General features: G+C 46.6%; 12 pseudogenes; 3 read left to right on the top strand and 9 right to left on the bottom strand.

Moving 5' to 3' along the window:
* Window positions 1–55,904: 55,904 nt before the first annotated feature.
* Window positions 55,905–56,023, bottom strand: LOC143957068 (5S ribosomal RNA; annotated as a pseudogene).
* A 108-nt stretch (window positions 56,024–56,131) lies between these two features.
* LOC143955367 (5S ribosomal RNA) lies at window positions 56,132–56,248 on the bottom strand (annotated as a pseudogene).
* A 108-nt stretch (window positions 56,249–56,356) lies between these two features.
* LOC143954265 (5S ribosomal RNA) lies at window positions 56,357–56,475 on the bottom strand (annotated as a pseudogene).
* A 108-nt stretch (window positions 56,476–56,583) lies between these two features.
* Window positions 56,584–56,702, bottom strand: LOC143953053 (5S ribosomal RNA; annotated as a pseudogene).
* A 713-nt stretch (window positions 56,703–57,415) lies between these two features.
* On the top strand, window positions 57,416–57,534 carry LOC143951891 (5S ribosomal RNA; annotated as a pseudogene).
* A 245-nt stretch (window positions 57,535–57,779) lies between these two features.
* On the bottom strand, window positions 57,780–57,898 carry LOC143955821 (5S ribosomal RNA; annotated as a pseudogene).
* Window positions 57,899–58,008: 110 nt separating this feature from the next.
* LOC143955565 (5S ribosomal RNA) lies at window positions 58,009–58,127 on the bottom strand (annotated as a pseudogene).
* Window positions 58,128–58,234: 107 nt separating this feature from the next.
* LOC143951770 (5S ribosomal RNA) lies at window positions 58,235–58,353 on the bottom strand (annotated as a pseudogene).
* A 16,571-nt stretch (window positions 58,354–74,924) lies between these two features.
* Window positions 74,925–75,043, top strand: LOC143952422 (5S ribosomal RNA; annotated as a pseudogene).
* A 118-nt stretch (window positions 75,044–75,161) lies between these two features.
* Window positions 75,162–75,280, top strand: LOC143943828 (5S ribosomal RNA; annotated as a pseudogene).
* Window positions 75,281–86,737: 11,457 nt separating this feature from the next.
* On the bottom strand, window positions 86,738–86,856 carry LOC143943817 (5S ribosomal RNA; annotated as a pseudogene).
* Window positions 86,857–86,974: 118 nt separating this feature from the next.
* On the bottom strand, window positions 86,975–87,093 carry LOC143952411 (5S ribosomal RNA; annotated as a pseudogene).
* Between the last annotated feature and the right edge of the window lie 57,086 nt (window positions 87,094–144,179).

Here is a 144,179-nt window from a genome sequence, read left to right as displayed (position 1 = left end):
ATCAACTCAATCGACTGACACAGCTCCTCTCATTAGCCATTGGGACATCCCCAAACAGTGCCAAAATGACGAGGGGTGGGAAAACACCATAAAAACTTCATCCACCATGGCAAGTGGGAGCTAGTAGAAACTTCTCCCACAAAAAAAAAAAAACCTCCAAACCGCACCAGAACAGCGGTAACAAATGCAACAGTGTACTGCGTTTTTACCCCAAAACCAGGAAAAAAATAAAAATGTATGTGCAATTGCAACTATACACCTGCCTGCCAAACTTTGCAGCCAAAACAGGCATCAGCCGATGCACTGGCATTTACCTTGGAGAATTTTGTAAAAGTGTGAACAGGTGACCAAGTCGCCGCTCTACACACTTGAGCGACAGACTCTTTGTCGGAAAGGCCCAAGACATTCCAATTGCTCTTGTGGAGTGGGCCGTGATCGGAAAGGGGGGCACCTGCCTCTTCAAGGCGTAGGCCTGTACTACAGTCTGTCTGATCCACCTGGAAATGGTGGCCGACAAGACCGACATGCCTTTTTTCGGACCAGCCACCGAAACAAATAGGGAGGTCTGACTTCCGAAAAAGGAGATACACCCTCAGGGACCGAACCACGTCCAGGGAATGGAGGGCCACCTCCTTAGGATGTGTCGTCTTCGGACACAAAGATGGTAACACAATGTCTTTGATGTGAAATGCCAAAAGCACCTTTGGACACAACACCACCTTATCCCTGTGGATAACCAGATAGGGCGACTTGCAGGACAGGGCCGCCAGTTCCGAAACCCTCCTAGCCAAAGTAATGGCCACTAGAAAGATCACTTTCTGGGAAAGAGGCAACAGGGAAATCTCTCTGATATTCTCAAATGGCAGTTGTTGAAGCACCGATAACACCAGATTCCGATCCCACCCCTTGGACAAAAGTGCTCACTAGAGTGAGATGCCAGGGGGGTTGCTGAAAAAAAAAAAAAAAAAAAAGAGCCAAAGCTGAAATTTGTCCTTTAATGGTGCTCAAAGCCAATTTCTGGTCTACTCCTTGCTGAAGAAACAGCAGGACCCTGGATATAGAAAAGGAGCGCGGATGCCATCCTTTCGCCTCACACATGTTGATGTAGGCCTCCAGGTACGATTATATATCTTCCGGGAATAAGATTTCCGTGCTCTCAGCATATTTGTGATCAGAGTCTGAAAGACCCCGGTTCCTCAACACCTGGATCTCAATAGCCATGCCGTTAAAAATAAAAATTAAAAAAATTTGACTTTGAGACAGGTGGTCTTCTCGTAACAGCAGTCGCCAGGGGGCGTCTGCCACCAGGAGCACTAGGTCTGCGTACTAGGGAAGCTGGGGCCAATATTGGGCAATCAGTATTACTGGAAGCCCCTCGGCCTCCACTCTGCAGAGCAGATGTGGTAACAGCTTCAGTGGAGGAAAGGTATAGATCAGCTGGTACTGATCCCACGGTGCCACCAGTTTGTCCGACATGTCAGCCCACGGATCTCTTGTCCTAGACATGAATCTCAGCACCTTCCGGTTGAGACGGGAGGCCAGAAGATCCAGGTCTGGTGTGCACCACCGCAGGCACAGTAGCGTGAACACCTACGGATGCCACGCCCATTCTCCTGGGTCCAGCATCTGGCGACTTAGATAGTCCACCTGCCAGTTCCACTCCCGGGATGTAAATGGCCGATAAATGTCGCTCTGCCCACCGAAGTATGGGAGCGACCTTCCGTGCAGCGGCCGAGCTTCTTGTTCCTCCTGGGTGATTGACGTATGCCACAGCCGTGGTGTTGTCTAACTGGATCCTGATCAGATGCCCTTGCAGTCTTATCGACCATGTGGAGAGGCATAGCTTGATCGCTCTCAGTTTGAGCAGATTGCTCAGCAACTTGGATTCCTCCACCAACCAGAGACAATGGGTCAACTGAACTCCCATTACTCCACCCCAGCCTGATAGGCTGGTGTCCGTTGTGATCAGTGTCCATTTCAGAGGTAGGAGCAACTTCCTAGACGGAAGTGCCAGGGACCTCAGCCACCAGAGCAGGGAATCCCTGACTAATTGGCTCAACTGAATCTGCCGATCCAGGGACAACGGAAATTTGTCCCATTTTGACAAAATCTCCTTCTGCAGGACTCTGTTGTGAAACTGGGCATACGGTACTGCCTCAAAAAGGAGGCCACCATGAGCCCCAGGACTTGCATGCAGAAGCATAGCGACGACTACCTGCGGTTCATCAGCAGTTTTACTAACACGAGTCTGCAGCTTGTCTGAAGGGAGAAACTCACTTCCGTGGAGTCCAGCAGTAAACCTAGGTAATCCAAACGCTGAGTCGGTACAAGCACAGACTTTTTTTTTAGGTTCAACAGCCACTGAAATTCCTGCAGGGTCTGCATGGTGATCGCCACATCCTCCTAACTCTGAGGCGGAAGATGCTCTCAAGAGGAGAGCGTCTAGGTATCCCACGATCGCGATCCCACGGCAACACCAAAACAGGAGACAATTCCTTGGCAAAGACTCGGGGGCTGATGCCAAACCAAAGGGGAGCACCACAAACTGGTAGTGGGCTTCCTTGACTGCAAGTCGCAGAAACTTCTGATTCCGGAGGCATATGGGTATGTGCAGGTACTTCCTTCTTGGGGACTTCAAACAGGTTTGAGTAGAACCCCTGGAAACATTCCAATTACGGAACAGGTACTATCACCCCACGACTCAGCAGGTCCCTTGCGGCCAAGAGAGGAACTCTATCTTTTAGCAGGAGGAAATCAGATCGAAGACCCATTGGTCAGACAGCCAAGAGGTCCACCGGGCTGCAAACTCCCAAAGGCGAACCCCCACCGTGTCGCGGGTGGGGGCAAACCTTCATGCGGTAGCACTTTTGCTCACAGGCTTTCGGTTTCAGGGACTCTTTGGTCCTTCAGAAGTCGTCCTGTCGTGCTGGGGACACTTGGACGAAGCCCCAGGCAGGCGAAAAAGCAGTTTGTGAGCGGATAAAGAGGGCCCTTGTCTACAGCGTGGCTACTTAGCCTTCCTGGCCTGTGGGAGTAGACTACTCTTACCACCTGTGGTATTTTTAATAATTTCATCCAAAGAGGCTCCAAAGAGCTGATCGCCAAGGAAGGGAAGATCCGTCAGGGCTTTTTTGGATGCCTGGTCTGTAGACCAGCAGCTTAACCAAATCAGGCACCTCAGCACCACTGCTGACACTGAAGCCCTGGATAACAGAGGGAGGGTATCCAGGGCTGCGTCACAAACGTACTTAAGGCCTTGCACTAGTTGTCTTCTAGTTCCACGCAGACAGGAGAAGCCCATTCTCCCAATTCGCAGTGCAACAGTTTTGCCCAATCAGTTAGTGTCTGAGACAAGTGCAGATGGCAGTTCTGGTTGCATGGTTGACCCCACAACCGTAAAGAAACAAGCCATTGCCTCTGCCTTCCTGTCTGTGGGGTCCTTAAATGCAGGAGTCCCCTCTACCGGGATCGTGGTGACTTTGTTTAACCTGGATACTGGGGGGTCCACGACCGGAGGTAACGCACTGCATTGTATTTGGGGACCGAAAAGGTCTGTTGCGGTCGACCCCATTCCTTGTAAATGAACTTGTCAAAATAAGTCAGATACGTGAACACCTTTGGTTAACAGGCTGGCTTACGGGACCCAAAAGGGACCGCTACGTCAGCAGAGGGATCTGCTGGCTCCTGAATCTTCAGGGTATCACGCACAGCTATGATAAGTGCTTCAACAAGCTCTTTGTCGCGCATGGACCTGGACTCAGCGTCATCTGAAAACGACAGAACAGGGGTCACCAGCCTCAGCAGGGCCCGAGTCTTTGTCAGAGCTCTCCTGGAGGAGGGGTGGGGGGCAGGAAACCGACAAAGCATCCAGAGGCACTGCATAGTCTGCAGGCGAACCGGTTGCAATTGCCTGGATTTTGGGGGAAGAAACACCAGTTTCTGAAGCAATGCTGACCCTACCCTGTCTGCCACCCAATGGGGACTTAGGACAGTGATGGTCCCACCCTCCTAACTGCTGCTGGCTGAGAGGCTCTTTCCCGCAGGACTCACCACCCTGACTGGCTCTGCGCTGTCCAGCTAGTAGTGCCCGTGTCCCTTGTCAGCCCCCAGGTGCATAGGAGATCACACTGCGCTGTCTAGAGCTTCTGCCTATGGCACTGAACTGATCCACAACGTGTTCTGGCGCCAAGAAAAATGGCCACCGAGCATACAAAGTATAAAGCACACAAAACAGGGAAAATGGCCGCCAAGCTCCAGGAAAGCATGCTGCTCCTTGCCCTCACCTAAGATAGCCGAACACTGTATACAGTGGACAGTGGAAGAGAAATGGTGGCGAACAGCGCTGCAGCGATCGACAGGCACAGCCACCAGACACCCCCCAGGGAGAGAATCACATCAGGGCACAGCCAGCCAGCACAGACCCCCCCCAGAAAGCCTCTGCATCTGACACACCGCTCAGCAGACTCACGTAGCATCCCCCACGGGGGGGGGGGGGGGAGATTGGGACAGGGAGAGAAGAGGTGGGGAGGGACCCCCAAATAGACCTCCCAGGGAATGCCCAGCTGCTGAGCCCCACTGAGGCAGGGAGAGCTGTACTTACCAGTCCTGCAGAGCTGGGAGACATTCCATCACAAACCCACTCGCCGATCAGTACAGGGTGGCTGTTGGCCCGGCCCACTGACGCAGACATCAGTACCCCGGTTATGTGTGTGCTCCGGAGCATTAACCACCTGGAGCTGAGGTACGTCGTGGCTGGCCCAGTGCGTAGCTCTGGTCGGCACGCGCTTGCTGACCAGGCTGGGGAGACTACAAGGATAAGGGTATCCAGCCTGTCACCCAGCTGGCTGTTGATAGCAGATCCTGTGATCTGCTGTCTTGCGCAAAAAGCAAAGCTTCTGCAGAAAAAATAAATAAAAAATGGACCGATGGGCCTGCAGGGTTCTCATTACATGTTATGCCTAGTCCTCTCCTAAAGGTGGCGTAACAACCCAATGACTAAAGAGAGGAGCTGTGTCAGAAGGTGAATAATATTTAGTTGGCACACTCTTTGCAGTTATAACAGCTTCAACTATTCTGGGAAGGCTGTCTACAAGGTTTAGGAGTGTGTCTATAGGAATATTTGACCATTCTTCCAATAGTACATTTGTGAGGTCAGGCACTGATGTTGGACGAAAAAGGCCCATCTTGCAGCCTTCACTCTATTTCACCCCAAAGGTGTTCTATTGGGTTGAGGTCAGGACTCTGCATTCCAGTCATGTTCCTCCACCCCAAACACGCTCATCCATGTCTTTATGGATCTTGCTCTGTGCACTGGTCCAAATCACTTGGTGGAGGGGGGATTGTTTGGTGTGGTGTTGTTTTTCAGGGGTTGGGCTTGGCCCCTAAATTCCAGTGAAGGCAACACTTAAGGTGTCAGCATACCAAGAAATGTTGGACAATTTCATGCTCTCAACTTTGTGGGAAGTTTGAGGAAGGCCCCTTTCTGTTCCAACATGACTGTGCACCAGTGTACAAAGCTTAATCCATAAAAGACATGGATGAGCGAGTTTGGGGTGGAGGAGCTTTACTGGGCTGGACAGATTCTTGACCTCAACCCAATAGAACACCTTTGGGATGAATTAGAGCAGAGAATCCTGAGCCAAGCCTACTCGTCCACATCAGTGCCTGACTTCACAAATGCTCTTCCTGGAAGAATGGTCAAACATTCCCAAAGACACACACCTAAACCTTGTGGTCAGCCTGCCCAGAAGAATTGAAGCTGTTGTAGCTGCAAAAGGGTGGGCCAACTCAATAGTGAATCCTCATTGACCACCAAGGGGAGACGTGCTGCCCATCACTTATACACAAGATAAGCATGATTCATCTGCTTTAGTAGAGCCCTGTGTATAAAGTGCAGCCTGGTATATGATGTTGATTCGATAAGGGGTGTGGCTTGTGAGAAGTGGGAGGGGCCAAATCTGAGGGGCGTGGTCTTGCACCCCCATCCTAAAACTTCACCAGCCGCCGCTGCCAACATACCAACCTTCCCGTGCGTAAATTGCGATAAAGAGAGAAAACTGGAAAAGCGTTTGACATGAAATGGATAGAGCCGAACCACCTGTGATTCCGCAGGCAATTAAAAACGTACACTCAGGCCCCATGAACCTTAAAATGTGTCAGGTAGGATAATAAGAAAGGTGAAATGATACAGCATGAAATGGGGAAATGAATAAACGACTTGCCACTAAGCAATCCTGGACAACCTAGACCGACCTTCTCCCAACCTGTAAACATACAAATAAAATAAGTACCTCAGTGGTGAAGCCGTGTTGCGAAACCCAACTTGGTGACCTCCCACCTGGCCCTTACCATGAGGTAACAAACCCCTAAGTAACCCGAACCTACCTAAATAGCCGAGACTGCAAATCTAAAGAAGAAAACACCCCTGAGGTCCTGCAACCGTGCCGGCACTTGACAGTACGTAGAACTGACTAAGGACAAAAGAAATGAGACAAGCCAAATAACCATGCGACTCGCGGCTGACTCAACAGAAACCAAGACCTGACCAGAGTAACATACAACTGATCCCACCCGTGTAAAACGTACCGAGAAAATACCCCAAAGGAAATGAGAGAGGCCCTGATGATAAATGAGCTTACCATAACCGCCATGATCGCAGCAACATGAGAGGCTCCCTTTCCCCCCTCCCCCAAAACATCCCCTGACCATCTGGACCAAACGCACCCCCCCCCTCCCAGAAAAACCACCCTAAACCCTGCATGTGTGCCCTGCCTGGACCCCATACCGACCGAACTTTCCCAGCGACAATACCAACCCAGAACCGACCGCACAGGCACTTACTACGGGTTTGACAAAAGTATAACTTGTATTGGCCACTCACAACCATACACAGCTCCAAAGTAGTTCCTGAGGGAAAAGGAAAGGAAAACATAGCATAAAATGACATTGCAGTATAACTGAAAAGAGAAACCCCCAACATTCCACAGTGCCCTGCAGTGAGGAGCCAGAGCCTGGGAACATAAAATGAAACATGACAATGAAATGACAACCGGAAATAAATGACTGCAAAACACCCCAGCCGTTACCCGTGCATGACCATGACACCGCCCTACTTCTTACAATATCGCCAGCAAAAATGTCCTATCCCAGACAGTGATGCCCCTATGGAAACACCGCTGTTTGTGAATCAGTGACATACTCCCCCAGTGCACCAACCCCCCGAGCAAAACAGCAGGCAGCACCTTCTGTCAGACCACCCTCCCCCCCAACATGATCCCTGGGAAACTCCCACAACCTCCAGCAAGAACGTACCTATGTTGGCCAGTGATACCCCTATAGAATGCACCGCTATAATGACACCAGTGCCACCCCCCCTCCCCCCTGAAACGAAAAAATTAGGCAGCGACTTCTGCTGGCTGTGACCACCCCCCATCCCTACAAATGATTAAAATTAACCACACATTGTGACAATCCCCCCTCCCCCCATCAGAACGCAACCATACCTCTAACCTGAAATGACCCCCTCTGACAACCTGCGACTACCCCCCGCTCCCCCGGCGAGGCTCCTCCCACAAATGGAGGCGGGCCTACGTCCCGCCTCCCCACATGTTTTTGGCGTCGACGACCTGTTTTGTTTTTCTGCTTGTTTGCAGAGGTGACCATCATGGCGTTTGTCAAGAGGGTTGAGAGTGGCCAGCAAGATTGCCTACGGCCACATCACCCTGAATGCGCTTGATCTCAGATGCTAAGCAGGGTCGGGCCTGTTTTTTTTTTTTTAACATAAGATTTTATTAAATTTGTACAGTACATGTCAGAACAGTGGTACAATCTCAGCAGTGATTGTCATGACATTTTACAGCGGTAGACCAAGAAGAGTATATAGAGAGAAAAAAAAGACTAAGTTAGACTTACCGGTGACGGTATTTCTAAGAGCCTTTCAGGACAACCCCGGAGAGAGTGTAGCTCCACCTTGTCATTAGGAAACACATGCCCACTTTAAAAACACCTCCTCTTCCTCCATGGCTTCAGTTATTGTGGCCTTCCGACACTGGAAAACAAAGCACAGAAAGCACAACACCATGGTAGAACTTAATACATTTACTAAGCATAACCTAGGGAGGGAAGTAACGGTTGTCCTGAAAGGCTCTTAGAAATACCGTCACCGGTAAGTCTAACTTAGTCTTTCTCAAATCGCCTTTCAGGACAACCCCGGAGAGGATAACCGAGAAACTTACCCTAGGGCGGGACTACTGCCTGCAGTACCTTCCTGCCGAAGGCCTGATCTGCTGCAGACAGTAGATCTAACCGGTAGTGCCGGAGAAATGTCGAATAACTGGACCAAGTGGCAGCCTTGCAGATTTGTTCAGGCATTGCACCGGCCCTTTCAGCCCAGGAAACGGCCGTGGATCTAGTAGAGTGGGCAGCAATACCTGAGGGAGGTATTTCTCCTTTTGCTTTATAGGCTTCTGTTATAGCCAACTTAAGCCACCTACCCAGCGTACTTTTAGAAGCTTTCTCCCCCTTGCGTGATCCAGAAAATATCACAAAAAGAGCGTTTGATTTTCTAAAATCTTTAGTCATTTTCAGAAACTGTAATAGACACCTTCTCACATCCAATGTGTGAAAAAACTTCCTCTCCTGCATTCGCTGGGGTTGCAGAGAATGTAGGTAACACTATTTCCTGCGATCGATGGAAAGCTGAGGATACTTTCGGTAGGAATGCTGGATCCGTCCTCAGTACCACCCTGTCCTGATAAACTCTAAGGAAGGGTTCTGTAATAGCTAGAGCTTGGAGCTCGCTGACTCTCCTGGCCGAGGTGATGGCCACCAAAAAGATTGTTTTTAAAACCACCTTCTGTAAAGAAGCTTCTTGTAAGGGTTCAAACGGTGCTCCCGAGAGACCCTGTAAAACTGTAGACAAATCCCAACTGGGAAAGTCTTTAAGGGCTACTGGTCTACTTCGAGCAAGAGCCCTAAAAAATCTAGAAATTAAAGTTTCTTTAGATAAAGTCTTTTCAAAGAAAACTGATAAGGCAGCCACCTGAGTCTTCAGGGTACTGGCTGCGAGACCCTTCTCCATTCCCTCATGGAGAAACTCCAATACGGACACCGTGCTCTTGACCTTGAGTTCTCTAGAACTACACCAGGAGTTGAACTTTTTCCAGACTTTCATGTAAATTGCCTGTGTAACTGCCTTCCTGCTAGACAGCAGGGTCTTTACTACTTTATCTGAAAGACCTTTGGCTTTTAATAGGTCCTCCTCAGAAACCAGGCGGTTAGCTGTAGAAGTTCCACCTCTGGATGATTTACTGTCCCCTGGGATAACAAATCTTTTCTGAGTGGTAACCTCCATGGGGGCTTCGAGGCTAGGTTTCGAAGACCCGCGAACCAAGGCCTTTTTGGCCAAAAAGGAGTGACTAGTATTAAGTCTGTCCCTTCTTCCCTGAATTTCCTCAGTACTAGTGGAATTAGAGGAACGGGGGGAAAGGCGTAGCACAGCTGGTAATGCCAGGGGTGAGCAAATGCATCCAACCCTATTGCTGCATCTCCTCGGTGAAGAGAAAAGAATCTGTCCACCTTTGAGTTCTGCTGGCTGGCAAAAAGGTCTACCTGTGGAACCCCCCAGGCCTCGGAGATCATCAGGAACACTTCCTGATTCAGACTCCATTCTGCCTCTAGCAATTTGCGCCTGCTTAGGAGGTCCGCAAACAAATTCTGAGAGCCCTTCAGATGCACTGCCGATAGTGAGGCTGTGTTCTGCTCTGCCCAGGCTAACAACAGATTGGCCAGCTCCATCAAGCTCCTGCTTCTGGTTCCCCCTTGCTTCATAATGTAGGTAACCGCTGTTGTGTTGTCTGACAACACCTGGACATGGTGGCCTCTCAAACTCTGCTGAAAGGCCACTAATCCCAGAAAGATCGCCTTCAACTCCCTCCAGTTGGATGATCTTTGAGCTTCCTGTTTGGACCAGACCCCCTGAGATGTCTGACCATCCAGGTGGGCTCCCCAGCCCCAGGCACTTGCGTCTGTAGTAAGGCGCTTGTCCACAGGAAAGGTCCACACCAGGCCCCTTGAGAGGTTTGCCTGGTCTCTCCACCACCAAAGAGCCCTTTTCGTCCTTGATGCAATTTTTAGCTGTTTTTCCAAAGGATCCTGATAGGACCAGCTTGACAGAACCTCCCTCTGAAGGGGTCTGGAATGGAACCTGGCCCACTGAACAGCCGGGATTGCTGCCGTAAGCAGGCCCAGAACTGCCATAGCCGTCCTGACTGAGACTGTCTGGTTGCTCTGTATCCGCTGTACAGCTAGCTGCAACTTTTCCTGTTTTTCCAGCGGCAGGAAAACTTTCTGGAGAATCGAATTTAACGTATACCCCAGAAATTTCATTTCCTGTGAGGGGGTCAGGATTGACTTCTCTAGATTTAGAAGCCATCCCAGGCCCTCGAGGTGAGACTGGGCCCTCTGGAGATTGACTAGGACCTGCTCCCTGGAGTCTGCAAAAAACAAAAGGTCGTCCAGATAAGGGACGACTGGAATCCCCTTCAACTTCAGGGGCTCCAAAGCCTCTGCCATAATCTTCGTAAATACCCTGGGAGAGGACGAGAGTCCGAATGGCAGAGCCCTGAATTGGAGGTGCCATACCGAACTCCCCACCTTCAATGCCAGGCGCAGGAACTGCTGCGATGCCTGATGAATGGGTATATGAAGGTAGGCATCCCTTAGATCCAGGGATGCCATGAAGCATTCTGGGGTCAACAACTTTGTGATGGAGAAAATTGTATCCATCCTGAAATGTTTGTACCGAATGAACCTGTTCAGAACTTTCAGATTCAGGATTAAACGGTACTTCCCTGAGGGTTTTTTCACCAGAAAAATATGTGAGTAAAAACCCCTGCCCTGCTGGTTTACTGGGACTTGAATCAAAACCTCTTGCTGTATCAGCTCCTGTAACAAAAGCTTCATTGCAGAGGCCTTCTCCTGATCCCTTGGCAATGTTGTCACATAAAACCTGCTCGGGGGTGGTTCTGAAAATTCCAACCTGTACCCCTGATCGACAATATTCTTCACGAACAGATTTGGAGACAGCCTGTCCCATTGTTCGCGAAAAGCTGACAGTCTCCCCCCCACTGGGGAGATATTGTCACTTGCTCTTAGGGGACTGCTCTGGGGGAGATCTAAAGAGGACTCCACCCTTGCCTTTGCCCTTCTGTGAACCCCATCTGCTCTTGCGATCCTGGTCTTTTTTATGGGACTGCTGAAAAGCACGAAAATTCTTTTTGGCAACCTGCTTTTTCTTAGCTGGAAAAGCCTTCTTTTTATCGGCTGTCATATCCAGCACAGACTCTAAATCGGGTCCAAAGAGCAAGTCACCCGAGAAGGGTAGACCACACAGTTTGACCTTAGAAGCAGTGTCCCCAGACCATGTTTTCAGCCAAACTGCTCTCCTGGCTGAATTTACAAGAGCCGAAGACCTAGCGGCCAGTTTAACCGATTCTGCTGATGCATCCGCCATATATTTGACTGCATTCAGGATCAGTGGAAAGGACTCTAAGAGATCCTTGCGGGGTGTCCCCGCTTCAATATGGCTCTTCAGCTTCTCTACCCAACATTCCAGATTCCTGGCCACAACTGTAGCTGCCATAGCTGGTTTTAGACTGACTGACGCAGCATCCCAAGCCTTTTTAAGGATGGAGTCAGCTTTTTTGTCCATTGGGTCTTTAAGGATCCCCATATCCTCAAAGGCTAGATCCGTTCGTCTGGATACCTGCGAGAAAGCTGCATCGACTCTGGGTTTTTTGTTCCAAACCTCTGAGTCTTTATCTTCAAAGGGAAACCTTCTTTTGAGAGCTTTAGAGAAGAAAGGGGCTTTTTCTGGGTCCTTCCACTCTTTTCTCACCGAATCTGAGAGGACCCTGTGGACTGGAAAAACTCTCCGTTTTGTTTCGTCCAACCCCTGGTACATTTTGTCATGAATTGACAGCTGTAATTTTTCTTCTTGAATTTCTAGAGTAGTGTAGATTGCTTTAAGAATGTCATCTACTTCCTCTAGTGATAGCAGGGGCTCTAAATTCAAGCTATCTTCTTCCTCTTCCTCCTCCTCAGAATCCCTGAAGGAGATGAGAGTACTACCCCCTTCGTCTCCAGAATCCTCGGTATCCACCTGTCTGGACGACGACGCCCTGGGGCTGGGCGGTAAGTTCTGAGGCTCGATCTGTGCGGGAGGGTTTTGTATCAGGATGGACCTGACTGAACTCAAGGAGTTTGTCAGCTCTTTAACCGAAGAAAACAAATCCTTATATTGCTGGGATGTTTCCTCTTCCACCAATTCTCTGATACAATTTCTGCACATTGCCTTCTGCCATGAATCTCTGAGGGGGGTCTTGCAAGAAGGACATTTTCTCTGACCTGGTCTAGCTTTTCCTAGTGATTTTTCCTGAAACGACATGCAGGTTTAACTCACTAAAAGCTCACAACAACCAGTTGCTTAACACCAAGCCAGTGCAGAGACCCACCACCAAACAGACCACTAGTGAGACCCCAGAACCAGGCTGCAAAAGGTCCGAGCGAAGTCACCTCTGACCTGCAGCGACAGGCCCCCAAGAGGGGGGAACAGACAAAGACATAGCCCAACAGTGAAGCAGAGGGTGCCAGTGCACCTTACGTACCTGGGCTGGACCGGTGCTAGGGGCGCCTGTCTCCGCCATAGCTGGCTTACACTCCTCCATCGCTTGAGTAAGGCAGCTATCACAAACAGCTCCGTAATTTTTTTAAATTTTCCCGGCCGCCGCGTCATCAGGGCCGTCCGGAAGCGGAAGCACATGGTCACCTGACCCGCCCCATGATCCCTGCGTTCCAGGCGCTTGAACCACGGCGCCATGCCCCCTCAGAGCGCCTGCGCATCACCGTAAACGACGCTGTCGCCGCCCGGGACCCGACGCCGAAAACGGAGCCATGCCGCTGACCTGCAGCGACCTCCGCCAGCGACAGAGCCCTCCCTGTGCTAAATCAGCGGACACCGGGCACCCGACGCCGGCACTCCGAGGGTCCTTACTCCCGTGAGACGGCGGGACCAGGAGCTCCAGGAGTCCTCCCCCACTGGAGATGCTGCTGGGGGTCAAAAGAAGAAACAACCTGTAACGAAAGGTAAGCCTTACTCCCCTACAGAGAGTGTAGCTCTCCCCTGGTTCAGGCACATGCTTCCTCCAAGGAGGAAACACAATAACTGAAGCCATGGAGGAAGAGGAGGTGTTTTTAAAGTGGGCATGTGTTTCCTAATGACAAGGTGGAGCTACACTCTCTCCGGGGTTGTCCTGAAAGGCGATTTGAGAAAATCCAATCTGGGCTTAGCAGCATAGATAACATATCAGATTACAACATACAATCAGGTAGTATCCTTGTCAAGCCAGAATTGCATTCAGAAAGTAAGGTCAGTGTAGTACACATCATCACAGGGGGGGGTACCATCGTCTATACCAAACACAGGTCATCCCCAGCTAACTGAAAAAGGCAAACAGATTCCCCGGCCCTCCCTACCACCACCACCTTCCTACTTAGAGATTCTTATCCCGTCTTCAGCTTAGTGACTAAGGAAGTGGTCTCTCTTTGGTCCAGGGGCCCTATATCTTATCTAATTTTTTGGGACAGCTTCTTCCCAGGTACGTCAATTTATAGAGCGGCAAGGCCGCATCAATCAGGGCTCTCCATTGAGAAACCATTGAGGGACTAGGGTCCTGCCATTTAATTAGGATAGCTTTCCTAGCATAGAAGGCTGAGAAGAATACAAATTGTTTTTTAGCCTGCGATGCTGGGAGCGTATCTACAATTCCCAATAAAAGGGGTAGCAGATCACAGGGGACTTCAAACTGGCCTATAGAACCGATCTCCGATGCCACCCCCCTCCAGAAGGTCTGCAAGTACACACAGGACCATGTAATATGGAAGAAAGTACCAGATTGATGGTAGGTGGAAATGCTGGCTGGAAAAACTTCCATAGTAGTCGTGAGATTATACTGGTAAATACTGAAGTTTGCCCAAAAGGGTGAGTCCATTACTTTCAAGAGATAAGGCAGGAAGTTATTTATGCTGTACCATAGCGGATACATACCTATAGGTCCATACTGGAGGTCCAAATTGGTAATATAATACTCTTCAGATTATATTTTGTTAGAGGATTTGTTCCCAGACCACTTAAATCCTGGTCTTGGTTTTTCTCAGTTCTCTTTTTCTTTTTTTTTTCTATGGTCTTCTTTTTCTTTCACCTTTTCTATATATCTGCTTTCCTAACTTAGAGGCGTATATATCCTTTTACATGTAAAGGAAAGTCTGCAACTGTTAAGTACTACATTAATTATATATAGATTATATTTTGTTAGAGGATTTGTTCCCAGACCACTTAAATCCTGGTCTTGGTTTTTCTCAGTTCTCTTTTTCTTTTTTTTTTCTATGGTCTTCTTTTTCTTTCACCTTTTCTATATATCTGCTTTCCTAACTTAGAGGCGTATATATCCTTTTACATGTAAAGGAAAGTCTGCAACTGTTAAGTACTACATTAATCACCTGTAAAATTTTTGAATCAATGCTGTTGACTATTGATCCAAATGTTCCATGTGTGATATATGTATACTGTCTCAAGATTTACTGCCGATTGTGTATACTATCACGACATTCTGGAATTTTATACACCTATAACAACCTCTTGTAACAAATATGTATGGAAATGTATACTTCCGCAGGCAGTTGACTGTGACTCATGTACCCTTGGAGGGAGATTTTTTCTCCCCCTAACGGATATGTTAGGAATACATTTGTTGTACTATATCTTTATGATATATATTTGTCATATTTTATTTCTTAATTTTTTTTTATTTTTACCCTCTTTCCTCCCCTTCCTCTTACACTCCAGTGGCAAAAATTTCTTCTAATTTTCCTTATTCATACATTATCATATCTATATCTCCTCCAAAAATATGGCTCCACTGAACATACTTTCCCTGAATGTTCAGGGATTCAACATTTCGCAAAAACAAACTAAAGCCTTTCGTACCTTTATATCTAAAAAAGCACATATTGTATGTCTGCAAGAGACCCATTTTACTACACAATCCACCCTCAAATTCTTTAGTAAATCTTATCCACAAGTTTTTACAGCCTCCGCCTCCACAAAACAACATGGTGTGCTTATAGCATTCCATCGAAACACCCCGTTTTCACTATTGAAAGAAATCAAAGATCCTTAAAGGTCATTTACTGGATACCGCAATCACCATTGTATTATATTACGCCCCTAATAAACAGCCTAACGCCTTTTTCTCCCATCTATTACATATCATTGACTACCACAAAATAGGTACTGTAGTCCTATGTGGCGACTCCAACCAGACTATCTTTCCATTCCTAGATAAATCACCAATTCCACAGCTCCAAAGAAATGATAAACATTCTTTCTCAAAACTCATCACGAAATACAACCTGGTAGACTCCTGGCGTGAATTGAATCCTACCATGAGACAATTTACACATTACTCACACCCACATCGTTCACTCTCAAGAATCGACCATATATTTATATCCACAAGTATGGTGCCAGAAATCCTAACTTCAAAAATAATCCCCTTCCCTTGGTCGGATCACAGTGCAATATTCAATACTATGTCTTCGTTAGTTCCAAGAGCAAAAGATTCAACGTGGCTATTGAGAGATTTTTTAATCAAAAACCCAATATATAAAACCAATATTGGACTTGCACTTAAGGATTACCTATTAAATAATTCTACACCTGATGTTTCCCAGGCCACTATATGGGAAGCACACAAACCTGTCATTCGTGGCATATGTTTACAACAAGTCAATATATTCAATAGAGAACGAAAAACCCTTTGTCGCACCTTAGAAACAAATTTTAATTCATGCCATATGGCATTTCAGCGAAACCCCAATCCTTCTTCCAAAGCAGAATTAGATAAAGCCAAATTGGAATTTGATTTATTCCTTACTGAATGTGCAGACAAAACCATTAAAAGATCACAACATAACTTCTATATGAATGCAAACAAACCAAACACACTTTTAGCCAAGGTTCTAAAATCCTGCCATACCTCAACCAAACCTATTCGTCTTAAGACCTCCAGAGATGTATACACAAATAATCCACTGAAAATCTTAAATAAATTGAAATCACAATTAAAAGATTTGTACTCATCCGATAATGAGCTAGATCTATCCAAAGCAAATGATTTCTTCTCTCATATATCCCTCCCAACTTTATCTAAAACACAATTAGAAATGATGGAAGAATCTGTGTCTATTGAAGAGGTGCTTGAAGTTATTAAGAACCTGAAATTAAACAAAAGGCCTGGTCCTGATGGATTTTCTGCTCTCTACTACAAAACTTATGCAAATATTGTCGGGTACCCTGAGCAGATTAGAATTGGCCCTCCACACAAAATCTCCCAAATAAGCGTTCCCCTCCGCCACCGCGACTGACACTGGAGTGTGGTCAGACCATGAGATGTCGTGGATGGTGGAGGAGGACAGCTGTTGCAACAAAACTCTATTTATTTGTCGAGCTGACCATCTTGGCATTTGTCAAGAGGGTTGAGAGTGGCCAGCAAGATCGCCTACAGCCACGTCACCCTGAATGTGCCTGATATATGTTGTTGGCGTCAACGACCTGTTTTATTTTATTTGTTTTACCTGTTTTAGGCCATCTTGCTGGTCACTCTCAACCCTCTTGACAAAAACCAAGATGGTCACCTCGGCAAACAAGCAGAAAATTAAAACAGGTCGTTGACGCCAACAACATATAAAAAAAAAGCCTATGGCAGCTGGTATTCCCAGGTGGTCTCCCATCTATGTACTAACCATTTCAGACCCTGCTTAGCATCCAATATCAGACGAGATAGCTGTCTGCGGAAAGGGGCGTAGATTACGCCCCTTTCCGCAACTGCCCGCCCCTTTGCGCAAGTGCCCCGCTGCCTGCTGGGAAACACACAGTTCCCAGAGGCAGCGGGGACCGGCCGGATTGCGCCGCGCGGCTCGCGCATGCGCAGTAGGGAACCGGGAAATGAAGCCGAAAGGCTCCATTTCCTGATTCCCATACCCAAGATGGTGGCGGCAGGACCCGACAGACGACCTAGCGATCGGCTTCGGGTGCCGACATCGCGGGCGCGCGGGACAGGTAAGTGTCACTATTTTAAAAGTCAGCAGCTGCAGTATTTGTAGCTGCTGGCTTTTAAAAAAAAAAAAAAACGCGGAGTCCCGGTGGACTCCCGCTTTAAGATTCAATGTTGAAACCTGGATGCAGTCAGCTTTGTCCAAAATCATACATCCGCCCTTAAACACACTTCACCCCTTGGTGTGTGACTACATGAAAACATGATCAGTTGCTGTCGGCCTGACATGTTTGTATTGGCTGAGCGGCCATTACTCTTTGCATGCATTTCACTCCAGCCTCAATGTGCTCACTCTTGCTCCTGGAATCGCGTGTATGCTGCTGAAGAACTTGTGAAGAACAATGCCTTGTGAAGAACAAGCGAGTACTGTTGTGATACTGCCTTGTGAAGAACAAGCGAGTACTGTTGTGAAGCTTTCAGGCAGCCCAAGGAGTACTGCTTGGTTGATAATCCCCAAAAATTGGATGCAGTAATGCAGCTACAATTTTCTCATGGAGACTTATGGATTTTCACCCCTTTATAAAAAAGGGATTTTACACTCATTGTTGCGCCTCCAGAAGATTAAATGAAGTGAAATCTCCAACCAGGTAAGGAGTACCTTTTAACTCTTCTCTGAAAAAGTAATAACATGTGGTTGTTCTAGACCAGAGATCTCCAAAAGTTCCAGTGTACTGCCTGTGGCACAGGGGAGTAGAAAATGTCTCAGCATTGGGGGTAAGCAATAATTTAGGATTGGAGTGCAAGCCTGTGATCAGTAGGACAAAATATTGCCCCATCCTTGTTGGGGGTCAGTGTATTTATGACAGTTGGTTGTCGGTAGAAAGAATAGTGCCCCAAGAGCCACAGTTTGAAGACCCATGGTCAAGATCAATAAAAAAAGACATTGCGTCTCCAGGGATATCCACTGTAGAGCCACTCTGAAAGATACCCACACATACGTTTACAGAAGCACTGTGTCCATAAATGGATGTTGGAGTAATCCAACTTTATTGAAGAATCAAGCTAAAAATTGTGGTATTTTTCAGAAAGTATTGGATCTAACAGTCAGTCAATCGCAGACAGGTGACTGCTAGAGTAGGCCATAGGCTGCCGAAACCCACCACTCTAGAGCATCAAAGACAGTGCAATTAGAATCAGGACTATTTGGGAAACTGAGCCAATGCCAGCAATGTACAGAACAGGCAGCCGAGTAGGTAAAAAAAAATACTCGGTAGTGCTGGCTGCAGTGTCTGATGGAGCAATATCAACTATACTCTGCCCATTATTCCTGCAAGCAGAATAACCGACAGAAAAAGTAAATTTAAGATCCTGGGTAAAAAAAGAGAGTGAAAAGAAGCTAAACGATTTAAAAAATGAACTTTACTTATTAGAGCAAAAACATAAGGGTCAATTCGATAAAAACATACATAAAGAAATAATACATAAACGTATGCAACTAAACAATAGATTGGAGCAAGAAGCAAGAAAAACTTATAAACACGTAGCTAAAGAAAGATACATGTGGGGTAATAAACCGGGGAAACAATTGGCTAGAATAGTAAGGGACAAAAAAGCTATTAATCATATAGAAAAAATCAAAAACGCGAATGGTGAAATAAAATACAGAACATCAGAAATAGCAAACGCGTTCAAAACATATTATAGCGCCCTATACTCAATTAGGAACAACGAGACTGAAAATCAGAAGGAGATCAGGAAAATCAAAATACAAGAATACCTGAGGGAGGCAGACCTACCAAAGATAACCCCCGAAATGTCTAATAGCTTAGAGGCCCCAATTACTCCAGAGGAAATTGAGTATGCAATAAAGGATACGCCCAACGGGAAAAGCCCAGGACCAGATGGTTTTACCATCAGGTATTATAAAAAATTCAAACAGCTGTTGGTCCCACAGTTATGCAAACTCTGGAATAAACTGGCAGAGGAGGAGCTCCCGAGGAAAGAATCACTCCTAGCTAATATCATATTAATTCCAAAGCCGGGTAAAGATCCTTCGAGTTGCTCTAATTACCGTCCAATTGCACTTTTGAATACAGATGTTAAATTGTACGCAAAAGTGTTGGCAACAAGGATAAAAAATCTACTTCCAGAATTGATCAATGAAGATCAAGCAGGATTTGTACCAGGGAGGGAGGGCCGTGATAACAGTCTGCGAACGCTGTTATTAATGGGGAAGGATAAGGAAACCAACCCTCCAATGATTCTGGTCTCGATCGACGCAGAAAAAGCTTTTGACCGAGTCGATTGGAGTTTTATAATGGAAACATTACAGTCAATGGGACTTGGCCCCAAAATGCTAAAATGGGTAAACAATCTATATACATATCCATCAGCCAGGGTGGGGGTAAATGGGAGTATGTCGTCCGCGTTTGATATGCAGAATGGTACGAGACAGGGGTGTCCCCTCTCGCCATTGCTATACGTGTTAGCTCTGGAACCCTTATTAGCAAAAATTCGCAACAACCCAGTCATAGAAGGAATAAGACTGGGGGGGGAAGAGCATAAAGTGGCGGCATACGCGGACGACATACTCCTATATTTGATCAACCCCCAAACATCTCTATCAGGTATGATGAAGGAGATCAGAGACTACGGGGCCCTTTCTAATTTCAAAATAAACCCAATTAAAACAGTTATCCTGAATATAGGACTAGACCTGCATGAGGAGGAAAAAATACGGCATAAATTCCCTTTCACATGGGAAAAAAAAGAAATAACTTATCTAGGGATCAAATTGACAAAAACAATTCGGGGGTTATATCAAGCTAATTTTATCCCATTGATAAATGAAGTCAAAGCGGAATTAATGAAGATGAATAAAGGAACAATATCTTGGATGGGAAGAATTAATGTGCTGAAGATGGTGGTACTGCCAAAAATTATATACAAATTGCAAATGCTTCCGATAAAAATTCCAATATGTTTTTTTAATATAATAAGAACATTATTTTCCAAATTTATTTGGCAAAATAAAAAACCTAGGATAAAATTTAGTTTATTAACCAGGAAAAAAAATAGGGGAGGAATGGCACTACCGGATATTCACAGATATTATTTAGCAATTATTTTTACAAGATTGGTTGAATGGACAAATCAAAATACGAAAAAGAAGTGGGCAAAAATGGAGGAAATACTGACCGGGTCACAATTAAAAAAAAATATATGGATTCCACCAAAATTTAGAGCAATTAGTAGCAGGACACACGATATCACTTTAACGGCACTAAAAAAATGGGACACAATACAGCGCAAAAATAAATGGCAATATAATTCACCACTAATCCCTCTGGAGGGAACGAGTTTTTTTACACCAGGACACGACACATCACTAGGGAATCGAATGCGGGATTTACAATTAAAAGACATCTTAAGGGAGGGGAAGTTAATGTCAAAACAAGATTTAATGACGAAGCATAATTGGCAAATATTGAAGGATTGGGAATACCTCCAGATTCAGCACTTCGTTAATTCCATCCCAAAACCAATAAGAAATGAAAAAAGCTTAACAGCAATGGAAAAATTATGTATAAAGAAAATAGCAGTTAAACATTGTGTCTCGCAGCTATATGACTGCTTATCGGAAATAGAAGGCCAAGGACATATCCCATTTACAGCTAAATGGGAGAGGGACTTGGGCTACGAAGTTGACGAGACCCAAATGATTAACTCAGTATATCAGTCTGTATTTGACATAAGATCAATAGAAGTAAATTATAAATGCCTAATGAGATGGCACTTAACACCAGATAAATTGCATAGAATGGCACCATCCAACTCCAAGTTATGCTGGAGAGAATGTGGGTTACCGGGAACGACATTCCACTTTTGGTGGGAATGCCCAGTAATAAACCAATATTGGAGTAAAATAATAGAATATATAGAGAAAATAACAGGGCAAATAATACCTTTAACCCCAGGGGAATGTTTGTTTTTGGGGGTTGATGCAAAAACGAGTAAGTTTTACAAAAGAAGTATACAAAATTCATTAATACCCGTTTTACTCAACGCCGCAAAAGCTCTAATACCAAAAAATTGGTTACAGGTGAAGCAACCCTTGATTAGAGATTGGATCCAAAGAATAGAATATATCAACAATATGGAATACCTAAGAAAAATGGAGGAAAATAAAATGATAAAATACCGCAGAACGTGGGAAAAGTGGAGAATATTTAAAAGGACGAAGCATTATACTCAAGCATTAACGGAATAAAGAGTAGTGGGTATGGGGTATGTCAACAGATGGGAGAGAAGATGGAAGGGTGGGTGGGGGAAAATCTAACCAAATAATGGCGTCAAATAAATAGATAAGGTAGTAAGAATATGTTGGCAACGATAACCAAGTTGATATCAAGTTTATTGTGGGGTTTTTTTTTTTTTTCCTTTTCTCTAAATATGTATGTGTTTTCTCTTTTTAATGGAAAATATTAAATTGAATTAAGCTTATTATGGGAAAAAAAAAAAAAAAAAAGAGATTGGGAAAAGATAATGAAATTTTTGCCACAATGATGTTAAGAATACAGGATAAGACTCAGACAGCTAATCTGATTAGAATCCATAAATAACAAATCTTACTGAGTGGTGAAAAAAAAAAAAAAAAAAAAAAAAAAAAAGCTAAAAATTGTGGTATTTTTCAGAAAGTATTGGATCTAACAGTCAGTCAATCGCAGACAGGTGACTGCTAGAGTAGGCCATAGGCTGCCGAAACCCACCACTCTAGAGCATCAAAGACAGTGCAATTAGAATCAGGACTATTTGGGAAACTGAGCCAATGCCAGCAATGTACAGAACAGGCAGCCGAGTAGGTAAAAAAAAATACTCGGTAGTGCTGGCTGCAGTGTCTGACGGAGCAATATCAACTATACTCTGCCCATTATTCCTGCAAGCAGCATAACCGACAGAAAAAGTAAATTCAGGTCAGTGTCTTAAGCATATCACTGGGCATAATAAGCAGCTATACTTAGCAATGAACATAATAACACCTAGAAAACAAAAATGGAGCTAACAGCTATTATGCCACTTTCACACTGATGCCGTGCAGTTTACCAGCATTTTGTGGGGTGTTTTTGCTAAAAAAAAAAAAAAAAAACTTCAAATAACCCAAGCACATGTTTGAAAGGATCCTAAAAAAATTAATTCCAAGAAAATAATTTAAAATACAGAATTAGTGTCATCTTCCATACAGAGCCGCTGGCAGAGGTGTGCATCAGTGTCATGCTGGCTGGCCATAGAAGTGGGTACACAAGCACGGACACAAATGCATGTCATCTTGGACAGGCAAACTGGAGCAGGCACACACCTGACAGCATCTCTGGATGGTGGATTATCGCAATCTACCCTCTGTATGAGCCTTGATAGGGCTGGGAACAACTGGACTGGTACAAGATAACCTTTCTATGGTATAAAGGTTCACTGTAAGATAACATTTTAACCATGTTTTTAAACCTATGCATTTTTTTAATTGATAATTTAAGAAGAATTTTACTGTAAACCTGAAAGTGGGTCTAACTATTCTCTATTTTACTGGAAAAAAATAAATAAACCCCCCCACACAAACCACACCTGGACATCTCTCTACCCATTTTTTTTACATTTTCAGCCATTATTTGTTTTGTCAAAGAACTTCTTGTAATGGCTCTAACTACCTAGAACTCTACACATAGGGTTATTTGTGAAGTAAATGTAGCCCATTGTACATAAAACCTTAAGCATGCAAGTACTGCTTTTTTTGCCACAATTTGCATTTTTTCAATTTTTTTTTCACTGTATATAGTTGGTTGCTAAGCAACCACAGTGTAAAAAAAAATAAAATAAGCAAAATGCAGTAAAAACGTGTGTCCAAAAATGCGGCAAGCACTGCAAAAGGCACTGCTGAAACGCTCAAAAGCAACATGCATAGATGGGAACTCAGCCTTAGATGTTCCTGCCTCAAAAGAGTTTTAGGCTAAGTTCACACTGGTGCGATGTGGGAAACTCTGTGAATCCAGTGCACCTGAACTGCCGGCAGTTCACACTGCCCTCGGCGAACCACTACATGTGTCGATACAAAGTTGACTCCCGGATTGGATCACAGTGCAAACTGTGAATTCAGACAGGAATCAGATCGCATGGGCGTGAATACCCATGGGATCCATTTCTGGTTCAGATTAAAAAAAGAGTCTTGCATGAGTTTGCTCAGAATGCAATGCAAATTCAGCCATACCATTTGTAAAGCCGCGTACACACGGGTGGACTGTCTGGCCTACTTAGTCCGCCGAAACACATTTCAGCGGACAGTCCGCTCGTGTGTGGGCTTCAGCGGACTTTTTCAGCGTGCAGTCTGGTGGACTAAGTATTTCGGAATTTCCGCAATACTGTCCGTCGGACTCGCATTTCGGCGGACAATCCGCCCGTGTGTATGCCAGTCCGCCGTACTTTTGAAATGAGCGGACTTTTCCCGTCCGGAGAAAAGTCCGCTCATTTCGAGCGGGTATCCAGGTAGGCGGGGCCCGCGAAGGAGACGTCGCTGGCCCCGCCGCCTGGTATGGACTTAAAGGGGAACCCCAACGCCGAAAAAAATCGGTGTGGGGGTCCCCCCCAAGTCCACAACAGACCCTTGTCCGAGCACACTACCCGGCCGGCCAGGAAAGGGGGGCGAGCGAGCGCCCCCCCTCCTGAGCCGTACCAGGCCGCGTGCCCTCAACATGGGGGGGTGCCTTGTCCCCATGTTGATGAGGACAAGGGCCTCTTCCCGACAACCCTGGCCGTTGGTTGTCGGGGTCTGCGGGCGGGGGGCTTATCGGAATCCGGAAGCCCCCTTTAATAAGGGGGCCCCCGGATACCGGCCCCCCACCCTATGTGAATGAGTATGGGGTACAATGTACCCCTACCCATTCACCTGTAAAATAAAAGTACAAAAAAAAACACAACACACGAGATAAAATACTTTATTGCACAGCTCCGGGGGTCTTCCGTCTTCGGGGGTCTTCTTGCCGGACTCCTCCGCTATCTTCTTGTAGCTCTTTTGCTAGCGGAGGAGTCCGGCTTTCTTCCTCGCCGCCGGCCTCTTCTCCCGACTTCGGGGGTCTTGTCCCCCTCTTCGGTTCTTCACCGCGCGCGGCCCCCCTTCCCCAAGGCACCCCCCCATGTTGAGGGCACGCGGCCTGGTACGGCTCAGGAGGGGGGCGCTCGCTCGCCCCCCTTTCCTGGCCGGCCGGGTAGCGTGCTCGGACAAGGGTCTGTTGTGGACTTGGGGGGGGGACCCCACGCCGATTTTTTTCGGCGTTGGGGTTCCCCTTTAAGTCCATACCAGGCGGCGGGGCCAGCGACGTCTCCTTCGCGGGCCCCGCCTACCTGAAGACGCGCTTGAAATGAGCGGACTTTCCTCCGCGTGTGTGGGCGAGTCCGTTCATTTCAAAAGTAGGGCGGATAGTATGGCGGACTTAGTACGCCGTATTAGTCTGCTCAAAAAGTGGTGTGTGTGGTCAAGTCCGTTCATTCGAAAGTATGACGGACTGTCCATCGGATTGTCTGACGGACTAAGTTGGCCAGACAGTCCGCCCCGTGTGTACGCGGCTTAAGGCTATTCAGCCAAACAAACTGGTTGCATTTGCATCACATGTGATCTGCACAGCAATGTGGTGCAAATTGCGTGCAATATCTGGCATTGCACCCAATGTGAACCAAGCCTTGGCATTTTGAGCATCTAATTGGCTCCTGGATGCACACAATTCTATTTTCTCTCAAAACAACTGACTGCACCTAAAATGCATTCAAAACCAGTGTGCATACCCTTTCATACTAGGGCGGTGCGGGCGTCGGCGGTAAAGTGCTGCTATTTTTAGCGGGGCTTTACCGTTGTTTTAGCGACGGTATGCGGCCACTAGTGGGGCAGTTTTAACCCCAGCTAGCGGCCAAAACAGGGGTTAAAACCACCCACAAAGCGCTGCTGCAACGGCGCTTTGCCGGCAGTATAGCCGCACTGCCCCATTGATTTCAATGGGTAGGAGCGGTGAATAAACCGCTCCATAGATGCGGCTAGCAGGACTTTTTTCACTACCCTGCTAGCGCACCACTCCAGTGTGAAAGCCCTCCGGCTTTCACACTGGAGTGAAAGGGGCTGTTTTTTTCAGGCGCTACATAAGCGCTATTTTTAGCGCTGTAGCGCCTGAAAACCACCCCAGTGGGAAGGGGGCCTTAGGCTTGATTCACATCTATGCATGTTGCTTTTGAGCGTTTTTGCAGTGCTTGTTGCGTTTTTGGACATGCGTTTTTGCCGCGTTTTTCTTTTTTTTTTCTTCGCTGTGGTTGCTTGCCAACCAGTTATGTACAGTGAAAAAAACCCCAAAAAAAACAAAAAACTGCAAATCGCAGTAAAAATGCAGTGCTTGCGTTTTTTGATGCAGCTCCATTGACTTCTATTACATGAAAAAACACTGCATTTTTGCATGAAAAAAATGCCCCACCCTTTCCAAAAATGCAGAGGCACAAAAATGCATTGATGCGAACATGTTCCATAGGAACCCATGTTAAAAAAAAAATGTCCCTGCATTTCTGCAAAATGCATCAAAAAACGCGTTAGTGTGAATCCAGCCTTAAAATCCATTATATTTTATTTAGAAATTTCCTCTAATTGACTATAGATGCAGCCTTGACAGTGCCAGTGTAAATGAGGCCTAATAGTCAATAGTCTGGTGTAAAATGCATAAAAATGCACACCTATGCTTTTTTTTTTTTTTGTGCATTTTCAGTTTTGCATAAACACCATTTAAAGTGGTTGTATACTCTTTTTTGTAAATTTTACCTACAGGAAAGCCTATAATAAGGCTTACCTGTAGGTAAAAAAAATATCTCCTAAACCTGTACGGTTTAGGAGATATTCCCCTCGGTATGCGCCGCTGACTGCAGCAGCGCATGCGCACGAGGGGATTCTCGGCCTGAAAATCCGGCAGTGGCCGGCGGCCGGAAAGAAATCTCCCGCGCGCATGCGCGGGAGTGACGATATCGCGGCTCCGGCCACTCACAGCGCCGGAGCCGCGATACCCGGAAGAAACGAAACGGAAATGGATCGTGCCAGATGTCGGGGCCTCGTTCTAAGGTAAGTATTTCATAATGAGCTAGTATGCGGTGCATACTAGCTCATTATGCCTTTTGCTTTGCAGGTGTTAAAAAAAATAAAAAAATAGCGGGTTTACTACTGCTTTAACAGTCCATTTAACCATTTTACAGTCCATTTAACATGGTTTCCTATGGATGTAGTTCACATCTGTGCATTTTTTGGAAAGGGCCAGGGATTTTCGATTTTTGGTTACATTAGATGGTTTAAATGGTCTAAAGATGTGCATTGAAAAATGCTAAATACACCTGCAATATGCAAACTGCAACCTGCACAAGTGTGAATCAGACCTTGGACAGATTTAGAAGCTGCAGTGTGCATGGGCACTTAGGCTGGATTCACGCCTGTGCATTTTAGAGATTTGTACTACAGAACGTGTTCCATATGAAAACATGTTAAGTGGGCTGTAGTGAAAATCTGCAGAATGCAAAAAGCACAAAAAATGCATGGGTTTGAATCAAGCCTTATAGCTTATGAAGAAAAAACTATCCAACGAAAAACCCTTACCTTTTTTTATGTATAGGTTTTGCTTGCAAAAGCTTTCTTCTCCCAGGATGCCAGTTTTTCAGACAGGAGAATGACAGCATTTTTTTTAAATTAGGAGCACTGGCCTTTGCTTGTGACCAGACAGTGAACCCTAACTTGTTACAATGTTGTATCCTCCTATCAGGACAGGTTTTGGACTTTTAAACCCAGGTGACTCTGTGCTGTTTCTTACTTTCCATTTTGGATTTTATCTAGAGTGGATTGAATTTGGGCTTTCATTTAGTGAACACTGATCTCTGCTCCAATCACATGGAGCAGAGATCAGCGTCACTAGTTGCTAGGCAGAATGGAGAAATGCTGTTTACACTGCATTTCCTCCATTCAGCCGTCCCGTGAGACGATTGCGGGTACGCCCGCGGCGATCGAGTCCGTGGGTCCCGCGACCGGACTCACGGGGGTCCCGACCAGCGCGGGAGCGCACCGCCGGCGGCGCGCTCCCGATGGCAGGGCGGCATTGAAGATTGGACGTACATGTATGACAATATGCCTGCCCATGCCATTCTCGGTCGACGTACATCGTCGTGCGCTGGTCGGGAAGTGGTTAAAGATGCATTTAGCCTTTAACTCCAGGGCACGTTCATCCCATTGGTGGTCAATGGGCAGCATGTCTCCCCTTGGTGGTCAATGATGGGCAGCATGTCTCCCCTTGGTGGTCAATGATGGGCAGCATGTCTCCCTTTGGTGGTCAATGATGGGCAGCACGTCTCCCCTTGGTGGTCAATGATGGGCAGCACGTCTCCCCTTGGTGGTCAATGATGGGCAGCACGTCTCCCCTTGGTGCTCATTGATGGGCAGCACGTCTCCCCTTGTTGCTCAATGATGGGCAGCACGTCTCCCCTTGGTGCTCAGTGATGGGCAGCACATCTCCCCTTGGTGGTCAATGAGGATTCACTATTGAGTTGGCCCACCCTTTTGCAGCTACAACAGCTTCAATTCTTCTGGGCAGGCTGACCACAAGGTTTAGGTGTGTGTCTTTGGGAATGTTTGACCATTCTTCCAGGAAGAGCATTTGTGAAGTCAGGCACTGATGTGGACGAGTAGGCTTGGCTCAGGATTCTCTGCTCTAATTCATCCCAAAGGTGTTCTATTGGGTTGAGGTCAAGAATCTGTCCAGCCCAGTAAAGCTCCTCCACCCCAAACTCGCTCATCCATGTCTTTTATGGATTAAGCTTTGTACACTGGTGCACAGTCATGTTGGAACAGAAAGGGGCCTTCCTCAAACTTCTCACAAAGTTGAGAGCATGAAATTGTCCAACATTTCTTGGTATGCTGACACCTTAAGTGTTGCCTTCACTGGAATTTAGGGTCCAAGCCCAACCCCTGAAAAACAACACCACACCATAATCCCCCCTCCACCAAGTGATTTGGACCAGTGCACAGAGCAAGATCCATAAAGACATGGATGAGCGTGTTTGGGGTGGAGGAACATGACTGGAATGCAGAGTCCTGACCTCAACCCAATAGAACACCTTTGGGGTGAAATAGAGTGAAGGCTGCGAGATGGGCCTTTCTCGTCCAACATCAGTGCCTGACCTCACAAATGTACTATTGGAAGAATGGTCAAATATTCCCATAGACACACTCCTAAACCTTGTAGACAGCCTTCCCAGAATAGTTGAAGCTGTTATAACTGCAAAGAGTGTGCCAACTAAATATTGAACCCTATGGACGAGGACTGATATTCCATTAAAGTTTGTGTGTGTTCGTGTGTAAAGGCAGGTGTCCCAATACTTTTGACAATATAGTGTATGTGTAAGGGGAACTCTGCCACACTCTGATGCAAGGGGGCGATACTCTGCTATAAAGTGGGACTCTGATGTAAGGTGTTGTGGGTGATGCAATGGGCTTTGGGGAGATTCGATGTTCAACCCCCCCACAGTTAGTAACACACCCCTAGGAACACTTAACCCCTACACTGCCACCCACCGGTTAACCCTTTCACTGCCAGTGTCATTTACACAGGAATCACTGCATTTATATAGCAGTGATTACTGCGATTCGATGTGATGCGATGTGATGTGCTGGGGGCGATTCGATGTTCTGGGGATATGTGATGCGATTGGGCGATGGGATTCTAGGTGTTGGGGTGAAGCGATTCGATGTGCTGATGCAATTCGATGTGTTGGGGGTGATGCAATGTGCTTTGGGCGATGCGATGTGCTGGGGGTGATTCGATGTTCGTGGGAGATGTGATTCGATGTGCTGGGGGAGATGCAATTTGATGTGCTGGGGGTGATGCGATTCTATGTGCTGGGAGCAATGTGATGCGATGTGCTGGGGCGATGCGATTCGATGTGATGGGCTGGGGCCGATGCGATTCGATGTGTTGCGGGTGATGCAATGTACTTTGGGAGATGCGATGCGCTGGGGGTGATTTGATGTGCTGGGGAGATGTGATTCGATGTGCTGGGGGAGATGCAATTCGATGTGCTGGGGAGATGCAATTCGATGTGATGCCATGTGCTGGGGGGCGATGTGATGTGCTGGGGTGATGCGATTCGATGTGATGTGCTGGGGGCGATTCGATGTTCTGGGGAGATGTGATGCGATTGGGCAATGGGATTCGAGGTGTTGGGGTGAAGCGATTCGATGTGCTGATGCAGTTCGATGTGTTGGGGGTGATGCAATGTGCTTTGGGCGATGCAATGTGCTTTGGGTGATGCGTTGTGCTGGGGGGTGATTCAATGTGCTGGGGGAGTTGCGATTCGATGTGCTGGGGGAGATGCGATTCTATGTGCAGGGGCAGATGCGATTCTATGTGCTGCGGGCAATGTGATGTGATATGCTGGGGGCGATGTGATGTGCTGGGGCGATGTGATTCGATGTGATGTGCTGTGGGCGATGCGATTCGATGTGTTGCGGGTGATGCAATGTGCTTTGGGGAGAGTCGATGTTCTGGGGAGATGCGATGCGATTGGGCGATGGGATTCGATGTGTTGGGGCGAAGCGATTCGATGTGCTGATGCGATTCGATGTTTTGGGGGTGATGCAATGTGCTTTGGGCGATGCGATGTGCTGGGGAGATGCGATTCGATGTGCTGGGGCCAGTGTGATGTGCTGGGGGTGAATCGATGTGCTGGGGTGATGCAATGTGCTGGGGGTTATGCGATTCGATGTTCTGGGAAGATGTGATTCGATGTGCTGGGGCGATGCGATGTGCTTGGGTGATGCGTTTCGATGCGATGTGTTGGGGCAAAGCGATTTGATGTGCTGATGTGATTCGATGTGTTGGGGGTGATGCAATGTGCTTTGGGCGATTTGATGCGCTGGGGCAATTTGATGTGCTGGGGGTGATGCAATGTGCTGGGGGAGATGCGATTCGATTTGCTGGGGAGATGTGATGTGCTGGGGGCGATGAGATGTGCTGGGGCTATGCGATTCGATGTGCTGATGCAATTCGAAGTGTTGGGGGTGATGCAATGTGCTGGGGTGATGCGATTCGATGTTCTGGGGGAGGTGCGATTCGATGTGCTGGGGCGATTCAATGCGATGTGCTTGGGTGATGCGATTCGATGCGATGGGTGATGCGATTTGATGTGCTGGGGCGATGCGATGTGCTTGGGCAATGCGTTTTGATGCTATGTGGTGGGGCAAAGCGATTTGATGTGCTGATGTGATTCGATGTTTTGGGGGTGATGCAATGTGCTTTGGGTGATTCGATGTGCTGAGGCGATTCGATGTGCTGGGAGATGCAATGTGCTGGGGGAGATGCGATTCGATTTGCTGGGGCGATGCGATTCGATGTGATGATGCAATTCGAAGTGTTGGGGGTGATGCAATGTGATGGGGTGATGTGATTCGATGTTCTGGGGGAGATGCGTTTCGATGTGCTGGGGCGATACAATGCGATGTGCTTGGGTGATGTGATTCGATGCGATGTATTGGGGGCGGCGCGATTCGATGTTCTGATGCGATTTGATGTGTTGGGGTGATGCAATGTGCTTTGGGCGATGCAATGTGCTGGGGGCGATTCGATGTGCTGGGGGAGATGCGATTCGATGTTCTGGGGAGATGCGATTCGATGTGTTTTGGGCATTTCGATGCGCTGGGGGTGATGCAATGTGCTGGGGGAGATGCAATGTGATGGGGGAGATGCGATTCGATTTGCTGGGGCGATGAGATGTGCTGGGGTGATGCGATTCGATGTACTGATACAATTCGAAGTGTTGGGGGTGATGCAATGTGCTGGGGGTGATGCGATTCGATGTTCTGGGGGAGATGCGATGCGATGTGCTTGGGTGTTGTGATTTGATGTTCTGGGAGAGATGCGATTCAATGTGCTGGGGCGATTCAATGCGATGTGCTTGGGTGATGCGATTTGATGCGATCTGTTGGGGGCGACGCGATTCAATGTTCTGATGCGATTTGATGTGTCGGGGGTGATGCAATGTGCTTTGGGCGATGCGAAGTGTTGGGGAGATTCGATTCGATGTGCTGGGGGCGTTGTGATGCAATGTGCTGGGGCGATGCGATTTTACGGGGAGGGGGGCGATGCGATGTGCTGGGGGAATATTTTCTTATTTTTAACCCGATTATCTATGTAACATAGAGAAATTTGTTTGTGCAAATAGTTGTAAATAAGCAGTTTTTTTAAATACTCCCACCATCCCATCTAAGGCCCCATTCACACATGCGGACATTATGTGCGTATTTCATCCATCCGTTTGCGGATGAAGTACGGACATACATGCATTCCTATGGGATAGCGGGGGTCGGCGGATGAACATCCGCAAACACCCGATATCGTCCGCCTCCGCAATTGTCCGATTCTGCAGACGGAGGAAAATCCTATTTTTCTATCCGTCTGCAGAGCGGATCGGATGAACACGGACAGACGATCCCCCATAGAGGAGAGCGGAGAGCTGACAGGGCGGTCCATGCACAGCGTACTGGGACCGCCCTGTTATCCTCCGGCTCAGCGGGGACAACAGAGCGATCCCCGCTGAGCAAGCGGATAAGCACGGGGCGGATCATTACTGATCCATCCCGTGTGAAAGGGGCCTAACACCAAAACACAAGCACAATTTTTCAAAATTAATATGCACAGTTTGAACTTCATAAAGTTGTCTTCAATACGTCTAGATGCATAAATGAATTGTGTTGCTGTGATTATTATTTTTTTAATAATTTTTTTTCTTTTTAAATGAAAAGCTGTACAGAAAAAAGTATCAGCTGAGTGTAGATGTGTGTGTATATATGTACAGAACACAATATATATATAGTGTGTGTGCGTTGCCATGGAAACCTGACCTGAAACTTATTACACTGCTTGTGCAGCATTGAGCATGTGCGAGATCTGCAAGGCTGAAATCCAGGAAGAAATACTGTCTGGCTTCAGATGCCCACACTTAAGATGGCTAAGACTGCTGCTAGTTTATAAACTTTCAAAATGCTGTAATAACCTAACAAAACGGACCTTAGTTTACAGACCAACTTTACTGAATACATTAAGGTTGTGTATTATAGGGGCATTTTTATTTAAAAAGTGTAATTTTGGCCTGAGCACCACTTTAACCACTTGCTTACTGGGCACTTAAACCCCCCTCCTGCCCAGACCAATTTTCAGCTTTCAGCGCTGATGCACTTTGAATGACAATTGCGCGGTCATACAACACAGTACCCAAATGAAATTTTTATCATTTTTTTCCCCACAAATAGAGATTTCTTTTGGTGGTATTTAATTACAGCTGGGAGTTTTATTTTTTGTATAAACAAACAAAAAAAGATGCAAAAAAACAAATCCTGTTTAATAGTTTGTTATAAAATTTTGCAAACAGGTCATTTTTCTCCTTCATTGAAGTGCACTGATGAGGCGGCACTGGTGGGCACTGATAGGCTGCACTGGTGGGCACTGATAGACTGCACTGGTGGACACTGATAGGCATAGTTAAGGCGACACTAATAGGCACAGATAAAGTGGCACCGATAGGCACAGATAAATTGGCACCGATAGGCACAGATAAGTCTGTTCTGATGGGCACAGATAAGGCGGCACTGATGGGCAAAGATGGGCACAGATAAGATGGCACGGATGGGTGGCACTAATGGGTACCACTGATAGATGGGACTGATGGGCACTGATAGGTGGCTCTGATAGGTGGCACTGCTGGGCGGCACTGATGGGCACTGGTAGATGACACTGATGGGCACGGATATGTGGCACTGGGGTACAGCACCGTGGAGGCAGATTGTGGGCACTGATGGGTGGCACTGTGGGCACTGCTGGGTGGCACTATGGGCACTGCTGGGTGGCAGTATGGGCACTGCTGGGTGGCACTGATGGAGGGCCCCTTTTTTTATTACAGAGGTGGTACTGGCAGGGGGCAGGTGGGTACTGGTAAGCTGGCCGTGATCGGGACATCAGTGATCGGCTGTCAGCGCGAGGAGGAAAAATATCCGATTGCCGGCTCCGTTGTATCACATGATCAGCTGTCATTGGCTGACAGCTGATCACGTGGTAAGGGGTCGGGATCTACCCCTTGCTCGGATCCGTGATCAGGCGAGTCTTGTAGACTCACCGATCACAGAGCGCGCCGCGTCCACCTCTTCCCTCAGGCTGCTCATGCACGGGACGACGTCAATATACGTCGTCCCAGCAAAGGAGGTCCTCGCTGTAGCCGTCATTTGGCTATAGCGCGGGTCTCTACTGGTTAAACTGAGCCGCAGATCTAAACCATTCTGCAGAAACTCCAAAACTACTGAGGTGGACGGAGTGGTGGGGTCCCACTGCTTACTTTCTGCAAATGTTTTAAATGTATTCCATATTTTAGAATAGATAAAGTTCGTGGAAGGTTTCCTAGCCTTTAGGAGAGTAGAAATCACCCCCACTGCAAATCCTAATGACTGGATATTCTGCCACTCAAGATCCAAAGATGTAGATTCAGTTTGTGAGGAGCTGGATGCACCAATTTCCCCTGTGAGAGAAGCTGCGGGAACACTGGGATCTTGAACGGCGGGGCATACGCTGAGGTTCACTGCCCAAGGGAACCACAGCCTCTTCAGCCAGTACGGCAGAATAGCTATCACTCTGACTGGCTCCATCGATAATCTGATTAAATACTTTGCGATCAAGGGTCTGGGGGGAAACGCATATGCGGTCTCGCATCGCCACGGACTCGAGAGGGCATCTACTGCTTCTGCACGGGGATGAGGCAGACGGGATGGAAATCTCTGCAGCTTCGCATTCATTGGAGAAGCAAAGAGATCTATTTCTGGTGCCTTCTGCAGACTCATGATCCAACTGAAGTCTGATGGGTGCACTGCCCACTCGTTGCTGTCTGGAAAACAACGTGATAGGGGATCCGCCTGCTGATTCAAACGGCCCGGAAGGTAAACTGCCTTTAAATCCAACAAATTTCTTTCCGCCCATAACATAATGGGCTCTACTTCCTTTAATAATGTGATGCTGTGCGTTCACCCCTGCCGTTATATATATGAAACTGCTGCTCTGTTGTCTAGCCGCACTAGCACTTGTTTCTGCCGTAGATGTTCTTTTAGACTCAGCAGAGCTAAATACACTGCTCGCAGCTCTAAGACGTTGGAGACTACCCCCGCCACAGGGACGTCCCATTTCCCTTGCACTGCCAGGTGATCTCAGTGTGCTCCCCACCCTTTCGAACTTGCGTCGGTGGTAAGAATGGTCCAGGAAGGGCATTGCAGGAGCCGAGGCTTTGAAATGAGGTCTTCCTTTGCGCGGCACACATTTGGTGGGAATGCCCAAAAATTAGAAAGTTCTGGAGGGAAATATTAGCCCTGATAAAAATAATAACAGGAACTCGGGTATTAGAAAACCCTTGGACATGTCTCTTCCACGGTACAGACACCCCAACCCAAAAGTATAAAGGGGCCCTCATAGGACATTTAATAAACGCGTCAAAGAGCTTGATTCCAAAAAATTGGAGACCAGGTTGAAGCCCCAAAACTGAGGGAATGGATAGAAAAAGTAGAGGATATGTATAGAATGGAGGGATGGGAAGAGGACGAGGAGAGTGGAAAAAATAAATTGCGAAAGAAATGGGAACAATGGAAATTGTTCAAATTAATGAAGAAATATAACGAGGCAGTAGGGCTATAGGGGGGGGGGGGGGGGCGTGGGTTTTCCTTTATGTTTTATATTTTTTGTATGGAAAAAAATGCTAAATAAAGAATTATAAAAAAAAGTTTTAGTGCACTAACAAGGGAAGCAGGATTGGGAGTTTTTTTTTTGTGTTTTTCCACAAATATGACACATATAAAATGATTTGGTTTAATAGGACTGCTTCCATATGGAGAAGCAGGTCGGGGAGGTAGGGTGATTTGGGAGGAGAGGAGAATGGTAGAATGGAAGTGTCAGATAATGTGTGCACATCAATATATATGGTTCTGGATTTATGTAATGGGGTGGAGGGTGGGGGGAAGGGATGGGAGAAGGGAGGGGGAGAGAGAGGGAGAGGAAACTGTGTGGCTTTCCACCCTTTCTCATTAATAATGGGGGGGGGAGAAGAGAGGAGGGATTTGTAATTTTTTTTTTCTTTTTAAATAAAAGGAAAAAAAAAAAAGAAAAAGGAGAAGGGCAGCAGTAGGAATTGGGAACAATGAGGGGAAGGAGGGAGAGAAGGGAGAGAAGACTGGGAAAGGGAAAAGAGGAAATAAAGGTGAAAAATGGAGATATGTGAAAATGCTAGGACTAAGTAAAAATTATGATAATATGTCTATGATAAGAATAAGATGAGTCTGGTAAAAAAAATAATTATGGTTTGTGTAGAGTGTGCGGATTGTGGGCATGGTTCACTGACTTTTTTGCTCACTAACACCCCCATATTAAATGCCTCTCCTCCAGGTGGAGGAAAAGTCGGAGGCTTTTTTTTTTTGAGGACAGCTCCGGATTTAGTATTTATCTCGTCTATTTAAAAGGGGTTGTTTTGGGGGTGGGTTGCTTTTTTTTCTCGTCTTCCCCCTCTTCCCCCCCCCCTCTTATTTTTTTGTGGATCTGACCAGCAACAAAAAATGACAAAAATAAATTTTACATCATGCAATGTTAAGGGATTAAATACCCCGGAGAAACGTACACGATTAACAATGGAGTCAGAGACTTAAATCTGAAATATTTTTTTTGCAGGAAACTCATTTTAAAAAGGATAGGACTCCATGGAGTAAAAATCACTATTTCCCTTCGGTATATCACAGCACCTCACAGAATTCGAAATCCTGTGGGGCGTCTATTTTACTAACAAGACAGATACCATGGAAGGAACAAGGGGTATATACCGATGAGGAAGGCTGCCTCCTGATAGTAAAGGGTACCTTGGGCTGTCAAAAAGTGACATTGGTAAAACAATTTTGCCAAATGAAGATCAAGTAACCTCTCTAGAAATTTACTTACAGATTGTACATCATAAAGAGGGAATAGTGATGTTAGGAGGTGACCTAAATATGGCTTTGGATCCAATAAAAGATACATCAAAAGGCTTGTCTCATCTATCATATGTCAAAGTAAGGAAAGTAAAGAGAATGATGCAAGAATTGCAGCTGATTGATAGCTGGAGGGCTGTCCATACACAGCAGATACTACATTTTTCTCGGCAAAATATAAATTTTATTCTAGAATTGATTACATACTAATCTCTCAGAATGCGATTACATCCCTAGTGGAAGCCTCAATTGGCCTATTTACATTATCAGATCATGCCCTGACGAGCTGTGTGATAGTTAGGGGAGGCAGAATCAAGGGAATGGCAATGGAAGTTAAATGAAACATTACTGAAGGACAGTGAATATAAGGAAAAATTAGAACAAGAATTGGATTTTTTTTGCAATAAAATAGGAGAAACACCACCTTTCTGTATATGGGAAACACACAAATGTGTCATGAGAGGAATACTTATTTCTTTGGGAGCACATAGAAAATGCAGATTGAAGGAAACAATTGATAATTTGTTTAAAGATATTAGGGAACTAGAAATAGTACATAAAAAAAAAATCACAAGCACAAGCAGTAGAACAGAAATTGGACAGTCTGCGTGGAAAATTAAATCTCCAACTAAGAAAAAGTGAAAGCAAAGTTAACTCGAGGGAAGCGGAGATTTTATGAATTTGGGAATAAACCAGGGAGGCTGCTGGCAAATGCTTTGAGAGAAAGCACAACCAGGAATTCAATTACACAAATTAAAACACAGATGAAATGGTTAATACATCGCAGAAAATTGCTCAGGTAAAGAATATTATGAGAGGCTATATCAGCTGGAAAAGAAACCTACCCTGGCAGAGGAGTTAAAAAAAGGAGAAATAGCTAGAGAATATATTGAAAGGACAGAAATGCCAAAAATAAGAGTAAATGGCCAGAGAAATTGACATACCAATGACTCGAGGAATTTGTAAAAGCATTAAAAATATTGAAATTAGGCAAGGCACCAGGTCCAGATGGATTTACTTTGTCATATTACAGAAAGTTTGCAGAGAAATTGGCTCCGAGATTTCTGGAGGCCTACAATTCAATACGTGAAGGGAAGCAAATTCCAACAGAAATGTTACTGGCACATAACAGTAATACCAAAAGGAAAGGATCCCTCTTGTGTCCCAGCTACCGACCTATTTCGCTGCTGAACGTGGACCTTAAATTGTTCACAAAGATACTAGCTATGAGATTGATAAATTTGATTCCGGAATTAATACACCCAGATCAAGTAGAGTTAATCCCAGGGAAAGAAGGAAGAGAAAATACACGAGTGGTGAACACAATCTACCTGGTACAAAAACTGTACAAGTCAATGGTGATGGTATCTGCGGATGCAGAAAAAGCGTTTGATCGGGTAGATTGGACATTTTTAAAAGTGGTACTACAGCATATAGGCCCGGGGGAGGGGATGCTGAGATGGATCCTTAACTTATACTCAAAACCAAGTGCTAGGGTGAAAGTGAATGATAGATTATCTGAGCCATTCTCTATCTTAAATGGAACACGCCAGGGATGTCCCCTCTCACCCCTGATATTAATTTTGACAATAGAACCTTTTTAAGGAAAATACGTGCCAATGTGAATATCAAAGGGGTAAAAATAAAAAATGAAGATCAGAAGTTGGCAGCCTATGCAGATTTGATCTTTTTTGTAACTGCCCCAATTACATCTCTCACATCTTTATTAATGGAGCTATGAGAATATGGGAAAATATCTATCTTTAGAATAAATTATGGAAAATCCTAAGCAATGGGGGTAGAAATAGACTTGTCTCATCTACAAGCGATATCCACACAATTTGATTTTAGATGGACGAATTCATATACAAGTTATCTAGGAACAAAAATGTAAAAAAATCTAAATGAACTGTTTGAACTTAACTATATCCCACTGGTAAGACAGATCAAAAATGATCTTCAAAAATGGGACAAAGATTTTTACGTGGTTTAGGAGAACCAATATTATTAAGATGAATGTGATGCCAAGACTTCTATATTTAATACAAACTATACCGATTAAGATCCCCCCCCCCCCAAGCTTTAAGAATCTTAGATCAAGATTTATTAAGTTCATCTGGGCTGGGAAACCAGCAAGAGTACATCAAGATATCCTAGTACTCCCTAAAGGAAATGGAGGGATAGGACTCCCAGATCCAATAAAATCAGGAAGCTTCACATTTAGCTAGAGTAGTGGAATGGTGTAGGCTCAAAAATGAAAAACCGTGGATACAGACAGAACAAGCAGTGATAGATATCCCATTGGAAGGATTAGTGTGGATCCCAGATACAGAAGTGCCAGCAGGAGTGAGAAAACATCTAATATTAGGTGAGACATTACGAACTAAAAGATTATTTAGGAAAACATCTATCTCAAGAAATCCCAGTCCGCTCCTTCCCATCCTAGGTACCCCCGGCATTTCAACCAGGAATAACGGATCCAAAATTCTAAATACGAGATAAAGGCATGAGCAGAATTTGTCATTTCTCGGTAGGAAATTGGCTAATGACAAAAAAAGATATTGAAAAAGAAACATCAGAGTTAGATTCCTTCAGAATGAGGCAATTAGAAGCCTTTATTAGATCTAAATCAAACGTATATGTAGAAATAAGGGCATTGACTGAGTTTGAAGAGATCAGTTTGAAATTCGCATTGCACCCGCCCCAAACTCGCACAGGACCCTTTTTTTGGTCCGCAGCAGAATCGGATCGCATGGGTGTTCACACCATGCGATCCGATTCCTGTCCGAGTTTGCAGATCGCACTGCGATTTGCGAACTGATCTGGGGGTATCATTAACATTTCACTGACACTCCCAGCAGTTCGCATAGGGCAGTGTGAACTGCCGCCAGGAGGCATGCGATGCGGGAACCCGCCGCGGATTCGTGGCGGATCCCGCATCGCTGCAGTGTGAACCCAGCCTTAAAGAGGTTGTAAAGTCTGAAGGTTTTTCATCCTAATGCATGCTCTGCATGAAGGTTAACCACTTCAGCCCTGGACCATTTTGCTGGTAAAAGACCAGACCACTTTTTGCGATTCTGCACTGCTTCGCTTTAACTGAAATTGCGTGGTCGTGCGACGTGGCTCCCAAACAAAATTGTCATTTTTTTCCCCAAAAATAGAGCTTTCTTTTGGTGGCATTTGATCACCGCTGTGGTTTTTATTTTTTGCGCTATAAACAAAAATAATGAGTTTTTTCCAAAATTGTAGCTCTATTTTTTACTTTGTTATAATAAATATCCCCCAAAAGTATATAAAAAAATATTTTTCCCTCAGTTTAGGCCGATACGTATTCTTCTACATTTTTTTTTTTTTTTTTTTACCAAAAATATCGCAATAAGCGATTATTGATTGGTTTGCGCAAAAGTTATAGCGTTTATAAAATAGGAGATAGTTATGGCATTTTTATAAATTAATTTTTTACTAGTAATGGTGGCGATCAGTGATTTTTATTGTGACATTATGGCAGATACATCAGACATTTTTGACACATTTTGGGACCATTGTCATTTATACAGCAATCACTGCTATATAAATGCAGCGATTCCTGTGTAAATGACACTGGCAGTGAAGGGGTTAAGTGTTCCTAGGGGTGTGTTACTAACTGGGGGGCTGGGCTTTCATTTAGTGAACACTGATCTCTGCTCCAATCACATGGCGCAGAGATCAGCATCACTAGTTGCTAGGCAGAACGGGAAAATGCTATTTACAACGGCATTTCTCCGTTCAGCCGCCCCGTGAGATGATCGCGGGTATGTCCGCGGGACCCGCGACCAGACTCACGGGGGTCCCGACCGACACGCGAGCACACCATCGGCGCGCTCGCGATGGCAGGGCGGCATTAAAAATTGGACATTCTGCCGACGTACATTGGCGTACGCCGGTCGGGAACTGGTTAAGAGAAAAAAAAAACACAACTGGTTGGCTTCCCCCCACCCCTCTAAATATAGTTACCAGAACCCGATCACAATCCAGCCTTACGCCCAGGAGCAGCAATGTTGGTTCTCCTCCACTCAAGCTCAGAGACAACCACTGGCTCCTAATGCTGTCAAATTCTGTGAGGGAGCAGGGATGAGCCATGCTGTGCGTCTATTAATGACACATCCCAGCTCAGAATCGGGTCCATGAGTGCCCACATAGTAAGCAGCTTTCTATGGGGGCACTCATGGACAGGAGGAGGAACCAGCAGGGGACCCCAGAAGTGAAGGGGCTACTCTCTGCAAAACCATTGCACAGCAGGCAATTCTGATTCATAAAAAAAAAAAAAACACACACCACTTTGAAATCACTTTAAACAATCACTGACCAATTCCCCAAATCACATCTCAACTTCCTCTTTTACATACAGAAGAAAGCAAAGCATGCCTTCATGCTCAACGTGTATCTAGCAATAAAGTTACAAGTGAAAACTCCAACAATTATTTCTCCATTTGCTCAAATGTACCATTGGAAGTTAGTTTTTCCCCCCAGCAGATATAAAAAATTGAAAAACTTCATCCAGCCAGAAATCCTGAGTGCAAATCCTGTGAGCACATAACTTTCAGTACTCTGTCTTCATGCTATACTGATATCAGTAAGCACTGTACACCATGTTCTTAGACTAGAGAAAAAAAACACAAACACACAAAAAAAACTGTTTTGGAGAAGAGGGAGGTGTCATGTAGTCCTAATACACTTTCCCTGTCCTAGGGCAAAAACTACTAATCAGTATGGTTGTCACCATAGGACATGTTCGGGTTTGGAATCATGCGTCCAGGTTTCAGACTGTCTGAAACCCGGACACATCATTTAGACTGGACTATGGTTTCCCAGCAGGGTTTCTGGCTGCAGTTTTCACTGCTGAGAGTGTCTGTTACACTATCTTTCACACTGCCCAAAGCCACCACTAACAAACCATACCCTCCACCCCCCACCAACACATACAGACGGGAGAAGAGAGAGGGCTTGATCTGCACCTCTTCCCCCCCATCCCTACCCCTCTGTGTCTGCCCACACTCCAATCCCCGGCGCTGTGCCTCAGAAAAGGAAAGTTGAGGCTAGAAATTTGAAGTCCAGCAGCCTCAGATCCATCTGAATGAGAGGTGCAGACTGCCAAGGGGTGAGTGAGCTCACCATCCATCCCTGTGTCTGAATGAAGTCTCCCCCCTTCCCTCTCCTTCCTCAGAGAGAGTACACTAAGTCAAATCAGGGTTCTCAGAGCACCCCTTACATCAGAGTTACCCTTTACACCAGTGTTTCCCCTTACAGCAGAGTCCTCTCTGTACATCAGAGTACTCAGTGTTCCCCCATAAATCAGGGTTCACAGAGCATCCCTTATGTCAGAGTCCCCAGAGTTCAGAGGTAAAAGGGGAACTCTGTGGACTCTGATGTAAAAGAGGACTTTTGTTATTAACTTATATACATATGATTAGAAATGTTATTTAGTAGCAAAATATATGTATAGCTTATACTATAAAAAATAAATTTCTGTGCGCCACAAAACTGTTCGGGTTTGACTTGAAGAAAAGGTGGCAACCCTAGGCAGGGGTGAACACACAGCATCACATTATTAAAGGAAGTAGAGCCTATTATGTTATGGGCGGAAAGAAATTTGTTGGATTTAAAGGCAGTTTACCTTCCGGGCCGTTTGAATCAGCAGGCGGATCACCTATCACGTTGTTTTCTAGACAGCAACGAGTGGGCAGTGCACCCATCAGACTTCAGTTGGATCATGAGTCTGCAGAAGCCACCAGAAATAGATCTCTTTGCTTCTCCAATGAATGCGAAGCTGCCGAGATTTCCATCCCGTCTGCCTCATCCCCGTGCAGAAGCAGTAGATGCCCTCTCAAATCCGTGGCGATGCGAGACCACATATGCGTTTTCCCCCAGACCCTTGATCGCAAAGTTTTTAATCAGATTATCGATGGAGCCAGTCAGAGTGATAGCTATTCTGCCGTACTGGCCGAAGAGGCCGTGGTTCCCTTGGGCAGTGAACCTCAGCGTATGCCCCGCCGTTCAAGATCCCAGTGTTCCCGCAGCTTCTCTCACAGGGGAAATTGGTGCACCCAGCTCCTCACAAACTGAATCTACATCTTTGGATCTTGAGCGGCAGAATATCCAGTCATTAGGATTCTCAGTGGGGGTGATTTCTACTCTCCTAAAGGCTAGGAAACCTTCCACGAACTTTATCTATTCTAAAATATGGAATACATTTAAAACATTTGCAGAAAGTAAGCAGTGGGACCCCACCACTCCGTCCACCTCAATAGTTTTGGAGTTTCTGCAGAATGGTTTAGATCTGCGGCTCAGTTTAACCAGTAGAGACCCACGCTATAGCCAAATGACGGCTACAGCGAGGACCTCCTTTGCTGGGACGACGTATATTGACGTTGTCCCGTGCATGAGCAGCCTGAGGGGCGCACGCGGCGCGCTCTGTGATCGGTGAGTCTACAAGACTCGCCTGATCACGGATCCGAGCAAGGGGTAGATCCCCGACCCCTTACCACGTGATCAGCTGTCAGCCAATGACAGCTGATCATGTGATACAACGTAGCCGGTAATCGGCTATTTTTCCTCCTCGCGCTGACAGCGCGAGGAGAAAAAAAAAGAGCCGATCACTGATGTCCCGATCACGGCCAGCTTACCAGTACCCACCTGCCCCCTGCCAGTGCCACCTCTGTAATAAAAAAAGGGGCCCTCCATCAGTGCCACCCAGCAGTGCCCATAGTGCCACCCAGCAGTGCCCATAGTGCCACCCAGCAGTGCCCACAGTGCCACACATCAGTGCCCACAGTGCCACCCATCAGTGCCCACAATCTGCCTCAACAACGGTGCTGTACCCCAGTGCCACATATCCATGCCCATCAGTGTCATCTACCAGTGCCCATCAGTGCCGCCCATCAGTGCCAAGCAGTGCCACCTATCAGAGCCACCTATCAGTGCCCATCAGTCCCATCTATCAGTGGTACCTATTAGTGCCACCCATCCGTGCCATCTTATCTGTGCCCATCTTTGCCCATCAGTGCCGCCTTATCTGTGCCCATCAGTACTGCCTTATCTGTGCCTATCGGTGCCACTTTATCTGTGCCTATCGGTGCCACTTTATCTGTGCCTATTAGTGTCGCATTAACTATGCCTATCAGTGCCCACCAGTGCAGCCTATCAGTGCCCACCAGTGCAGCCTATCAGTGCCCACCAGTGCAGCCTATCAGTGCCCACCAGTGCCGCCTCATCAGTGCACTTCAATGAAGGAGAAAAATGACCTGTTTGCAAAATTTTATAACAAACTATTAAACAGGATTTTTTTTTGCATCTTTTTTTGTTTGTTTAGCAAAAAATAAAACTCCCAGCTGTAATTAAATACCACCAAAAGAAATCTCTATTTGTGGGAAAAAAATGATAACAATTTCATTTGGGTACTGTGTTGTATGACCGCGCAATTGTCATTCAAAGTGCATCAGCGCTGAAAGCTGAAAATTGGTCTGGGCAGGAGGGGGGTTTAAGTGCCCAGTAAGCAAGTGGTTAAAGTGGTGCTCAGGCCAAAATTACACTTTTTAAATAAAAATGCCCCTATAATACACAAGCTTAATGTATTCAGTAAAGTTGGTCTGTAAACTAAGGTCCGTTTTCTTAGGTTATTACAGCATTTTGAAAGTTTATAAACTAGCAGCAGACTGTAGCCATCTTAAGTGTGGGCATCTGAAGCCAGACTGTATTTCTTCCTGGATTTCAGCCTTGCAGATCTTGCACATGCTCAATGCTGCACAAGCAGTGTAATAAGGTTCAGGTCAGGTTTTCATGGCAACGGCAGTGTTAGAGGAAGTTGCCACCCATTCTCCAGGCCTCCAAGCCAACGATAGCCAGGTGGATTAAGCAGACTATCACTGTAGCCTATGAGCATATGGGAAACCCAACCAACTCATCTAAAAGACCACTCAACTAGATCTCTGACCACCTGGGCAGAGAGGGCAGGCGCTTCAATTGATCAATTCTGCAGAGCAGCATCTTGAACGAGCCAAAATACCTTCCTGAGGCACTATAGAGTGGAGCTGTTGTCCCCTCAGGACTTGGCGTTAGGCAGGAAGGTCCTACAGGTGGTGGTCCCACCCTAAGGTAGGCCTGAACTTTGTCTCAGGTGTGCTGTCCTGGAGGATGACTGTAGAAAATTACCAGTTACACTTACCGCTAACAGAATTTTCTAGGAAATCTTCCAAGACAGCAGGCCTGCTTCCCTACCCCTAATTGGTGTTTTTTTTTATCACAGAATGTACCCTCTGGTACCGGCGTGGGCTTATACTTTGTCATAACTGAAGACAGAGGGAAGGGAGGGGCCTTTTTAAACCTTGTGGTTTGTGTTTCCTGTCAGGTGGGACTCGTCATCTCAGGTGTGCCGTCCTGGAAGATTTCCTAGAAAAGCCCTAACCGGTAAGTGTAACTGGTGTGTGTATATATATATATATTTTTTTTAATAACCTGACCCTGACTTGTACTTCTCAACAACCTTGACCCTTGTTTGGAGAGTTCCTTAGTCTTCATGGCAGTGTTTGCATAGTGGTGCCTCTTGCTTGAGTGTTGCAGCCTCTGGGGCCTTTCAAAAAGGGGTGTGTAAGTAATGACAGATCATGTGACACTTGGATTGCACAAAGGTGGGCATTATTTCAATAATTGTGACTTCTGAAGGTAATTGGTTGCACTAGAGATTTTTATGGGCTTCATAACAAAGGGGGTAAATACATATGCACATGCCAATTTTTTTTTATTTCTGAAAAATAGTTTTATGTATATATTTTTCTAATTTTACTTCGACTTAGACTATTGTGTTCTGATTCATTGCATATAATTCAAATTACAGCCTTTAGTTCAATGTTTTTTTTTTTTTAATGTAACGAAATGGGTAAAAAGCCAAGGGGGTGAATACGTTTGCAAGGCACTGTGACTGGGTTCTAACCACCTTCCTTTTTGAGCTCTGGAGCTCTCTGATCTCCAGGTGTCTAGTCCCACAAACTGTTTTAAATCAAGGGATTGACCGATCGGATCCATTTGACACAGGGTTTATAAGTGTTAGATAAATGGTACCCGAGCCTCGCAAAGACTCAAGATCCTGCAAGGTTTTGCCTGTAATGCGGCCTCTGGTCCCTGCAAGGTTTTGCCTGTAATGCGGCCTCTGGGCGCTGGACCCTACGAAGTGGAATTCTGGACACCACAGCGCTAAGGCATTCCTGCAGAGTGCTGTACAGGTCCATGGGAGTGGACCCTAAACATGAAAACACCCGTAACACTTATACGGTGATCAATGGTGAAAGGGTTAACTCTAGGGGCAATCAGGGGGTTAAAACCTTTATTGGGTAGTATATGGGGGTACTTAACGCTATAAAAACCTGGCGGTGAACCTAAAAAAATAAATGGCTACCTAGCGGCACCAGTGACACTAATGCAGCGATCAGAAAAACGATTGCTTAGTGACACTGGCAAAAGGGGGTGAAAGGGTTAACTCTAGGGGCAATCAGGGGGTTAAACCTTTATGGGGGGGTAGGGGGCTACCCTGGACCTAACCAACTGCCCTGTCACTTTACTGTCACAAAAGACACTAAATGCAGTGTTCAGTAAATAAAGGATCACTGCAATCAGTGACACTGACTGGGAAGGGGGGGGGGGCGATCGGGGGGGTTTACACTACACAGGCAGAGGAAGCTTCTCATTCGCCAGGAGCAATCGAGAGGGGATGGCCAGAAACCAATGGCCATCCCCTCATCCCGGATCGCTCCTGAAGCAAAACGGACCACCGCAGCCAGCGGGAGGGAGTCCGATCGGACCCCCCACCCGCTGAAGACAGGCACGTACGGGTACGTGCTTGTGCCCGTACATGCCATTCTGCCGTTGAATATCTGCATGTGGCGGACCTTAAGTGGTTAAATGACACTAGCGTTCCTTAATTTTTATATTTTTAAAAGCTTTTTTTATAGCTTATAGCTTTAACTTTGGCCGTGAGCCACATCGGTTTTATTTTTAGCCGTTTAAACTTATTGCCCATGGGAATATACTTTGCCGTGAGATCATAAACCGTCTTTTTGAAGAATTCCCATTTCTGTTCTGTGCCCAATTGATGCCAATATTCTCTCCCAGTCTAAGTCCTGGAGAGCAGCCCTCATCCTTGGAAAATTTGCTCTCTTGAAATTAAGTGTTTTTACCTTTCCCGTATGCGATTGTTGCATACAGCTAACAAATTAAATCATGTTATGGTCACTGCTACCCAGGTGTTCCTTTATCTGAACATTAGTAATACATTCTGCATGGTTTGAGATCACCAGGTCCAACAGAGCATCATTCCTAGTTGGGGCCCCAATAAACTGGACCATAAAATTGTCCTGTAATAGGTTTATACATTTTTGCCCTTTAACTGTCCCAGCAGTGCCATTACCCCAGTCAATTTCTGAGTAGTTAAAATCCCCCATTATTATCACTGTCCCAGCCCTTTCTATCTGTGCAAGGAGCTGAGTCTCCACCTCTTCATTAACATTGGGTGGTCTATCACAAACTCCAATGATTAACTTTGAACTACGCACATCTGTATGCAGTTCCACCCATAATGCTTCAGACTCACACTCTCCATCCACCAGTTCCTCTTTCTCTCGCTTTGAGATCACGTCTCACATACAGACAGACCCCTCCACCTTTCCTTTTTACTCTGTCTTTCCGAAAGAGTGCATAGCCAGGAATAATAGCCCAGTCATGTGAGGAATGAAGCCAAGTTTCAGCAATACCGATTACATCATAGCTCTCCTGATGCACCAGAGCTTCCAACTCACCTATTTTGCTTGGAAGACTTCTGGCATTGGTGAACATTTTAATGCATTATTTTGGCCGGTCACATACTATCCGCTTGGGTGTTCCAAGATTACAGCTAGGACTTACTACTATATTTACCTTGGGTTTATGTGCTTTGGTTACCCTACCACTAATGCCCCTAATACTACCCTCTGGAATATGCTCCACGCTGACTATCTCTGAACCCTCCCCCCATCACCTAGTTTAAAAACCCCTCTAACTTTTTGGCCATCCTTAATCCCAGCTGATCTGCACCCTCATTTAGATGCAGTCTGTCCCTTCAATAGTGTCGGTTATCGACTGAGAAGTCGTCCCAGTCCTCCAGAAACCCAAACCCCTCCTTATTACACCAGCTCTTGAGCCAATTGTTTACTTCCCTAATCTCCCTCGTCCTTTCTGGTGTGGCTCGATGTACTGGTAGTATTCCTGAGAATACTACCTTGGAGGTTCTTTTCCTCAATTTAGCTCCCAAGTCCCTAAAATCATTCTTTAGGACACTCCATCTGCCTCTGACTTTGTCATTGGTGCCAATGTGCACCATGACAGCTGGGTCTTCCCCAGTCCCTCCCAGAAATCTGTCCACCAGATCTGTAATGTGCCGAACCCGAGCGCCTGGCAGACAACATACAGTTCAGCACTTCAGGTGGTTGTTACAGATTGGCCTCTCTGTCCTCCTAAGAATTGAGTCCCCTACCACCAGAATGTGTCTTTCCTTTCCATTCACCCCCCCCCCCCCACTCTCACTGGATGAGTTCTTCCACTGGCAGCTAGGAGAATCCCTCAGCTCCAGCAGTGCTGGTACCTGACTGGGACATCCACCTCTGTGCTGGCCCCTGCCGTGCACATTGCTGGCTCATTTAGGGTGGAGGGTCCTCTCAGTGCTGACAGTTGCTTCCTCAGATTCAGAACCTGGGCTTCCAGGGAAACAATGTGCTTACATTTTGCACAGCAGTATTCACCCTCGATCAGACGATCAAGGAATGCATACATGCTGCAAGATGTACACCGAGTCACCTCTCCACACCCGCCAGTCATCGTACCTATTAATTTAATGAGAATTAGAGATTATACCCAGTCCAAATTACCTAACTAGCTTCTTGACACTAATACTCGACAGTACGCAGGTACTCACAGACCAGCGTGCACCCACAATATACAAGTACTAACGATACACACACACACACTACTCAGACAACACTCAGGTACTCACACTACACGGGTACTACGACCCCTGTTATTACCTCCTGTTTTAAAACTCTGTTTTTTAACTCACCACTTTGACCAGTTCCACTTAGAGTTCCAGCAGAATCAAGATGAGCAGGCTCACATGAGTTGATGAGGGTGGTCGGGCCTGCTTAGTACCTGCATGGGAGACCGTCTGGGAATACCAGGTGCTGTAGGTTTTTTTTTTTTGGAGTTGACCTGTTTTTTATTTCTGGTTTCCCAAGATGACCTTCTTGGCATTTCTCAAGAGGGTTTTGGGTGCCAGAAGAGATTGCCTATGGCCACTCCACTCTGAAAGCACCCGATCTCATCTGGTCTTGAAGGCTAAGCAGAGATGGGCCTGCTTAGTACCTGGATGGGAGACCGCCTTTTTTTGTGGTTCCCCAAGGTACCACAAAATCTTGGCATTTCTCAAGAGGGTATTCCCAGGCGGTCTCCCATCTAGGTACTAACCAGGCCCGCCCCTGCTTAGTATCAGATGCTTTCAGGGTGATCTTGCCATAGGCACTCACTTTTCGCACCCTCAACCCTCTTGACAAACACCAAGATGGTCACCTTGGGAAACAAGGGAAAAAAAGAAGTCAACTATGCCATATTAGCACCTCAAGAAATGAGATAGGCAGTCATAAACTAAAAGATGCGTAAATTCCAGAAAATGTACCATTGTTTTCAGACGCTATAACATTTGCGCAAACCAATAAATATACGCTTATTACATTACCAAAGACATGTGGCTGAATAAATCTTGACCTAAAAGTATGAATAAAATTGAGTTTATTGGATTTTTCTTATAACAAAAAGCAGAAAATATAATTTTCTTTCAATATTTTAGATTTTTCCGTTTATATCGCAAAAAAATACAAATTGCAGAGGCAATCAAATGCCTTCAAAATAAAGCTCTATTTGTGGGAAAAAAAGATGACCTACGTGACCCACACTGACCTACCCGACATACATACACTAACCTACGTGACCCACACTGACCTACCCGACATACATACACTGACCTACCTGACCCACACTGACGTACGCGACACACTCTGACCTACACTGACCTACCTGACATACATACACTGACCTACACGACACACACTGACATACACTGACCTACCTGACACACACACTCTGATTGACCTACCTGACCAGGAGGAGATAGACTTCATGTGTTCAGGTACTACAGCAGCAGCTCATCCGTGTTGCTGGTGTGCAAGGCAGCCAGAGGAGAAGAGGAGAGCCGCCCGCCCAAGTGGGTATTGATGTAGTGCGGCCGCCGCGTTGTCATTTCCACTTTCTTCCTGCTCCAGCACAGCAAGCTGGGAGAGGACTAAGATTGGAGGAGTGTAGGCTAAGGGACCCGCTGCGAATTCTGCTCAGGATGGCGGCGTCATCCCTTTCTCTCCCTCCAGCGGGACAATCCAGACCAGAAGTCGTAGGCCAGGCCCCACGAGCACTAGCGCGGAGGAGGAGGAAGTGGAATCCTCCTATGCTTTGAATGTTGGGCAGTGTGGGCACAGTGGGCAGTGACGTTAATGGTTGCTAGCCGCCAGGCGGCTATAGCAATCAGTGACCAAGAGTAAAGTCGGGTGGAAGCGAGGCAGAGCTAAAGCTGGAGCTGGAGCCGGAGCCAACCATGGCTCAGTCTGCCCCTGTTCCCTGCATTCTGGACCGAGACTCTGGGCTATTGGTCCCAGACTACGGCCACCCCCCAAAGTAGGGACGTACATCAGAGTGCAATGGTCGGCAAGTGGTTAAAGCGACGCAGTCCCGAATCGCAAAAAGTGCTCTGGTCTTTGGCCAGCCAAATGGTCCGGTGCTGAAGTGATTAAATGCCCAAAATGGTCCTTGGTGACTAAAAAAGGCACACTCCTGACCTTTGAATGCCAAAAGGGTCCTCGGTGACCAGGGGCGGACTGACAACTAATAGGGCCCCCAGGCAATAGAAGCTCATGGGGCCCCCTTGGGCACCACACCAGCACAGGGAGACACGGGGGAGCACACAGGGGGAAACTGGAGGAAGAACGCACACGCACACACAGGGACACACACACACACACAAGGAGACACACTCGCACACACACACACAGGGGGACACACACACACAGGGGGAACCACTCACACACACACGGGGACACACTGACGCACACAGGGGGACACGCACACAAGGGAAGACAAACACAAACACACACAGGGGGACACACACACAGGGGACACACTCGCACACAGGGGGAAAGACACACACAGGGGGAGAGACACAGGGGAAGAAACATACACACACACACAGGGGGAGACACACACACACAGGGGAAGAAACACACACACACAGGGTGAGACACACACACACAGGGGAAGAAACATACACACAGGGGGAGACACACACACACAGGGGAGACACACACACCACACACAGGGGGACACGCACACTCACACGGGTGGTACACACACTCACACAGGGGGACACACAATCACACGGGGGGACACACAATCACATGGGGGGACACACACACTCACACGGGGACACACACACAGGGACACACACACACACCACACAGGGGGACACACTCACACAGAGACACTCACACAGGGGGGCACTCTCTCACACACACAGGGGGAAGACTCTCTCACACGCACACAGGGGGAGACACACACACACACACAAGCGGAGACACACACAAGGGGAGGCACACACAGGGGGACACTCACACACACACACAGGGGGACACACTCACACCACACACACACACAGGGGGATATACTCTCACACACAGGGGGATACACTCTCACACACACAGGGGGATACACTCACACACACACACACACACACACACACGGGGATACACACTCACACACACGCGCAACACAAAGGGGGACTCGCACACTCACTCACACAGGGGGACACACACAGGGGGGCACACACACAGGGGGGCACACACACACACTTACAGGGACACTAGACACACACAGGGGGACACTAGACACACACAGGGGGGCATTCACACGGGGACACTCACACAGGGGGACACTCACACACACACAAACACAGGGACACACACACACACATGGGGACACAAACACAGGGGGACACACACACACAGGGGGACACACACACACAGGGGGACACACACACACGCACACACAGGGAGACACACACACTCACTCACACAGGGGGACACACACACAGGGGGACACACACTCACACCACACAGGGGTACACTCACACACAGGGACACTCACACACGGGGAGACACACACAGGGGGACACTCACATAGGGGGACACTCTCACACACACACACACACACACACACAAACACAGGGACACACACACACACACACACAAACACAGGGACACACACAAACACAGGGACACACACACACACATGGGGACACAAACACAGGGGGACACTCACACAAGGAGAAAACACTCACACAGGGGGACACTCACACAGGGGGACACACACACACAGGGGGGACACACACAGGGGGACACACTCGCACACACACGGGGACACACACACACACACACACAGGGGGGACACACACACACACAGGGGGACACACTCGCACACACACACACACACACACACACACACACACACAGGGGGATACACTCTCACACACACACAGGGGGATACACTCACACACACAGGGGGATACACACACACACACACACATAGGGGGATACACACTCACACACACGCGCACACACACAGGGGGACACGCACACTCACTCATACAGGGGGACACACACAGGGGGGCACACACACAGGGGGACACACACACACACTTACAGGGACACTAGACACACACAGGGGGACACTAGACACACACAGGGGGACATTCACACAGGGGGACACTCACAAAAGGGAACACTCACAAAGGGGGACACTCACACACACACACATGGGGACACACACACATGGGGACACACACACACAGGGGGACACACACACACGGGGACACACACACACAGGGGGACACACACACACACACAGGGGGACACACAGGGGAAGACACACACAGTGGGAGACACACACACAGTGGGAGACACACACACACAGGGACACACACACACACACACGCACACAGGGGGACACACACACAGGGGGAGAGACACACAGGCCCCGAAAACCAAGCACTGCCTTCCGGATTTAAATATAAAACGCTACCAAAAAAACTGTTAGCAATCGCAGGGATCAGGCCAGACTCTGCGAACGCTGCAGTTATGTGTTTAGTGTTTTGTAAGTGACAGTGATTGATCGATACTGCACTTGGGTGGGCTGGGCGGAGGGGCAAAACGCAAGTGCTAGCAGGTATCTGGGCTGATCCCGCTAACAATGCATTTTTTTGGAACCGGTGCCGTACGCGGCTAGACTCCCAAAAAGTCCCACATATGTGGTATCCCCGTACTCAGGAGAAGCAGCAGAATATATTTTGGGGTGCAATTCCACATATGACTATGGCATGTGTGAGCAATATATCATTTAGTGACAACTTTTTGTAAACATTTTTTTTTGTGTCAATATTCAATCACTTGGGGAAAAAAAAATATTCAATGGGCTCAACATGCTCCTCAGCAATTTCCTTGGGGTGTCTACTTTCCAAAATGGGATCATTTGGGGGGGGGTTTGTACTGCCCTGCCATTTTAGCACCTCAAGAAATGAGATAGGCAGTCATAAATTAAAAGCTGTGTAAATTCCAGAAAATGTACTCTAGTTTGTAGACGCTATAACTTTTGCGCAAACCAATAAATATACACTTATTGACATTTTTTTTACTAAAGACATGTGGCTGAATAAATTTTGCTCTAAATGTATGACTAAAATTGAGTTTATTCGATTTTTCTTATAACAAAAAGTAGAAAATATATTTTTTTCTCTAACTTTTCGGTCTTTTTCCATTTATATCGCAAAAAATAAAAATTGCAGAGGCAATCAAATACCATCAAAAGAAAGCTCTATTTGTGGGAAGAAAAGGACGTAAATTTCGTTTGGGTACAACATTGCATGACCACATAATTACCATTTAAAGCAGTGCCGTGCGAAATTGTAAAAAGACCTCTGGTCCTTAGGCTGACAATTGGTCCGGGGCTGAAGTGGTTAATGAGTTTTATGTAGGTACCCACCATCTGCTAATGCTGCAGGAGCAGAAAAGGGATTCCATCTTGCTTGAAGAGATCATGGCTTGCCATCTTGCTTGAAGAGATCATGGCTTGCCATCTTGCTTGAAGAGATCATGGCTTGCCATCTTGCTTGAAGAGATCATGGCTTGCCATCTTGCTTGATGAGATCATGGCTTGCCATCTTGCTTGAAGATTTAATGGCTTCCCATCTTGCTTGAAGTTTTCATGGCTTCCCATCTTGCTTGAAGATTTCATGGCTTCCCATCTTGCTTGAAGATTTCATGGCTACAGTGGGCTTGGGAGGGGGGTCCTGTTTAAAGCCTAGCTGCAAGAAATGGGCAGCAAAAAATCTATGTTCATTGCGCCTGAACACTGCTGTTGATTGGAGCTATATACTTTTTCATTCCTAACTCAGTCTAGAAATATTTTTGGGTCCACAAAATTCAGTGGCTAAACCCAAACAATGAGTTATGATTAAAGCTCATAACTCTGACACTGCTTCTATAGCATGTTAGAAAATTTATTTTATCATCATCCATGATTTTTATGTAGGTACCCACCATCTGCTAATGCTGCAGAAGCAGAAAAGGGATTCCGTCTTGCTTGGAGTGTGCCTGGCTTCCCATCTTGCTTTGTGAGATCATAGCTTCCCATCTTGCTTGAAGATTTCATCGCTTATCAAACAGTCATGAAAAAGAGAAAATTTACAATGGCATTATGCTTACTTATCCAGAGATAATGAAATCTGAGATTTGGGTTAAAAATACACAATCGAAACCATGGCACGATATACATTTTTTTTTACTGTTAACCTAAAATGCTTACTTCATGGTTAAACCTGGCTTAATTATAAGGTTGAATATAGACAGGCACAGGGAGAACATGCAAACTCCAGGCAGGTAGTGTCATGGTTGGGATTTAAACCAGCAACCCTTCTTACTGCTAGATGAGAGTGCTAACCACTACACCACTGTGCTGCCCAAACCACTGTGCTTCAATATCTCCAGGTCACTTAACCCCTGAATCTCTAACGCTGGCCATGCACATGTCAGTTTTTTTTATTCAGCTAGTGGGTTAAATTTAAAAAACAACACCTGACTGGATTCCTCCATCCACACACTCAATGTGGGTGCTGGAATCCTCTCCACTGTATTATTGAATTCTGACAGCAGGAAGGCTACCTTGCTGTCAAAATATACAGATCATCTCTCCAGCCTACAGCCCTGACTGATTGGGAATATCCTGACTTCTGTTCAACCACAGTGGCCACACATGGATCCAAATTCATCTTTAGTTACTCTTACGCCGCGTACACACGATCAAACAAGCGGGTGGAAAAGTCCGGCAAACTCAAGTCCGCCGGACAATCCCCCCGTGTGTAGGCTTCTGGCATACTTTTTTGACCCGAAAGTACGGCGGACTTAGAAAGTAGTTTTGCACTCCAATCTTCCCGCTGGACTCGCATTTCGGCGGACAATCCGGCCGCGTGTGTGCCAGTCCGCCGTACTTTTGAAATGAATGGACTTTTCCCGCCCGGAGAAAAGTCCGCTCATTTCGAGCGGGTCTCCAGGTAGGCACCTGGTATGGACTTAAAGGGGAACCCCAACGCTGAAAAAAATCCGCGTGGGGGTCCCCCCCAAGTCCACAACAGACCCTTGTCCGAGCACGCTACCCAGCCAGCCAGGAAAGGAGGGGCGAGCGAGCGCCCCCCCCCCCTCCTGAGCCGTACCAGGCCGCGTGCCCTCAACATGGGGGGTGCCTTGGGGAAGTGGGGGCCGCGCGGCCCCCCCCACCTTGAAGCACCTTGTCCCCATGTTGATGAGGACAAGGGCTTCTTCCCGACAACCCTGGCCATTGGTTGTCGGGGTCTGCGGGCGTGGGCTTATCGGAATCCGGGAGCCCCCTTTAATAAGGGGGCCCCCGGATACCGGCCCCCCACCCTATGTGAATGAGTATGGGGTACAATGTACCCTTACCCATTCACCTGTAAAATAAAGTACAAAAAAAAAACACAACACACAAGATAAAATAATTTATTGCACAGCTCCGGGGGTCTTCTCGCCGCACTCCTCCGCTATCTTCTTGTAGCTCTTTTACTAGCGGAGGAGTCCGGCTTTCTTCCCCGCCGCCGCCCTCTTCTTCCGACTTCGGGGGTCTTGTCCCCCCTCTTCAGTTCTTCTGGTGGGCCACCGCGCCTTCTTATAGCTCTTTTACAGGCGGTGGCCCGGTCTTCTGTCGCCGCTGCCTTCTGTTCTGTTCTTCTCTTCTTCTTCTTCTTCAGATGTTGCCTCGTCGAGTCCTCCGCTCACAATGGCTCTGACCGGGCAAGCGGCGACTTATATAGGGACATCACCGGATGATGATGGGACTGTGACACCATAATGGGCGGGGACATCATCCGGTGATGTCCCTATATAAGTCGCCGCGTGCCCGGTCAGAGCTATAGTGAGCGGAGGACTCGACGAGGCAACATCTGAAGAAGAAGAAGAAGAAGGGTCGTCGAAGTCAACATATTATAAAAAAGCCTACGGCACCTGGTATTCCCAGGCGGTCTCCTATCCAGGTACTAAGCATGCCCAACCCTGCTTAGCATCCGAGATCAGACGAGATCAGGCATATTCCGGGTGATGGGGCCGTAGGCGATCTTGCTGGCCACTCTCAACCCTCTTGACAAATGCCAATATGGTCACCTCGGCAAACAAGCAGAAAAATAAAACAGGTCATCGACGCCAATAACATATTAAAAAAAAGCCTACGGCACCTGGTATTCCCAGGCGGTCTCCCATCCAGGTACTAACCAAGCCCGACTGCTTAGCATCTGAGATCAGACGAGATCAGGTGCATTCAGGGTGATAAGGCCATAGGCAATCTTGCTGGACACTCTCAACCCTCTTGAAAAACGGCAAGATGGTCACCTCAGCAAACAAGCAGAAAAATAAAACAGGTCGTCAACGCCAAAAACATATAAAAAAAAAGCCTACGGCACCTGGGGTTCCCAGGCGGTGTGCCATCCAGGTACTAACCAGGCCCGACCCTGCTTAGCATCCAAGATCAGACGAGATCGGGTGCATTCAGGGTGATGTGGCCAAAGGCAATCTTGCTGGCCACTCTAGACCCTCTTGACAAACGCCAAGATGGTCACCTCTGCAAACAAGCAGACAAACAGAACAGGTCGTCAACGCCAACAACATATTAAAAAAATGCCTACTGCACCTGGTATTCCCAGGCGGTCTCCCATCCAGGTACTAACCAGGCCTGACCCTGCTTAGCATCCGAGATCAGATGAGATCGGGCGCATTCAGGGTGATGTGGGCGTAGGCAAACTTTCTGGCCACTCTAAACCCTCTTGACAAATGCCAAGATGGTCACTGTTATCTGGGGACTGCTTACCTATGGCTTTCTTGCAGAACCAGGCTCGTCCACCTGACAGGCTTCTATATACATGTGCCCAGAGATCAAGCTCATCTACGAGATAATACCGCCCAGCTGAATTCTGGACGGCTGTTTTTTCTTTTCTTTTCTTTTTAATTTTTTGGTTATAGTTATGGTTCTAAAAGTTACTATGATGCATCTGTTAATTGTTTTTTGATTCACATGTTTCAACCGACTGACTTAAGGTGACATTGGCCCTTTCTCGGTACGCACAAACCAACATCCCTCCACATCATTCACTCTAACATGCAGACACACAAACTATTTAAGGAAAAGGTCATCGGTTTCCACACTCTCTGGGATAAACATCCCATTCCCTCTCAAGCTTGCCAAGGTGACCATCTAGGCATTTGTCAAGAGGGTTGAGAGTGGCCAGCAATATCGCCTACGGCCCCAACACCCGAAATATGCTTGATCTCGTCTGATCTCAGATGCTAAGCAGGGTCGGGCCTGATGGGAGACCGCTTGTGAACACCAGGTGCCGTAGGCTTATTTTTTTAATATGTTGTTGGCGTCAACGACCTGTTTTATTTTTTTTGCTTGTTTACCGAGGTGACCATCTTGGCATTTGTGAAGAGGATTTAGAGTGGCCACAATGTTTGCCTACGGCCACATCACTCTGAATGCACCTGATCTCGTCTGATCTCGAATGCTAAGCAGCGTTGGGCCTGCTTAGTACCTGGATGGGAGACCGCCTGGGAATACCATGTGCCGTAAGCTTTTTTGTATATTTTGTATATATATATTATATGTTGTTGGCGTCGACGACCTGTTTTATTTTTCTGCTTGTTTGCCGAGGTGACCATCTTAGCGTTTGTCAAGAGGGTTGAGAGTGGTCAGAAAGATTGCCACATCACCACATCACTGCTCACGCTCAACCCTCTTGACAAAAACCAAGATGGTCACCTCGGCAAACAAGCAGAAAATTAAAACAGGTCGTAGACACCAACAACATATTAAAAAAAAGCCTACAGCACCTGGTATTCCCAGGTGGTCTCCCATCCATGTACTAACCAGTTCCAACCCTGCTTAGCATCCGATATCAGACGAGATCGGGCACATTCAGGGTGTCGTGGCTGTAGGCGATCTTGCTGGTCACTCTCAACCCTCTTGACAAATGCCAAGATGGTCACCTCGGCAAACAAGCAGAAAAATAAAACAGGTCGTCGACGCCAACAACATATTAAAAAAAAAAGCCTACGGCACCTATTATTCCCAAGTAGTCTCCCATCAAGGTACTAACCAGGCCCGACCCTGCTTAGCATCCAAGATCAGACGAGATCAGGCACATTCCGGGTGATGTGGCCGTAGGCGATTTTGGTGGCCACTCTCAACCCTCTTGACAAACACCAAGATGGTCAGCTTGGCAAACAAGTAGAAAAATAAAACAAGTCGCCGACGCCAACAAAATATAAAAAAAATCCTACGGCACCTGGTATTCCCAGGGGGTCTCCCATCCAGGCTCTAACCAGGCCCGACCCTGCTAAGCCTCCGAGATCAGATGAGATTGGTTGCTTTCAGGGAGATGTGGCCGTATTCAATCGCATTGGGCACTCGCAATCCTCTTGAAAAATGCCAAGATGTTAACCTTGGTAAACAAGGGAAAATAACAAGTCAACACCCAAAAAAAAAAAGACTTGCACTTTGAGTGAGCGGTGGGCGGTGCTTCCGACGTCACTCAAAAAGGACGATGATGAGATAGATGATACTAGCTCTCAAAAGAAGGTTTCCCTTCGAAGATAAAGACTCAGAGGTTTGGAACAAAAAACCCAGAGTCGATGCAGCTTTCTCGCAGGTATCCAGACGAACGGATCTAGCCTTTGAGGATATGGGGATCCTTAAAGACCCAATGGACAAAAAAGCTGACTCCATCCTTAAAAAGGCTTGGGATGCTGCGTCAGTCAGTCTAAAACCAGCTATGGCAGCTACAGTTGTGGCCAGGAATCTGGAATGTTGGGTAGAGAAGCTGAAGAGCCATATTGAAGCGGGGACACCCCGCAAGGATCTCTTAGAGTCCTTTCCACTGATCCTGAATGCAGTCAAATATATGGCGGATGCATCAGCAGAATCGGTTAAACTGGCCGCTAGGTCTTCGGCTCTTGTAAATTCAGCCAGGAGAGCAGTTTGGCTGAAAACATGGTCTGGGGACACTGCTTCTAAGGTCAAACTGTGTGGTCTACCCTTCTCGGGTGACTTGCTCTTTGGACCCGATTTAGAGTCTGTGCTGGATATGACAGCCGATAAAAAGAAGGCTTTTCCAGCTAAGAAAAAGCAGGTTGCCAAAAAGAATTTTCGTGCTTTTCAGCAGTCCCATAAAAAAGACCAGGATCGCAAGAGCAGATGGGGTTCACAGAAGGGCAAAGGCAAGGGTGGAGTCCTCTTTAGATCTCCCCCAGAGCAGTCCCCTAAGAGCAAGTGACAATATCTCCCCAGTGGGGGGGAGACTGTCAGCTTTTCGCGAACAATGGGACAGGCTGTCTCCAAATCTGTTCGTGAAGAATATTGTCAATCAGGGGTACAGGTTGGAATTTTCAGAACCACCCCCGAGCAGGTTTTATGTGACAACATTGCCAAGGGATCAGGAGAAGGCCTCTGCAATGAAGCTTTTGTTACAGGAGCTGATACAGCAAGAGGTTTTGATTCAAGTCCCAGTAAACCAGCAGGGCAGGGGTTTTTACTCACATATTTTTCTGGTGAAAAAACCCTCAGGGAAGTACCGTTTAATCCTGAATCTGAAAGTTCTGAACAGGTTCATTCGGTACAAACATTTCAGGATGGATACAATTTTCTCCATCACAAAGTTGTTGACCCCAGAATGCTTCATGGCATCCCTGGATCTAAGGGATGCCTACCTTCATATACCCATTCATCAGGCATCGCAGCAGTTCCTGCGCCTGGCATTGAAGGTGGGGAGTTCGGTATGGCACCTCCAATTCAGGGCTCTGCCATTCGGACTCTCGTCCTCTCCCAGGGTATTTACGAAGATTATGGCAGAGGCTTTGGAGCCCCTGAAGTTGAAGGGGATTCCAGTCGTCCCTTATCTGGACGACCTTTTGTTTTTTGCAGACTCCAGGGAGCAGGTCCTAGTCAATCTCCAGAGGGCCCAGTCTCACCTCGAGGGCCTGGGATGGCTTCTAAATCTAGAGAAGTCAATCCTGACCCCCTCACAGGAAATGAAATTTCTGGGGTATACGTTAAATTCGATTCTCCAGAAAGTTTTCCTGCCGCTGGAAAAACAGGAAAAGTTGCAGCTAGCTGTACAGCGGATACAGAGCAACCAGACAGTCTCAGTCAGGACGGCTATGGCAGTTCTGGGCCTGCTTACGGCAGCAATCCCGGCTGTTCAGTGGGCCAGGTTCCATTCCAGACCCCTTCAGAGGGAGGTTCTGTCAAGCTGGTCCTATCAGGATCCTTTGGAAAAACAGCTAAAAATTGCGTCAAGGACGAAAAGGGCTCTTTGGTGGTGGAGAGACCAGGCAAACCTCTCAAGGGGCCTGGTGTGGACCTTTCCTGTGGACAAGCGCCTTACTACAGACGCAAGTGCCTGGGGCTGGGGAGCCCACCTGGATGGTCAGACATCTCAGGGGGTCTGGTCCAAACAGGAAGCTCAAAGATCATCCAACTGGAGGGAGTTGAAGGCGATCTTTCTGGGATTAGTGGCCTTTCAGCAGAGTTTGAGAGGCCACCATGTCCAGGTGTTGTCAGACAACACAACAGCGGTTACCTACATTATGAAGCAAGGGGGAACCAGAAGCAGGAGCTTGATGGAGCTGGCCAATCTGTTGTTAGCCTGGGCAGAGCAGAACACAGCCTCACTATCGGCAGTGCATCTGAAGGGCTCTCAGAATTTGTTTGCGGACCTCCTAAGCAGGCGCAAATTGCTAGAGGCAGAATGGAGTCTGAATCAGGAAGTGTTCCTGATGATCTCCGAGGCCTGGGGGGTTCCACAGGTAGACCTTTTTGCCAGCCAGCAGAACTCAAAGGTGGACAGATTCTTTTCTCTTCACCGAGGAGATGCAGCAATAGGGTTGGATGCATTTGCTCACCCCTGGCATTACCAGCTGTGCTACGCCTTTCCCCCCTTTCCTCTAATTCCACTAGTACTGAGGAAATTCAGGGAAGAAGGGACAGACTTAATACTAGTCACTCCTTTTTGGCCAAAAAGGCCTTGGTTCGCGGGTCTTCGAAACCTAGCCTCGAAGCCCCCATGGAGGTTACCACTCAGAAAAGATTTGTTATCCCAGGGGACAGTAAATCATCCAGAGGTGGAACTTCTACAGCTAACCGCCTGGTTTCTGAGGAGGACCTATTAAAAGCCAAAGGTCTTTCAGATAAAGTAGTAAAGACCCTGCTGTCTAGCAGGAAGGCAGTTACACAGGCAATTTACATGAAAGTCTGGAAAAAGTTCAACTCCTGGTGTAGTTCTAGAGAACTCAAGGTCAAGAGCACGGTGTCCGTATTGGAGTTTCTCCATGAGGGAATGGAGAAGGGTCTCGCAGCCAGTACCCTGAAGACTCAGGTGGCTGCCTTATCAGTTTTCTTTGAAAAGACTTTATCTAAAGAAACTTTAATTTCTAGATTTTTTAGGGCTCTTGCTCGAAGTAGACCAGTAGCCCTTAAAGACTTTCCCAGTTGGGATTTGTCTACAGTTTTACAGGGTCTCTCGGGAGCACCGTTTGAACCCTTACAAGAAGCTTCTTTACAGAAGGTGGTTTTAAAAACAATCTTTTTGGTGGCCATCACCTCGGCCAGGAGAGTCAGCGAGCTCCAAGCTCTAGCTATTACAGAACCCTTCCTTAGAGTTTATCAGGACAGGGTGGTACTGAGGACGGATCCAGCATTCCTACCGAAAGTATCCTCAGCTTTCCATCGATCGCAGGAAATAGTGTTACCTACATTCTCTGCAACCCCAGCGAATGCAGGAGAGGAAGTTTTTTCACACATTGGATGTGAGAAGGTGTCTATTACAGTTTCTGAAAATGACTAAAGATTTTAGAAAATCAAACGCTCTTTTTGTGATATTTTCTGGATCACGCAAGGGGGAGAAAGCTTCTAAAAGTACGCTGGGTAGGTGGCTTAAGTTGGCTATAACAGAAGCCTATAAAGCAAAAGGAGAAATACCTCCCTCAGGTATTGCTGCCCACTCTACTAGATCCACGGCCGTTTCCTGGGCTGAAAGGGCCGGTGCAACGCCTGAACAAATCTGCAAGGCTGCCACTTGGTCCAGTTATTCGACATTTCTCCGGCACTACCGGTTAGATCTACTGTCTGCAGCAGATCAGGCCTTCGGCAGGAAGGTACTGCAGGCAGTAGTCCCGCCCTAGGGTAAGTTTCTCGGTTATCCTCTCCGGGGTTGTCCTGAAAGGCGATTTGAGAAAGACTAAGTTAGACTTACCGGTGACGGTATTTCTAAGAGCCTTTCAGGACAACCGTTACTTCCCTCCCTAGGTTATGCTTAGTAAATGTATTAAGTTCTACCATGGTGTTGTGCTTTCTGTGCTTTGTTTTCCAGTGTCGGAAGGCCACAATAACTGAAGCCATGGAGGAAGAGGAGGTGTTTTTAAAGTGGGCATGTGTTTCCTAATGACAAGGTGGAGCTACACTCTCTCCGGGGTTGTCCTGAAAGGCTCTTAGAAATACCGTCACCGGTAAGTCTAACTTAGTCTTTTTTTTCTCTCTATATACTCTTCTTGGTCTACCGCTGTAAAATGTCATGACAATCACTGCTGAGATTGTACCACTGTTCTGACATGTACCGTACAAATTTAATAAAATCTTATGTTAAAAAAAAAAAAACAGGCCCGACCCTGCTTAGCATCTGAGATCAAGCGCATTCAGGGTGATGTGGCCGTAGGCAATCTTGCTGGCCACTCTCAACCCTCTTGACAAACGCCATGATGGTCACCTCTGCAAACAAGCAGAAAAACAAAACAGGTCGTCGACGCCAACAACATGTGGGGAGGCGGGACGTAGGCCCGCCTCCATTTGTGGGAGGAGCCTCGCCGGGGGAGCGGGGGGTAGTCGCAGGTTGTCAGAGGGGGTCATTTCAGGTTAGAGGTATGGTTGCGTTCTGATGGGGGGAGGGGGGATTGTCACAATGTGTGGTTAATTTTAATCATTTGTAGGGATGGGGGGTGGTCACAGCCAGCAGAAGTCGCTGCCTAATTTTTTCGTTTCAGGGGGGAGGGGGGGTGGCACTGGTGTCATTATAGCGGTGCATTCTATAGGGGTATCACTGGCCAACATAGGTACGTTCTTGCTGGAGGTTGTGGGAGTTTCCCAGGGATCATGTTGGGGGGGAGGGTGGTCTGACAGAAGGCGCTGCCTGCTGTTTTGCTCGGGGGGTTGGTGCACTGGGGGAGTATGTCACTGATTCACAAACAGCGGTGTTTCCATAGGGGCATCACTGTCTGGGATAGGACATTTTTGCTGGCGATATTGTAAGAAGTAGGGCGGTGTCATGGTCATGCACGGGTAACGGCTGGGGTGTTTTGCAGTCATTTATTTCCGGTTGTCATTTCATTGTCATGTTTCATTTTATGTTCCCAGGCTCTGGCTCCTCACTGCAGGGCACTGTGGAATGTTGGGGGTTTCTCTTTTCAGTTATACTGCAATGTCATTTTATGCTATGTTTTCCTTTCCTTTTCCCTCAGGAACTACTTTGGAGCTGTGTATGGTTGTGAGTGGCCAATACAAGTTATACTTTTGTCAAACCCGTAGTAAGTGCCTGTGCGGTCGGTTCTGGGTTGGTATTGTCGCTGGGAAAGTTCGGTCGGTATGGGGTCCAGGCAGGGCACACATGCAGGGTTTAGGGTGGTTTTTCTGGGAGGGGGGGGTGCGTTTGGTCCAGATGGTCAGGGGATGTTTTGGGGGAGGGGGGAAAGGGAGCCTCTCATGTTGCTGCGATCATGGCGGTTATGGTAAGCTCATTTATCATCAGGGCCTCTCTCATTTCCTTTGGGGTATTTTCTCGGTACGTTTTACACGGGTGGGATCAGTTGTATGTTACTCTGGTCAGGTCTTGGTTTCTGTTGAGTCAGCCGCGAGTCGCATGGTTATTTGGCTTGTCTCATTTCTTTTGTCCTTAGTCAGTTCTACGTACTGTCAAGTGCCGGCACGGTTGCAGGACCTCAGGGGTGTTTTCTTCTTTAGATTTGCAGTCTCGGCTATTTAGGTAGGTTCGGGTTACTTAGGGGTTTGTTACCTCATGGGAAGGGCCAGGTGGGAGGTCACCAAGTTGGGTTTCGCAACACGGCTTCACCACTGAGGTACTTATTTTATTTGTATGTTTACAGGTTGGGAGAAGGTCGGTCTAGGTTGTCCAGGATTGCTTAGTGGCAAGTCGTTTATTCATTTCCCCATTTCATGCTGTATCATTTCACCTTTCTTATTATCCTACCTGACACATTTTAAGGTTCATGGGGCCTGAGTGTACGTTTTTAATTGCCTGCGGAATCACAGGTGGTTCAGCTCTATCCATTTCATGTCAAACGCTTTTCCAGTTTTCTCTCTTTATCGCAATTTACGCACGGGAAGGTTGGTATGTTGGCAGCGGCGGCTGGTGAAGTTTTAGGATGGGGGTGCAAGACCACGCCCCTCAGATTTGGCCCCTCCCACTTCTCACAAGCCACACCCCTTATCGAATCAACATCATATACCAGGCTGCACTTTATACACAGGGCTCTACTAAAGCAGATGAATCATGCTTATCTTGTGTATAAGTGATGGGCAGCACGTCTCCCCTTGGTGGTCAATGAGGATTCACTATTGAGTTGGCCCACCCTTTTGCAGCTACAACAGCTTCAATTCTTCTGGGCAGGCTGACCACAAGGTTTAGGTGTGTGTCTTTGGGAATGTTTGACCATTCTTCCAGGAAGAGCATTTGTGAAGTCAGGCACTGATGTGGACGAGTAGGCTTGGCTCAGGATTCTCTGCTCTAATTCATCCCAAAGGTGTTCTATTGGGTTGAGGTCAAGAATCTGTCCAGCCCAGTAAAGCTCCTCCACCCCAAACTCGCTCACCCATGTCTTTTATGGATTAAGCTTTGTACACTGGTGCACAGTCATGTTGGAACAGAAAGGGGCCTTCCTCAAACTTCCCACAAAGTTGAGAGCATGAAATTGTCCAACATTTCTTGGTATGCTGACACCTTAAGTGTTGCCTTCACTGGAATTTAGGGGCCAAGCCCAACCCCTGAAAAACAACACCACACCAAACAATCCCCCCTCCACCAAGTGATTTGGACCAGTGCACAGAGCAAGATCCATAAAGACATGGATGAGCGTGTTTGGGGTGGAGGAACATGACTGGAATGCAGAGTCCTGACCTCAACCCAATAGAACACCTTTGGGGTGAAATAGAGTGAAGGCTGCAAGATGGGCCTTTCTCATCCAACATCAGTGCCTGACCTCACAAATGTACTATTGGAAGAATGGTCAAATATTCCTATAGACACACTCCTAAACCTTGTAGACAGCCTTCCCAGAATAGTTGAAGCTGTTATAACTGCAAAGAGTGTGCCAACTAAATATTATTCACCTTCTGACACAGCTCCTCTCTTTAGTCATTGGGTTGTTACGCCACCTTTAGGAGAGGACTAGGCATAACATGTAATGAGAACCCTGCAGGCCCATCGGTCTTTTCAAAGTGCCCGGACAAGGGGAAGGGGCTGTATGCGACGGCGTGTGGCCGGGAACATACAGCTATTGAAATGAAAGCTGTGATGTTCCCGTTGCTTTGATCAATGGGGTAGGCAATATTGATGGCAGTAAATATTGTATTGCCTTTAACCCTCTTGACAAATGCCAAGATGGTCACCTCGGCAAACAAGCAGAAAAAAAAAACAGGTCGTCGACGCCAACAACATATTAAAAAAAAGCCTACGGCACCTGGTATTCCCAAGTAGTCTCCCATCAAGAATGATGGGAAATGATCAATTCAATCAGTGACACTGTGACTGGGGGGGGATCGGGGGGGGGATCGGGGGGCGATCGGGGGGGGATCGGGGGGGGGGGTTTGTGTGCCTGTGTGTACCTACATGTCAGTGTAGTGTTGGTGCACACTTACTATTAGTCTTCTCCTCGTAGTCCCGTCAAAAAGACCGCCCCGAGGAGAATGACATCACTTCCTCCTTCCTGTGTAAACAATACACAGTGGGAGGAAGCTTCTCATTGGCCAGGAGCGATCCAGAGGGGGTGGCCGAAAACCAACGGCCATCCCCTCATCACGGAGCGCTCCTGGAGCGAACCGGACCGTCGTATCCAACGGGAGGGGGTCCGATCGGACCCCCCACCCGCTGGAAGGCAGGCACGTACATTTATGTGATTGTGCCTGCCTGTGCCATTGTGTTGACGTACATTGGCAATACGGCGGTCCTTAAGTGGTTAAATGACGTTATTTCCGTTAAATGTCATTTTGTGCAGGGACTGTTCTAAACACGGGAAACACGTGGCACTTCACAGGCATACTACAGACACCCCCCAGGCACCATATTTAAAGGAATATTTCACTTTTTTTCCACTTTAATCGTCATTAAAATCAGTGCTCCCGCCAAAACGGCCGTTTTTAAAACATTTTTTCTTGCATTGACCCATGTCCCCTGGGGCAGGAGCCAGGTCCCCAAACCCTTTTTAGGACAGTATCTTGCATATTAGCCGTTAAAATTAGCACTTTTCATTTCGAACGTTCAAGTCCCATAGACTTCAATGGGGTTCTAACGTTCGTACGAATTTGGGGTCCGTTCGAAAGTTCTGGTGCGAACCGAACCGGGGGGTGTTCGGCTCATCCCTATTCCTTAATATATAGGGATTTGTCATTAGGAAATAACAATTCGTAGGAGTGGTGAAGTTGGGTTAATTCTATAACTTCTGTCACAGTAGGAAGAGAGTCAGTTTTCCATTTTCTAGTTATGGATAGTCTTGCAGCTAAAAGTATATGTGTTACTACTTTACGATATTGTTTGGGAATCGTATGTAAATTCATATTCAGAATGGCTAGTTCTGGTTAAAGTTGAAGGACAATACCTGTTACGGAAGTGAGTAAATGGGAGATTGCCTGCCAGTAGTTATGTAAGCTTGGGCAGTCCCACATAATATGAAATAGGGTCCCCAATTGGGTACAATTTCTCCAGCAATTAGGTGACGAGTTCCCCTTGAATTTTGCTAGGATATGTGGAGTCAGGTATTGTCTTTGAACAATTTTTTGTGCCAATTCCCATAGTGTAACACATGCAGTGGCCCTATATATGCTTCGTAGGGAAGCCATCCATTGTTTAATTGAAAAGTCTTGCCCCAAATCTTGTTCCCATTTGAGGAAGGAAGGTAGTTTGCTGGGTATGTTTTTTTCCCCTAGAATTGGGTATATTGTAGCTACTCCTTTCTGTGAGGTGGCATGGTTATTGAGGAAAGACCATATTTTAACCGGGATTGAAGCTCTGAGTTGTGGATTGTGTAGCAGACACTTTTCTATTTGAATATATGTAGATCGCTTAGAATTCGGAAGCTGTAATTCATTACTTAACTGAGAAAAATACTTTAATGAGCCCTGTTGGAAGAAGGAACCAAGTTTGATATCCCGACCCAAATTCCAGTCGTGTATTTGTACGCCAGGAATTAATGTTGGTATGATTGTTAGAGGAGGGTTTAACACCGTGATTGGAGTTTTATCCCATTTGTATGTGATGATTCTCTGCCAAGAGTGTAGCGTCGCTTTCATCGTTGGTGGGTATTGAGCTGTAATTGTGGACTTAATTTTCCTACTAAGTAACCAGAATTGCATATTAGGCTGTCGTGTGATGTCTTTCTCAATTTGTCCCCATAAAGTTTTAGGAGTAGGCAAGAACCATTCTTGCAATTGGGTCAAAAGAGTTGCGTCATAATAATCCTGTAGATCAGGTACGGTCGCACCACCTATATTTCTATATTTAATTAGTATATGGTATGCGCAACGGGATTTTTTGCCATTCCATAGATATTTTCCCAAACTGCTTTGTAAGGATTTAAAGTAGTATTTAGGGATACATATTGGAAGGGACCTGAGTTGATATATTAATTTTGGTAAGGTCATCATTTTGAAAGCTGCCAGGCGACCAGCCCATGTAAATTTGAATTTACTAAGTGTTAGACCATCTTACATTTCAATTGTAGGCTATAATTAAGCCTCTAGTCTGGTTGCTAGGTTGTTCTGAAGTAGAAGGCTGAGGGACTGGGTCAATCTCAGTTCGTGCTGGACTGGCGGAAGAGTGCTCATTCCTCTGAGAAGGCCGGGCTAGATCTGATTCAGTCTCTCTTCCAACTGCTTCCAGGGCAACATGGCAGGCAGTCCAAATGTTTGGTTATGGCTTATGAAGCGAATGGCAGATCCTATTCTAACTGTTCATCCTTTCTTCCTGGGAATTCGGTGTTTTGATCTTGGAATGGTTCTTAGCTTTTCTTGGTTAGAGTATGAGGGCACCATACTACAGCCAACAAACTTTGGCCAGGCCAAAATCAACGTGCCCTATTCTTGGTTCAGACTTTAGGGACTGGGTCAAGATGTCTTCTCCCCATAGTGGAAAAGGTATGACACATGCCATTCCCACACAAATAGGTTTAAACGTCCATAATTTAAACCATATGAAAGTTTTCTTTTACAAATATTTTATTGAAAATTAAGCATAACATAGCAATTCAGACATGTGACTGAGACATCAGACAGAAAAATGAGGGAAAAGGAAATGAATGTCTCGATGAGGGGAGGATACATAAGTGTTATAATGTTCCACAAGACAATAAAGGTAGCAAAAGAAGAGAAAAAAAACAAAAACAAAAAAAAACAAAAAAAACAAAGGCCCAGTATAAACAGATAATCATATTGTAAATTCAATTGCGTCTCAAAAAGGCCATATATAGTGCAGCCTAGCTCAGGTAACATCAAAAATATTGATATAAAGACACATAGGTGCCGGGCTGTGCTGCTAAACAGACATATAGAAGGAGCGATGGAAAAAAATAAAGATAAAAAGAAAATGGAATTTTCCTCTCTAAAATGAGCCTTCTCGTCTTCAAAATATCTCATATCAGTATAATCTTCAACCACATGTCGACTCCTCTAAATGGGAGTCACCAAAAAGGACAAATAGAAAAAAAAAGCTGAATAGATAGAATACAGACCGTGGGTAAGAGTACCCACAAAGAGGGAGTAAAGAAAAAGGTAAAAAGCAAAGTTGCCACACTTTTTGGAATTTGGCATGGGTGTCAGAGGTAAATGATGTCAGTTTTTCGTTAATCATTATATCGTTCATGCGGTTTTTAACAGCTTGAAAGCTAAGTGTTGGAGTTTTCCACGCTCTTGCGATGGTAATCTTAGTGGCACTAAAAAGATGCTGGGCTAGCTGCCTCTCCGGGCGAAAAAGTTCTGGGATAGGTTTACATAAAAGGGCTACGAAGGGGTCCCTTCTAAAATTAGAGTGGAGCATATTACGCAGTAGGGTATAAACCCTAATCCATAATCTACAGGCCTTAGGGCATGACTACCAAATATGGGCCATGGTGCCTGCACTTGCACAGCCCCGAAAGCAATTGGGTGAGTAGGAGGGGATAAAGCGAGCTATCCTGGATGGCGTATAATACCACCTGTAAAAAACTTTATATGCATTCTCGAGGATGGACACATTCCTGGAACTTTTCATAAGGGACAATGTCATGGTCTGCCAGTCCTCTACATCCAACCTCCTGCCCAGGTCCGTTTCCCATTGAAGATGATACTTCCTAACGGGGGGTTTCTTAAAAGTAGTAATAAAGGAATAAATCAAAGATATTAGTCCGGAGGAATGAGGTTGGGACCTACAGACACGTTCAAAGGGGGTCAATACGTACGGGGTAGGAAGAGCTTTGAGAAACTGTTGAATAAAATGCTTGAGTTGAAGGTAACTGTAATGCTCTCTAAGGGGGATATCATGGGAAGATCTCAGGGAGTCAAATGTAAGCACTCTCATTGGGGTGAGCAGAGAATGGACATCCGTAAAACCATTATCCACCCACCAGGAGAATTGCCTAGGATTTAAGCAGCTAGGAGGGAACAAAGGGCAATGAACAAGACGTAATAATGGCAGATGGGGGGACAGTAATCCCGCCGAGTATTTGACAGAATCCCAGACCAGGAGGGAGTGAGTCATACAAGGCCCAAACCCACTCGGGCGATCCTTTGGGGGCAACCATGGTATTGAGGAGATAGGAATAGGATGAGAATCAACAAGGTCCATGGTAGCCCACAAAGGCATTTGATAAGTGTCGTGAAGGTGGGCCAAGGGAGCCACGGTCGCCGCAGCATAATAGGCTTGAAGGTTAGGGAACGAGAAGCCTCCATTAATTCGACGAGCGTACATTATTTGCTTATGAATTTGGGGCCTAGAGGAGCTCCATATAAATTTTAGCAATCTCTTTTGATGAAGTCGGAGGATATGGGAAGCTACCGGCACCGGTAACACTCAAAAAAAGTACAATAATTTTGGGAGATAAGTCATGCGTACCGCGACTATTCTGCCGAACCAGGAGAGCGGAAGGTGAGTCCAAGAAGATAACGAGTCAGTAAGTTTCCTAAATAGAGGGGGAAAATTTGCCTGGTACAAGCCCTCATAGGTAGGAGTAAGACGTATCCCTAAATAGGGCAGCGAGGGGAGCCACTGAAAAGAGAAATTCATTTTCAAGGAGGCCAATTCTGATAGAGGGAGATTTACCGACATAGCTTTTGATTTAGTGGGATTGACTCGTAGACCAGAGAAAGATGCAAAGGAGTCCAATAGGGAGAATAGGTTGGGTTAGGAGACGTCAGTGTCAATAGGATATCATCTGCAAATAATGACATTTTGTGCTCAGAACCAGCAATCGGAATGCATTTTATGTCTGGATGTGAGCGAATCGCCTCGGCCAGCGGCTCCAAGGCCAAGATAAACAATAGGGGTGAGAGCGGACAGCCCTGCCGAGTACCCCTCCGTATGGGAAAAACAGGAGATTCAAATCCATAATATTTTATTTTAGCTTGAGGGGCATCATATAGGGCCTCCAACCACCGCATAAACGGGGCACCAAATCCATAATGGCGGAGCACTGACATAAGGTAAGGCCAGGACAGAGTGTCAAAGGCCTTATTCACATCCAGAGATAAAAGCATAGACTCCAAACAGCGGTTACGAGCTACAAACTGTAATTCAATGATTCTCCTGATGGCATCCCCTGCTTGTCTCATGGGGACGAACCCCACCTGGTCCTTCTTAATTAAACGGGGAAGAAAAGAATTGTGTTAGTTTTTGTCCGTTTTTAACTGCATTTAACATGTTGGTCAGAGGAGAAGTTATTGCATCCACCATCTTTCTATAATAGAGGGCTGTGAAGCCATCTGGACCAGGCTTCTTACCAACCTTTAAATCCCTAATACATTGTTTCACCTCAGATTCTTGTATGTCACGGTCCATAAGCTCCCTATGTGTCTCAGACAAGGTCGGGAGCGAGATGTGTTGCAGAAAATCTGCCCGAGCTCGCTCACTACCTGAGTCAAGAGCAGAATATAGCTTAAAGAGTCTGTACCGGAATTCTTCTAGTATACGGATCGGGTTGCTGGTGAGCACATTGTGTCGAGTGCGTAGGGTAATAGGGGAAGGTTTGGGGTTAAAAGTCCGTAGCCTTTTAGCCAACATCGCGTTAGGTTTGTTCGCTTTAACGTACCAATGTTGTCTAGACCAGCGGAGCACACGCTCCGCCTGGTCTGTGAGGCTAAGGTCCAATTCCATACGAGCCTGGTCCAGAAGCCTACGATTATTTGGGGTGGGGGATTGTTTAAAAGATGTGGAAATGGTCTCGAACCGGGATTCTAACATCGCTTGCAGTTTTAGCCTCTCTTTTTTCCATTTAGATGCTATCTGTATAATGTGCCCCCGAAGCACGGCCTTATAGGCTTCCCAGAGGGTCACCGGGGAGGAGACGGTTTGAGAATTAATACGAAAGTATTCCTCGGAAGCTCTAAGAAGATCTTCCCTAATATCTGGGAGTGCCAATAAGGAGTCATTCATAATCCATGCGGATCTGTGGGGGTTATGTACTAAGGACCGACAGACCACCAGTATTGGGTCATGATCCGTCCAGGGAGCCGCCAAAATAGAGACGGATTCTATCAGTGGGAGGTGTTTTCTGAGCATTATCATGTGGTCTATTCTAGAATGGGAATGGTGTGGATGGGAATAGTACGTAAAATCTCTACTCGTTGGGTGAAATTCCCTCCACAAGTCTACTAAATCATGGGAACGTAGGGAATGGGAAAAAGTTTTAGCAGCGGATGTCGCAACCAAACATTCCGATGGATATTTGTCCAATCTTGGATCAAGGGCAACATTTGAATCCCCGGCTAAAAGCAAGGTCCCCATTTGGTGAGATAACAAAAGAGAACAAACGTGCGATAAAAAAGGGCCCGGGTTGGAGTTAGGAGCATAATACGTCATCACAGTTACCTCAACATCCTGAATTGATCCTACCAACAAGAGATACCTACCGTCGGGGTCAGCTATTTGTTTAGTACATTTGAAAGGGGCAGACTTATGAAAAGCTATCAGCACTCCCCTCTGTTTGGTCGGTCCATTAGCTAAAAATACCTGGGGGTATTGGGCGTCAAAGTACTTAGGGCTAGAGGAAGAGGAGAAATGGGTTTCTTGCAAACATACTACATGTATACGCTGTTTTTTAAGGTATTTAAATATCTTTACCCTTTTTTGTGGGGAATTCATGCCCTGAACATTCAGGGATAACCAATGCAAAGTCATCGTCAGGGGGTATTAGACATCATATACATGGCAGCGGGCACGACCCCAAAGGACCTGAAGAAGAGCAAAGAAAAAGAGGGATGGAAAGCGAGAAGAGGTAAGCAGTAGAAGAGGAAAGAAAGAACAAGCACAATAAAGCCGGGAAAATCCCGGTGTATTAATCGTGGGCTAAACATTAGTGCGAACAAACGTGGGTCCGACAGCCCACTAAAAGGTCGGTGGTTGGCTGGGACCATAGTCCCAGACAAGTATCGACTCCTTAGGGGCGCAGTGGTCCACCGGACCCCTTCGGCCTATATTATCTATAAACCATAGAAAAAAAACAAAAACAACATGAGCACACATAATACCAGTAAACATATATTACCAACGTAGTGGGAGTAGACACTAGCTCCCAAGTCAAACCTGAAATTGGTGGGGTCCTCAAGGGATCCCCCACCCAAAAAAACAAACAAAAAAAAACACACACGGTCCATAACCAGTAGGGGGAAAAAAAAAACGAACAGATAAAATAATAAGTATACCCCCCAAGAAAAAAGGTTACCATCAGTACGGCTCCAAAGAGCCTCTACGGGATACTGGACCCGAGGGAGACAACAGTTCCAGTCAGAAGTAGTTCAGGTTTTCATCCATTAGAAGCTACCTGGAAGCGCTGGGCTTGAAGTGAACGAAGGGCCTGGGAGCCCTGGGAGCCCTGTCTGGGGACTTGCGAAGGACCGCGGAGAGGCTGAGACCTCTGTGGATGCAGAGTAGAGGGGCCTTCTTGAGATGCAGGGAGATCCAGGTGAAGTTCTTGGAAGTGGTGTTTCAGATCAGACACAGAAGAAGCTTGGACGTTGCGACCTTGGTAGAAAAAGGAAAGTTTGAAAGGAAAACCCCATCTGTATTTAGTACCGTTGGATTGCAAAACGTGAAGGTAAGGTTTCAGGGTTCTCCGCTTGGCAATTGTAACCGGAGAGAGATCAGAGAACAATTGCAAAGAATGATTTTGGAAAGAAATTTCCGGGCGATCTCTTGCTGCCTGCAAAAGTCTTTCTTTGGTGCGATAAAAATGAAGCTTGATAATAACATCCCTAGGTGGTCCATCGGTAGGTTTGGGCGCCAAGGATCGATGGATACGATCAAATTCGAGACGTTCAAGTGGGATCTCTGGGGCCAACTCCCTAAAAAGAGCCGTGACCGTGCCTTGCAAATCAGTGATAACTTCAGGAAGTCCTCGGAGCCTCAGATTGTCTCTGCGGGCCCTATTTTCAGAATCTTCTAATTTATCACGCAGCACATCCAGCTCAGCATGCAATTTGTCAACTTCCTCCTCATGGCCCTCAAGAACTGTAGTAGTTAAGTCCATGCGCTGTTCTAGTTGGTTTGTGCGGTGGCCTAGTTCTTTAAGGCCCCGCATGAGGTCTGAGGAGAGCTTGCGTGAGGCTATAGTAATCTCATCCCGCACTATGGAGCGGAATTTTACCAGCATGTCATCTTCTTGCTGATTATCAGGGCTTACCAGATCCGAGGGATATTGCAGCAGGCTGTCCGTGGGGGAAGCTGGAGGAGCTGCAGAGAACCTGGTAGTATCATCTTCTGGCTCCGGAGGTTCGGGCGCCATCTTGTCCCTCCCCACAGCGGCAGCTATTTTAGGCTGTTTAGGGAATTTAAGTTTGTGTTTTTGCGAACGGTGCATATCCGCGGGTGCCCGGTGATCTCCGCCGTTCCAGGAGCTATGCTGTCTGCGGTGGTTCGGCAGTAGTGCTCTATTGGCCGAAGGTGAAGCGGCCGGTGGCGCGGAGCACGGGGATTAGGCTGCCATCTCCCGCGATCGCACGCATGCGCCCCCATATGAAAGTTTTCAATGAAAACTATTCATTAATGTCCATGTATAGTGTAGCCAGTAGCAAGCAAAAACAGAGTAGGGTTCAGGCACAATGCACATAGATATCACTTGCTGCCCATTTGCTAGAGCAGGATTTAGACAGGACCCCCCCCCCCCAAGCCCACTGTAGCATTGTTTGTATATAATGCTGTTAACTACCCGTTTGCTGCTCATTAGTATGCCCACCTTGGAGCAGTGTAGAATGCATTGCCAGTGATTTCCCCTTGCGCATATGCTCTGTGGTCCCAACAGAGTAGATTTCATAGGCATTGTAAATAGTAAATGGCTGCTCTACTAGAGCCGGTGCCACATCACCAGGTGGCACCAGGAATACCAGGTGCCGCAGGCTTTTTTTAATGTGTAGTCAGCGTCGAAGACCTATTTTATTTTTCTGCTTGTTTGCCGAGGTGACCATCTTGGTGTTTGTCAAGAAGGTTGAGAGTGGCAAGCAAGATCGCCTAAGGCCACATCACCCTGAATCCGCTAGATATCATCTGATCTCGGATTCTAAGCAGGGTCAGGCCATGTTAGTACCTGGATGGGAGACCTCCTGGGAATACCAGGTGCCGTAGGCTTTTTTTAATATGTTGTTGGCGTCGACGACCTGTTTCATTTTTCTGCTTGTTTGCCGAGGTGACCATCTTGTGACCCTTTCATATGGGGTCAAGAGGGTTGAGATTGGCCAGCAAGATTGCCTATGGCCACATCACCCTGAATGCACACAGTCTTGTCTGATCTCGGATGCTAAGCAGGGTTGGGTCTGGTTAGTACCTGGGTGGGAGACCGCTTGGGAGTACAAGGTGCCGTAGGCTTTTTATAATATGTTGTTGGCGTCGACGACCTGTTTTTTTTTTTTGCCGAGGTGACCATCTTGGGGTTTGTCAAGAGGGGTGAGAGTGGCCAACAAAATTTCCTACGGCCACATCACCCTGACGGTTTTCAGATCCACAAGCTTGTCCTCCGGCAACCTGCATTCCATCGCTTCAGAATCCAACACAATACCCAGAAAGGTGATGACCTTCCTGGGCCCTTCCGTCTTGTCGGGTGCCAACGGGATGCCGAACCGTTCCGCTACGTGTTCCAGCGTCGCCAGCAACACCCCGCACACTCTGGAATCCGGCGGACCCACACAGAGAAAGTCATCCAAATAATGGATAACAGAGTTCAGCCCTGCGACATCCCGCACCACCCATTCCACAAATGAGCTAAATGTTTCAAACACCACGCATTAAATGGAGCACCCCATGGGGAGGCAACGGTCAACATAAAACATGTTATCCCAATGACACCCCAACAACCGAAAACTTTCGAGATGGACGGGGAGCAACCGAAAAGCCGACTCAATGTCTGTTTTCGTCATCAGCGCCTCCCGCCCATATCGGTGGACCCAACTCACCGCTGCATCAAAGGACGTGTAGCTAACTGTACACTCCTCAGGATCAATGGCATCATTGACCGACCCCCCTTTCGGAAAAGACAAGTGGTGAATTAGCCGAAATTTCTGCGGTTCCTTCTTTGGAACCACCCCCAAAGGAGAAACCACAAGATCAGGGAAAGGTGCCACCGGAAAAGGGCCTCCCATCCGTCCCAACTCTACCTCCTTACGCAGCTTCATAGAAACCACGTCAGGATGCAGCAAGGCCGACTTCAGGTTCCGCGGTACCTCTAACCTACCCGGTATCCGAAACCCCTCTGTGAAACCCTCCTCCAAGAGGCGTGCTGCCTTCCTATCCGGATACCTACTGAGAAACGGTCGCATCCTTTCCACCATCACTGGCATCCTCCCTCTTTTGCGCAGCATCCCCAGATCTGTTCCTGCCCTGTTTAAAACAGCGTGACAACGGGTGCGTTCCCCCGCAGCCAGAACACTCGTGCTTGTACCGACAGGATCTGCCGAACTTACAGGATCCCTCGTTGAACTGCCGACACGTTCCCTTCTTTCTACTGGCCGATTGTCTGGGAGCGGAAGATCCACCGCCCCCCCTGAAAAAACTGCCCCAGTGCCCTCGCCGACGTCATCGGGCGCATCCACAGACTAATGTCCTTGTGGTCCCATCTCAGCGACGGCCGCACCGCTCTCCGCTGGCAAAACTGTTCATCGTATCTCAGCCACGCGGTTCCCCCGTACACTCGGTAAGCTTCCCCAACTGAGTCCATGTAACAGAAAAGAACCGAACAATGCTCAGCGTTCTTTTCACCAATCACACTCGCCATGATGGCGAATGCTTGCATCCAATTCGCAAAGGTCCTCTGTATCAGTCTGTACCGCCGCTTCTCCTCGTCGTCTTTTTTAGTATCATCCGGCTTGACCCTGTCCAGGTTGAACTTCTCTAGTAGTGAAAATATCTCCACATACTCACCCTTCCATATTTTCTCCCGTACCTCTGGCTTCAAATGAGCCCCCAACGGCCCTTCAAAGCAGACATACACCTTGCATTCCGCCAAACGCACAATGTCTTGTCTAGTAGAGGACTCGCTCCCGCTCGATGCCTTAATGGGCACTGGCGGCTCCTGCCCCGTGGGCCCAGCCACTGCCGGGACCACCACTTCCGTGCCTTTTGCGACACCCCCGGACACCCCGCCAGAAGGGACCCACGCCACCGCCGGGCCAGCAGCAGCCCTCTCCTGGTGCTCAAACCTGCCCACCAGCTCCTTGATCCCAGCCAGAAAACCCAACAGCCCACTCTCTGCCCTGACAGCCCTACCTGTCCTCAAACTCCTCTGCTCCACCACCTCCTGTGTACCTGCACTCACAGCACCACCGGCACCTGCCAAAACAATCCCCCCACCAATAGGTAAACTTAAAGGGTACTCACCGGGCTGCACAGGAGCGATCCCACCAGCCGATCTCTCGGACACCCTAGCAGGGATTGGACTTCTCGGAACCTCCTCCTCCGATCCGGACACCTCACCCTCCGACCTGTGACCGGACATCAGCGCATCCTCTCCAGACAGCCCACCAGGGGACACGGCCCTGGCTGCCGAGGGTAAAACAGCCGACCTGGCCTGCCGCCGTGTTTATTGTTTTAAAATGCCTAGCTTGTCAATATTACAATTGAGTGCATTGTGTTTTAAAGGTTGTTAATGCAATCATTGAGGCCTAAAGCCCCATATCATCCTCCTTGTGTTTTTTAATGTTACCAATATCTCGTTGCAGATGACTGGAATGAGCACAAGATGTATGTGTGAAATGCGTCCACATGACCATAGTTTGGTGTCTTTGGTGTTATCTTTGTGAAACAATATAAAAGGTAATCGGAAGTTCTGGATCTGCAGTCATTTCTTTCTTCCTTCTGAATGGAATGATCTGGCTTTGTTCAGGTCTCAGCTTGGGGGGCGGACGTGCCGACTGGTGGCTCAGGTCTACCAGTGGGACAGGAAGAGCGGCTGGAGGGGGGGTTGGACGTCCCCTCTCGAACGGCTTTTAGCCGGCTTGGTTGTTATCACTAAAAAGTCAACCGTTCTAAAAAAAAAAAAAAGTAACACCTATAAGCCACGAACGCAAATTTGCATACAGTAAGAGCGACGTCGTGCCCAAATATTGTCCTTTTCCAAAATTAATTCGGGACAAATGTACTAATCCCGGGAATGTCCCGGGAAATTCAGGACAGTTGGCAACTATGATATATATATAATCAGGGGGGGTGTATGGCCAGGGGGTTTCATGGGATTCTATTGTGCTTTCTGTCCAGTCGCTTTCTGCCCTTGCCTGCCCTGCGATTATGAGTCAGCCGCTGCTAGACCAAGACCCTTCCTTTCTTAGGTAAGGGTTTGTACCTCATGTTTTTTATTTTATTTTTTGTTTTTTTTGTGTTTATCCCAGACTAAAAGAGTGCCTTGCACTATTACTTTCGTTTCAGCCCTATACACAAGAGAACGTCTAATCAGACATCTGGTCATCACAACGGACGCACACGCCCAAGTTCGGCGCACAGCCGCTCAACTAGCTCTCATCATTCTAAGGAAAGAGCAAGATCCAAAAGGCATCGGTCAGCTAGCCCTCCCAGGCAGGTAAAAAGGGAATGTAGGGCGTGATGTGCACCCCCGATGACAGATAAACTGATCTGTAAAGACTGTTTTCAAGCCTGCACGGATCGCGAAAAGGCAGAGGTGGAACAAGTTACAGAGTTGATCAAAAGAGTGGTTAACCACTTGACCACTGGGCACTTAAACACCCTTAATAACCAGACCAATTTTCATCTTTCGGTGCTCTCACATTTTGAATGACAATTACTCAGTCATGCAACACTGGACCTATATGAAATTTTTGTCCTTTTTTTTACACAAATAGAGCTTTCTTTTGGTGGTATTTAATCACCGCTCGTTTTTTTTTTTTTGTGCTATAAAAGAAAAAATACAGAAAATTCTGTAAAAAAACGAATTTTTATTTGTTTCTGTTATAAAATTTAGCAGATTAGTAATTTTTTCTTCATAAATTTTGGCCAAAATGTATACTACTGCATATCTTTGGTAAAAATAAGTACAAATTGGTGGATATTATTTGGTCTTTGTGAAAGTTATAGAGTCCACAAGCTATGGTGCCAATATCTGAAAATTGATCACACCTGAAGTACTGACGGCCTATTTGAATTCTTGAGACCCTAACATGCCAGAAAAGTACAAATACCCCCCAAATGACCCCTTTTTGGAAAGAAGACATTCCAAGGTATTTAGTAAGAGGCATGATGAGTTTTTTTTAAGTTGCCATTTTTTCCCACAATTCTTTGCAAAATCAAGATTTTTTTTAGTTTTTTTATTTTTCTCACAAAATTGTCATATTATCAGTTTATTTCTCACACACAGCATATGCATACCACAAATTACACCCCAAAACACATTCTGCTATTACTCCCGAGTACGGCGATACCACATGTGTGAGACTTTTACACAGTGTGGCCACATACAGAGGCCCAACATGCAGGGAGCTCCATCAGGCGTTCTGGAGCACCCAGGACAATTCTGACATTTCTCTCCTACATGTAAAAATCATCATTTATTTGCTAGAAAATTACAAAGAATCCCAAAACATTATATATGTTTTTTAGCAAACACCCTGGAGAATACAATGGTGGTCGTTGCAACTTTTTATCTCGCACGGTATTTGCGCAGCAATTTTTCAAATGCTTTTTTTTATTTTTAAAAACAGTTTTGTGCTTAAAAAAAAAAAACACAGTAAAGTTAGCCCAATTTTTGCATAATGTGAAAGATGAAGTTACGCTGAGTAAATAGATACCTAACATGTCACTCTTCAAAATTGCACACGCTCGTGGAATGGCGCCAAACATCTCTACTTAAAAATCCCCATAGGCGATGATATAGATTTTTTTTTACTGGTTATATGTTTTGAGTTACAGAGGAGGTCTAGGGCTAGAATTATTGCTCTCGCTCTAACGTTCGCAGCGATACCTCACATGTGTGGTTTGAACACCGTTTTCATATGTGGGCGGGACTTACGTATGCGTTCGCTTCTGCATGCGAGCACATGGGGACAGGGGCGCTTTAAAAAAAAAAAATGTTATTGTTCATTTTACTTTATTTATTCTAGTTTGACTTTTTTTCCCCAAAAATAAATTTTTTGATCACTTTTATTCCTATTACAAGGAATGTAAACATCCCTTGTAATAGGAATATGGCATAACAGGTCCTCTTTACAGTGAGATATGGGGTCAATAAGACCCTGCATCTCACCTCTAAGCTAGGAAGCCTGAAAAAAATAAAAAAAATAAAAAAAAGATTGTGGCTTTGATCGTATTGGCGAGTCAGTAGAAGCACCAGAGGGCGGCGGGAGGGGGGGGGGTGTCTATTGGTATCACCGACTATGGCTGGATATCTCTGAGTATGGCTGGGTATCTCCGAGTATGGCTGGGTATCTCCGAGTATGACTGGGTATCTCCAAGTATGACTGGGTATCTCAGAGTATGACTGGATATCTCAGAGTATGACGTTGCAGAGTATTGCGTTGCAGAGCATTGCAGGGTATTGGTGGTTGTTGCAGAGCATTGCAGAGTGTTGCAGGGAATTGGCGGGTGTTGCAGAGCATTTCAGAGTGTTGCAGGGTATTGCAGAGTGTTGAAGGGTATTGCAGAGTGTTGCAGGGTATTGCAGGGTATTGGTGGGTGTTGCAGAGTGTTGCAGGGTATTGGCGGGTGCTGCAGAGCATTGCAGAGTGTTGCAGGGTATTGGCGGATGTTGCAGAGCATTGCAGAGCAGAGTGTTGAAGGGTATTGGCGGATGTTGCAGAGCATTGCAGAGTGTTGCAGGGTGTTGCAGAGCATTGCAGAGTGTTGTTGCAGGGTATTGCAGAGTGCTGTTGCAGGGTATTGCAGAGTATTGCAGCAGAGTATTGCAGCAGAGTATTGCAGAGTAATGGCAGGGTATGATGGGGTTATTTTCGGTGAGCAGCGATGTGGGCACTGCAGATGCAGCCCACAGCGCTGCTGACACTGATCTCTTCCCCCTCCGCTGTACCGATCGGTACAGAGAGGGGGAGGGAGGAACACCGATATGTTATGTTATGACGCCGGTTTGTTTACAAGTGATCGCTCCGTCATTTGTTGGAGTGATCACGTGGTAAACGGCCGCGATGAGCGGCCATTTACCATGATCCGTGATGCGCTGGGTCCTGTGGACCCGGCAGTCAAGGATGCTCTCGAGTGCGCACCCCAGGGGGCACGCGAGAGCGGAATTCTGGGAGGACGTCATATGACGGCCTCCCAGAGTTAAACAACCGCCCTGTAGCCGTCATTCGACTATGGGCCGGTTGTTAAGTGGTTAAAGACTCATTAGCAGAGCTAATTCATACAACTCCCTCCACGCTTAGGGGTCAAACGTCAGAAATGACTAACCAGGGTCAATCATCCGCGGACCCAGCAGGCACTTCTTCAACCCCGCCTCCCTTATCTGCTGGGGACAGTGCCAAAACAGAGGATTCCTCAGATGAATCAGAACCCTCGGGGTTTAATTTTTCATTAGTACAACCTTTTGTCTTGGCGGTTAAACAAGCTATCTGCTGGGAAGAGGTGGAAGAGCCTCCTAAAAAGACAAAAACCTTTTTTCCATTTCTGAAAATGAAATTAATTTTTTTCCCTTTCTAGAAGAATTAAAGGATTTAATAGAAGGGGAATGGAAGAGGACGGATAAACGCTTCTCCCTAAATAGACTCCAGAAGTTGTACCCGCTGGCCAAGACAGATACAGCCTTCCTGGATACACCTCCAGTAGTTGATGCAGCAGTGGTGCGTTTAAATAAGAACATCACTCTACCTATGGAGGATTCGGTCTCCTTTTAAAGATCCTCTGGACAGGCATATAGATGGATTTGAAAAAAGCCTATCAGTTGGCTGGAGGAGCATGTAGACTGGCTGTGGCTTTAGCCTTGGTGTCTAATGCCATTAAAGTTTGGACAGAAAACATTGACCCCATATCTCACTGTAAAGAGGACCTGTTATGCCATATTCCTATTACAAGGGATGTTTACATTCCTTGTAATAGGAATAAAAGTGATCAAAAAATTTATTTTTGGGGAAAAAAAGTCAAACTAGAATAAATAAAGTAAAATGAACAATAAAATTTTTTTTTTTTAAAGCGCCCCTGTCCCCATGTGCTCGCATGCAGAAGCGAACGCATACGTAAGTCCCGTCCACATATGAAAACGGTGTTCAAACCACACATGTGAGGTATCGCTGCGAACGTTAGAGCGAGAGCAATAATTCTAGCCCTAGACCTCCTCTGTAACTCAAAACATATAACCAGTAAAAAAAAATCTAAATCATCGCCTATGGGGATTTTTAAGTAGAGATGTTTGGCGCCATTCCACGAGCGTGTGCAATTTTGAAGAGTGACATGTTAGGTATCTATTTACTCAGCGTAACTTCATCTTTCACATTATGCAAAAATTGGGCTAACTTTACTGTGTTTTTTTTTTTTAAGCACAAAACTGTTTTTAAAAATAAAAAAAAGCATTTGAAAAATTGCTGCGCAAATACCGTGCGAGATAAAAAGTTGCAACGACCACCATTGTATTCTCCAGGGTGTTTGCTAAAAAACATATATAATGTTTTGGGATTCTTTGTAATTTTCTAGCAAATAAATGATGATTTTTACATGTAGGAGAGAAATGTCAGAATTGTCCTGGGTGCTCCAGAACGCCTGATGGAGCTCCCTGCATGTTGGGCCTCTGTATGTGGCCACACTGTGTAAAAGTCTCACACATGTGGTATCGCCGTACTCGGGAGTAATAGCAGAATGTGTTTTGGGGTGTAATTTGTGGTATGCATATGCTGTGTGTGAGATATAAACTGATAATATGACAATTTTGTGAGAAAAATAAAAAAACTAAAAAAAATCTTGATTTTGCAAAGAATTGTGGGAAAAAATGGCAACTTAAAAAAAACTCATCATGCCTCTTACTAAATACCTTGGAATGTCTTCTTTCCAAAAAGGGGTCATTTGGGGGGTATTTGTACTTTTCTGGCATGTTAGGGTCTCAAGAATTCAAATAGGCTGTCAGTACTTCAGGTGTGATCAATTTTCAGATATTGGCACCATAGCTTGTGGACTCTATAACTTTCACAAAGACCAAATAATATCCACCAATTTGTACTTATTTTTACCAAAGATATGCAGTAGTATAAATTTTGGCCAAAATTTATGAAGAAAAAATTACTAATCTGCTAAATTTTATAACAGAAACAAATAAAAATTCATTTTTTTACAGAATTTTCTGTATTTTTTCTTTTATAGCACAAAAAAAAAAAAACGAGCGGTGATTAAATACCACCAAAAGAAAGCTCTATTTGTGTAAAAAAAAGGACAAAAATTTCATATAGGTCCAGTGTTGCATGACTGAGTAATTGTCATTCAAAATGTGAGAGCACCGAAAGATGAAAATTGGTCTGGTTATTAAGGGTGTTTAAGTGCCCAGTGGTCAAGTGGTTAACCACTCTTTTGATCAACTCTGTAACTTGTTCCACCTCTGCCTTTTCGCGATCCGTGCAGGCTTGAAAACAGTCTTTACAGATCAGTTTATCTGTCATCGGGGGTGCACATCACGCCCTACATTCCCTTTTTACCTGCCTGGGAGGGCTAGCTGACCGATGCCTTTTGGATCTTGCTCTTTCCTTAGAATGATGAGAGCTAGTTGAGCGGCTGTGCGCCGAACTTGGGCGTGTGCGTCCGTTGTGATGACCAGATGTCTGATTAGACGTTCTCTTGTGTATAGGGCTGAAACGAAAGTAATAGTGCAAGGCACTCTTTTAGTCTGGGATAAACACAAAAAAAACAAAAAATAAAATAAAAAACATGAGGTACAAACCCTTACCTAAGAAAGGAAGGGTCTTGGTCTAGCAGCGGCTGACTCATAATCGCAGGGCAGGCAAGGGCAGAAAGCGACTGGACAGAAAGCACAATAGAATCCCATGAAACCCCCTGGCCATACACCCCCCCTGATTATATATATATCATAGTTGCCAACTGTCCTGAATTTCCCGGGACATTCCCGGGATTAGTACATTTGTCCCGAATTAATTTTGGAAAAGGACAATATTTGGGCACGACGTCGCTCTTACTGTATGCAAATTTGCGTTCGTGGCTTATAGGTGTTACTTTTTTTTTTTTTAGAACGGTTGACTTTTTAGTGATAACAACCAAGCCGGCTAAAAGCCGTTCGAGAGGGGACGTCCAACCCCCCCTCCAGCCGCTCTTCCTGTCCCACTGGTAGACCTGAGCCACCAGTCGGCACGTCCGCCCCCCAAGCTGAGACCTGAACAAAGCCAGATCATTCCATTCAGAAGGAAGAAAGAAATGACTGCAGATCCAGAACTTCCGATTACCTTTTATATTGTTTCACAAAGATAACACCAAAGACACCAAACTATGGTCATGTGGACGCATTTCACACATACATCTTGTGCTCATTCCAGTCATCTGCAACGAGATATTGGTAACATTAAAAAACACAAGGAGGATGATATGGGGCTTTAGGCCTCAATGATTGCATTAACAACCTTTAAAACACAATGCACTCAATTGTAATATTGACAAGCTAGGCATTTTAAAACAATAAACACGGCGGCAGGCCAGGTCGGCTGTTTTACCCTCGGCAGCCAGGGCCGTGTCCCCTGGTGGGCTGTCTGGAGAGGATGCGCTGATGTCCGGTCACAGGTCGGAGGGTGAGGTGTCCGGATCGGAGGAGGAGGTTCCGAGAAGTCCAATCCCTGCTAGGGTGTCCGAGAGATCGGCTGGTGGGATCGCTCCTGTGCAGCCCGGTGAGTACCCTTTAAGTTTACCTATTGGTGGGGGGATTGTTTTGGCAGGTGCCGGTGGTGCTGTGAGTGCAGGTACACAGGAGGTGGTGGAGCAGAGGAGTTTGAGGACAGGTAGGGCTGTCAGGGCAGAGAGTGGGCTGTTGGGTTTTCTGGCTGGGATCAAGGAGCTGGTGGGCAGGTTTGAGCACCAGGAGAGGGCTGCTGCTGGCCCGGCGGTGGCGTGGGTCCCTTCTGGCGGGGTGTCCGGGGGTGTCGCAAAAGGCACGGAAGTGGTGGTCCCGGCAGTGGCTGGGCCCACGGGGCAGGAGCCGCCAGTGCCCATTAAGGCATCGAGCGGGAGCGAGTCCTCTACTAGACAAGACATTGTGCGTTTGGCGGAATGCAAGGTGTATGTCTGCTTTGAAGGGCCGTTGGGGGCTCATTTGAAGCCAGAGGTACGGGAGAAAATATGGAAGGGTGAGTATGTGGAGATATTTTCACTACTAGAGAAGTTCAACCTGGACAGGGTCAAGCCGGATGATACTAAAAAAGACGACGAGGAGAAGCGGCGGTACAGACTGATACAGAGGACCTTTGCGAATTGGATGCAAGCATTCGCCATCATGGCGAGTGTGATTGGTGAAAAGAACGCTGAGCATTGTTCGGTTCTTTTCTGTTACATGGACTCGGTTGGGGAAGCTTACCGAGTGTACGGGGGAACCGCGTGGCTGAGATACGATGAACAGTTTTGCCAGCGGAGAGCGGTGCGGCCGTCGCTGAGATGGGACCACAAGGACATTAGTCTGTGGATGCGCCCGATGACGTCAGGGAAGGGCACTGGGGCAGTTTTTTCAGGGGGGGCGGTGGATCTTCCGCTCCCAGACAATCGGCCAGTAGAAAGAAGGGAACGTGTCGGCAGTTCAACGAGGGATCCTGTAAGTTCGGCAGATCCTGTCGGTACAAGCACGAGTGTTCTGGCTGCGGGGGAACGCACCCGTTGTCACGCTGTTTTAAACAGGGCAGGAACAGATCTGGGGATGCTGCGCAAAAGAGGGAGGATGCCAGTGATGGTGGAAAGGATGCGACCGTTTCTCAGTAGGTATCCGGATAGGAAGGCAGCACGCCTCTTGGAGGAGGGTTTCACAGAGGGGTTTCGGATACCGGGTAGGTTAGAGGTACCGCGGAACCTGAAGTCGGCCTTGCTGCATCCTGACGTGGTTTCTATGAAGCTGCGTAAGGAGGTAGAGTTGGGACGGATGGGAGGCCCTTTTCCGGTGGCACCTTTCCCTGATCTTGTGGTTTCTCCTTTGGGGGTGGTTCCAAAGAAGGAACCGCAGAAATTTCGGCTAATTCACCACTTGTCTTTTCCGAAAGGGGGGTCGGTCAATGATGCCATTGATCCTGAGGAGTGTACAGTTAGCTACACGTCCTTTGATGCAGCGGTGAGTTGGGTCCACCGATATGGGCGGGAGGCGCTGATGACGAAAACAGACATTGAGTCGGCTTTTCGGTTGCTCCCCGTCCATCTCGAAAGTTTTCGGTTGTTGGGGTGTCATTGGGATAACATGTTTTATGTTGACCGTTGCCTCCCCATGGGGTGCTCCATTTAATGCGTGGTGTTTGAAACATTTAGCTCATTTGTGGAATGGGTGGTGCGGGATGTCGCAGGGCTGAACTCTGTTATCCATTATTTGGATGACTTTCTCTGCGTGGGTCCGCCGGATTCCAGAGTGTGCGGGGTGTTGCTGGCGACGCTGGAACACGTAGCGGAACGGTTCGGCATCCCGTTGGCACCCGACAAGACGGAAGGGCCCAGGAAGGTCATCACCTTTCTGGGTATTGTGTTGGATTCTGAAGCGATGGAATGCAGGTTGCCGGAGGACAAGCTTGTGGATCTGAAAACCGTCAGGGTGATGTGGCCGTAGGAAATTTTGTTGGCCACTCTCACCCCTCTTGACAAACCCCAAGATGGTCACCTCGGCAAAAAAAAAAAACAGGTCGTCGACGCCAACAACATATTATAAAAAGCCTACGGCACCTTGTACTCCCAAGCGGTCTCCCACCCAGGTACTAACCAGACCCAACCCTGCTTAGCATCCGAGATCAGACAAGACTGTGTGCATTCAGGGTGATGTGGCCATAGGCAATCTTGCTGGCCAATCTCAACCCTCTTGACCCCATATGAAAGGGTCACAAGATGGTCACCTCGGCAAACAAGCAGAAAAATGAAACAGGTCGTCGACGCCAACAACATATTAAAAAAAGCCTACGGCACCTGGTATTCCCAGGAGGTCTCCCATCCAGGTACTAACATGGCCTGACCCTGCTTAGAATCCGAGATCAGATGATATCTAGCGGATTCAGGGTGATGTGGCCTTAGGCGATCTTGCTTGCCACTCTCAACCTTCTTGACAAACACCAAGATGGTCACCTCGGCAAACAAGCAGAAAAATAAAATAGGTCTTCGACGCTGACTACACATTAAAAAAAGCCTGCGGCACCTGGTATTCCTGGTGCCACCTGGTGATGTGGCACCGGCTCTAGTAGAGCAGCCATTTACTATTTACAATGCCTATGAAATCTGCTCTGTTGGGACCACAGAGCATATGCGCAAGGGGAAATCACTGGCAATGCATTCTACACTGCTCCAAGGTGGGCATACTAATGAGCAGCAAACGGGTAGTTAACAGCATTATATACAAACAATGCTACAGTGGGCTTGGGGGGGGGTCCTGTCTAAATCCTGCTCTAGCAAATGGGCAGCAAGTGATATCTATGTGCATTGTGCCTGAACCCTACTCTGTTTTTGCTTGCTACTGGCTACACTATACATGGACATTAATGAATAGTTTTCATTGAAAACTTTCATATGGGGGCGCATGCGCGCGATCGCGGGAGATGGCAGCCTAATCCCCGTGCTCCGCGCCACCGGCCGCTTCACCTTCGGCCAATAGAGCACTACTGCCGAACCACCGCAGACAGCATAGCTCCTGGAACGGCGGAGATCACCGGGCACCCGCGGATATGCACCGTTCGCAAAAACACAAACTTAAATTCCCTAAACAGCCTAAAATAGCTGCCGCTGTGGGGAGGGACAAGATGGCGCCCGAACCTCCGGAGCCAGAAGATGATACTACCAGGCTCTCTGCAGCTCCTCCAGCTTCCCCCACGGACAGCCTGCTGCAATATCCCTCGGATCTGGTAAGCCCTGATAATCAGCAAGAAGATGACATGCTGGTAAAATTCCGCTCCATAGTGCGGGATGAGATTACTATAGCCTCACGCAAGCTCTCCTCAGACCTCATGCGGGGCCTTAAAGAACTAGGCCACCGCACAAACCAACTAGAACAGCGCATGGACTTAACTACTACAGTTCTTGAGGGCCATGAGGAGGAAGTTGACAAATTGCATGCTGAGCTGGATGTGCTGCGTGATAAATTAGAAGATTCTGAAAATAGGGCCCACAGAGACAATCTGAGGCTCCGAGGACTTCCTGAAGTTATCACTGATTTGCAAGGCACGGTCACGGCTCTTTTTAGGGAGTTGGCCCCAGAGATCCCACTTGAACGTCTCGAATTTGATCGTATCCATCGATCCTTGGCGCCCAAACCTACCGATGGACCACCTAGGGATGTTATTATCAAGCTTCATTTTTATCGCACCAAAGAAAGACTTTTGCAGGCAGCAAGAGATCGCCCGGAAATTTCTTTCCAAAATCATTCTTTGCAATTGTTCTCTGATCTCTCTCCGGTTACAATTGCCAAGCGGAGAACCCTGAAACCTTACCTTCACGTTTTGCAATCCAACGGTACTAAATACAGATGGGGTTTTCCTTTCAAACTTTCCTTTTTCTACCAAGGTCGCAACGTCCAAGCTTCTTCTGTGTCTGATCTGAAACACCACTTCCAAGAACTTCACCTGGATCTCCCTGCATCTCAAGAAGGCCCCTCTACTCTGCATCCACAGAGGTCTCAGCCTCTCCGCGGTCCTTCGCAAGTCCCCAGACAGGGCTCCCAGGGCTCCCAGGCCCTTCGTTCACTTCAAGCCCAGCGCTTCCAGGTAGCTTCTAATGGATGAAAACCTGAACTACTTCTGACTGGAACTGTTGTCTCCCTCGGGTCCAGTATCCCGTAGAGGCTCTTTGGAGCCGTACTGATGGTAACCTTTTTTCTTGGGGGGTATACTTATTATTTTATCTGTTCGTTTTTTTTTTCCCCCTACTGGTTATGGACCGTGTGTGTTTTTTTTTGTTTGTTTTTTTGGGTGGGGGATCCCTTGAGGACCCCACCAATTTCAGGTTTGACTTGGGAGCTAGTGTCTACTCCCACTACGTTGGTAATATATGTTTACTGGTATTATGTGTGCTCATGTTGTTTTTGTTTTTTTTCTATGGTTTATAGATAATATAGGCCGAAGGGGTCCGGTGGACCACTGCGCCCCTAAGGAGTCGATACTTGTCTGGGACTATGGTCCCAGCCAACCACCGACCTTTTAGTGGGCTGTCGGACCCACGTTTGTTCGCACTAATGTTTAGCCCACGATTAATACACCGGGATTTTCCCGGCTTTATTGTGCTTGTTCTTTCTTTCCTCTTCTACTGCTTACCTCTTCTCCCTTTCCATCCCTCTTTTTCCTTGCTCTTCTTCAGGTCCTTTGGGGTCGTGCCCGCTGCCATGTATATGATGTCTAATACCCCCTGACGATGACTTTGCATTGGTTATCCCTGAATGTTCAGGGCATGAATTCCCCACAAAAAAGGGTAAAGATATTTAAATACCTTAAAAAACAGCGTATACATGTAGTATGTTTGCAAGAAACCCATTTCTCCTCTTCCTCTAGCCCTAAGTATTTTGACGCCCAATACCCCCAGGTATTTTTAGCTAATGGACCGACCAAACAGAGGGGAGTGCTGATAGCTTTTCATAAGTCTGCCCCTTTCAAATGTACTAAACAAATAGCTGACCCCGACGGTAGGTATCTCTTGTTGGTAGGATCAATTCAGGATGTTGAGGTAACTGTGATGACGTATTATGCTCCTAACTCCAACCCGGGCCCTTTTTTATCGCACGTTTGTTCTCTTTTGTTATCTCACCAAATGGGGACCTTGCTTTTAGCCGGGGATTCAAATGTTGCCCTTGATCCAAGATTGGACAAATATCCATCGGAATGTTTGGTTGCGACATCCGCTGCTAAAACTTTTTCCCATTCCCTACGTTCCCATGATTTAGTAGACTTGTGGAGGGAATTTCACCCAACGAGTAGAGATTTTACGTACTATTCCCATCCACACCATTCCCATTCTAGAATAGACCACATGATAATGCTCAGAAAACACCTCCCACTGATAGAATCCGTCTCTATTTTGGCGGCTCCCTGGACGGATCATGACCCAATACTGGTGGTCTGTCGGTCCTTAGTACATAACCCCCACAGATCCGCATGGATTATGAATGACTCCTTATTGGCACTCCCAGATATTAGGGAAGATCTTCTTAGAGCTTCCGAGGAATACTTTCGTATTAATTCTCAAACCGTCTCCTCCCCGGTGACCCTCTGGGAAGCCTATAAGGCCGTGCTTCGGGGGCACATTATACAGATAGCATCTAAATGGAAAAAAGAGAGGCTAAAACTGCAAGCGATGTTAGAATCCCGGTTCGAGACCATTTCCACATCTTTTAAACAATCCCCCACCCCAAATAATCGTAGGCTTCTGGACCAGGCTCGTATGGAATTGGACCTTAGCCTCACAGACCAGGCGGAGCGTGTGCTCCGCTGGTCTAGACAACATTGGTACGTTAAAGCGAACAAACCTAACGCGATGTTGGCTAAAAGGCTACGGACTTTTAACCCCAAACCTTCCCCTATTACCCTACGCACTCGACACAATGTGCTCACCAGCAACCCGATCCGTATACTAGAAGAATTCCGGTACAGACTCTTTAAGCTATATTCTGCTCTTGACTCAGGTAGTGAGCGAGCTCGGGCAGATTTTCTGCAACACATCTCGCTCCCGACCTTGTCTGAGACACATAGGGAGCTTATGGACCGTGACATACAAGAATCTGAGGTGAAACAATGTATTAGGGATTTAAAGGTTGGTAAGAAGCCTGGTCCAGATGGCTTCACAGCCCTCTATTATAGAAAGATGGTGGATGCAATAACTTCTCCTCTGACCAACATGTTAAATGCAGTTAAAAACGGACAAAAACTAACACAATTCTTTTCTTCCCCGTTTAATTAAGAAGGACCAGGTGGGGTTCGTCCCCATGAGACAAGCAGGGGATGCCATCAGGAGAATCATTGAATTACAGTTTGTAGCTCGTAACCGCTGTTTGGAGTCTATGCTTTTATCTCTGGATGTGAATAAGGCCTTTGACACTCTGTCCTGGCCTTACCTTATGTCAGTGCTCCGCCATTATGGATTTGGTGCCCCGTTTATGCGGTGGTTGGAGGCCCTATATGATGCCCCTCAAGCTAAAATAAAATATTATGGATTTGAATCTCCTGTTTTTCCCATACGGAGGGGTACTCGGCAGGGCTGTCCGCTCTCACCCCTATTGTTTATCTTGGCCTTGGAGCCGCTGGCCGAGGCGATTCGCTCACATCCAGACATAAAATGCATTCCGATTGCTGGTTCTGAGCACAAAATGTCATTATTTGCAGATGATATCCTATTGACACTGACGTCTCCTAACCCAACCTATTCTCCCTATTGGACTCCTTTGCATCTTTCTCTGGTCTACGAGTCAATCCCACTAAATCAAAAGCTATGTCGGTAAATCTCCCTCTATCAGAATTGGCCTCCTTGAAAATGAATTTCTCTTTTCAGTGGCTCCCCTCGCTGCCCTATTTAGGGATACGTCTTACTCCTACCTATGAGGGCTTGTACCAGGCAAATTTTCCCCCTCTATTTAGGAAACTTACTGACTCGTTATCTTCTTGGACTCACCTTCCGCTCTCCTGGTTCGGCAGAATAGTCGCGGTACGCATGACTTATCTCCCAAAATTATTGTACTTTTTTTGAGTGTTACCGGTGCCGGTAGCTTCCCATATCCTCCGACTTCATCAAAAGAGATTGCTAAAATTTATATGGAGCTCCTCTAGGCCCCAAATTCATAAGCAAATAATGTACGCTCGTCGAATTAATGGAGGCTTCTCGTTCCCTAACCTTCAAGCCTATTATGCTGCGGCGACCGTGGCTCCCTTGGCCCACCTTCACGACACTTATCAAATGCCTTTGTGGGCTACCATGGACCTTGTTGATTCTCATCCTATTCCTATCTCCTCAATACCATGGTTGCCCCCAAAGGATCGCCCGAGTGGGTTTGGGCCTTGTATGACTCACTCCCTCCTGGTCTGGGATTCTGTCAAATACTCGGCGGGATTACTGTCCCCCCATCTGCCATTATTACGTCTTGTTCATTGCCCTTTGTTCCCTCCTAGCTGCTAAAATCCTAGGCAATTCTCCTGGTGGGTGGATAATGGTTTTACGGATGTCCATTCTCTGCTCACCCCAATGAGAGTGCTTACATTTGACTCCCTGAGATCTTCCCATGATATCCCCCTTAGAGAGCATTACAGTTACCTTCAACTCAAGCATTTTATTCAACAGTTTCTCAAAGCTCTTCCTACCCCGTACGTATTGACCCCCTTTGAACGTGTCTGTAGGTCCCAACCTCATTCCTCCGGACTAATATCTTTGATTTATTCCTTTATTACTACTTTTAAGAAACCCCCCGTTAGGAAGTATCATCTTCAATGGGAAACGGACCTGGGCAGGAGGTTGGATGTAGAGGACTGGCAGACCATGACATTGTCCCTTATGAAAAGTTCCAGGAATGTGTCCATCCTCGAGAATGCATATAAAGTTTTTTACAGGTGGTATTATACGCCATCCAGGATAGCTCGCTTTATCCCCTCCTACTCACCCAATTGCTTTCGGGGCTGTGCAAGTGCAGGCACCATGGCCCATATTTGGTAGTCATGCCCTAAGGCCTGTAGATTATGGATTAGGGTTTATACCCTACTGCGTAATATGCTCCACTCTAATTTTAGAAGGGACCCCTTGGTAGCCCTTTTATGTAAACCTATCCCAGAACTTTTTCGCCCGGAGAGGCAGCTAGCCCAGCATCTTTTTAGTGCCACTAAGATTACCATCGCAAGAGCGTGGAAAACTCCAACACTTAGCTTTCAAGCTGTTAAAAACCGCATGAACGATATAATGATTAACGAAAAACTGACATCATTTACCTCTGACACCCATGCCAAATTCCAAAAAGTGTGGCAACTTTGCTTTTTACCTTTTTCTTTACTCCCTCTTTGTGGGTACTCTTACCCACGGTCTGTATTCTATCTATTCAGCTTTTTTTTTCTATTTGTCCTTTTTGGTGACTCCCATTTAGAGGAGTCGACATGTGGTTGAAGATTATACTGATATGAGATATTTTGAAGACGAGAAGGCTCATTTTAGAGAGGAAAATTCCATTTTCTTTTTATCTTTATTTTTTTCCATCGCTCCTTCTATATGTCTGTTTAGCAGCACAGCCCGGCACCTATGTGTCTTTATATCAATATTTTTGATGTTACCTGAGCTAGGCTGCACTATATATGGCCTTTTTGAGACGCAATTGAATTTACAATATGATTATCTGTTTATACTGGGCCTTTGTTTTTTTTTGTTTTTGTTTTTTTTCTCTTCTTTTGCTACCTTTATTGTCTTGTGGAACATTATAACACTTATGTATCCTCCCCTCATAAAGACATTCATTTCCTTTTCCCTCATTTTTCTGTCTGATGTCTCAGTCACATGTCTGAATTGCTATGTTATGCTTAATTTTCAATAAAATATTTGTAAAAGAAAACTTTCATATGGTTTAAATTATGGACGTTTAAACCTATTTGTGTGGGAATGGCATGTGTCATACCTTTTCCACTATGGGGAGAAGACATCTTGACCCAGTCCCTAAAGTCTGAACCAAGAATAGGGCACGTTGATTTTGGCCTGGCCAAAGTTTGTTGGCTGTAGTATGGTGCCCTCATACTCTAACCAAGAAAAGCTAAGAACCATTCCAAGATCAAAACACCGAATTCCCAGGAAGAAAGGATGAACAGTTAGAATAGGATCTGCCATTCGCTTCATAAGCCATAACCAAACATTTGGACTGCCTGCCATGTTGCCCTGGAAGCAGTTGGAAGAGAGACTGAATCAGATCTAGCCCGGCCTTCTCAGAGGAATGAGCACTCTTCCGCCAGTCCAGCACGAACTGAGATTGACCCAGTCCCTCAGCCTTCTACTTCAGAACAACCTAGCAACCAGACTAGAGGCTTAATTATAGCCTACAATTGAAATGTAAGATGGTCTAACACTTAGTAAATTCAAATTTACATGGGCTGGTCGCCTGGCAGCTTTCAAAATGATGACCTTACCAAAATTATTATATCAACTCAGGTCCCTTCCAATATGTATCCCTAAATACTACTTTAAATCCTTACAAAGCAGTTTGGGAAAATATCTATGGAATGGCAAAAAATCCCGTTGCGCATACCATATACTAATTAAATATAGAAATATAGGTGGTGCGACCGTACCTGCTCTATAGGATTATTATGACGCAACTCTTTTGACCCAATTGCAAGAATGGTTCTTGCCTACTCCTAAAACTTTATGGGGACAAATTGAGAAAGACATCACACGACAGCCTAATATGCAATTCTGGTTACTTAGTAGGAAAATTAAGTCCACAATTACAGCTCAATACCCACCAACGATGAAAGCGACGCTACACTCTTGGCAGAGAATCATCACATACAAATGGGATAAAACTCCAATCACGGTGTTAAACCCTCCTCTAACAATCATACCAACATTAATTCCTGGCGTACAAATACACGACTGGAATTTGGGTCGGGATATCAAACTTGGTTCCTTCTTCCAACAGGGCTCATTAAAGTATTTTTCTCAGTTAAGTAATGAATTACAGCTTCCGAATTCTGAGCGATCTACATATATTCAAATAGAAAAGTGTCTGCTACACAATCCACAACTCAGAGCTTCAATCCCGGTTAAAATATGGTCTTTCCTCAATAACCATGCCACCTCACAGAAAGGAGTAGCTACAATATACCCAATTCTTGGGGAAAAAAACATACCCAGCAAACTACCTTCCTTCCTCAAATGGGAACAAGATTTGGGGCAAGACTTTTCAATTAAACAATGGATGGCTTCCCTACGAAGCATATATAGGGCCACTGCATGTGTTACACTATGGGAATTGGCACAAAAAATTGTTCAAAGACAATACCTGACTCCACATATCCTAGCAAAATTCAAGGGGAACTCGTCACCTAATTGCTGGAGAAATTGTACCCAATTGGGGACCCTATTTCATATTATGTGGGACTGCCCAAGCTTACATAACTACTGGCAGGCAATCTCCCATTTACTCACTTCCGTAACAGGTATTGTCCTTCAACTTTAACCAGAACTAGCCATTCTGAATATGAATTTACATACGATTCCCAAACAATATCGTAAAGTAGTAACACATATACTTTTAGCTGCAAGACTATCCATAACTAGAAAATGGAAAACTGACTCTCTTCCTACTGTGACAGAAGTTATAGAATTAACCCAACTTCACCACTCCTACGAATTGTTATTTCCTAATGACAAATCCCTATATATTAAGGAATAGGGATGAGCCGAACACCCCCCGGTTCGGTTCGCACCAAAACTTTCGAACGGACCCCAAATTCGTACGAACGTTAGAACCCCATTGAAGTCTATGGGACTTGAACGTTCGAAATGAAAAGTGCTAATTTTAACGGCTAATATGCAAGATACTGTCCTAAAAAGGGTTTGGGGACCTGGCTCCTGCCCCAGGGGACATGGGTCAATGCAAGAAAAAATGTTTTAAAAACGGCCGTTTTGGCGGGAGCACTGATTTTAATGACGATTAAAGTGGAAAAAAAGTGAAATATTCCTTTAAATATGGTGCCTGGGGGGTGTCTGTAGTATGCCTGTGAAGTGCCACGTGTTTCCCGTGTTTAGAACAGTCCCTGCACAAAATGACATTTAACGGAAATAACGTCATTTAACCACTTAAGGACCGCCGTATTGCCAATGTACGTCAACACAATGGCACAGGCAGGCACAATCACGTAAATGTACGTGCCTGCCTTCCAGCGGGTGGGGGGTCCGATCGGACCCCCTCCCGTTGGATACGACGGTCCGGTTCGCTCCAGGAGCGCTCCGTGATGAGGGGATGGCCGTTGGTTTTCGGCCACCCCCTCTGGATCGCTCCTGGCCAATGAGAAGCTTCCTCCCACTGTGTATTGTTTACACAGGAAGGAGGAAGTGATGTCATTCTCCTCGGGGCGGTCTTTTTGACGGGACTACGAGGAGAAGACTAATAGTAAGTGTGCACCAACACTACACTGACATGTAGGTACACACAGGCACACAAACCCCCCCCCCCCGATCGCCCCCCGATCCCCCCCCAGTCACAGTGTCACTGATTGAATTGATCATTTCTTTACTGATCAATGCATTCAGTGTCAGTTGTGACAGTAAAAACTGTCAGGACAGTTAGTGTTAGGTCCAGGGTAGCCCCCTATCACCCCCCAATAAAGATTTAACCCCCTGATTGCCCCTAGAGTTAACCCTTTCACCCCCTTTTGCCAGTGTCACTAAGCGATGATTTTTCTGATCGCTGCATGTGTCGCTAGGTAGCTAGTTATTTTTTTAGGTTCACCGCCAGGTTTTTATATCGCTAGGTACCCCGATATACTACCCAATAATGGTTTTAACCCCCTGATTGCCGCTAGTTAACCCTTTCACCCCCTTTTGCCAGTGTCACTAAGCGATCGTTTTTCTGATCGCTGCATTAGTGTCGCTACAGTCGCTAGGTAGCTAGTTATTTTTTTAGGTTCACCGCCAGGTTTTTATAGCGCTAGGTACCCCGATATACTACCCAATAATGGTTTTAACCCCCTGATTGCCGCTAGTTAACCCTTTCACCCCCTTTTGCCAGTGTCACTAAGCGATCATTTTTCTGATCGCTGCATCAGTGTCGCTAGTGTCGCTAGGTAGCTAGTTATTTTTTTAGGTTCACCGCCAGGTTTTTATATCGCTAGGTACCCCGATATACTACCCAATAATGGTTTTAACCCCCTGATTTCCGCTAGTTAACCCTTTCACCCCTTTTGCCAGTGTCACTAAGCGATCGTTTTTCTGATCGCTGCATTAGTGTCGCTACAGTCGCTAGGTAGCTAGTTATTTTTTTAGGTTCACCGCCAGGTTTTTATAGCGCTAGGTACCCCGATATACTACCCAATAATGGTTTTAACCCCCTGATTGCCGCTAGTTAACCCTTTCACCCCCTTTTGCCAGTGTCACTAAGCGATAATTTTTCTGATCGCTGCATCAGTGTCGCTAGTGTCGCTAGGTAGCTAGTTATTTTTTTAGGTTCACCGCCAGGTTTTTATAGCGCTAGGTACCCCGATATACTACCGAATAATGGTTTTAACCCCCTGATTGCTGCTAGTTAACCCTTTCACCCCCTTTCACCAGCGATCACAGTATAAGTGTCACTGGTGACGCTGGTTAGCCAGTTAGTTATTTAGGTTCCCCGTCACACCAGGAACCCAATGGGTAAGCAGAAACAGGAGTATCGGGTACAGGCCGGGTCAGCAGGAATCGGTCAGCAAGGTACAAGGGATGAGGCAGAGACGTGGTCAGACAAGCAGAGGTCGTAGGCAGGCAGCAATGGATCGGAGTCAAGGAACAAGCCGGATATCAGGAAACCAGGGTAATGGGTACAGATTCAGATAGCAAGGTCACGGACACGCTGTAGACTGGACAGCACGGGTGGAAGGGAGCCAGTGACTAAAGAAGGCCTTAGGGCGCCAAACAGACGTACGACGGGTCAGCGCGTCCTCGCAAGGGAACGTGCTCCCGTTCGTGACCCACGTGCGCGTTCGTTGGTGTTGACGCGAGTGCGTTCGTTGGCTTTAGCGCGCGTCAAAGGGAAACGATGGGCTCTCCACGACGGGTCTCTACGGGTAAGTCTCTTGCATACGACCGGGGTGCCCGAGCGGTCGTGACATTGCCCCCCCCCAAGGGGCAGCCTCCGGATGCCTAACCGAGCCAACTTGTTCGGGTAGGACTTCTTGAAGGCACGGATGAGTCTCTTGGCGTGGATGTTGGCTTCTGGCTCCCATGAGTTTTCCTCAGGTCCGTACCCCTTCCACTTGACCAAGAATTGAATCTGGTTCTGTCTCTTTCTACAGTCCAGAATGGCCTCCACTTCAAACTCGATCTCCCCATTGACCAACACGGGTTCCGGAGGGCTGGAGATTCTGTCAGTGAAGGGGTCCATGACTGTGGGTTTGAGGAGTGACACATGAAAAACTGGATGGATTCGGAAGGATCCAGGAAGTTTGAGTTCAAACGCAACATCGTTTAGTTTCCTCTTGATCGGGAAAGGACCTATGAATCTTGGGCCCAACTTCTTAGAAGGGCAGGAGAGCTTAAGATTCAGGGTAGACAGCCAGACCCGATCCCCAACCTTAAGGTCCAGTTCCCCTCTCCTCTTTCGGTCGAAGACTTCTTTACTGTGCTCCTGTGATCTGGCCAGAGTTTCCTGCAGAAGCTTGTTGTTTTCTTCAAAGAAATTCAGGTTCTTTTGAACCGCTGGCACTGAGCACTCAGGAAGGTCGCCAGACAGGAACAACGGGTGGAATCCAAAGTTCGCATAGAAAGGGGATTGCTTGGTGGCCGAGTGGACAGTATTATTGTACGCAAACTCCGCCATTGGTAAAAGAGAGGCCCAGTCGTCTTGAGAGAAGGACGAAAAACAACGAAGGTATTGTTCCAGTGTTTGATTCGTCCTTTCGGTCTGGCCGTTGGTCTGCGGATGGTAGGCAGAGGATAGGCGAAGGTCAATCTTCAATGCTTCGCAGAGTGCCCTCCAAAACCTTGAGGTGAACTGCACCCCCCTATCGGATGTGATGTTGGCAGGAATGCCATGAAGCCTCACAATTTCCTTTATAAAAATGTTAGCTGTCTCCGCGGCTGAAGGGGTGCCCTTCATGGGCAAGAAGTGTGCCATCTTGGTGAGTCGGTCAACTACGACGAAAATCGTGGAGTGATCTTCGGAAGGGGGGAGTTCAACGATGAAATCCATGGAGATCATCCTCCACGGTCTGTCAGGAACGGGTAGTGGTCTTAGTAGACCCCAGGCTTTTAACTTGTCGCTTTTACTTCGGATGCAGGTGGTGCAAGCTTGTACGTAATTCTTGCAGTCGTCCTTCATCCGTGGCCACCAGAAGGTGCGCCTGAGTAATTCCAGGGTCTTGAGTATCCCAAAGTGGCCAGCCAAGGGGTGGTCATGACAGGAGGCCAGAACCAGAGTCCGAGCTGCCTGGGGGACGAAAATCCTGTTCTCGTACCATAGAAGGCCATCACTGGAGGATAACGGGGTACCGGATGGAGGTATAGCGCCTATGGACGCCTGCTTAAGCTGAGACATCACATCTCCCTGGAGAAGAAGGAAGTTCCCAGCAGAGAGGATGGTATCAGTAGGTGGCAAGTTCTCCGGCTGACTGAACATGCGGGATAAAGCGTCCGGCTTGGTATTTTTGGATCCGGGACGGTAGGTGATATGGAATACAAATCTTGAGAAGAAGAGTGCCCACCTGGCCTGACGAGGCTTAAGTCTCTTAGCTGTCTTCAGGTACTCTAAATTTTTGTGGTCTGTATAGACCAAGATTGGGTGGGTAGCCCCTTCCAGCAAGTAGCGCCACTCTTCAAGTGCGGACTTGATGGCTAATAACTCACGGTCTCCGACGTCATAATTTCTTTCGGCCTCTGATAGCTTGCGGGAGAAGAAGGCGACCGGATGGAGTAAGGACTTGGGTCCCTGCCTCTGGGAGAGTATTGCTCCGACTGCTATTTCTGAAGCGTCAACTTCAAGGGTATATGGTAGAGCAGAATCGGGGTGTTTCAGGACCGAGGCTGAGACAAATAGATTCTTCAGGGACTGGAAGGCCTTTTGTGCTTCAGGAGTCCAATGAAACCTTCGGTTCTGTTTGGTCAGCTCGGTAATGGGAGCGATAATAGCAGAAAAACCCTTTATGAACTTGCGGTAAAAGTTAGCAAAGCCCACAAATCGCTGGACTCCCTTTCTATCTGAGGGAGCAGGCCAATCTTGGATTGCTGAGACCTTCTGTGGATCCATCTCTACTCCTCTTACCGAGATGACCAAGCCGAGGAACTGGATGCTCTGCTGTTCAAAAATACACTTTTCAGGTTTGGCGTACAAGCCGTGGAGACGGAGACGGGTCAGTACCTTCTTCACGTGTTCCCGATGAATGGCTAGGGTGGAAGAGAAAATTAAAATATCATCCAGGTAAATAATTACAAACAAATCTAGATAGTCCCTAAAAATGTCGTTAACAAAGTGCTGGAAAGTGGCCGGGGCATTACACAATCCAAATGGCATCACTAAGTATTCGTAATGCCCGAAGCGGGTGCGGAAGGCAGTTTTCCACTCGTCACCCCCCTTGATACGTACGAGGTTATAGGCGCCCCGAAGATCCAACTTAGAGAAGAACTTAGCGGACCCCAGTCTTTGAAAAAGTTCAGGTACCAGCGGCAGGGGGTAACGATTTTTAATGGTGATTTTATTCAGGGCCCGATAGTCCACACATGGGCGTAGGGAGTGGTCTTTTTTTTCTACAAAGAAAATTCCAGCGCCCGCCGGGGAGGTGGAGGGCCGAATAAATCCCTTTGCTAGACTGTCATCTAGATATGACTTCAGGGCACTCAGTTCGGACTCGGAAAGAGGGAAGATCCTTCCAAAGGGAATTTCTGCCCCCGGGAGCAGTTCTATTGGGCAGTCATATGACCTATGGGGAGGAAGGGTCTCTGCCCCCTTTTTGCTGAAGACATCTAGGAAGGCGTGATACTCCTTGGGTACCGCTTGTCGGGTTTCGTCATCGGATTCTGAACAGAGAAGAACCGAGGAGTCCCCGTCGGGGTTCCGGCAGCAATGCTGGAGGCAGTAATCCGAAGGAAATTCGATGGTTCCGGTGATCCAATCAATCCGCGGGTTGTGTGCCTTCAGCCAAGGCATACCAAGGATGATTGGGAACAGGGGAGACTGAATGACGTCCAGGCACAAGAGTTCTCGGGTGAGTTCCGGCAATGACAGCGGGTAGGGGGCTAGTCTCCTGAATCACTGGTCCTGATCCCAAGGTAGACCCGTCAGCTAGGTATACCGAGAGCCCCTTCTCTCTTGGTCTGAGGGGAATGCTATTTCTTCGGGCGAAGGGCGAGTCGACGAAGCCACTGCAAGCCCCGGAATCAATAACCGCGTGGGTTTGGATAGTCCTTCCTGGGAGCTGCAAAAGGACAGGAACAGCCAGATGAGAAGGGTTATCAGTCAACACAGATGAGGGGACAGGTGGAACAAGGAGGCACTTACGTATCTTAGCTGGACAGGAACTAACAAAGTGCCCTGGCTCTCCGCAGTACAGACAAAGGTTGTTGACCCGGCGACGTTGGCGTTCTTCTGGGGTCAGAGACGGGCGAAGTAGCCCCAGCTGCATGGGTTCCGGGGTGTCCAATGTGGATGCGGGTGGAGCAGGAGGAGTTGGGTGACTAGGCACCCGTGGTAGCATCCAGATTGGACGAGTAGCTGCGGAAGAACGTTCCTGGCGGCGTTCCCTCAAACGCCTGTCGATTTGGATGGAGGTGTCTATCAGGGCTTCTAATGTCTCGGGGATGCCCACACGAGCCAACTCATCTTTCAGGGCCTCGGAGAGACCCAAGCGGAACTGATAGCGTAGGGCCGCGTTGTTCCATTCTGTGTCCGCGCTCCATCGCCGGAATTCTGATACATAGTCCTCCACGGGTCTACGACCTTGTTGCAGGGCACGTAGGGCTGCTTCTGTGGTTGCAGCGAGTTGGGGGTCCTCGTAGAGTCTGGACATTGCCTGAAAGAAGGTATCCACAGAGTCTAGAGATGGGTCTTTCCGCTCCAACAGACGGTGTGCCCAGGCCTGAGGTTCATCTGTCAACAAAGAGATGATGAATCCCACCTTCGTTGCTTCAAGGGAGAAGGTCCGGGGTTGCAAAGCAAAGTAAAGTTCGCATGAGTTGCGGAAGGCCCTGAACTTGTTTCGGTCTCCCGAGAATCGTTCCGGGGTTGGAACCCTAGGTTCAGGTGGCAGCATGACTACTGAAGGTGGGGCATGAACGCCTGGAGCGGCTGGTGCTGAAGCAGATAGTGCCTGAACTTGTTCCTCCAGTAGCCCTCCTGCAAACTCTTAACTGCTTGAGTAAGGCCGGCCAGATGATGGCAGAGCTCGTCCATGGGGGAGGCTCCCTGCGCAGGCTCGGACATGGCTGTCCAGTACTGTCACGTACCTAGTAGTTGAGCCTGGAATGCAGGGATCGGCCCCTCGTATCCCCCTGGCTAATGAACCCCTGGAGATGAGGACAGGTATTCAAAAGTTCAGGGGGCACAAGTGCCTGGCAGATGGAGACTGGTCCAGATGAACAGCTGGGCACCGACAGCGAGTAGGTAGAGCTGGTGGGACTGATCTGTAGCAGGCAGGCACCAGTGGATGGACTGCTGGGCAGGTGGTCGTCAGGAGGCACCAGGAACCCAATGGGTAAGCAGAAACAGGAGTATCGGGTACAGGCCGGGTCAGCAGGAATCGGTCAGCAAGGTACAAGGGATGAGGCAGAGACGTGGTCAGACAAGCAGAGGTCGTAGGCAGGCAGCAATGGATCGGAGTCAAGGAACAAGCCGGATATCAGGAAACCAGGGTAACGGGTACAGATTCAGATAGCAAGGTCACGGACACGCTGTAGACTGGACAGCACGGGTGGAAGGGAGCCAGTGACTAAAGAAGGCCTTAGGGCGCCAAACAGACGTACGACGGGTCAGCGCGTCCTCGCAAGGGAACGTGCTCCCGTTCGTGACCCACGTGCGCGTGCGCGTTCGTTGGTGTTGACGCGAGTGCGTTCGTTGGCTTTAGCGCGCGTCAAAGGGAAACGACGGGCTCTCCACGACGGGTCTCTACGGGTAAGTCTCTTGCATACGACCGGGGTGCCCGAGCGGTCGTGACAGTTTCCTTTTTTTTGGGGGGCCGTTGACTTGTTTTTTCCCTTGTTTCCCAAGGTGAATCTTGGCGTTTGTCAAGGGGGTTAAGGGTGTCCAAAAAGATTGACTACGGCCACATCACCTTGAAAGAGCCCCATCTTGTCTCACCTCGGAGGCTAAGCATGGGCTGAGCCTGGTTAATACCTGGATGGCAGACCACCTGGGAATACCAGGCCCCTGGGCTTCTTTTTTTTTGCATTTACTTGTTTTTTTCCCTGGTTTCCCAAGGTGACTATTTTGGCGTTTGTCAAGATGGTTGAGGGCGTCCAAAGAAATTTCCTATGGCCACATCACCCTGAAAGGGACCAATCTCGTATAATCTCGGAGGCTAAGCAGAGTCAGGCCTGGTTAGTACCTGGATGGGAGACTGCCTGGGAATACCAGGTGGCATAGGCTTCTTTTGTTTTTTGTTTTTTTGTTGACTTGTTATTTTCCCTTGTTTACCAAGGTGACCATCTTGGCGTTTTTCAAGAGAGTTCAGGGTGCCCAAAGCTATTGCCTAAGGCCACATCTCCCTTAAAGCAACTGATCTCGTCTGATCTCGGAGGCTTAGCAGCGTCGGGCCTGGTTAGAACCTGGGTGGGAGACCCCCAGGAATACCATGTGCCATAGGTTTCTTTTTTTTTTTTGGCGTTGACTTGTTTTTTTCCTTTGTTTCCCAAGGTGACCATCTTGGCGTTTGTCAAGAGGGTTGAGGGTGCCGAAAGAGATTTCTTACGGCCACATCACCCTGAAAGTGCTCGATCTTGTCTGATCTCGGAGGCTGAGCAGCGTCTGACCTGGTTAGTAACAAATGGGAGACCTCCTGGGAATACCCAGTGCCACGGGCTTCTTTTTGTTTTTTTTTGGCGTTGACTTGTTTTTTTCCCTTGTTTCCCAAAGTGACCACCGTAGCGTTTGTCAAGAGTGCTGAGGCTGCCCAAAGAGATTGCCTATGGGCACATGACCCTGAAAGCGCCTGATCTCAAAGGCTAAGCAGGGTTGGGCCTGGTTAGTATCTGGATGGGAGACTGCCTGGGAATACCCATTGCTACAGGCTTCTTTTTGTTTTCTTTTTTTTATTGCGTTGACTTCTTATAAAAACTCTAGAAAGTTGAACTTTGGTTCCATGGTGGTGGCTGGATGGAGGGTAAGCAGACTTTATTGAAAGGCGTGAGCCATAGTACATGGAAATACAGTTTGTGATCCAAATCTAACATTGTCTTTCCTTCTTGATGTCAGGTAGCCATTGTACCCTAAGGCCGCGTACACACGGGCGGACTGTCTGTCCAACTTAGTCCGCTGAAACGTGTTTCAGCGGACAATCCGCTCGTGTGTGGGCTTCAGCTGACTTTTTCAGCGGACAGTCTGGCGGACTAAGTCTTTCGGAATTTCCGTAATACAGTCCGTCCAAACTTGGTTTCAGCAGACAGTCCGCTCGTGAGTAGGCAAGTTGGACGGACTAAGTATGGCGCATGCTCAGAAAGGATTTACACGGCCGAAGGTTGCATTGCAGTGTATTGGACGTCGTATTTCTAGTCCCGTCGTACGTGCTGTACACGTCATCGCGCAAGCTTTCAGTGGACTGTCTGTTCATCGTGTGTGGTCAAGTCCGTTCATTCAAAAGTAGGACGGAATGTCTGTCGGATTGTCTGACGAACTTAGTTGGCCAGACAATCCGCCCGTGTGTACGCAGCCTTAGACAAACTGAATGTGAGGATCCACCTTCTCCAACACATCCCTGAATCAGTGAGTTAGTATCTGATTCATTACTGGTGTTGCTGTTGCTAAGGTTAACCCTATAACCCAGCACAATGTTCTGCCAGATTTGTTTCTAGGTCTTATAATTTAAATACTATATTGTCAAAAGTATTGGGACACCTGCCTTTACACGCACATGAACTTTAATGGCATCCCAGTCTTAGTCTGTAAGGTTCAATATTGAGTTGGCCCACCCTTTACAGCTATAGAACTGGGTTCACACTAGTGGGAACTGGAAACGGGTTTCCCCACTGCCAATTTGCATATCGGCTCTCTATGGAATAGGGTTGCCACCTCATCCCTTTAAAACCGAGCACATATTAATTGCACAGTTTCTGTGGCTGATTAAGGTGAAAATTAAACTCACTTGGTGCCTTATCTGCATGAAATTAGCCTCAGAACCTATGTAATTCATATGTGTTCAGGTTTAAAGGGATGAGGTGGCAACTCTACTATGGAGCCTATTCACGTATCTCTGGTGGCTGTGGAGCGGCTTGCACAGGGGTCCTGTGCGTCTTTGGCTCCATTTCAGGGCAGAATTCAGGTAAAAATTTGGCCTCACTGGACCTAGAGTTGCCACCTCATCCCTTTAAACCTAAACACATATGAAACCAATTTAATGCAGATAAGGCACCAAGTGAGTTTAATTACCACCTGAATCAGCCACAGAACCCGTGAAATTCACATGTGTTTGGCTTTAAAGGGATGAGAGGGCAACTCTAAGCCCTTGTACACACGGTCGGAGATTCCGACAACGAAATCCGATTGTTCAGAACGTGATGGCGTTATTTCGTTACGACGGGACTACGTTCAGGATAGTAGCCAATAGCTTTGATGTAGGAATTTGATCTGAGCATGTGTGGCACTTTGTCCAATCGGAATTCTCTACACATGATCGGAGTATGTCCGATCGAAGCATTTTGTCGGAAAATATTTCTGGCAAGTTGGAAAATTTGGTCCGACGGAAACAGTCCGATGCAGACAACACACAGTCGGAATATCCGACAAAACGCTCCGATCGGACACATTCCGTTGGAATCTCCGATCATGTGTACAAGGGCTAACAGTCCATTCACACAGGAGCAACTTTGGATCCGACTTGAAGTCATCCCAAGTTGCCTCAAGTGGCGCAACATGATTAAATCAATGTAAGTGAATGAGAGCTGTCTTAATGTACACTACTGAAGTCGCTCCGACTTCAGAAAAGAGAGGCCCGGAATTAAGCTGAAAGCTGGGTGGAGGGCCGGGCATGACAGATGCTAGGGGAAGAGCGTAGGGGGTTAAAAAAGCAATAGAAGTTTGGGGGGTGGAGTGGCGAGAGAAAGGGAAAGGGGTGGAGCACTATAAAAGGAAGGGGAGGAGCTTAGAAGGCAACGTGGGTCAGAGCGTACAGAGAGTTGCCCACCCACCCGCCCAATTTTTGTTTTTGTGGGGAATGCTGGTATTTATGTGTTTGTTGTCGTTCTTGTTGTCTGTGTTTTGCTTTTTCTTGCAGGTTTCAGTGATGAGGGTCGTCATAGCAGCTGTAGCGGCGGTGTCTTTTGGTCTTTGATGGGGCAAAAGAAAACAGATGATGGAAATGTGGGGGGGGGGGGGGAGCTCATAGGGATATGGGCCCCCTTTTGGTGTATCCCAGCGGAAGGGTAGGCTGGAATACGGGATTTGGTGGCACTGCGGGAAAGGTGGTTGTCTCCGGGCTGATAAACGGCCGGAGGCCTGATATGGTAAATGTGGTCCCACAGTGTAATGGTGGAGAGTGTTATGTTTAAAAGGTGGAACGTGGTACCGTCAAAGACCAACTGACTGGGAGTTCTTTCAAATTGCCGTTACTAAACAGGTGTTATATATATTTAATAAAGTTATTTAAGTTATTGGTTTGAAGAGTTGTTAATAAAGGCTGCTATGGCCATTTATACTCCAAAACTCCTGTGTGGCCTGATTATTGGGATAGAGGCGGAGTTATATAGAGTAAAAGGTAATAAGAAATATATGAAAGGTGAAGGGAAAGGGTAAAGCCAAGGGTAAAAGTACGGAGAGGTTATGTCCCGAATGCATTGGTCAAGGTTCCTGTACTACTTCAATCTAGGGTTGCCACCTTTTCTTCAAGCCAAACCCGAACATTTTCACGGCGCATGGCAATTTTTTTTGTAGTACACGCTATAGGATTGTAAAATACCTTGGGTTACTCAAAAAGAGTAGTAATGAAGTGTGCTACAGTGAACAGTTGCTATAGCCAAATTGTATTAAAAGTGGGGGGACTTAAAGGGGCATGATTAAATAAAACAAAAGCATTTAGTGTACCCATAAAATATGATTCGATTAATAAAAGAAATGTCAGTGAAAATAGCCTACCTTAAAAGTGGACACTGTCAGCCAGTAGAGCAGAAGATGGTGTCAGTAGGGCAGTGGACGGTGTCAATAGAGCAGTAGACAGTGTCAGTAGGGCAGGCAGTAGACAGTGTCAGTAGGGCAGGCAGTAGACAGTGTCAGTAGGGCAGGCAGTAGACAGTGTCAGTAGAGCAGTGGATGGTGTCAGTAGAGCAGTGGACGGTGTCAGTAGAGCAGTAAATGGTGTCAGTAGAGCAGCGGACAGTGTCAGTAGGGCAGGCAGAAGACGGTGTCAGTAGAGCAGCGGACGGTGTCAGTAGAGCAGCGAACGGTGTCAGTAGAGCAGCGGACAGTGTCAGTAGAGCAGCGGACAGTGTCAGTAGGGCAGCGGACAGTGTCAGTAGGGCAGGCAGTAGACAGTGTCAGTAGGGCAGGCAGTAGACAGTGTCAGTAGGGCAGTAAATGGTGTCAGTAGAGGAGTGGACGGTGTCAATAGAGCAGTGGACGGTGTCAATAGAGCAGTAAATTGTGTCAGAGCAGTGGACAATGTCAGTAGGGCAGTGGACAGTGTCAGTAGGGCAGGCAGTAGACAATGCCAGTAAGGCAGTAAATGGTGTCAGTAGGGCAGTAAATGGTGTCAGTAGAGCAGTGGACGGTGTCAGTAGAGCAGTAAATGGTGTCAGTGGAGCAGTAAACCGTGTCAGTAGAGCAGAGGACGGTGTCAGTAGAGCAGTGGATGGTGTCAGTAGAGCAGTGGACGGTGTCAGTAGAGCAGTAGACGGTGTCAGTAGGGCAGTAAACGGTGTCAGTAGGGCAGTAAATGGTGTCAGTAGACCAGAGGACGGTGTCAGTAGAGCAGTAAACGGTGTCAGTAGGGCAGAAAACGGTGTCAGTAGGGCAGAAAACGGTGTCAGTAGACCAGAGGACAGTGTCAGTAGAGCAGCGGACAGTGTCAGTAGAGCAGCGGACAGTGTCAGTAGGGCAGTAAATGGTGTCAGTAGAGCAGTGGACGGTGTCCGTAGAGCAGTAAATGGTGTCAGTAGAGCAGTGGACGGTGTCAATAGAGTAGTGGACGGTATCAATAGAGCAGTGGACGGTGTCAGTAGGGCAATGGACAGTGTCAGTAGGGCAGGCAGTAGACAATGTCAGTAAGGCAGTAAATGGTGTCAGTAGAGCAGTGGACGGTGTCAGTAGAGCAGTGGACGGTGTCAGTAGAGCAGTGGACTGTGTCAGTAGAGAAGTAAACAAATGCCCTTTTCGGCAATTTGCCGAAAGAGAAAAACGGCCGATAATGGAGCCGAAAATGGGGCATGGCCTGGGTGGGGGCGGGGCTCCGCCCCCCACCCCTGGTGACGCCCATCATGGGGGGTGTATAGCGCAGGAGAGCAGCCTCCGCCGCTTGTTTGATCACAGTGCCGGGAACATCACAGCTTTCATTTCAATAGCTGTGTTTTCCCGGCCGCGCGCCGTCACACGCAGCCCCTCCCCCTTGTCCGGGCACTTAGATAGACAGATCATCCGCAGGATTGGACGGATGATCTGTCTATCAAAGTGCCCGGACAAGGGGGAGGGGCTGCGTGTGACGGCGCGCGGCCGGGAACACACAGCTATTGAAATGAAAGCTGTGATGTTCCCGGCGCTGTGATCAAACAGACGGCGGAGGCGGCTCTCTTCCCTGCACAGGCTGGCTGCAATGGGACACACTGGCTGCAAAATGGCACACAGGCTGCAATGGGGCACACTGGCTGCAATGGGCTGCAATGGGGCACACTGGCTGCAATGGGCTGCAATGGGGCACACTGGCTGCAATGGGGCACACTGGCTGCAATGGGGCACAGGCACACTGGCTGCAGTGGGGGACACTGGCCTGCAATGGGGGATGCCTCCTGTACCACGTCCTCTGTCTCTGACCATCTCCTGTACCATGTCCCCAGTCTGACCATCTTCTGTACCATATCCCCAGTCTCTGACCATCTTCTGTACCACGTCCTCTGTCTCTGACCATCTCCTATATCGTGTCCCCAGTCTGACCATCTTCTGTACCGTGTCCCCTGTCTCTGACCACCTCCTGTACCATGCATGCAGTCTCTGACCACCTCCTGTACCATGCATGCAGTCTCTGACCACCTCCTGTACCATGTCGCCAGTCTCTGACCACCTCCTGTACCATGTCGCCAGTCTCTGACCACCTCCTGTACCATGTCCCCAGTCTCTGACCACCTCCTGTACCATGTCCCCAGTCTCTGACCACCTCCTGTACCATGTCCCCAGTCTCTGACCACCTCCTGTATCATGTCCTCAGTCTCTAACCACCTCCTCTACCATGTCCCCAGTCTCTGACCACCTCCTGTACCATGTCCCCAGTCTCTGACCACCTCCTGTACCATGTCCGCAGTCTCTGACTACCTCCTGTACCATGTCCCCAGTCTCTGACCACCTCCTGTACCATGTTCCCAGTCTCTGACCACCTCCTGTACCATGTCCCCAGTCTCTGACCATCTCCTGTATCATGTCCCCAGTCTCTGACCATCTCCTGTACCATGTCCCCAGTCTCTGACCATCTCCTGTACCATGTCCCCAGTCTCTGACCACCTCCTGTACCATGTCCCCAGTCTCTGACCATCTCCTGTATCATGTCCCCAGTCTCTGACCATCTCCTGTACCATGTCCCCAGTCTCTGACCATCTCCTGTACCATGTCCCCAGTCTCTGACCACCTCCTGTACCATGTCCCCAGTCTCTGACCATCTCCTGTATCATGTCCCCAGTCTCTGACCATCTCCTGTACCATGTCCCCAGTCTCTGACCATCTCCTGTACCATGTCCCCAGTCTCTGACAATCTCCTGTACCATGTCCCCAATCTCTGACCACCTCCTGTACCATGTCCCCAGTCTCTGACCACCTCCTGTACCACGTCCCCAGTCTCTGACCACCTCCTGTACCATGTCCCACAGTCATTTTCGGTATCGCTGCTGTTTCGGTATCGGTTTCAGTTTTCGGCCTAGTGTATTTTTCATTTTCGGTATCGGCACCAAAAAACCCATTCGGTGCATCCCTAGTCTATATTCATCACTCCTTCAAGTGGAAAGGGCACCCAAGGGGAAATTTTGCTTTGGAGCCCTCCTCTCTCATATTTGGCATCTTATTTTTTTTGGGGGGGGGGGGGAATTACAGGTACCCAGTATTGACAATAAAGAAGTGCTCCTTCCCCTCCACCCTCCCTGCAGACTTCTGGGACACATTACCGAAGACTGCAGGACCATTCACAGAGTGCAGTGTACAGTTAGCTTTGAAGCCAAAAGCTGCATAAGTGCCTGCCCACAGTTAGGGTGCCAGGAACCTGTAGGCTAGTGAAGAACTAGCCAGGGTGAGGATGATGCTGGATCCCTGGACAAGCAAGTGTCCTATCAAAAGTCAGCAGCTACATTTGTAGCTTCTGAATTTTATTTTTTATTTGCACAACTAGAACTTCCTATTTAAACCACAGCAAGTTTACCCTGGATGTCTTCTTCCTTCCAGAGCTTCATCCCCTCCGGTGGGATCGTCCTGGACTTCCTCCACTGGAACTTGAGATCTAGAATATCGTTTAGGAGAGGTTTAACTTGTTTGCAAACTTTTTTTATTGCAAAGTTTTACAAATTTCTTGGGATAAAAATAGTATCAGTACAGTAAGATCCATGAACTCGCAAAAGGTGAGCAAATATCTGATAAATATAGCTGTAATGTAAAAACAATTATAACGGTAATTACAGTTGAGGTAGGGTATAGCCAATTTGGGTCTGAACGGAATAATTATAACTTCAAGCTGTAGCGCCTTTAGCATAGCTCCAGATCGGGGCATTTTTCACCAAAGTTGAAGAAATTGGTGTCAAAAACAGAGGCTTGAGGTTTACTTTTTAATGCCATTATAGGGTCACAGGTTAAAATAACGTTATAACCATTTAAAATGTTGACCACTTACCGCTGTCTTCCTGCAGGTTGACTCAAGAAAGTGTGCCAAAAAATCTTGCGGTGTGCTAGAACTGCTAGCATGGTCGAGATCAGCACACTGGACAACACCGTGGTTCCCAACCAGGTGCCGCATATTGGACCGCGCCTCCTCCACAAGCCTCTTGATCTTGTCCTCACTATCATTTTTCCTACACACTCGCCGAAGATGCACCGAGAGGACATCCTACATATATATATACACATACACAATATTAAAAAAGTTTTAATTTAAAAAAGTAGCTTTTATTTTCATAAAAGTTTAATATTTTTGAAGAAAAAAAAAAAGCTATGTAAAGATTATTTTAGATACATTAATAATTGAGTTTATTCAGCATGTAATGAAGCTTTGTTATGTAGCATGAGGCTGTATATTCTTCAATATTTACATTTTTGGTAAACTCATTCAATAAATCAAAGCTATGCAAGCTGAGATGACGTGCACTCACACAATTTAAAAGCAACCATGAGATAAAAGCTCGGGAACATTCCTTTATCCTATTGTTTTGCAAGTGTATGTGCACTACAAACTGTATGGTTGAATTGGTTCCGATATTGTGGTTTTACTAACCTGACAACTCATTCTAAAAAGGGCCCTTTCACACAGCCACTCCACCCGGCAGACTCCACTTTGCTTAGCGGGAGAATCGCTCCGCTGAGCAGGTGGATGAAAAGGTCCATCTCGGCTCACTGTACAGAGATGGACCTGTCAGAGCCCTGCTCTACTCTATGGGGAGATCAGATGAAAATGGATCACCCGTCTGTTTTCAGCTGATGGATGGATCGAAAATAGGTCACCATCCCTCTGGATTTCATGGACAGGATTGGACAGCAGCAGGTGTTAGCGGACATGTCACATAAAAGAAAATTGGAGCTGCATGCTGCCAAAACGATACATAAAATGCAGTGACCTTATTTAAAATTGACCTCTAAGCTGCTACAAATACAAATTTTGTTCCGTTCCCACAATGGTAAGTGTTGATTGAAAAAAAAAAAAATGTGTATTTTGCGCTGCTTAAAACAGATTGCCTAATTGTATGACCAACCTCTGGTATAATCATTGGTGCTTAAACATATTACAGAAAATCTTTTATATCAAAATCATATTCATGGGACATCAAGCCCTACACTTAATGACATAAAAAAAATCCAAAAAACATGACAGCAAGTAATAAAAAAAAGAAAAAAAAAAGGAAGGTGCAAGTATTGAGGTCTCTTCACCCTTACAAACTATGTGTTCCACCACCACACAGGTGCTTCCAAAACACGAAAATCATCAATAGATTGAAAGTAGCACTCCCTCTTAAATGTTCTACAGGTTTAAACAAGGGTCAGTGTTTAGGTCCCTTCACCCTTAAAAACTATGCGCTTCACTGCGAAAAGCTTCCAAATAGGCGTTATACTAATTTAATACTATTTGGAAGCTTTTCGCAGTGAAGCACAACAGTGATTTCGAAGCTTTTCGCAGTGAAGCACATTGTTTTTAAGAGTGAAGGGCCCTAAACAATGACACAAGTTTGAATCATAGCACATAGTTTACGAGGAAGTGCAATTTGTCATTTTATGTATATAAGGGGTTGATGGAAAATTAATGATATTGATATGAGATATTTTCTACAATATGTTTAAGCACCACTGAAATCTGTTGCTCCATAGTAGTGAATGGAGGCTCCAATGAGGTCCATCTGAAAAACTGACAGGCGGACCTGATTGGAAACCTTAAAGGGGTTGTAACCCCTCCTGTTTTTTCACCTTAATGCAGCCAAAAAAAATAAAAAATAAAAAAAAAGGGACACAGACCGGCCCCCTAGACTCCTGTTTTACTCACCTAAGCCCATTCATACCCTCGGTGGAGATGCGCTGTACCGCTCTGCCTGGGGTTCTTGGCTCTTGATTGGATAGATTGATAGCAGCATAGCCATCATCTCCCGCTGCTGTCAATCAAATCCAATGATGCAGGCGCTGGTGCCGAGTCTGGAATTTTGTCTATGCATGCAAATGCTGCACTTGGGAGCATGCCCGCAAGGTAACCCCCAGGGAGAGCGCTTCTCCCAGGGGATTTACTGATGCGAAAAAGGAGCCGTGAGTACTGCCAGGGACCCCAGAAGATGAGGATTGGGGCCACACTGTGCAAAACAAACTGCACAGTGGAGGCAAGCATGATTTTTTTGTTTTTTTAAATAACAAACACACAAGGGTTTACAACACCTTTAAATTTGTTTTCAGATATTACAGAATTTAACTACCAGCAAGAACAAGACATTTAAAGAGAACCTGTCATTTAGATCCATCATGGCAGCACCTGTTAGCAGGCATCCACTCACCTGCTGCCACCGTGTCCCGTGTCTGCTGCATCACCAGCCATCCCATTGAAGTGAATGGGACTGTCGGTGATTCAACAGCCGGTCAGAGGAGGAGCTGCTGTAGGATAGAGAAGACAGTTGCTCTTCAAATCAAATCCACCCTTGAATCAGATTGAGTAAAATCATTTGCAATTATTAGAGTTAAGGGGCTGGTAAGGTGGGGTATAATTTATCCCAGCGGAACATTTGAGCAGCTGGGGATAAATATGTTAAAGCTATCCACAGACTATTGCAACTCAGCCATTTGTAATGAAAGCGATTGATTTCAGTACAACCATTTGTCAATCAACTTTGGTACAGACAGCATTTATGGTCACTGCAGTGATTATATTACTGACAGGGAACCCCCCACTTTCAGAATACAATAGCGCAGCCAGAGTGCATTGAATTCATTAAAATCTCAGCTGGTCCCTGCTGAACCGTCCACTTTCCTCCTTTCAACCCATCAATGAGAATAAAAAAAAACAAAAAAAAAAAAAAACACTCAAATTAAAATCCATTCATGGCACATTAGTTAACGGTTCAGCAGAGACCAGTTGAGATTCAATTCATCTATGGGCAGGCTGGTTGTACCCAAGCCTATCCATTGATCGACTTGGGGCAATAAGGGCCGGTTCACACAGCGATGCGCGGCGAGGCGTCTCCGACTTGCCTCGCCGCGACCTGCACGGACCTCAGCGGCGACTTGCAGAGGACTTCTGCATAGAAGTCAATGCAAGTCGCCCCCGAAGTCGCCCCGAAGTAGTACAGGAACCTTTTTTCTGAGTCGGAGCGACTCGAGTCGCTCCTCTCAGAACGGTTCCATAGCACTGAATGGGGGCGACTTGCGGGAGCGAGGCGAGGCGAGCCGTGTCGCCTCGCCTCGCGTCGCAGTGTGAACCGGCCCTTAGCCTTTCAGAGTTTTTTTTTTTACAAGTAACGTGGTGGTTTATTGAAAACAACAAAAAAGGATGTACAGACAATGGTTAGTACAGATATTATGACAGCGAGACAATTAAGGAGAATACATGCTGTGTGGCAGGGGGGGTGCGGGTCCCCAATATATCAACACGAGTAAGAAACAGAAAAACTAATAAAAGAAATATAGCAGGGGAAGCAAGTCCACAAGGTTAAACTAGGGGAGCATTACATCAGGGGACCCCCAGTTCTACCAAGAAAATGCACAGTGCAGTGCCATCATTTCGCAGTACAGTCCCGACCCCCTCTGGATCAGCCTTTCAGAGTTTTTACATGCAATTTCTACTGCGATTATAGCAGCTAGCAGTAATCATTGGGGTTTATTTACTGGAACTGGAGAGCACAAAATCTGCTGGAGCTCTGTACAGAAACCAATCTGCTTCTAGGTTTGTCAGTTTGATTGAACAAGCGAAAGTTATAAAGCAGATTGTCTACTGTATTTTGCACTCTCCAGTTTTAATAAATCAACCCAATTGTGCTCTGTTGGCAGGGATCCTTTCCAGCCGGAAGAGCGCAATAGCGCTGTGGGTGGAATTCCCCATCAATACAGATATCTCTATGGGGGAACAAGGAAAGGGAAAAAAAAAACACATAATCCACAAGTTGCTCAAAATGTAAATATGGCCCAATTAAAAATATACCAAATATAAAATACAAATACCCACCAGCGCATAAGCGTATCTAACCCAATATAAAATACACATGAAACAAGATATATATAAAAAAATAAAAATAAAAAAAAATTTAATTATGGGACCCACAAATCATGTCCATGTATGTGTGGCTGCAGCTCAATAGTGCAGAGAATGTTCCTCAATCAAATGTCATGGACAAAACAAAGATGGCTAGCATAGAAGATAAATGGCTTAAATGAAGATTCAAAGAACAGTATAAAATCAAATGCACTTACCCCTCTGATGCCATGGTAGATTTTTTAGAAATCCTAAAATACAAAAACAGGTTATAGTACAAACAGAAGTTCAAATGGAAATAAAAAATATTAACCAGTATTAATGCAGTACACAGTATCTGGCAATAATAAACAGTAATAATAAACTACACAATATCTATAACTATAAAAAGGGATAGACAAAGACAAGATAAATCTATGCAAATGTGAATATTAAAAGGCTAAAAATCTAAGATTTTCAAAAGAGGGAATCTGCAAAATGGCAATCCAATATCGCAAGCGATCTTAGGATCAAGAGTTCTGCTTGAAATGGCTGTGTCTGTAGAATTTATAGAGGTTTGGAATTGTGGACAACCAATAAGACTTTTTCTTTTTTTATATACTACCAATGATTGGCTAAGCCCTTTTTACACTGATGTCTGAAAATGAGGAGCCTTAAGGTCTGAGTCTATCTTTTTTTGATTTCTCGTCTCCACCTTTGTCTGTGACAAGTCTGGGAAATCATACCTCATTAGCATTAAAAAATAATAATAATAATATCACACCTGTTCAGTATTGCTCTTCAATGTTGATGTATACGTTCTACTGAAACAGACATCTGAGTCTCAAATTGCTTCATAATTGTCACGTTATAAAAGTCTAATCTCTTTACGCGCAAAAACAATTCTCCTCAAATATGCAAATCATAGAACTCATTTTAATAGATGTCGTTTTAGTTTTCTGCCTTAGTACCTGTAATTTCAAGTTTTAGCCCAGTTTCACACTGCTGCGATCTCAGACATAGCATGTGATTCGCACCCGCACTGCAGGTGTCGATCACATGCGATTTCTATGTAATGCCAGTACAGGCACACAGTTGTATGTCTGAACTCACATTAAATTCACAGGGAAGACGGTGCGCATGCGCGGGACTCCCGGGAAGACGCTCTAACCGAGAGCTCCGCACCGCTCCGGCCCCATCCGGCTCCCCTTCTTCCTACATCGAGCGGGACACACGCTGCACAGACTCCCAAGCTTCCTGAACCCCTCAGGCATCCAGTTGCATGCCGACCGGCCTCAGAAAAACGGACGTCAGCCGCCAGCTGGACTTCACACAGAAGGCCCCTAGAGCAGCTAAGATGGCGGCCACGTCTCAGGCACGAGACACCATGGAGGAACAAGCATCCATAGCGGATCCTCCCTCCCCTGTTCAGCACCGGTCTTCACTGCTGGCAACCCTTGTGAGTACAGCCTCCCCACAAGGCTTTTCCCCTGCCTCCACGGAATACCTGCTAGACAGAACAATAGGGGGCAATCTCCAGACTCCCTCCCTGCATACTCCCATAGGCCTGGCAGGCCTTGCAGGCTTCCCAAGCACCATGCACTCGTCCCCCATGCTGCCGGCCCAGCCCCATGATGTAAACCTACTAATGCAGAGCTTCTCTGACATGCTTGCTGCAGGGCTTGTCCAAAATGCTAAGCAAATTACATCCACCATCAAGGCAGATTTACAAGACTTAGGGGCCCGTCTGGATGCAATAGAACATGTAGTGGACAATACAGTGGCCCGCACCGTCCAGAACTCAACCTGCATCCAAACACTCCAGGATCAATTAGAAGTCGCCCAGGCTAAAATTGACGACCTTGAGAACAGAAGCAGACGATACAATTTTCGCATACGGGGGTTACCCGAATCTGTCGCAGATGTACCCAGCACTGTCAAACTCTTTATCAAGGAACTCATCCCAGATATCCAGGGCCATAGGCTAGAGGTCGATAGAGCCCACAGAGCATTACAGCTCCCCCGCCAAGATGGCCTCCCGAGGGACATTATCGTTAAACCCCATTTTTACAGCGTAAAAGAAGAAGTGATGAGAAAAACCCGTAATCTGGATGACCTTTCCTTCCAGGGTCACAAAATCCAAATTTTTGCGGACATTTCCCCCACCACCATTTAAAAGCGCAGAGCCCTTAAACCCCTGCTTGAAATCCTGAATCAGAACTCCATCAAATACCGCTGGGCATTCCCCTTTCGCCTCCAGTTTCAATTAAGAGATAAACAGTATGGCTTTTCCTGTTTCCAAGATGGCGAGCGCCTGCTGCTGCAACTCGGACTTATCTCCCAGGAATTAGCTCCTTTGCTTCAACCGACCAAGACAAGCTCCTCCAAGAGACCTCCTCCAGGGAGCCCCCTCACCCCACTATGGAACAAACAGCTTCCAAAGAGGCAACGGGACTCACGCCCCACTTTTTTTTTTTCCTCAGGATCCTAACCCGGATCCATTGTTTTTTCCTCTCACGGGACTGCAGGGGGAACCCACTTAAATGAGTGAGTGGACAATCCCCCCTGGACTCTGACTTTTAGGTTGGACCCTTGTAGATTCCTCTGCACTATTTGGTCGGGTCCCATTAGCCCCCTTATGGCTAACTGGGATATCCGTCCGTGCCTTTATTTACCCCCACCCTGGCAAGGGAGGGGACCCCCCTTATGGACTTCCATCACCCCACTGCACAATGTATTTATCCCCCCCATGTTTTTCCTCCCTTTTTTTTTTGCACTATTCTAGATCTTGACACTAGTTTTTTTTTCTATAAGTTGTCCTCAGAGATATATGTTGTATCACTTGTCCCCGTACTATGTTTTTTATTTTATAATTCTTGGGGACCGCGGCCGGAGCGGTCCATCATGCCACCCCACCTGTTGTGACTTGGAGGAAAGCACCTCCCCCGGGTGACACCAGGAAAACAACCCTTAGCGGTTGTAATTTTTCCGAGCCCTCCTTACCAGAGGGCCCCGGACTAGGACTTGGTTCGCCAGTCCTTCTAGTTTTCTTAAGAGAATAGCTGATAGTCATGTTTTGCATATATGCTATACTAAATATGTTCTTTTTCTCCTTCCTCGATCCATCTATCCTTTCTCCTCTCCTCTTTCTATCTTTGCCTTCTCTCAGGCGCCTTCCCTCCCCTTCCCTCTCCCTCCAGGAACCTTCACGGAGACCGTCTCTCATTTATCTCTCAGGAGACTCCCGGGAGGATGGTCCCCCACAATCCGTGCCCAACGCTCCAAGGACTACGGTAAGCCCCACTCACTCATGCTCGCTACCCACCTCTGACTTCCATGGCTGATTCTATACCTCATACTCTCACGCTCAAGATCGCCTCGCATAACACCCAAGGGCTCAACTCGCTCTCAAAACGCCGTAAGGCATTTCAGAGCTACCACACCAGAAGCCTTGATATTGTGCTCCTCCAAGAGACCCATTTCCCTGCCAGCTATACACCTTCCTTTCTTCACAGCAGCTTTCCAACATTTTACCTAGCTAATGCCGACTCCAAAAAAAGGGGGGTGGCCATCTTACTGGCGAAACGGATTCCGTTTCTACACTCTCACATGATAAAAGACACCGAAGGTACCCATTCCAAAACGTACACTGGATAAATTCCAGTCAGCAATCATTCAATTTATTTGGGGGGGGAAAGGGCACCGTCTCTCTAAGTCAGTTCTCTTCAGACCTAGGAAAAAAGGGGGCCTGGGGCTCCCTAACTTGTGGTGGTACTTTCAAGCTGCCCAACTATGCCAATTTTCGACCATATACTCGAAAGGCCCAAAGCCCTACTGGGTAGACTTAGAAAGACAGGCTACTCCGCATCATACCCTCGACTTTCTCGTCTGGAGACCACAAACGAAAGGCCCCCGATCCTTTCTCCAACCTTGTCACACACTCTATCCTTGTGTGACACTCTTCACAAAAAACAGTCCCTGATTTCGCCCTGGCACCCCCTCGCACACATCTTCCATAACCCTCATTTCCCCCCTGGTCTCAATATCAAGGCTTTCCAGTGGTGGCTAGACAAGGGCCTGTATAGAATAGGACATTTTTTCAATTGCAATGGCCCCTTATCACTCAAACACTGCATCTCCAAATTAGACATGCCACCCTCAGAATCTTTTCGCTACCATCAACTTTCACACTATCTGCAGGGGATTTGGATGTGCCATGACAAATCTCTATCAGTAACTCCATATGAGCTTTGGTGCTCCTCAGCCATGGGAGTCAGGGGGGGAATTTCCCTTATTTACTCTGCGCTAGCTGACCCCCAGGGAAAAGAAAACTACATAGTGAGGTGGGAGCGAGACCTTCAGTTCGAATGGGATGTGGACACCTGGCACCTCAATTTCGCCCGCTCCTACAGGGGCATTCTCAATTACGCCCTTGTGGAAGCGGACCTTAAGGTCATATCTCGATGGTATCTGGTCCCCACCCGGCTCACCAAGTTTTTCCCCCAGTCTTCCCCGCTCTGCTTCAAGGGGTGCGGTCTTCAGGGCTCTCTCCTGCACACGTTTTGGGAATGCCCCAAAATCAGGGGCTACTGGAACAAGATTTTCAATCTCATTCGCAAGTGCACGGGCCACGCAATTAAACAGGAGCCTACCACAGCCCTTCTCAACGTAGGGCATACCCGGGGTTTCTAAACAGACGCACTCTCTAATCCACTTTATCCTTCTGGGAGCCAAGATCACGCTGGCACACTCCTGGAAATCCCCCTCAGTTTCCTTCTCCCAGGCCTAACAAAAAATTTCCTGGATAATGGCACAAGAAAAGGCGGCCAGCAGGATCCTGGACTCGGCTGAGAAATTTAGACTTATATGGGAACCGTGGGCTGCTTACGTTGGAATATCCCTTTTACTCTGATATTCCTCTAGATCCCTACCCCCCCCCCCCGATTCCCCCTAATTTACATGTTCGCACGCAAAGTTTCCTGCCCTCCTCTTCCTCCTTAACCCCCCCTCCCCCCCTCTCTTCTTCCTTCTACCCCAATCTCCCTCTCAGACTTCCTCTTTTAGGCTGGGTTCACACTGGAGCGATGCGGGAAAGCCGCGAATCCGCAGCGTTTTCCCGCATCGCATGCCTCCCGCCGGCAGTTCACACTGCCCTATGCGGACTGCTGGGAGTGTCAGTGAAATGTTAATGACACCCCCAGATCAGTTCGCATATCGCAGTGCGATCTGCAAACTCGGACAGGAATCGGATCGCATGGTGTGAACACCCATGCGATCCGATTCTGCTGCAGACCAAAAAAAGGGTCCCGTGCGAGTTTGCGGCGGGTGCGATGCGAATTCAGCCATGCTATCTGTATGGCTGAACTCGCATCGAACAGAGATCGGATGTGATTTGCACTGCAGTGCGGTGCGAATCACCTCCGGTTCTCGCTGCCGCAGCAGTGTAAGCCCAGCCTTACTACTTACCTTGTTGCGAGGCTGTCTTGACCCACCTCATGTACTGGAGTATACTGGTTGAAAGTGGGTCTTTACAACCGTTTAGGTTTTCGCATTTTGTTTCCCTACCTTGCTTGTATGTACAGGATGTAAGTTTTTGGATTTTATTACGGCCTCGGATTTGGGCTCCCATCCAGAGTTCGGGTTGGAGGGTCTGTTCTCCCTCGGCCCATTTCATGGCAACTTCCTTATGCTAACTGCATTTCCTCTTAGAGGTACTAGTAGTTCTCAGGTTTGGGTTTCAGGACTGAGGGCCCTTATGGGCCTGTTTCGCTGGTTCTTCGGGGTCTCCTTGGCCAGCCCCCTCACAGCAAGATCCCTTAGGGGTGGGGGGTCCTGGCCGGGGTTTGATCCTGGGGGACCTGGAAACAGGGTCCCGACCGCTTATGTGTACAAGCTCTCCATCCAAGACCTGTTAGCGGAGCTGGCTGAGCTCTCCAAGTAGACAGATACTCACAAGGAAGTCTACTCTATTACCCGGAACCCTTTATGTACTGTCTTCTTTTTTTTTTGGTTTTACTTCTTAGAGGGTATGTAGTTTTCCTCATCCATCCGTATTTTGTCATACCTGCCTCGACATTCAGAGCCTGTTGACCTAGGCCTCTTTCACACGGGGCGGATCAGTAATGATCCGCCCCGTGATGATCCGCTCGCTCAGCGGGGATCGCTCCGTTGTCCCTGCTGAGCCAGCGGCGGACAGGGCGGTCTCCGCACACTGTGCAGGGACCGCCCTGTCAGCTCTACGCTCTCCTCTATGGGGATCGGATGAGCACGGACCGTCTGTCCGTGTTCGTCTGATCCGCTCTGCAGACGGATAGAAAAATAGGATTTTCCTCCGTCTGCAGAATCGGACAGTTGCGGAGGCGGACGAAATCGGGTGTCTGCGGATGCTCATCCGCAGACACCCGCTATCCCATAGGGATGAATGTATGCCCGTATTTCATCCGCAAATGGATGGATGAAACGGCCAGTTCACACCAGATGCCGTTCCGTGTGATTTTCTCTGCGCTAAAAAAGCATATTTATCTAATACATTTTCCATGTATTCCAATGGCTCTAGTTCACACCAATGCAGTCAGTTCGTCAGTTTCTGCATGGTAAACTGACTGGAACTGACTGCACTGGTATGAACTAGAGCCATTGGAATACATGGAAAACACTGTGTATGCATATAATGCATAAAAAAACGCACGGAACTACATGCAGTCAGACTTTGGGGTGATTTTACAGACATTTATGTGGGTTCATACAAATAAATCCCTTCAAATCACCCTTGAAGTCGCCAAAAGTAGTACAGGCATTACTTTTGGTAATCAGTGCATTGCCACAAAGTCGGCGTTGCATCAATTTGGACGGTGCCATTGCCGGCAATAGTCAAATCGACTCAATGTGAATGTGGGCTATTTTTTTTTTTTTTAAACAAAGTTACATGGCCCTTTGTCATTTCCAGCAGCAATGCACATGGTGATGGTGGCTCACATTTTTAAAACCATCATACCTATTTAATAAAGTTTTGTTTAAGGCTGATAGTACATTATTAATGTTAGGTGCCTTTCACACATGGCATGTCCATTTTGACAGACTGCTAGCTCAGCGAGGATCACTCTGTTTATGCGTTGCATTTAAAAATGGAAAGGTAGAAAAAGTAAAAAGCCCCACCTTCTCAATGGGCAGGTGCATTTTGAAAGCGCTAAATACAGTGCTTCCAAGCCGCTCAAAAATGCTGCTTGGAGGAATTTTTCTAACATCCCGCAAGTTTCACAGTGTGAAAGCACACAATGCACAGAATGGGAGACAGTTTCCAGGCACTTTTTAGAGGCTATTTCTAGTGCTAAAATGTCTGAAAACTGCCTCAGTGTGAAAGGGTTCTTAAGGAGATTGGATAGTGTATGACCACCCTAAATGTGCATAACAAGACAGAAAAACTAGATCTATGCAATGCGTTTTTGTTATGGTTGAAGTCAAGATCTCAAATAGGATACAAGTCCCTGGCATATTCCCTAATCTGTAGTGTCTTAATACAGTAAACATAAGGAACACAGCAAATCAATTTCCCTCATGCTTCATTCACAAATAGAACATAATCGCCAACTTACAGTAAACTGAAAGATACACTTGGGTATCTGCACTTCAAAATAAGCCCCTCTATCACCTGGACTGTTATTGACAAGAGACACTAAAATCTTTTGCATTTTCAGCTGGCCATACAAGAGACAATCTGATTGTACAGAGGTTGTGCTTTAGAGTTAGCCTGGCTGTACATGGAGTCAAAAAATTCTGCTTGTTTAGCAGGAATGGCTGAATTTTGATCCATGTATAGGCTGGCTGGTTGTACAGAAGTTGATCTTGTGTACAACCAGACAATTTTCCCCAATGATCAGTGTGGCTATAGCTGACAACACTAGTAATTTGAAAACAGCCCACTGTCATACTGCAATGCCACAGTGGGAAAGATTACCCCATCCAAAGAGAAATGTGTGAATGGGGGGGGGGGGGGGGGGATCCGCTTTTCCCTCCTTCAACCTGCATGTTAAAGTAAAAAAAAAAAAAAAAAAAAAACACCATGTGTATGGCTTGAATAAAACTATGCGAAAGAACACAAATGGACAGTCACTTGCACCGTATAGTTTCTGGTAGTTCTAAAGAAGGTTGTAAAATCACATTGTACAGTGTATGGCAAGCTTAAATGTGCTTACAATACAGAAAAACTACAGAATGCAAGATGTTTGCATTAAAGATCACATACTACACAATATAGAGTATACAGCAGTATGCTCTACCCATGCATTCTAAGTATATAACATTGAAAAATAAAAAAGGAAGAAGAAACCTTGCAAACCAACTTTCCAGATAAATCCCTCATTCACCAACAGACAGCATCACGCAAGTTTACAAAAGCGGCAAACTGCACTTCAAAAATAAGCCCACATGTCACCTCTCTAGTGACTGACAAACTTCACAACATGAAAGTGGTGTACATACCTGAATGTGACTTGATATTCACTTCTTCCAACGCACTGGATGATCTGGTCACAGACTCTGATAAATTCAATCCACTCTAGATAAAATCCAAAATGGAAAGTAAGAAACAGCACAGAGTCACCTGGGTTTAAAAGTCCAAAACCTGTCCTGATAGGAGGATACAACATTGTAACAAGTTAGGGTTCACTGTCTGGTCACAAGTAAAGGCCAGTGCTCCAAATGAAAAAAAAAATGCTGCTAATCTCTTGTCTGAAAAACTGTCATCCTGGGAGACAGAAGAAAGCTTTTGCAAGCAAAACCTATACATAAAAAAAAGTAAGGGTTTTTCCTTGGATAGTTTTTTCTTCATAAGCTATAAGGCTTGATTCAAACCTATGCATTTTTTGTGCTTTTTGCATTCTGCAGATTTTCACTACAGCCCACTTAACATGTTTTCATATGGAACACGTTCTGTAGTACAAATCTCCAAAATGCACAGGCGTGAATCCAGCCTAAGTGCCCACTACAGCTTCTAAATCTGTCCAAGGTCTGATTCACACTTGTGCAGGTTGCAGTTTGCATATTGCAGGTGTATTTAGCATTTTTCAATGCACATCTTTAGACCATTTAAACCATCTAATGTAACCAAAAAACAGAAAATCCCTGGCCCTTTCCAAAAAATGCACAGATGTGAACTACATCCATAGGAAACCATGTTAAATGGACTGTAGGGTGTTTATGCAAAACTGAAAATGCACAAAAAAAAAGCATATGTGTGCTTTTTTATGCATTTTACACCAGACTATTGACTATTAGGCCTCATTTACACTGCCACTGTCAAGGCTGCATCTATAGTAATTTAGAGGAAATTTCTAAATAAAATATAATGGATTTTAAGGCTGGATTCACACTAACGCGTTTTTTGATGCATTTTGCAGAAATGCAGGGACATTTGTTTTAACATGGGTTCCTATGGAACATGTTCACATCAATGCATTTTTGTGCCTCTGCATTTTTGGAAAGGGCGGGGCATTTTTTTCATGCAAAAATGCAGCATTTTTTCATAATAGAATTCAATGGAGCTGCATCAAAAAAGGCAAGCACTGCATTTTTACTGCGATTTGCAGGGTTTTTTTTGTTTTTGTTTTTTTCACTGTATATAGCTGGTTGGCAAGCAACCACAGTGAAGGAAAAAAAAAAAAGCAAAACGCGGCAAAAACGCATGTCCAAAAAATGCAACAAGCACTGCAAAAACGCTCAAAAGCAACATGCATAGATGTGAATCGAGCCTAAAGCCCCCTTCACACTGGGGTGGTTTTCAGGCGCTACAGCGCTAAAAATAGCGCTTATGTAGCGCCTGAAAAAAACAGCCCCTTTCACTCCAGTGTGAAAGCCGGAGGGCCCGACCAAATAGTGCAGAGGAATCCACAAGGGTCCAACCTAAAAGTCAGAGTCCAGGGGGGATTGTCCACTCACTCATTTAAGTGGGTCCCCCCTGCAGTCCCGTGAGAGGAAAAAACAATGGATCTGGGTTAGGATCCTGAAGAAAAAAAAAAGTCATCTAGTGGGGTGTGAGTCCCGTTGCCTCTTTGGAAGCTGTTTGTTCCATAGTGGGGTGAGGGGGCTCCCTGGAGGAGGTCTCTTGGAGGAGCTTGTCTTGGTCGGTTGAAGCAAAGGAGTTAATTCCTGGGAGATAAGTCCCAGTTGCAGCAGCAGAAGCAGGCGCTCGCCATCTTGGAAACAGGAAAAGCCATACTGTTTATGTCTTAATTGAAACTGGAGGTGAAAGGGGAATGTCCAGCGGTATTTGATAGCGTTCTGATTCAGGATATCAAGCGGGGGTTTAAGGGCTCTGCGCTTTTGAATGGTGGTGGGGGAAATGTCCGCAAAAATTTGGATTTTGTGACCCTGGAAGGAAAGGTCATCCAGATTACGGGTTTTTCTCATCACTTCTTCTTTTACGCTGTAAAAATAGGGTTTAACGATAATGTCCCTCGGGAGGCCATCTTGGCGGGGGAGCTGTAATGCTCTGTGGGCTCTATCGAGCTCTAGCCTATGGCCCTGGATATCTGGGGTGAGTTCCATGATAAACAGTTTGACAGTGCTGGGTACATCTGCGACAGATTCGGGTAACCCCCGTATGCGAAAATTGTATCATCTGCTTCTGTTCTCAAGGTCGTCAATTTTAGCCTGGGCGACTTCTAATTGATCCTGGAGTGTTTGGATGCAGGTCGAGTTCTGGAAGGTGTGGGCCACTGTATTGTCCACTACATGTTCTATTGCATCCAGACGGGCCCCTAAGTCTTGTAAATCTGCCTTGATGGTGGATGTAATTTGCTTAGCATTTTGGGCAAGCCCTGCAGCAAGCATGTCAGAGAAGCTCTGCATTAGTAGGTTTACATCATGGGACTGGGCCGGCAGAATGGGGGACGAGTGCATGGTGCTTGGGATGCCTGCAAGGCCTGCCAGGCCTATGGGACTATGCAGGGAGGGAGTCTGGAGATTGCCCCCTATTGTTCTGACTAGCAGGGATTCCGTGGAGGCAGGGGAAAAGCCTTGTGGGGAGGCTGTACTCACAGGGGTTGCCAGCAGTGAAGACCGGTGCTGAATAGGGGAGGGAGGATCCGCTATGGATGCTTTTTCCTCCGTGGTGTCTCGTGCCTGAGACACGCCCGCCATCTTAGCTGCTCTAGGGGCCTTCTGTGTGAAGTCCAGCTGGTGGCTGACGTCCATTTTTCTGGGGCCGGTCGGCATGCGACTGTATGCCTGAGTGGTTCAGGAAGCTTGGTCCCGTGCAGCGTGTGTCCCGCTCGGTGTAGGAGGAAGGGGAGCCGGATGGGGCCAGAGCGGTGCGGAGCTCTCGGTTAGAGCGTCTTCCCGGGAGTCCCGCGCATGTGCACCATCTTCCCTGTGAATTTAATGTGAGTTCAGACATACAACTGTGTGCCTATACTGGCATTACATAGAAATCGCATGTGATCGACACCTGCAGTGCGGGTGCGAATCACATGCTATGTCTGAGATCGCAGCAGTGTGAAACTGGGCTAAAACTTAAAATTACAGGTACTAAAGCAGAAAATTAAAACGACATCTATTAAAATGAGTTCTATGATTTGCATATTTGGGGAGAATTGTTTTTGCGCGTAAAGAGATTAGACTTTTATAACGTGACAATTATGAAGCAATTTGAGACTCAGATGTCTGTTTCAGTAGAACGTATACATCAACATTGAAGAGCAATACTGAAAAGGTGTGATATTATTATTATTTTTTTTTAATGCTAATGAGGCATGATGTCCCAGACTTGTCACAGACAAAGGTGGAGACGAAAAATCAAAAAAAGATAGACTCAGATCTTAAGGCTCCTCATTTTCAGACATCAGTGTAAAAAGGGCTTAGCCAATCATTGGTAGTATATAAAAAAAGAAAAAGTCCTATTGGTTGTCCGCAATTCCAAAACTCTATAAATTCTACAGACACAGCCATTTCAAGCAGAACTCTTGATCCTGAGATCGCTTGCGATATTGGATTGCCATTTTGCAGATGGCCTCTTTTGAAAATCTTTGATTTTTATCCTTTTAATATTCACATTTGCATAGATTTATCTTGTCTTTGTCTATCCCTTTTTATAGTTATAGATATTGTGTAGTTTATTATTACTGTTTATTATTGCCAGATACTCTGTACTGCATTAATACTGGTTAATATTTTTTATTTCCATTTGAACTTCTGTTTGTACTATAACCTGTTTTTGTATATTAGGATTTCTAAAAAATCTACCATGGCATCAGAGGGGTAAGTGCATTTGATTTTATACTGTTCTTTGAATCTTCATTTAAGCCATTTATCTTCTATGCTAGCCATCATTGTTTTGTCCATGACATTTGATTGAGGAACATTCTCTGCACTATTGAGCTGCAGCTACACATACATGGACATGATTTGTGGGTCCCATAATTAAATTTTTTTTATTTTATTTTTTTATATATATCTTGTTTCATGTGTATTTTATATTGGGTTATATACGCTTATGCGCTGGTGGGTATTTGTATTTTATATTTGGTATATTTTTAATTGGGCCATATTTACATTTTGAGCAACTTGTGGATTATGTGTTTTTTTTTTCCCTTTCCTTGTTCCCCCATAGACATATCTGTATTGATGGGGAATTCCACCCACAGCGCTATTGCGCTCTGCCGGCTGGAAAGGATCCCTGCCAACAGAGCACAATTGGGTTGATTTATTAAAACTGGAGAGTGCAAAATACAGTAGACAATCTGCTTTATAAGGCCTCATGCACACGAGACGCAGTTAAACGCGCGTTCAGATGCAGTTGGACAGTTTTTTCAACTGCACCTGAACTCATTCAATGTTATCCTATGTGTCCATGCACACAGTCTCGTTTTTTTCCGTTTATATGCAGTTGCGTTTAATCTCGTTTTTCCAGAAGCAAAAAAATGCGTTCAGAAACAAAAATTTCTGCGTTTTAGACGCAAAACGCGGCAAAACGCGGTAAAACGCGGCAAAACGCCGCTACCGCGTTTAGCCGCGTTTGCGTTTATATGCGTTTTTAAAGGTGACCTTTTTTTTTACATTAAAAATCTCAAAAATGATTGCAAATGATGAAAAACCATTAGAAAAATATTTTAAACAATTGCAATTGCAAGTGGACAATCCACAACTTGTGGCAAGTGACGTGGCAAGTGGACAATCCACAACTTGTGGCAAGTGACATGGCAGGTGGCAAGTGATGTGGCAAGTGGACAATCCACAACTTGTGGCAAGTGACGTGGCAGGTGAAGTGGCAAGTGACGTGGAAAGTGGACAATAGACAACTTGTGGCAGGTGACGTGGCAAGTGACCTGGCAGGTGACGCGGCAAGTGACTTGGCAGGTGACGTGGCAAGTGGAAAATCAACAACTTGTGGCAGGTGACTGGCATGTGACGTGGCAAGTGGACAATAGACAACTTGTGGCAGGTGACGTGGCAAGTGACCTGGCAGGTGACGCGGCAAGTGACTTGGCAGGTGACGTGGCAAGTGGAAAATCAACAACTTGTGGCAGGTGACTGGCATGTGACGTGGCAAGTGGACAATCCATAACTTGTGGCAGGTGACGTGGCAAGTGACGTGGCAAGTGGACAATCCACTTGTGGCAGGGGACGTGGCAAGTGACGTGGCAAGTGGACAATCCACTTGTGGCAGGTGATGTGGCAAGTGACGTGGCGAGTGGACAATCCACAACTTGTGTCAGGTGACGTGGCAAGTGGACAATCCACAACTTGTGGCAGGTGATGGGGCAAGTGATGTGGCAAGTGGACAATCCACTTGTGGCAGGGGATGTGGCAAGTGACGTGCCGAGTGGACAATCCACAACTTGTGTCAGGTGACGTGGCAAGTGGACAATCCACAACTTGTGGCAGGTGATGTGGCAAGTGATGTGGCAAGTGGACAATCCACTTGTGGCAGGTGACGTGGCAGGGGACGTGGCAAGGGACGTGGCAAGTGGACAATCCACAACTTGTGGCAGGTGATGTGGCTGGTGACGTGGTAAGTGGACAATCCACAACTTGTGGCAGATGGCATGGCAGGTGACGTGGAAAGTGGACAATCCACATCTTGTGGCAAGTGACGTGGCAGGTGATGTGGCAAGTGACGTGGCAAGTGGACAATCCACAACTTGTGGCAGGTGATGTGGCAAGTGATGTGGCAGGTGATGTGACAAGTGGACAATCCACATCTTGTGGCAAGTGACGTGGCAGCTGACATGGCAAGTGACGTGGCAGCTGACATGGCAAGTGACGTGGCAGATGACGTGGCAAGTGACATGGCAAGTGGACAATCCACATCTCGTGGCAAGTGACGTGGCAGGTGATGTGGCAAGTGACGTGGCAAGTGGACAATCCACAACTTGTGGCAGGTGACGTGGCAGGTGATGTGGCAAGTGACGTGGCAGCTGACGTGGCAAGTGGACAATCCAAAACTTGTGGCAGGTGACGTGGCAAGTGACGTGGCAGGTGACGTGGCAAGTGATGTGGCAAGTGGACAATCCACAGCTTGTGGCAAGTGACGTGGCAAGTGGACAATCCACAACTTGTGGCAGGTGACGTGGCAAGTGAACAATCCACAACTTGTGGCAGGTGACGTGGCAAGTGACGTGGCAGGTGAAGTGGCAAGTGACGCGGCAAGTAGACAATCCACAACTTGTGGCAGGTGATGTGGCAAGTGACGTGGCAGGTGATGTGGCAAGTCACGTGGCAAGTGGACAATCCACAACTTGTGGCTGGTGACGTGGCAAGTGGACAATCCACAGCTTGTGGCAGGTGGCATGGCAGATGACGTGGAAAGTGGACAATCCACATCTCGTGGCAAGTGACGTGGCAGCTGACGTGGCAAGTGACGTGGCAAGTGGACAATCCAAAACTTGTGGCAGGTGACGTGGCAAGTGGCGTGGCAGGTGACGTGGCAAGTGATGTGGCAAGTGGACAATCCACAGCTTGTGGCAAGTGACGTGGCAAGTGGACAATCCACAACTTGTGGCAGGTGACGTGGCAGGTGACGTGGCAAGTGAACAATCCACAACTTGTGGCAGGTGACGTGGCAAGTGACGTGGCAGGTGATGTGGCAAGTGACGCGGCAAGTAGACAATCCACAACTTGTGGCAGGTGATGTGGCTGGTGACGTGGCAAGTGGACAATCCACAGCTTGTGGCAGGTGGCATGGCAGATGACGTGGAAAGTGGACAATCCACATCTCGTGGCAAGTGACGTGGCAGGTGATGTGGCAAGTGACGTGGCAAGTGGACAATCCACAATTTGTGGCAGGTGACTTGGCAGGTGATGTGGCAAGTGGACAATCCCCAACTTGTGGCAAGTGACGTGGCAAGTGGACAATCCACAACTTGTGGCAGGTGCCGTGGCAAGTGACACGGCAAATGCAAGTGTACAACTGCTCTCTATGCTGCTGCTGCTCACTCTGATCAAAATAGCAGAAATAGTTAAAAAAAATGCTTTGAGAGCTTGGGGAGGGTCTACATGATGTTATCTTTATAAACGCGTTTAAACGCAAACGCGTCTAAACGCGTCTAAACGCGTCTAAACGCGGCATGCAAACGCGGCAAAACGCGCGTTTCTAAACGCGCGTTTCAGCTTTTTTTTAACAGAGGTTTCATCTGCGTCTCGTGTGCATGAGGCCTAACTTTCGCTTGTTCAATCAAACTGACAAACCTAGAAGCAGATTGGTTTCTGTACAGAGCTCCACCAGATTTTGTGCTCTCCAGTTTCAGTAAATAAACCCCAATGATTACTGCTAGCTGCTATAGTCACAGTAGAAATTGCATGTAAAAACTCTGAAAGGCTAATTGCCCCAAGTCGATCAATGGATAGGCTTGGGTACAACCAGCCTGCCCATAGATGAATTGAATCTCAACTGGTCTCTGCTGAACCGTTAACTTATGTGCCATTGATGGATTTTAATTTGAGTGTTTGTTTGTTTTTTTGTTTTTTTTTATTCTCATTGATGGGTTGAAAGGAGGAAAGTGGACGGTTCAGCAGGGACCAGCTGAGATTTTAATGAATTCAACGCACTCTGGCTGCGCTATTGTATTCTGAAAGTGGGGGGTTCCCTGTCAGTAATATAATCACTGCAGTGACCATAAATGCTGTCTGTACCAAAGTTGATTGACAACTGGTTGTACTGAAATCAATCACTTTCATTACAAATGGCTGAGTTGCAATAGTCTGTGGATAGCTTTAACATATTTATCCCCAGCTGCTCAAATGTTCCGCTGGGATAAATTATACCCCACCTTACCAGCCCCTTAACTCTAGGAATTGCAAACGATTTTACTCAATCTGATTCAAGGGTGGATTAGATTTGAGGAGCAACTGTCTTCTCTATCCTACAGCAGCTCCTCCTCTGACCTGCTGTTGAATCACCGACAGTCCCATTCACTTCAATGGAATGGCTGGTGATGCAGCAGACACGGGACACGGTGGCAGCAGGTGAGTGGATGCCTGCTAACAGGTGCTGCCATGATGGATCTAAATGACAGGTTCTCTTTAAATGTCTTGTTCTTGCTGGTAGTTAAAATCTGTAATATCTGCAAACAAATTTAAAGGTGTTGTAAACCCTTGTGTGTTTGTTATTTAAAAAAACAAGAAAATCATGCTTGCTTCCACTGTGCAGTTTGTTTTGCACAGTGTGGCCCCAATCCTCATCTTCTGGGGTCCCCGGCAGTACTCACGGCTCCTTTTTCGCATCAGTAAATCCCCTGGGAGAAGCGCTCTCCCTGGGGGTTACCTTGCGGGCATGCTCCCAAGTGCAGCATTTGCGTGCATAGACAAAATTCCAGACTCTGCACCAGCGCCTGCATCATTGGATTTGATTGATAGCAGCGGGAGATGATGGCTATGCTGCTATCAATCTATCCAATCAAGAGCCAAGAACCCCAGGCAGAGAGGTACAGCGCATCTCCACCGAGGGTATGAATGGGCTTAGGTGAGTAAAACAGGAGTCTAGGGGGCCGGTCAGTGTCCCTTTTTTTTTTTTTTGGCTGGATTAAGGTGAAAAAACAGGAGGGGTTACAACCCCTTTAAGGTTTCCAATCAGGTCCGCCTGTCAGTTTTTCAGATGGACCTCATTGGAGCCTCCATTCACAACTATGGAGCAACAGATTTCAGTGGTGCTTAAACATATTGTAGAAAATATCTCATATCAATATCATTAATATTCCATCAACCCCTTATATACATAAAATGACAAATGCCACTTCCTCGTAAACTATGTGCTATGATTCAAACTTGTGTCAGTGTTTAGGGCCCTTCACTCTTAAAAACCATGTGCTTCACTGCAAAAAGCTTCCAAATCGCTGTTGTGCTTCACTGCGAAAAGCTTCCAAATAGTATTAAATTAGTATAACGCCAATTTGGAAGCTTTTCGCAGTGAAGCGCATAGTTTTTAAGGGTGAAGGGACCTAAACACTGACCCTTGTTTAAACCTGTAGAACATTTAAGAGGGAGTGCTACTTTCAATCTATTGATGATTTTCGTGTTTTGGAAGCACCTGTGTGGTGGTGGAACACATAGTTTGTTAGGGTGAAGAGACCTCAATACTTGCACCTTCCTTTTTTTTTTCTTTTTTTTTTTAACTTGCTGTCATGTTTTTTGGATTTTTTTAAGTCATTAAGTGTAGGGCTTGATGTCCCATGAATATGATTTTGATATAAAAGATTTTCTGTAATATGTTTAAGCACCAATGATTATACCAGAGGTTGGTCATACAATTAGGCAATCTATTTTAACTAGTTGCTGACCGCCGGCCGTCAGTCCATCAGGGTACCCGAGTACCTGTCACAGTCCATTAGAGTACTGAGTACCTGTCACAGTCCATTAGAGTACCGAGTACCTGTCACAGTCCATCAGGGTACCCGAGTACCTGTCACAGCCCATCTGAGTACCCGAGTACCTGTTCCAGTCCATCTGTGTACCAGAGTACCTGTCACAGTCCATCTAAGTACCAGAGTACCTGTCACAGTCCATATGAGTACCTGTCACCGCCCTTCAGAGTACCCAAATACCAGTCACCAAACCATCAGAGTACCTGTCACCAGGCCATCAGAGTACCCGAGTACCTGTCACCAGGCCATCAGATTACCCGAGTACCTGTCACCAGGCCATCAGAGTACCCGAGTACCTGTCACCAGGCCATCAGAGTACCCGAGTACCTGCCACCAGGCCATCAGAGTACCCGAGTACCTGCCACCAGGCCATCAGAGTACCCGAGTACCTGCCACCAAACCATCAGAGTACCCGAGTACCTGTCACCAGACCATCAGAGTACCTGAGTACCTGTCACCAGACCATCAGAGTACCCGAGTACCTGTCACCAGACCATCAGAGTACCCGAGTACCTGTCACCAGACCATCAGAGTACCCGAGTACCTGTCACCAGGCCATCAGAGTACCCGAGTACCTGTCACCAGGCCATCAGAGTACCCGAGTACCTATCTCCAGCCCATGTCTTATAGAATATACGTTAGGGTGCTTGCTTTCCAAAATGGGGTCATTTTGTGGGTAATTTCACTGTCCTGGTGGTCCAGGACCTTCAAAAGTGTGATGGGTAGGAATGAAATGAGATGTGTCATTTATGCTCCTAGAACGCCTGAACGTACTACTTCAATGTTCGGCCTCTCTATGTGGCCAGACTGTGTAAAAGTCCTACACATGTGGTATCGCCATACTCGGGAGGAGTAGCAGAATGTATTTTGGGGTGTAATTTTTGCTATATACATGCTATGTGTTAGAAATATCTTATAAATTGACAATTTTGTGTAAAAAAAAAATGCGTTTTAATTTTTTTCCACATATTCCAAAAACTTCTGGAAAAAAATTAACCGTTCAAAAGACTCATTATGCCTCACAGATTATACGTTGGGGTGTTTGCTTTCCAAAATGGGGTAATTTTATGGGAAATTCCATTGTCCTGGTACTCCAGGGCCTTCAAAAGTGTAATAGGTGGTTGAGAAATGAGATGCGTAATTTTTGCTCATAGAACGTCTGAAGGTACTACATCAATGTTAGTGCTCTGTATGTGGCCAGGCTGTGTAAAAGTCCTACACATGTGGTATCGCCGTACTCGGGAAGAGTAGCAGAATGTATTTTGGGGTGTAATTTGTTGTATGCATATGCTGTGTGTGAGAAATAACCTGATAATATGACAATTTAGTAAAAAAAAATAAAAAAAAATAAAAAATCTTAATTTTGCAAAGAATTGTGGGAAAAAATGACAACTTAAAAAAACTCTACTTTGTAAAAAGGGGTCATTTGGGGGGTATTTGTACTTTCCTGACTTGTTAGTGTCTCAAGAAATGAGGTACACCTGATGTACTGAAGGCCTGATCAGAAGTGATCCATTTTCAGTGATTGGCACCATAGTTTGTAGACTCTATAACTTTCACAAAGACCAAATAATATATACTAATGTGGGTTATTTTTACCAAAGATATGTAGCAGTATAAATTTTGGCCAAAATTTATGAAGAAAAATTACTAATTAGCAAAAATTTATGACAGAAACTAAGAAAAAGGCATTTTTTTCACAAAATTTACGTTTTATTTTATTTATAGCACAAAAAATAAAAAACCCACTAGTGATTAAATACCACTAAAAGAAAGCTCTATTTGTGTGGAAAAAAGGACGCAAGTTTAATATGGATACAGTGTAGGATGACTGAGTAATTGTCATTCAAACTGTGAGAGCGCTGAAAGCTGAAAATTGGTCTGGTCAGGAAGGGGGTGTAACTGCACTGTATTGAGGTGGTTAAGCAGCGCAAAATACACATTTTTTTTTTTTTCAATCAGCACTTACCATTGTGGGAACGGAACAAAATTTGTATTTGTAGCAGCTTAGAGGTCAATTTTAAATAAGGTCACTGCATTTTATGTATCGTTTTGGCAGCATGCAGCTCCAATTTTCTTTAATGTGACATGTCCGCTAACACCCGCTGCTGTCCAATCCTGTCCATGAAATCCAGAGGGATGGTGACCTATTTTCGATCCATCCATCTGGCGGATCAGCTGAAAACAGACGGGTGATCCATTTTCATCTGATCTCCCCATAGAGTAGAGCAGGGCTCTGACAGGTCCATCTCTGTACAGTGAGCCGAGATGGACCTTTTCATCCACCTGCTCAGCGGAGCGATTCTCCCGCTAAGCAAAGTGGAGTCTGCCGGGTGGAGTGGCTGTGTGAAAGGGCCCTTTTTAAAAAAAGTTGACAGGTTAGTAAAACCACAATATCGGAACCAATTCAACCATACAGTTTGTAGTGCACATAAACTTGCAAAACAATAGGATAAAGGAATGTTCCCGAGCTTTTATCTCATGGTTGCTTTTAAATTGTGTGAGTGCATGTCATCTCAGCTTGCATAGCTTTGATTTATTGAATGAGTTTACCAAAAATTGTAATATTGAAGAAAATACAGCCTCATGCTACATAACTAAGCTTCATTACATGCTGAATAAACTCAATTATTAATGTATCTAAAATAACCCTTACATAGCTTTTTTTTTTCTTCAAAAATATTAAACTTTTATGAAAATAAAAGCTACTTTTTTAAATTAAAACTTTTTTAATATTGTGTATGTGTATATATATATATATATATATAGGATGTCCTCTCGGTGCATCTTCAGTGAGTATGTAGGAAAAATGATAGTGAGGACAAGATCAAGAGGCTTGTGGAGGAGGCGCGGTCCAACATGCGGCACCTGGTTGGGAACCTCTGTGTTTTCCAGTGTGCTGATCTCGACCATGCTAGCAGTTCTAGCACACCGCAGGATTTTTTGGCACACTTTCTTGAGTCCAAGGGAAGTGTCGTTATACGTCAACTTGCAGGAAGACAGCGGTAAGTGGTCAACATTTTAAATGGTTATAACGTTATTTTAACCTGTGACCCTATAATGGCATTAAAAAGTAAACCTCAAGCCTCTGTTTTTGACACCAATTTCTTCAACTTTGGTGAAAAATGCCCCGATCTGGAGCTATGCTAAAGGCGCTACAGCTTGAAGTTATAATTATTCCGTTCAGACCCAAATGGGCTATACCCTACCTCAACTGTAATTACTGTTAAAATTGTTTTTACATTACAGCTATATTTATCAGACATTTGCTCACCTTTTGCGAGTTCATGGATCTTTCTGTACTGATACTATTTTTATCCCAAGAAATTTGTAAAACTTTGCAATAAAAAAAGTTTGCAAACAAGTTAAACCTCTCCTAAACTATATTCTAGATCTCAAGTTCCAGTGGAGGAAGTCCAGGTCGATCCCACCGGAGGGGATGAAGCTCTGGAAGGAAGAAGACATCCAGGGTAAACTTGCTGTGGTTTAAATAGGAAGTTCTAGTTGTGCAAATATAAAATAAAATTCAGAAGCTACAAATGTAGCTGCTGACTTTTGATAGGACACTTGCTTGTCGAGGGATCCAGCATCATCCTCACCCTGGCTAGTTCTTCACTAGCCTACAGGTTCCTGGCACCCTAACTGTGGGCAGGCACTTATGCAGCTTTTGGCTTCAAAGCTAACTGTACACTGCACTCTGTGAATGGTCCTGCAGTCTTCGGTAATGTGTCCCAGAAGTCTGCAGGGAGGGTGGAGGGGAAAGAGCACTTCTTTATTGTCAATACTGGGTACCTGTAATTTCCCCCTCCCCCCCAAAAAAAATAAGATCCCAAATATGGGAGAGGAGGGCTCCAAAGCAAAATTTCCCCTTGGGTGCCATTTCCACTTTAAGGAGTGATGAATATAAACTAGCTTGTTTTTGATTGGATTACAGAGCTCAAGGTCTGGCAAAGGTAGTCAATTTGTTTTCCTATATTTTGTAGCCTGCCCATTTGGGTGGCATCCCGTTTGCTGGGACCTCAGTAAATTTCAATCTGTCTACGAGTCCGGATATTATAAAATCAAAAGATGGCAAAAATGTCAATATCCAAAAAGGAGGACTCCACTTAAATCCAATTGAGGTTTCGTTCAAAAAATACAGCACTGGACTCCATGGGGTGAGGGATTTCTTAAGTGTCAGTAGCTACTGTACATGTAGCCAATTTGATTTTAATTTTCAAACCTTGGGTGAAGGTATATTTATAGCGCTGGCCATACATTATAATTTTTTTTTTCTGTCAATCAAACCGGAATCTACCTAATTGCTAAAATGTTTTCTCCCCAGAACCGCAAGGATCCCCTTGGTCTGCAAGGTGTGCTTGAAGATTCAAACCACGCTTTCAACACACCTGAGAAGAGTTTGCGTGAAGAATGAGGATGAGGCTGAGATCAAGCAACTTGTCGAGGAGGCCCGGTCGAAGATGCGACACGTGACCAGATGCCTTAGTATCGTCGCATACGAAGACCTGGAGCATCCAAGTGTGGTCAGGCCTTGTCGGTTTTGCGTAGGTTTTCTTGAGGCCAGGGGAAGCATCGTCCTTACGGAGTCAGGAAGACAGCGGTACGTATTAAACCAAGCTTTATTTAAAGAATGTTTTATAATGCCATAAAACGACATAGTAGTTATAACCATAACCATTTTCCGGCCCCAGTCAGCCTGTCCTCTGGTCCTGGGGAAGTGGGGAGTACAGGGTGGGAGGTGGAGAGAAGGGGGAGCAGAGAGTATTGGCGGGGTTGGAGAACACATGGGTGGGGGCAAAGAGCAGGGGGTAGTGGAGATCACAGGGGTGGGGAGCAGAGAGTGCTGGGGGGGACTTGAGAGTACTGGGGGGGGCAAAAAGAACAGGGGTGGAGAGCATGGTGGGCTGAGAGCACTGAGGGGGCTAAGAATGTGGGGTGGCGAATAGCACTGGGGGGGCAGAAAAACAGGGATGGAGAGCACGGGGGCTGGAGAGTACTGGGGGGTACAAAGAGTAGGGGTGAGAGCTTGAGAGCACCAGTGGGGGCCAGAAAGAACAGGGGGAAAAGCACGGGGGATTGGAGAGCATTATGGGAGGTGGAGAGCATTGGCAGGGTTGGAGAGCACATGGGTGGGGGCAAAATACAGGGGGGAGTGGAGAGTACAGGGGCGGGGAGTGGAAAGTGCTGGGGGGAGCCAAAAAGAACAAGAGTAGAGAGCACAGGGGGGTAGAGAGCACTGGGTGCTGGAGAGAGATGAGTGGAGTTTGAGAGCACCAGGGGGACATAATGAACAGGGGTGGGGAGAATGGAGGGATGGAGAGCACTGGGGTGGTGAGAAAGAACAGGGAGGAGAGCACTGGGGGGAGTGGAGAGCACTGAGGGGAGAATAGGGGGGAGTGGAGAGCACTGGGGGGGAGAACAGGGGGAGAGCACTGGGGGGAGAAAGAACAAGGGCGGAGAGCACTGGGGGAGTGGAGAGTACTGGGGGGGGGGGAACAGGGAGAGAGCACTGGGGGGAGGAAGAACAAGGGGGAGGGGGAAAACAAGGGCGGAGAGCACTGGGAGGAGTGGAGAGCACTGGGGGGTAGAACAGGGGGGGGTGAAGAGCACTGGGGGGGAAGAACAGGGGGGAGGACTGGGGGGAGTAGAGAGCACGGGGGGGAAAGAACAGGGGGAGAGCACTGGGGGGAGTCAAGAGCACTGAGGGGGAAAGAACAGGGGGGAGAGCACTGGGAGGAGTGGAGAGCACTGGGGGGGGTAGAACAGGGGGGGAGTGAGAGGAACAAATTGTGGGAGCCTGCAAAGAACTTAACAATTGTGGCAGCGAATCACAATTGCAAGACTTTCTCCAAGACGGAGGATGTACATTGGTCTTTAATCCTCCACACTCCTCACATATGGGTGGCATCTGGGAGAGACTTATAGGTATTGCCAGGTCGAATCTTGGATGCTATGTTGCTACAAACCAAACCTGCTCAGTTGACCCATGAGACTTTACGCACCTTTATGGCAGAGGTTACGGCTATTGCCAGGCTTATAGTTCCTGTGTCCTCAGACTCAGATACACCTATGGCCCTTATCCCAGCAATGTTGTTGGCTCAAAAGGTGAACTCTTTGTCTGCTCCATCTGGAACCATAAGTACAACACAATTTCATGCAAAACAATGGAAGTACAATGCTTGGCAGACACATTTTGGAAAAGATGGAAAAGAGTATCTATCAAATCTTCAACGCCTTAGGAAATGGACTGAGGATCGTCCAAATGTAAAAGTGGGTGATGTTATGTTGAAGGACAGCCAAGAGGGCAGGAATGAGTGGCCCGTAGGACTTGTTAATGCTCTAAGCAGGGATGGCAAGGTTAGAAAGGTGGAGGTCAAGATTGTGAAAAATGAGACCGCCAGAATTTATCTCAGACCTGTAACTGACAGTTTTGATCTCGGACTAGCTAGGATTCCATTTTTCTCTTTATATGTTTTTTCTGCATAGCAGTAGTTATTTAGGTAGTGACATAATAAATTATGCCAGAGTGTTCTGCCCATATTTTTTATGTGCTGTTACAGATTATACTGCAATGTTGGTTTCACGTTGCTGCCATCTAGTGGTCAGAGTTAGTTATTATTTTGCCACAGCTTGACAGGAAGTGATATTTTCTTCACAGTGAAAGCTGGAACTGTACTTCCTTAATTCCATGATTGCTCCTTGATCCAAGCTGACTGAATACAGTAGAGCTCTTAACTATTCCTGGGCTAATGGTGGAATTGTCCGTGAGTACTTTCACTGATAGAGTGAGGCTGCTGTATAATGGTTTTAATGCAATGACACATTTGTTTATGCTTATGTTGTAGTTTTACAAAGTTATTTGGAAAAAAGAATACATACAGATCTGAGGTCTCGTATTTCTTGACTTCTGAATTATTTTTAAGCTGTCTGACTAGTGTTATACAACATTTTCTGTGTGGGTTGCGTGTTCAGAAATGTGTAGATGGATTCAGACACTGCCTAAATGGAAGCGCACACGCTATGCACATTTGTTGCCTTTTTGGAAACATGCAGAAAGGTTTTGCTGCCAAAACGCGCAATGCTTCATGACCAAAAAGTTTCTTTAAACTACTTTGGGGCGTTTGTCGCTTATAGGGCAGCCCATTCAAGTGATGCTTGTTTACATGGGAAAAACACAAAAAAAAGTGAAGCAGGAACTTGCATTTCCACTATGCGCGGGTGTGGGTGGGATGTGCTGGGGAGTAAGCTTTTAGGCAGCAAGGATAACTAGGGAGGAGAGGGGGGTGGGTCAAAAAACAAAAACACTACATCAGAAGTCTCAAAGATTAAGACAAAACGTGCCCCTAACTGGTGATTTTACAATGGGAGTCGTGCTACACCAGAGTCACCAAAAAATACTGCAAGACTCAAGTCACTGAATTTAAGACAGCACCTATTGAAATCTGTGTGTTTTCACTTTACCTGAGTAGCAGGTCACCAATAAATAGTCAATATGTATCAGTTCACAGGAACCATGAGGTAGATCAAAAACAGAGGTGACTCACCTATAATCTGTTTTTGATCTACCTCATGGTTCCTGTGAACTGATACATATTGACTGAGCGCATTATTTATATAGCTGGTAGCCTTATGTGGCATATATAAAACAGCTATGCTCAGTTTTTTCCACAGTTTTTTGCATATACAATTTTTTATTTTTTTTGCATTATTTGCACATATTTTTTGGATTTTTTTTTTGCACTCTGCACTTTATGGACACAAGAGATATACAGTTTTGCACTATTTTTGGACTTTTATTGATCCTTGATTAACGTTGGATGTTATATACAATATACAATATTTAAGACACTTATATTCTAGTCCACATTAACCACTTGCCACCCGCCCATTGTCAAATGGCGGTGGCAAAGTGGTTTCAAAATCCTGACTGGACGTCATAGACCATCCTCAGGATTTTGAGCCGCTGCGCGCCCCCGGGGGTGCGCATCACGGCGATCATTGTTGCGGGGTGTCAGTCTGATCCAATCACGGCTGATCACAGAGTAAATAGGAAGAGCCGGTGATCGGCTGTTCCTCACTCGCGTCTGTCAGACGCGAGTAGAGGAGAGCAGATCGGCTGCTCCTCTGAGAGGGGGGGTCTGTGTTGGACACTGGACCACCAGGGACTCCACCAGACCACCAGGGATGCCAAGCAGCAGGTATGCCACCCTAGACCACCAGGGATTCCAATCAGTGCCCACGATGTATGCCAATCAGTGCCCACAATGGGCATCACTGATTGGCATGCATTATTATTATTTTTTAACAGAAACATTTTTATTGGTCTCTTAACGGATACAGCAATGCATCACATCATATTTTTTACATATAAAATATAAAATACAATGTAACAAGCACAAAAAAGAAAATCAAACGGATCAGAGCAGAATCAAGCTATGGAGTATAGCGTACATTCAGGTTTAGCAGTCATATTCCGCAGAACATATCCGCACTGCACTTATCCCAGTATTCGTAGGGGACAACTCCTTAATTTGGCTGCTATAAAGGGTCAGGCCATTTGATCATTCTTATGCAGTGGAAGAAATCGGACCCACCTAGTGTAGCCCACTGGAAATCCCTGATTGATTCTGCCCTCCAGCTGTACAAGGTACAAAGTTTACTAAGATCTGGGTGCAATGTTGGGTGCAAGAGAGAAGCGCACTATGAGACACAGGGCTGACCTGTATTGATGCGTTGGTCCCCTCACCCCGACCTAATGTAGATGGTTAGGTGCTGTATTAAATTTTGTTTTTACCATAATGCTTTCTCTGCATTGAAATAAACAACATGTGTAGCTCTCCCCAGCCACTCCTAAAATTACATGAGCCCCATCTAGATCCAGCGCTGTACACACAGTCAATCACAGCCACTGAGGAGTGGGATGGTGCCCAGCCATGTGCTGTAGCTATAGACACACAGAGCTGGCTTGGAATAGAGTCTGCAGGAGCGTCCACACAGCAAGCAGCTTGCCATGATGGGCAGTCGGTGAAGGAGGGAGCCGCAAGCGTCAGGGGAACCTGAGAAGTGCATCAAGACTGCTCTGTGCAAAACCATTGCACAGAGCAGGCAAGTATGACATGTTTGTTATTACAAATGGGGGTTAAAATTGATTAAGATCAGAAACTTAAAATTGGCAGTCTTAATAAAGTATCTAGATTAAAGCAGGAGTTCCGCCGTTTTTTTTATTTTTTTTAAAGCCAGCAGCTACAAATACTGCAGCTGCTGACTTTTAAAATAAGGACACTTACCCGCCCAGCGCGCCCGCGATGTCTCGATCGTCTCTCGGGTGCTGCCGCCGCCATCTTGGGTGTGGGAATCAGGAAGTGGAGCCTTGCGGCTTCATTTCCCGGTTCTACTGCGCATGCGCGAGTCGCGCTGCGCAATAAGGATGGCCCCCGCTGTCTCTGGGATCCGTGTGTTTCCCAGCAGACAGCGGGGGACCTGCGGAAAGGGGCGTAAATATCCGTAGATTCTGCGGATATCTATGCCGGAAGTGGGTGCAGATACCTGTACTGTACAGGTACCTGCACCCCCCTCCCCCTGAAAGGTGCCAATTGTGGCGCCGGAGGGGGGGAGGGTTCCAATGAGCGGAAGCTCCACTTTAGGTTGGAGCTCCGCTTTAACTAACCTTGCAGTGTGTAACGTTTGACATTTTTACCTGCCGTCTGATGAATTCCTTTGATCCCGATGTCTCCAAATACTTCTGAAATCTTTGGATCAAGGGAGAATCTACCGAATGTTGCTTGTAGAGTCCTGCCTCTTCTAAGCTCCAACGAGTGGATGTGCTAGGGGATGGGAAAGAGGACGTACAATAAAGGTTTGTACATCAGGCATATGAAATGAGAAGATGCATTACTGTATATATATATATATATATATATATATATATTTATTTATTTTTTACCTTGGCTGCTCCTCTTCTATCTCCATTTCCTGTGCTTAAGGTCTGCTAATAGAGCCATGAATGAGTCTATGTAGTTTTATGGCATTATAAAACATTCTTTAAATAAAGCTTGGTTTAATATGTACCGCTGTCTTCCTGACTCCGAAAGGATGATGCTTCCCCTGGCCTCAAGAAAACCTACGCAAAACCGTCAAGGCCTGACCACACTTGGATGCTCCAGGTCTTCGTATGCGACGATACTAAGGCATCTGGTCACGTGTCGCATCTTCGACCGGGCCTCCTCGACAAGTTGCTTGATCTCAGCCTCATCCGCATTCTTCACGCAAACTCTTCTCAGGTGTGTTGAAAGCGTGGTTTGAATCTTCAAGCACACCTTGCAGACCAAGGGGATCCTTGTGATTCTGGGGAGAAAACATTTTAGCAATTAGGTAGATTCCGGTTTGATTGACAGAAAAAAAAAATTATAATGTATGGCCAGCGCTATAAATATACCTTTTATTAAAATCAAATTGGCTACATGAACAGTAGTTACTGACACTTAAGAAATCCCTCACTCCATGGAGTCCAGTGCTGTATTTTTTGGACGAAACCTCAATTGGATTTGAGTGGAGTCCTCCTTTTTGGATATTGACATTTGTGCCATCTTTTGATTTTATAATATCCGGACTCGTAGACAGATTGAAATTTACTGAGGTCCCAGCAAACGGGATGCCACCCAAATGGGCAGGCTACAAAATATAGGAAAACAAATTGACTACCTTTGCCAGACCTTGAGCTCTGTAATCCAATCAAAAACAAGCTAGTTTATATTCATCACTCCTTAAAGTGGAAATGGCACCCAAGGGGAAATTTTGCTTTGGAGCCCTCCTCTCCCATATTTGGCATCTTATTTTTTTTGGGGGGAGGGGGAAATTACAGGTACCCAGTATTGACAATAAAGAAGTGCTCCTTCCCCTCCACCCTCCCTGCAGACTTCTGGGACACATTACCGAAGACTGCAGGACCATTCACAGAGTGCAGTGTACAGTTAGCTTTGAAGCCAAAAGCTGCATAAGTGCCTGCCCACAGTTAGGGTGCCAGGAACCTGTAGGCTAGTGAAGAACTAGCCAGGGTGAGGATGATGCTGGATCCCTGGACAAGCAAGTGTCCTATCAAAAGTCAGCAGCTACATTTGTAGCTTCTGAATTTTATTTTTTATTTGCACAACTAGAACTTCCTATTTAAACCACAGCAAGTTTACCCTGGATGTCTTCTTCCTTCCAGAGCTTCATCCCCTCCGGTGGGATCATCCTAGACTTCCTCCACTGGAACTTGAGATCTAGAATATAGTTTAGGAGGGGTTTAACTTGTTTGCAAACTTTTTTTATTGCAAAGTTTTACAAATTTCTTGGGATAAAAATAGTATCAGTACAGAAAGATCCATGAACTCGCAAAAGGTGAGCAAATGTCTGATA

The sequence above is a fragment of the Lithobates pipiens genome, unplaced genomic scaffold, assembly GCF_037356315.1.
Source record: "Lithobates pipiens isolate NorthernLeopardFrog02 unplaced genomic scaffold, aLitPip1_a1.2 Scaffold_10, whole genome shotgun sequence".
Lineage (NCBI taxonomy): Eukaryota > Metazoa > Chordata > Amphibia > Anura > Ranidae > Lithobates > Lithobates pipiens.
The sequence above is the reverse complement of the archived record's forward strand: the minus strand, read 5'-3'. Positions and strand labels throughout refer to the sequence as shown.